Source organism: Rhinoraja longicauda, chromosome 25 (assembly GCF_053455715.1).
Source record: "Rhinoraja longicauda isolate Sanriku21f chromosome 25, sRhiLon1.1, whole genome shotgun sequence".
NCBI classification, from domain to species: domain Eukaryota; kingdom Metazoa; phylum Chordata; class Chondrichthyes; order Rajiformes; family Arhynchobatidae; genus Rhinoraja; species Rhinoraja longicauda.
The window spans coordinates 26,588,443-26,732,621 of record NC_135977.1 but is presented as its reverse complement, the minus strand read 5'-3'; the positions used below and the strand labels follow the sequence as shown (position 1 = coordinate 26,732,621).

Below are 144,179 nucleotides of genomic sequence, written 5' to 3'. Positions count from 1 at the left end.
GATGAGGACATCTTTTATTCTGCCTCCCGACATGATCTTTGAGCATCATTGGGAAATATGGGAGGCAAGACAAATTCTCTAGGGAGACACAAGGAACTGCAGATGCCATGCAAGATTCAAGCATCTGCACATCCATCTATGCACGATACATTCTAAAGATGCAGGAGAGGAAAGGATGAAAAAGTAGCTCTACACCAACGACTTTTATAGAGTATCCTCTCAGTAGACGTTTAATTGCACACCCAGGGTTCACTGATGGACGTGGAAGGATGATAAAGTTTTGATCTGATCCACTGGCTGTGGAGTTACTGAACTCAATCGATGGGAGGGAGTACAGAGAAGGTTCACCAGATTGATTCCTGGGATGGCAGGACTTTCATATGAAGAAAGACTGGATAGACTCGGCTTGTACTCGCTGGAATTTAGAAGATTGAGGGGGGATCTTATAGAAACTTACAAAATTCTTAAGGGGTTGGACAGGCTAGATGCAGGAAGATTGTTCCCGATGTTGAGGAAGTCCAGAACAAGGGGTCACAGTTTAAGGATAAGGGGGAAGTCTTTTAGGACCGAGATGAGAACGTTTTTTTTCACACAGAGAGTGGTGAATCTGTGGAATTCTCTGCCGTAGAAGGTAGTTGAGGCCAGTTCATTGGCTATATTTAAGAGGGAGTTAGATGTGGCCCTTGTGGCTAAAGGGATCAGGGGGTATGGAGAGAAGGCAGGTACGGGATACTGAGTTGGATGATCAGCCATGATCATATTGAATGGCGGTGCAGGCTTGAAGGGCCGAATGGCCTACTCCTGCACCTATTTTCTATGTTTCTATGTAATGGCATGTTGCTTGTGCTGGTTGGCATGTGATCCCGCGTGGAATCTCACTCTAGGTTGGGCCATGTACTGCTCCTGGAACGCCCATTCTGTTATTCCCAATCAATCAGTTTTAGTCTGTACGAGGAAGGAACTGTAGATGCTGGTTTCAACTGAAGATAGGCACAAAAAGCTGGAGTAACTCAGCAGGTCAGGCAGCACCCCTGGAGAAAAGGAATCGGTGACGTTTCGGGTCGAGACCCTTCCTCAAACAGTGAGTCAGGGTAAAGGGAAATGAGAGATATAGACGGTGATTTGGGGGGATATAGAACAAAATCTTACAGTCAGTTTTAGTTTCCTGGCCTAATGGTTGGAGTAGAATGAAGGAAATTCCAGCCACAAAGTTACAGATTATCGCAGAATGCAGCTGTACTGCCACTTCATGGATGCCCTAGTTTTGAACGTCTGGGTTTGGTCTCAATCCATCTTATTTCATGTCGTAGAGATTGCTCACTGCGTAATGGCAACTCCATTACAACTGTGTGTCGACCAATCTTAGTTATGACATTACTATTACTTAATACTTTGTACAATACTTAAACTATTATGACAGGTTGGTTGGAGAGGGCGAAGTCTACCTGGTTTCATCCTTCTTGTTACTTCTCAACATTCATAGCCAAGACTGGGAGAAACTTGCTCCAGCCTCCCACCCTCCTAAATGCCTCCCCTCGTCTTCCTTCTCCCTCCATCCCCCTACTTCTCAGTTCACTCCCTCTTCGCAATTTCCTTTTAGTTCCTTCCATTCCCTCGAGATTCTCCCATTTCCCCAATCTTCTAACTTGGAATAATTTCCCAACCCCCCTCCCCCCCCATGCCAAGTAATCTCCAGCTCTCGACTGCTCAGTGCTTTCAAGAGTGACAAACACCATCCTTCTACCAGCACGCCCCTTCGTCAAGGCTGGGGGTCGATTGTCTTCCACCACCACCTCTCCTGCCACCGGCAACTCTAACATCCTTGCCACTTATCCCAGAGCCTGGATCCCTCCCAAAGAACCGCAAGAGGGCCTTCACTCACCTGCCCCAGTGTGGCCAACACCAGCAATGGCTCTCTGAGGGGTAGTCTAGAGAACAAACAATGAGAGACAAGTGTTACTGAGCAGCAGCTCTGTGCTGCCATCTTCTGGAACAGATTAAAGAGGGTAAATGCAGGCACAATGCTCTTCAGTCTGAAGAAGGGTGCCGACCCGAAACGTCACCTATCCATGCTTTCCAGAGATGCTACCGTACCTGTTGAGCTACTCCGGCACTTTGCGTCACTTTTTAAAAGAGGATAATAATTGCAGGTTCTTCTCAAGTTTTCCAACAATAACTTTTACGCTTTGAATGACCTTGAATGTCAGTCAGATGTGGGACGCGAGGAGCAAGGGCCGGTTGGAAGGTGAACCGGGGTCATGCCTACAGCGCCTTCAAGGTCGGCTGGGACACAAAGATGGGCTGGCGAGGAGAAGGATGTCGATTCGTGGGCCGATCCACTCAAAGGCAGCAGCCTGGGGCTTTCCTGGATTGGGAATGAATGAATGAATGAATGAATGAATGAATGAATACGTTTATTGGCCAAGTATGCATATACAAGGAATGTGCCTTGGTGCTCCGCTCACAAGTGACAACACAAACATATAGTTAACAATTAAGAATAAAGCATAAACACATCAAAACAATAAATACATCAAAACAATAAGGATACACCATTACGGTCTAAACATAAAATAGTGAAAATAAACCAGAGCGAAACAGAGACTACAGACTGGCTATTGAGTAGAACCATCACTTGTGGAAAAAAAGCTGTTTTTATGTCTGGCTGTGGCTGCTTTGACAGTACAGAGTCGCCTTCCAGAAGGAAGTGCTTCAAAGAGTTTGTGGCCAGGGTGAGAGTGGTCAGAGATGATCTTGCCCGTTCGCTTCCTGGCCATTGCAGTGTACAGTTCGTCAATGGGGGGAAGGTTGCAGCCAACAACCTTCTCAGCTGTGCGAACGATCCGTTGCAGCCTCCGGATGTCGTGCTTGGTGGCTGAGCCAAACCAGACCATGATGGAGAAGGCGAGGACGGACTCAATGATGGCAGTATAGAATTGGACCATCATTGCCTGTGGCAGATTGTGTTTCTTCAGTTGCCGCAGGAAGTACATCCTCTGTTGGGCCTATTTGATTGGACCGAATTTGGAATTTCCAATGGACCGAGAGCACGGGGGGGATCGGACCGGACAGCTCCTCGATGTCCTGCGGTGGAAGGACCCTAGACTGTGGTCCTCCCCCACAGAGCCTTGGCGTTGGCTGCACCGAGCTTCAGTGCCGTCCCTCGGCACGTACTCCCGCAGTCTGGAGCGGGGCAGTCGGCAACATTCCCTGATGGACATCTCGCTGAGCGGAGAGACTAACAAGTTTCGGGCAGAGCAAAGAGCGTTCCTCACGAGTTGATGACCTTCCAGCAGCACTTGATCTCCGTCTCCACATGTGTCCCTGGGAACAGCCCATTAATCAGCGATAGACACAAAACTCTGGAGCAACTCAATGGGTCAGGCAGTATCTCTGGAGAACAGGAAAGGGTGACATTTCGCCTCAGAACCTTTCTTCAGACTGAAGCAGAAACTGATCATAAGTCAGCGAGTCTTCTGTTCCGTGCAGTTCGGGATGAACCATGACAAGGACCCTTGCATCATTCTCTAGACTCTCTTCACAAACCCACACTCAAGAGGTGGGCAACCGTCTCCTCTCCATAGCAGCCGTCCCGAGGGCAGCGTGCGCTGGTAGTGAGGCTCTGACGGTGCAGGAAGGATCAGACTGGGAGGGCTCCCCTCACCGCCAGCCAAGCCAGGCCTTGGTGCTTGTTGGTGAGTTCCGCCGATGAGGCATTAGGTAATCTGCTCAGGGAACCAGGCCACAGGATCCATCGAATCCTTGTCCTGCAGTGCCTGCGGGATGTTCCGCGTTGACCACTGCCCGGTGGACACCTGTGGTGAAAGGTGTTGGTCCGGAAGAACTTTGCCACAAAGGACAGGTGATGCGGAAATGTCCAGCTGACTGGCACATTGCAGGACATTGGTGCCAGGCAGATCCTTCGCAACACCAGGGACAGGTAGAATCTCAGTGGGTAGTGACAATGAGTGCTCAGGTGCTTTGGCTGTATGCACAACCTGGTGCAGCTACACACAAAGGTGACCACCAGGAAGAGGGTGGCTTTGGGCACACCTTTGTCCCCCAACCTGTGTATCGTGACCCATCGGACCCACTCCATCTTTGATCCCCAGATGAACTGGAAGATGGCCAGGTGGTTGGTGAGGTAGAGGGGCGGGGGACGGGCAAAACTTGCACCGTAGAACAGCCTCGAGAGCAACTCACACCTGATGATCACATTTGTTCCTGGTTATCGAGAGAGATCGCTGCTTCCAGTTTTTGCTTGACCTTGGCTATCCGCTCCAGCCAATTAGTGTTGCACACCTCGGCTCCTACAAACCAGATCGCCAGCACCTTCAGATAGTCGGGTACATGGCTAGGAAAGGCTTAGAGGGATACGGGCCATTTGCAGGCAAATTGAACTGGTTTAGATGGGGGCATTCTGGTCAGCATGCACAAGTTGGGCCAAATTCTGTGCCAAATTCACGGACTCTAGAATTCGCTACTGCAAGAAATCAAATTCCGGGCTTCAAGTGTTTGAATCTAAACCCGATGATCAGTAAAATTGTAAGTTAATTCAAGTGCAGAAAGTTTCAATGTGAATAAGGGGAAGATTCAAACATTCCAGAAGGATTGGGTGACTGGGAGATCGTGGAGTTTAAATGAAGGCTTGGCACATCCAAGTCACATGATGCTTTCTTCTATTTTGAGGGTGATTAACTCACTTATCTTAAATGATTAAACCCTCCACCAAAAGCAGCCAAGCACTCTCGTAAGTGTTAAATGATCCTATCAGTGTTTTTCTTTTAGCTTTCTCAGTTAATATTGCAGTGATTTCTTCTTCAAGGTGACTGAATACATCAGCACTGGGAAGGGAAGGGTTTCAAACCCCTCAGGGCCTTGTTCACACCAGGGCATTAAAACTCCTCCTCTCCCACAGAGTGTGTAAAAAAACATTTCAGCTTAAGACTCTGAATAGCATCTTTCCAGTATGTGTGAACTGTGTGGTTTCTATACCCCAGCAACTTCTACAATTAACATTTGCTATGTTCATGCCAGCTTTCACTCAGAGAGGAACCGCCAGAGATGGGCGGCACGGTGGCACAGCGGTAGAGTTGCTGCCTTACAGCGACGGAGACCCGGGTCCGATCCTGACCACAGGTGCTGTCTGTACGGAGTTTGTACGCTCTCCCCGTGACCACGTGGGTTTTCCCCGGGTGCTCCGGTTTCCTCCCGCATTCCAAAGACGTACAAGTTTGTAGGTTAATTGGCAGCTGTAAAATTGTAAATTGGTCCTTGTGTGCGGAATGGCGCTTGTGTACGGGGTGATCGCTGGTCGGCGCGGACTCGGTGCACCGAGATCCTGTTTCCACTCTGTGTCTCTAAAGTCTAAAAATCTAAAGTCTTTCATTCAGAGATGAACAAGTTTGTGAGGCAGAGATTGAAATTGACCAAACATATTTGTCGAAAGAAGGGTCTCGACCTGAAACGTCACCCATTCCTTCTCTCCAGAGAAGCTGCCTGACCTGCTGAGTTACTCCAGCATTTTGTGTCTATCTTCAGTGTAAACCAGCATCTGCAGTTCCTTCCTACATCTGTGTCTTTATTGTCCTCATACAGTCATTAAAGACCATTATCACAACACACTGACCATTTTTGGTTGGACTTACATTGAAAACCATTTCCCAGCTTCTTCTTTCGTACGTCAACTGCAACAATCAAAAGTGGCAATTGGTGCTTCAGAGTACCATAGTTGACGCTTTGCTGCAAATTTTGCCAGTTCTGTAGAACTACCCAGGGTGGACGATGAGAACGGTGGCGGCACGGTGGCGCAACGGTAGAGTTGCTGCCTTACAGCGAATGCAGCGCCGGAGACTCAGGTTCGATCCTGACTACGGGTGCTGTACTGTAAGGAGTTTGTACGTTCTCCCCGTGACCTGCGTGGGTTTTCTCCGAGATCTTCGGTTTCCTCCCACACTCCAAAGACGTACAGGTATGTAGGTTAATTGACTGGGTAAATGTAAAAAATGTTCCTAGTGTGTGTAGGATAGTGTTAATGTGCGGGGATCGCTGGGCGGCGCGGACTTGGTGGGCCGAAAAGGCCTGTTTCCGCGCTGTATCTGAAATATGAAAATAATAAAATATGAAACGTAAAGCAGCTCCCACCCCATTTCCCATCAGATCAACAAATGGCAGTATAATTTCATCTTAAACTTAACTGCCTGTCCATCTTGTCCTAAATTAAGTTGTTCGGTTAAAAGGATGAAACTGATACATATTGAGCACATGTGATTGCTAATTGATGTGGCCTTAAGAGGCCCCAATATTATTCTCACAGTGGGTGGAAATTTATTTTTAATACAGAAGCTACTAATTGAAAACTGAAATATGTATCCTGCTGTTCTGGTCATTATTATGCAGAACATCAATAGGAATTAATTAGATATTTTACATTATTCACTCAATAAGTGTGGCATCGTTCGATGTATTCAAGAAAGAAGCAGTCCTGATTTGTTGTTTAAAAAAATAATAATTTGCTGGGAGATATTGTTTGCTAAGGTACTTTGAAAAGTTAAGATTCATTTAATTGCAGATTTGTAAGCATATTTTACCTATTCATGGAGTCTGGATATGTAGTCGAGATACTGCTCAGCTAAACTATTGAAACAACAATGGGAATAATTGAATGTCTTTCAAAGAACTGGTACACCTGTTAATTAGGAATGAGATTGTCACTGATGCTTTTGGGCTAATTAATTCCACTCTTATTAAAAAGCATTGAGTGCAGTGTTAATCGTGAAGTGGAAATTCCCCAAGTCTTTTTTGTAAACTGCAAGATTGTGTCAAAACTGAGAGTATAGTGGAATGTTCAGATGTTTTTTTGTGTGCATAACTAGAGCAGTTCAGAATTAAGGAGATTCCAAAATGAATCATGCTATCAACTGCCAATTACCAGCGAATACTGGCCTTTGTTCTTCACACATCTTACATCGACAGTTTTGCTTATTTATTCCTGTGTTTAGTTTAGTTTAGAGATACAGTGTGGAAACAGGCCCTTCAGCCCACCAAGACAGCACTGACCAGCGATCCCCCGCACATTAACACTATCCTATACACGAGACACAGTTTACATTTATACCAAGCCAATTAGTCTACAAACCTGTACGTCTTTGGAGAGTTGGAGGAAATCGAAGATCTCAGAGAAAACCCATATAGTTACGGGGGAACGTATAAACGCCATACAGACAGCACTGGTAATCGGGATCGAACCCAGGTCTCTGACGCTATTTGCACTGTAAGGCAGCAACTCTACCGCTGCACCACCAATAGCAGCAGTTCTATGTTGCCTTCCAAATGTATATACATTGTAGAGTCTGTAGGCCCTCCTTTTTGCTCTTTGAATAACATGGGGAGAGCTACAGAGAGAATATTTATCAGCAGAACATCGAGAGATAGCGGGAGGGCGGCAAAGTGGCATAGTGGTAGAGTTACTGCCTGACAGAGCCAGACACCCAGGTTTGCTCCTCACTACGGGTGCTGTCTGTACGGAGTTTGTACTTTTTCCCTGTGATGGCGTGGGTTTTCTCCGGATCCTCTGCTTTCCTCCCACACTCCAAAGACGTGCAGGCTTGTAGATTAATTGGCTTTGGTAAAAAAACATTGTAAATTGTCCCAAGTGTGTAGGATAGTGCGGGCATACGGGGATCGCTGGTCGACACAAACTTGGTGGGCTGAAGGGCCTGTTTACGTGCTGTATCTCTAAATTAAACTAAACTTGCCCAGAGCTTCAGAATCAGTCGCAGTCATATCTTCAAAAAAAATGGAAAGTGAAAATAAAATTTAAAATTATGTGAACCATTGTTCATGACGTAGACACAAAATGCTGGAGTAACTCAGCGGGACAGGCAGCATCTCTGGAGAGAAGGAATGGGTGATGTTTTGGGTCGAGAACCTTCTTAGTGCCTAGTCTGAAGAAGGGTCTCGACCCGAAACGTCACCCATTCCTTCTCTCCAGCGATGCTGCCTGTCCCACTGAGTTACTTCAGCATTTTGTGTCTATCTTCGGTTTAAACCAGCATCTGCAGTTCCTTCCTACACAAACCATTGTTCATGATGGATTAGGAACTGCGTTAGAATCAGTCCTTCAATCCTTAAACCTGTAGGTGGCATTATTGTTTCAGTAGATGTCAACTCAATACTGTTCCATGGAGTGACCAGTCCTCTGCAAAATGGGGCTGTTATCTGATGTCGAGTATACAAGAAAATTAACAGCAATTCCATTTTTGATAGCGTTAGACAACACTTAATTAAGGAATTGACAGTAATTAATCATTTGCACTCATTTTTTTTGTAATATGAAAAATTTATGGACACATTTAAAATAATATTTTGCGATAGAATTGATAAAAGCATTCAAATACTGGAGACAGGAAATAAAGCTAAGTGAAACGTTCACAAGGTATTGTGGGGCTTTTATTAAATTGTGGTGATGTCCTAATTGAGGAGCGGCACGGTGGCACAGTGGTAGAGTTGCTGCCTTACAGCGCCAGAGGCCCGGGTTCGATCCTGACCATGGGTACTGTCCGTACGGAGATTGTACGTTCTTCCCATGACCTGCGTGGGTTTTCTCTGGGAGCTCCGGTTTCCTCCCACACTCTAAAGACGTGTAGGTTTTGCAGGCTAATTAGCTTGGTGAAATGGTAAATTGTCCCTGGCATGTGTAGGATAGTGTTAGTGTGTGGGGATCGCAGGTCAGCGTGGACATGGTAGGCCAAAGGGGCCGGTTTCTGCTCTGAGTCTCTAAACTAAACTAAACTATGCCATTAATTGAAGCATTAAAGTCTTCTCAATTTGCATTCCCATACTGCAGAACGTTAAATCGGGTGATTATTTCCCCGAACAGTTCAGATGGATAAACACCTCAACATATGGCAGAAGCTGCATAAACTGCTCGAGAAGTCATCTCCACAGAGCTGTACTCAAGGAGAGAAACTCAAGAGGCAAAGAAAACCTTTCTTCATTCTGACAGCTGGGGCTGTATACCTGTACACTCTCTGTCATTGCCTCGACACCTTTAATTACCAAGCATCTGTTCTTGTCTTAATTCCTGAAAGAAGAATGTGCTTTGTCTTCACTTAATATACACAGTCGGGGGGAAAAAAAAGCAAAATATATTCAACTGCTTATCACTTGCCAAAGGGAGCATCCCTTTGCAGGAATGATAAGCAGTTGATGGCTGGGATCTTTCCTGGGTCCATCATATCGATGCAATCTTGAATAAAGATCGTCAAAGCCTCCACTTCCTCAGACGTCTGAGGAGACTCAGCGTGGGAACAAATACTCCGTCAAATCTCTTCAGGCGTACTGTGGACAGCATATTGATTTGCAGCATCACAGCCTGGTTTGGCAACTCAAACACCTCAGAACGAAGTTGGCTGCAGAACGTGTTGGACATTGCCCAGTCCATCGCGTGTATTGACCCCTCCATTGAAGTGATCTACAGGATCCGCAAGAAGCACTGTCTCAAGAGGACAACTAGCATCACCAAAGACCCACACAACTCTAGTCACACTCTCAATGTGAACTATTACCTCGAGGTTCAAGAATAGCTACTTCCCATCAACTATCAGATTCATGCACCACCCTAACCACAAATAAATCTTGGCACCAACTTATCATGGACTTTGCACAACTAACGTTGCACAACACACTTTGCCTTGCACCATCATGGACTAGTTTACCAAGAATGACTGATATTTATTTTGTGTTGTTGTATTTAATGTTCTTGCAAAGCTGTGGTAATTAAGAATTTAATTGTTCCAGTCCAGACTCAAATGCCAATTAAACACTGTTTACACTTGTGACTCTTGACAACTTACATACACTAAAGCGCCTACACTTCACTGCTCTCATGATGAATGTGCATTATTTTGATCCATTACAAAGTACATTATTTGCATTGCTTTTGGGTTGATGTGTGGAGTCTCTTCCAGAGACCTCACCTAAAGTCCAGGAATCAGGAATGCAAATCCCACTCTGGAAGTTGGGTGGGAAGGAACTGCAGATGAGCACGAAGAGGGTCTCGACCTGAAACGTCACTTATTCCTTTTCTCCACAGATGCTGCCTGACCCGCTACATTATTACTCCAGCACTATGTCTGGAAATTGGGTCGTTTCAGTTTGGTTATTTAAAGGGCCTGTCCCACTTAGGCGATTTTAAGGCGACTGCTGGCGAATAGGCTGTCACCGACAGTTCGCCGGGGTGTCGCGGGCACGATCGTGAGGAGTCTTCAAAGAATCGTAGTGGATCTCGGCACGTCGCTGAGAAATCAACCGGTATGAAATTTCTCGGCCACAGCTGGCTTGCTATTGAGGGCGTGCAGCGTAGGTTCACTAGGTTAATTCCCGGAATGGCGGGACTGTCGTATGTTGAAAGGCTGGAGCAATTAGGCTTGTATACATTGGAATTTAGAAGGATGAGGGGGGATCTTGTTGAAACATATAAGATAATTAGGGGATTGGACACATTAGAGGCAGGAAACATGTTCCCAATGTTGGGGGAGTCCAGAACAAGGGGCCACAGTTTAAGAATAAGGGGTAGGCCATTTAGAACGGAGATGAGGAAGAACTTTTTCAGTCAGAGAGTGGTGAAGGTGTGGAATTCTCTGCCTCAGAAGGCAGTGGAGGCCAGTTCGTTGGATGCTTTCAAGAGAGAGCTGGATAGAGCTCTTAAGGATAGCGGAGTGAGGGGGTATGGGGAGAAGGCAGGAACAGGGTACTGATTGAGAGTGATCAGCCATGATCGCATTGAATGGCGGTGCTGGCTCGAAGGGCTGAATGGCCTACTCCTGCACCTATTGTCTATTGTCTATTGTCTTTTGTCGCCAGGTATCATTGCTTATTGCGGGCGCTGTCGCATGCTGTCCCCAGGTTTGCTAGGTTGTCTTAGAAGCATTTAGAAGCACGTAATATTAAATTAAGTAAAGTCATTTGAAGATACCATAAAATACTTGTGTTTAACCAATTTATTTACCGTCAGGACATTTGACAGGTAGATTGGAGGCGACAGTTTGACGGTCAGGTAAGCGTGGGAATTTTCGCAATGTTTATGGCCATCAGCGATTACATTTAAAGTAGGCTCCCAACCCAGATATCAAAATCAATTAACCTACAAACCTGCACGTCTTTGGAGTGTGGGAGGAAACCGAAGGTCTTGGAGAAGCTCCACGCAGGTCACTGGGTGTAGTCAGAAGCGAACCCGGGTCTCTGGCGCTATAAGGCAGTACCTCTCCACTACCATCTTACTAAAATTATTCAGATTTCTTTAAAAAAAAAAATTATTTGACAGGAAAAAATGCATCCTTTGCAAGCATAAGACAACGATATAAAAGTAATGCTTCAATAATGAGAAATGGCTGGCGTTTTTATTTAATGGAATTTTCCGAGCATCACACTGAGATTAAGAAAGGACTAACACTTTCAATACTCACAGTAATCATACTTGCAGTAATGCACTGCTGGTTAGTCAACTGATTTATATTTATTTGATAATCTTTAGCAAGTTATTGAAAACAGAATTACTTCATTGCCACCTAAATCACCGGGTAAAATTAACCTCCCATGCACAGTTGAAAATGCCTCAGCCGCAGATATGCTGTCTTTAAAATTGGTAAAGTTACACATTCTTCTCTCTCGTAATATGATTAAACCTGCTCTTTGCAGAAAAAGATCCCACATATACTGGGATTCAGGAACATTGTAAAGAGTCACCAAAATGGACCATTGAAACAAATGTTAGTTATTTCCTTAAAGAACATCAACTGTGAAGCTCCATGTAATCGATTAAATTAATGAAGCAAAATAAGGAATATATATATATATATATATATATATATATATGTGTACATCCTATCCAATTCTGGCCATTTTGTTCTGGCCTTTTCTCACCTCCAGTCCCCCCCCTCCCCTCCCCCCCTCCCCTCCCCTCCCCCCCCCCTCCCCTCCCCTCCCCACTCCACCCCACCCCCACACAAACAATCCTCCCCCTCCCTACCTCTATCTTTTAGTGTGAAGAAGGGTTCCGACCCGAAATGTCACCTGTTACTTTTCTCCAGAGATGCTGCCTGACCCCTCAGTTACTCCAGCATTTTGTATCTATCTTCTTGTCAACAGCTGTCTGTCTGTACGTTTGAACATTCTTTCTTTGACCATGTGGGTTTTCTCCAGGTGCCCCGGTTTCCTCCCCCATCCCAAAGACGTGCTGGTTTGCAGGTTAATTGGCTTCTGTAAATTTTCCATAGTGTGTAGGATGTGAAATTGGGATAATATAGATTTTTTTAGATTTAGAGATACAGCGCAGAAACAGGCCCTTCGGCCCATTGGGTCCACGCCGCCCAGCGATCCCCGCACACTAACACTATCCTACACCCACTAGGGACAACTTTTACATTTGCCCAGCCAATTAACCTACATACCTGTACGTCTTTGGAGTGTGGGAGGAAACCGAAGATCCCGGAGAAAACCCACGCAGGTCACGGGGAGAACGTGCAAACTCCTTACAGACGGCGCCCGTAGTCAGGATCGAACCTCAGTCTCCGGCGCTGCATTCGCTGTAAGGCAGCAACTCTACCGCTGCGCCACCGTGCCACTCATACACTATAGAACTAGTGTTCGAGTGATCGTTGGTAGGCGGGGACTAGGATAATTGGTCCATGCTGCACCTTATTCTTCAAGACCCAAGCAGTTAAAATCTTGGGGTGGTACGGTGGTGCAGTGGTAGAGCTACTGCCTTACAGCACCAGAGACCCGGATTCAATCCTGACTGCCGGTGCTGCCTGTACATAGTCTGTACGTTCTCCCCATGACCTGCGTGGGTTTTCTCCGAGATCTTCGGTTTCCTCCTATACGTCAAAGACGTACAGTTTTGTGGGTTAATTGGCTTGGTATAAATGTAAAATAGTCCCTAGTGGGTATAGGATAGTGTTAATGTGCGGGGATCGCTGGTCAGTGCAGACTCGGTGGGCCGTAGAGCCAGTTTCCACGCCGTATCTCTAAAACTAAACCTAAAAAAAACTAAACAGTTATCGGGTTATCATTAACATCCATTAGAAATCTGGAACATTCAACATATTTGTACCTTTATCATCATCATATCATATCATATATCTACAGCCGGAAACAGGCCTTTTCGGCCCTCCAAGTCCGTGCCGCCCAGTGATCCCCGTACATTAACACTATCCTACACCCACTAGGGACAATTTTTTATTTTTTTTTACATTTACCCAGCCAATTAACCTACATACCTGTACGTCTTTGGAGTGTGGGAGGAAACCGAAGATCTCGGAGAAAACCCACGCAGGTCACGGGGAGAACGTACAAACTCCTTACAGTGCAGCACCCGTAGTCAGGATCGAACCTGTGTCTCCGGCGCTGCATTCGCTGTAAAGCAGCAACTCTACCGCTGCGCTACCGTGCCGCCGAGCCTTCTGCCCCAAGTAGCCAGGGAGAAGATTTGAGGCTGGAATGAGTTATTATTAAATTGAACATCCCACGTTAAACTTGCAGAGAAGGGATCAAAATGTTTGCAGTCACCTGATCTGTGAAATTATCACACCAGGTGCAAGATCTCTCACCTTGTGGTCCATTGACATTTGCTTTAGACTTTACTTTAGACTTTGGAAATACAGCGCAGAAGCAGGCCCTTCTTCCACCGAGTCCTTGCTGACCAGTGTAAGAAAATAACTGCAGATGTTGGTACAAATCGAAGGTATTTATTTCACAAAATGCTGGAGTAACTCAGCAGGTCAGGCAGCATCTCAGGAGAGAAGGAATGGGTGACGTTTCGGGTTGAGACCCTTCTTCAGACTGATGTCAGGGGGGCGAGACAAAGGAAGGATATAGGTGGAGACAGGAAGACAGTGGGAGATCTGGGAAGGGGGAGGGGAAGAGAGGGACAGAGGAACTATCTAAAGTTGGAGAAGTCAATGTTCATACCGCTGGGCTGCAAGCTGCCTTGCTGACCAGTGATCACCCCGTAGACTAGCACTATCCTACACACTAAGGACCATCCACACGATCGGAAAAATTGCAATATTACTCCGCTGTTCAAGAAGGGAGCGAAGCAGAAGAGTGGAAACTATAGCCTGACTTCAGTGGTTGGCAAGAGTTTATCGTCCATTATAAAGGATGAGGTTTCTGAGTACTTAGAAGCACTTGACAAAATAGGCCAAAGTCAACATGGTTTGGTGAAAGGGAGACTTGCCTGACGAACCTGTTGGAATTCTTTGAGGATTCTAACAGGATAAGACAAAGGAGAGTCAGTGGGTGTTGTTTACCTGGATTTTCAGAAGGCCTTTGATAAGGTGCTGCACGTGAGGCTGCTAAAGAAGATGAGAGCCCATGGGATCAAATGGAAGGCCTAGCATAGATAGCAAGCTGGCTGGATGGCAGGCGCAAAGAACGGCAATAAAAGGGGCTTTTTCTGGTTGGCTGCCAGTGACTAGTGATGTTCCATTGGGGTCAGAGCTGGGGCAGCTACACTTCACCTTGTATATTAATGATTTGGACAAGGGAATTGAAGGCTCTGTGGCCAAGTTTGCGGAAGATACGAAGATAGGTGGAGGGGCAAGTAGTGTAGAGAAAGCAGGGACTCTGCAGAAGGACTTGGACAGGTTGGGAGAGTGGGCTGAGAAGTGGCAAATGGAATACAACGTGGCAAAGTGTGAAGTCATGCATTTTGGTAGTAGGAATAAAGGCGTAGACTATTTTCGAAATGGGGAGATAAATCAGAAATCGCAGGTGCAAAGGAAATTGGGGGTGCTGGTGCAGGATCCCCAAAATGTTAATTTGCACTTCAAATCGGTAGTCAGGGGGGGCAAACATATTTATTTCGAGATGGTTTGAATGCAAAAACAGGATTGCAATGCCGAGGCTTTATAAGGCGCTGGTCAGACTGTATTTGGAGTATTGTGAGCAGTTTTGGGCCCCACATTGCTGGAGTTTAGAAGGATGAGGGGGGACCTCAGCGAAACTTACCGAATAGTAAAAGGCCTGGATAGAATGAATGTGGAGAGGAAGAGTCTAGGTGTAGAAAACTGTTTTAAAGAAGGTTTCAGCTTTCCCCGTTAAGTTAAAATGATGCTCGCGTACTTCCCAGTTGCAGTGACCACACACACGGTGGCCACACAACTTGGTTGCACTACTGGCACTGATCACTGGAAAGGAAGCCAGATCTTTAGTGTACAATCTCCATGACACTGCTGTCGAGGGGCAGGAAGGCTGCTCTGGCCTGATGGGGTTCTATGCCACCAGTAGCTTCCAAGCCCTACAAGGGATCATTAAAGAGTCAGTGTTTAGACCACCCTGCGGTGAGGTGGAGAATAGAGACTCGACAATCTTTGCCACCCAGGTGTGCAGACAAAACAACACATAAACATGATCGTGGAAGAATAGGCGGTAGAGTTGCTGCCTTCCAGCGCAGGAGACCCGGGTTCTATCCCGACTACGGGTGCTGTCTGTGCGGAGTCTGCACGTTCTCCCCGTGACCTGCGTGGGTTTTCTCCGGGTGCTCCGGTTTCCTCCCACACTCCAAAGACGTGCAGGTTTGTAGGTAGATTGGCTTGGTAAATGTAAAAGTTGCCCCCAGTGTGTAGGATAGTGCTAATGTGCGGGGATCGCTGGTCGCCAAAGGGCCTGTTTCCGCGCTGTATCTCTAAGACTAAACTAAACGTACAGTCAAAACATCAACGTTGCAGTGGGGTCTCTTCCATGGGATATTGGTGACAACTCCCTACAGCGTTTAGGACATTGTGTCAGTGGGAGTTAAAAGCTAACCCCTTCATCCTGCAGCCACCGTTGTCGAGGTCAGTAGAAGAATAGACCACATCAACGGCATGCACACACGGCACCAGAAAAGCAGCAGCTGAGCTGGGATGTGTTACACCTGGAGGTGCCCACTCCAATTCTGTGATGTCCAGCAGTGCCACTGGAAATGGGAGCCATCATGTTGAAACACTTCATCTTGCAGCTCGTCCACCCGCATCTACTGTGTCCGTTGTTCTCGGTGTGGGCTCCCACATACCGGTGACACAAAGTGCAAACTGGGCGATCGTTTCGCTGAACACCTACCTCCGCTCGGTCCGCCTGGGCATACGTGATCTCCCAGTTGCCAAACTCCCCTTCCCATTCCCACACTGGCCTCTCTGTCCTGGACCTCCTCCACTGTCAGAGTGAGGCCACACGCAAATTGGAGGAACAGCACCTCATATCTCGCTTGGACAGCTTACAACCCAACGGTATGAATATCGATTTCTCAAATTTCAGATAACCCTTGCATTCCCTCCCTCTCCGCCTCTCCCCCACCCTAGTCATCCTGCTAGTTCCACTGTTTGCATCCATATTCTTCCTTTCGTCTTCACCTCTTCCACAACCAACAATGGACCATTGTGGGCTCCACCTTTCCTTCGTCCTCGCCGGCCCCGATTTGTGCTGAACCTTTTCATGCCTCTCGTTCCCCTCTCCCCCGACTCTCAGTCTGAGGAAGGAGGAGGGCCTGGCACTTCACCTATTCCTTCTCTCCAGAGATGCTGCCCGACCCGCTGAGTTACTCCAGCATTTTGTGTCTATCTTCGGTGTAAACCAGCATCTGCAGTTCCTTCCCACACACATTGAAACATCAGCTGAGAAACATAGAAACATAGAAAATAGGTGCAGGAGTAGGCCATTCGGCCCTTCGAGCCTGTACGCACCGCCATTCAATATGATCATGGCTGATCATCCAGCTCAGTAGCCTGTACCTGCCTTCTCTCCATACCCCCTGATCCCTTTAGCAAAAAGGGCCACATCTAACTCCCTCTTAAATATAGCCAATGAACTGGCCTCAACTACCTTCTGTGGCAGAGAATTCCACAGATTCACCACTCTCTGTGTGAAGAAATGTTTTCTCATCTCGGTCCTAAAAGACTTCCCCCTTATCCTTAAGCTGTGACCCCTGGTTCTGGACTCCCCCAACATCGGGAACAATCTTCCCGCATCTAGCCTCTCCAACCCCTTAAGAATTTTATATGTTTCTATAAGACCCCCCCTCAGTCTTCTAAATTCCAGCGAGTACAAGCCCAGTCTATCTAGTCTTTCCTCATATGTAAGTCCCGCCATCCCAGGGATCAATCTGGTGAACCTTCTCTGTACTCCCAGAGTACAGTTCACGTGTTCGTTTTGCTTATTTTTTTACAAAGCTGGCGTCGATGGGTCCAGTTTTGAGGATTGGATTTTGGTTACTTTCACCAAAGACTGCTAGCAATCTGTAGCTATGACACTGAAGCCCCTCGTTCACTTCCCTTTGCGGCCAGCAGAATGAAGAAACACTGTTCTGCCCTGCATCCCAATGAATTAGATCAAACCACAAACTTAGAAGCAGAAGATTGAGTCATTGTAATAACTTCCTCAAGTTATTAAATGTGACGTGTTGGCAAGAACTGCAGATGCTGGTTTACACCGAAGACAGACACAAAATGGTGGAATAACTCAGCGGAACAGACAGCATCTCTGGAGAGAAGGATGGAACGTCACCCATTCCTTCTCTCCAGAGATGCTGTCTGTTCCACTGAGTTACTCCGCCATTTTGTGTCTGTCTTATTAAATGGGATAATATTTAATTAGTAACATTGACACTAAAGCTACCAACAGCATTCCACATACTTTGACAATAAACAAAGTTCAGGCTCATTTATGTAAGTTTGATGTTTGCATTTGTGAAATAACGCACTTGTTTCTATAACGCCATGGCCTGATTCACGCGCTCGTACTTTTACAAAACGCACTCAAATTTACCACTGACAGCAAGCATCGTTGCGTGGATGTTTAGTTTAGTTTACAGGTACAGCTTGGAAACAGGCCCTTCGGCCCACCGGGTCCGCACCGACCAGCGATCCCCGCACGTTAATACTATCCTACACAGACACATTAGGAACAATTTTTACACGAACCAAACCAATTAACGTACAAACCTGAGATAGACACAATTTGCTGGAGTGAGTCAGCGGGACAGGCAGCATCTCTGGAGAGAAGGAGTGGGTGATGTTCCGGGTCGAGGATGCTGTTTTGTGTCTATCTTCGGTTCAAACCAGCGTCTGCGTTTCCTTCCTATACAACCTACAAACCTGTACGTCTTTGGAGTGTGGGAGGAAACCGAAGATCGCGGACAAAACCCACGCTTTAATTTACACGTTTTTGAATCACGCGCTGTTTTTTCAAGCACGTAACCCTTGCGTAAAACATGAGGTGCCTGTAATTTACAGCTTTCAGTCTTCAGTGGATGCAGCATATTGACCAGAAGAGCAAGCAGTTCCAAATATCTTCTTATCAAAGGAATTGTGGTTTTCATTATGTTCTCATTGCTCGTTTTCAGGTTCTTTCTTGGCTATATGTTGGTTGCAACACTTTAATTTATTGGCCATTGGCTACTTAAAGCCTCAGTGTCATCTTTCCCCTGCATCTGGATCCCACTCACAAAAAGCAACAAGTTTATGTTCACATTCCTCTTCCTTCAATGTAGAACAGTACAGCACAGGAACAGGCCCTTCGGCCCACAATGTCTGTGCTGAACAAAATGCCATTATTAGTCATTCCAAATGGCCACATTAAAGTTGCAAACCAATTATATATTCCTAATACTACAACCTTTCCTGGTTTCCTAATACCACAACCTTACAGTGAAAATAGTCACTAAGAAACCATCTGCCACTGGGAGATGGGAAAGACCAGACTTTACAAAAGGGTTATTAAGGAGAAAGAGAGAGGCCAGGACATTCTTTTACATTAGTTTGCTTTAGTTTATTATTGTCATTGTACAGTAAAAAGTTTTTTTGTTACATGCTATCCAATCACGAAAAGACCGTACATGATTACAACAGATACAGGATGAAGGGTATTTCATTTAGTGCAAGATAAAGTCCGATTAAAGATAGTTCAAAGGTCTCCAATGAGGCAGGTGAGAGGTCAGGACCGCACTCTGGCTGGTGAGAGGATGGTTCAGTTGCCTGAGAAAAACTGAGAAGAAACTTTCCCTGAAACTGGAGGCATGAGCTTTCAAACGTCTGTATCTCGTGCCTGAAGGGAGAGGGGAGGAGAGGGAGTGACTGGGTTGTGACTGGTCCTTGATTATGCTGGTGGCTTTGGCAAGGCAGCGTGAAGTGTGGATGGAGTCCATGAAAGGGAGGTTGGTTAGTGTGATGGTCTGGGCTGTGTCTACAATTCTCTGCAATTTCTTGAGGTCTTGGGTGGAGCTGTTCCCAAACCATACCGTGATACATCCCAATAAGATGTTTTCTACGGTACATCTGTAGAGGTTGGTGAGAGTTGTTGGGGGCAGGCCAAACTTCCTAAGCTTTGTAAGGAAGTAGAGGCACCGGTGTGCTCTCGAGGCCATTGCTTCGATGTGATTTTATCCAACTTTACAATGGATATATATTAGTCTGCATTTATTTAACACAAAACCAAAGTTTGTCTGTTTAGAGGTAGAAAGACACTTTTGTTCTGTCCACCTCAAAACAGGTGGTCTAAAATGATAATAATCGGACAACAATTGCGAGGGGGTGGCACAGAGGCTCAACAGTAGAGTTGCGGCCTTGCAGTTCCAGAAACCTGGGTTCAATCCTGTGCTGTCTGTACAGAGTATGTGCGTTCTCCCCGTGACCATGTGGGTTTTCTCCGGGTGCTCCAGTTTCCTCCCACACTCCAAAAATGTACAGGCTTGTTGGTTAATTGGCTTTAGTAAGTTGTGAAATTGTCCCTCATGTGTAGTGCTAGTAGACGTGGTGATCGCTGGGCGATGCAGACTCGGTGGTCTGTTTCCATTCTGTATCTCTAAAGTCTAAAGTCTAAGGTCTGAAGAACGAGAGCGGAACGGTGCTGAATGGTGGGGAAGAAGTGAGAGCATCAGGTGAAACTACTCAATACAATTTTGCTTGCCATGGATTTGAGCTTCGTGGCAAGGTAGAAAAGACCTGCAACCCACACTGTAGCGCAGAGGAGCAAAGCAAATAAACGATGAAAGGGACCTTACTTCACACAGAGAGTGGCGAGTCTGTGGAATTCTCTGCCACAGAAGGTAGTTGAGGCCAGTTCATTGGCTATATTTAAGAGGGAGTTGGATGTGGCCCTTGTGGCTAAAGGGATTAGGGGGTATGGAGAGAAGGCAGGTACAGGTTACTGAGCTGGATGATCAGCCACGATCATATTGAATGGCGGTGCAGGCTCGAAGGGCCGAATGGCCTACTCCTGCACCTATTTTCTATGTTTCTATGTTTCTATGTTTCTACTGATCCATTCAATTTACTCGGCTTTTTGACTATACCCGGTCAACTGATTTCACCTGATTACAGTCTGCCAGGCAGGAATGATTTGCAAGGAAGGCGTCACGTTGTGAGAAGCTGCTTCATGCATCTCTCTGCAGTTGCATTTTGTATTCGTTAAGCTGTGCCATTGTGATGCTGCTTCCTCCACAGACGATGACCACCACTGGCTGCATGTCCTTGGGCAGCTCTCCCTCCCACTGCAGCCGCTGCAGAACGCCGCTGTAGATGGCGGCTAATGATGCCCCACAGGCTGGCTCAACCAGTATCCTTTCATCATCTGCCGAAAACAACCCATTGCACGCAGTCAGGTCACAGCCTCGGCTTTGGTAAGAGACGCACAACACACTGCAGATGCTGAAATCTTGAGCAACATGTGCTGGAGGAACTCAGTGGGTCAGGCAGCGTCGATGGGGTGTAAACGGAAAGACGATATTTTTTAAGTTGGTTATCCTTCTTCAGACTCCAGGCTCTACTCTTAAAAAGGGTCATAATCCGAATCATTGCCTGCCCAATTTCCCTCTACAGATGCTGCCTGACACATAGAGACTCTTGCCCAGAGAAGTGGAGTCAAGAATCAGAGGACATAGGTTTAAGGTGAGGGGGGAAAGATTTAACAGGAACCTGAGGAGTAGCTTTTTCACACAGAGAGTGGTGAGTGTATGATACGAACTGATTGAGGCAAGTTCCAACGTTTAAAAAACATTTCGACAGGCACATGCATAGGAAAGGTTTAGTTTAGTTTAGAGATACAGCGCGGAAACAGGCCCTTTCGGCCCACCGGGTCCGCGCCGACCAGCGATCCCCGCACATTAACACTATCATATACCTACTAGGGGCAATTTTTACATTTACCAAGCCAATTAACCTACGTACCTGTATGTCTTTGGAGTGTGGGAGGAAACTGAAGATCTCGGAGAAAACCCACGCAGGTCACGGGGAGAACATACAGTTCTCAGGATCGAACCCGGGTCTCCGGAGCTGCATTAGCTGTGAGGCAGCAGCACTACCGCTGCGCCACCGCGCAAACGTTGAGAGGGATATGGGCCAAACGCAGGCAGGTGGGACATGTTGGTCGGTGTTGGACTGAAGGGCCTGTTTCCACGCTGTATGACTTTGTGACTCTTTCTAAGACTCTCTGGCTTGCTGAGTTTCTTCAGCACTTTGTTTTTTGCTCTGATTTGATAATAATCTGAGGTTTGTAAACGAACCAAGTGGACAGAAATACATTCAATTTAAAATTTCCATGTACCATGTACTGAAATGTCTAACATGTAAACCAATAACAGTTGTTATTTTAAAGTCAAAATCCATTCCTTCCACTTAGAGATATGCAGAACATCACGCTTCAAAAGTGGCATTAAAATCCTAAACCATCTACCTACCAACTCTCCCTATGATTCTTCCATCCAACTTTGGGCCTGACTATTGACCCAACTGGGATTCAGAGCAGTATGGCTGATGAATTTATTGAATCTCAGTATGCAAATAGATTGACAAGTATATCGGTGCAGTTATTTCATAAACAAAAATTATGAAAAGTAGCTTTCATAATGCTTGGTTTCCAACCATCCCCTGACCCTACACTCCATCATTTACCCAGGCTCTGTCGAGAGCAATATTATTTTCCATTTCCCACTTCTTTCCCAATTTCATTCCTGGTTCAAATTCAGATTCAGACTAGTTTATTGGCGTACACAGCAAGGTCTAACAAAATTCCTTGTTCACATGAACCTCTTGGGTGAATGGTATACATGATAATGGATACAACTATAAATATATTTAAGGCAAAATGATTAAATGGTGCAAAGATTGCAGTGAAATCCACTTTTTTTAGTTTTAAAACTGACCTCTCACCAGCTAGAGAGCAGTCCTGACCTCCCATCTACCACATTTGAAACCTTTGAACCATCTTTAATCGGACTTTATCTTGCACCAAACGCTATTCCCTTTATCCTGTATCTGTATACTGTGGACTGCCTCAGAATTAAAGGACGTTCTTTTGGGAAGGAGATGAGGAGAAACTTCTTTAGTCAGAGGGTGGTGAATCTGTGGAATTCTTTGCCACAGAAGGCTGTGGAGGCCAAGTCAGTGGATATTTTTAAGGCAGAGATGGATAGATTCTTGATTAGTACGGGTGTCAGAGGTTATGGCGAGAAGGCAGGAGAATGGGGTTAGGAGGGAGAGATAGATCAGTCATGAAACAAAATCCTTACACTGTATCCTGCTACACATGACAATAAATCTACAGGAATTATGTTATAGCTCATTCAAAACTTTTAAGCTAGCTCGGTCAAAATAGACAAAAGTGTCCTTATTTTTTTTAACAGTGGTTACCCATTGGTAATAACTTTTCTTCACATTAGGATTGTGCACTTCAGTGGGCGTGCTGAAGAACCAGCATTTTGGACACACAACACATATTCAGCTCATTCAACTTTGGAACATCCCCTGTCTGCAATTAAACATCGTGATTACCATAATTTAACAAAATAGTGCATTATAAAACCTGCCATAGTTATCAATCCAGATTGGCTCTCAAAAAGAATCAATTAAACTGACGAGTACACAATCTTCCCACAGAGAAAGCTGTATTAAATTCTCACAACTCTACTTAAGTTGAGATGTGAAACTCTCAAAACCAATTGACACCATTCTTCCTTGTGAAGTAGAAATTGACTTAAATTTTCCATCTGACACCTACATTGAGCCAGAGTCTGCCGCTAAAGATTCCTGCAGCAAATGGTCTGTATATGGAAAGAATACGAATAGGAATCTATTATTTATCCTATTGTAAATCTGTAAGACGTGAAATTAAATAGCATTGTGCCTTTTTAGGCTGAAGCCCGATTTTCAATACCACAAATCTGAAAATAAAATGAAATGAAAAGTCTCACCCAAAAATCGCTCCACTGCTTGCACAGCCTCATAGTCACTGATTACTTCAGAGAGAACAATGTGTTCTTGTGTATTCTGAAATGCTTTCTCACACACGGTCTTCGCTCCAAGGCTTTTGGCCACGCTGGTGTACAAAGAACAGCAAGGAATAACTCATTAGCGGAATTCGCCCACACGTTAATACAACAACGTCTTGCATTCACATAGCACCTTCAATAGTCCAACACTCCATGCAGCTTATCTGACAACAAAATGGTTGACCTACCAACGGAGGAGATACCAGGACAAAGGACAAAGGCATCAATGACATAGATAGGTTCCTAACAGGAGAGGTGTACAAAATCATGAGAGGAATAGATCCGGTTGACGCACTGAGTGTCTTGCCCAGAGAAGGGGAATCGAGAACCAGAGGCGAGAAGGCAGGAAAATGGGATTAGGAGGCAGAGATCAGCCTTGATTGAATGGCGGAGTAGACTCAATGGGCCGAATGGCCTAATTCTACTCCTAGTACTTGTGAACATATGACATAGGTTTAAGGTGGGGGGGGGGAGAGATTTAATAGGAACCTGAGGGGTAATTTTTTCACACAAAGTGTGGTGGGTTAATGCAATGAGCTGCCGGAGAAAGTAGTTGTGGCAGGTACTATTGTAACATTTAAGGAACATTTGGACAGGTACATGGATAGGACAGGTTTAGAGGGATATGGGCCAAACGCAGGCAGGTGGGACTAGTGTAGATGGGACATGTTGGCCGGTGTGGGCAAGTTGGGATGCCTGTTTCCATGCTGTAAGACTTTATGATTCTATAAGAGAGAAACAGCAGCACAGTGGTAAAGTCACCAGTCTAGTGAACTAGTACTACCAGTTCAAATCCCACCGATAGGTGGGGAATTTAAATTTGGATAATAGATCAAAAGCAAAAATAAAAAGGCCAATAAAACTAACTAACGGGAGATGGAACCAGGGGTATGAGTTTAAATCCCATGGTAGGTGAAGAATTGAAATTTCATATCCAGTATCACCAAGGAGTGACAAAGCATTCCGAGCTGAAGGATTATTAGCCCGTCACTTCAACATTGATACCCTGAAGCTATTCAATCTCCCTTTGGCCGGCACAACGGCACAGCTGGTAGAGCTGCTGCCTCACAACGCCAGAGACCCCCGGTTCAATCCTGACCTCGGGTGCTGTCCTTGTGGTGTTTGCACGTTCCCCCAGTGATTGCGTGGGGCTTTCTCCGGGTGCTTCACTTTCCTCCCATGTCCCAAAGGTGTGCAGGGTTGCAGGCTAATTGGCCACCGTAAATTGCCCCTAGTAAGTAGGGAGGGGAAGACAAAGTGGGATAAGATAGAACTGGAGTGAGCGGGTGATTGTTGGTCAAGGTGGACTCAAAGGGCCTGCTTCAATGCTGTATCTCTAAAAAACGAAAACGCCCATCACATCAGAAGTCACCGACAACCCAATGACGTCAAGAACTTAAAAGGACTGCCTTTTTAATGAAGCTGTTTGATGTTGGCACACTCAGTTTCCTCACAAAGAATGTAAAATACTGAAGATAGACACAAAATGCTGGGGTAACTCAGCATCTGCAAGGCTTTCCATTATTATATCTCTATATCTCTTAGCAAAACTATCTGTGTTTGAGAGGTCGAGGCAGCATACCTTGTGATGTCAGGGAGTGTAACCAACTTCCCGGCCTTCACAGCCGCATTCAGACTATCGGCACCTTTGGTCTCCATGGCGATTATCGGCACGTCACGCCAACCCACTTTCTTCAGGCCTTCCACCACTCCACAAAAGAGGCCTCCACCGCCAACGGAGAGAATGATAGCCCCTGGCTTACACGGCAGTGCCTCCCAAAGTTCCACCACAATACCGGCATGCCCTTCCCTGAAATGTATATGCAAGAGTCAGCATCCACCAGCTTTCCACGTTCTTAAACGTGACTTTGGTGCTAGAACCATGTCTCGGAGAGAAGGCTGCGTAGAACGATTTATTTCCCCTTAATATCATTCATGGGCGGAGCAATGAAGATGAAATCTGAAGATATGGAAATGGCACCAACAAAGGAATTCAGCTTTGGAAAATGACTGCCTACGTAATTTGCTTGTACACCGCAAGGAATTTTGACTGACCAAATCACATCAAGCAAGACATTTCAACTACATGTTATTTGACAACAGTCTGAATTAAATGTTACGATTACATTTGGCAGAAGTCACAGTTGTGGTAATGGCTATCAATGTACCTTGGGAAAAGTGGATATTCTATATGCCCAACAGCAGGCCATTTGAGATTTTCAGATTCAAAGATGGACTTAATACCAATGTGCACGCAAAATGTGTTTTATTGGATTCTTCAACTAAGGCAGGGAGCCTAGGTGTAACAGTCCAATAAATATCAGTGTTCCTAAATGGAACTTTGATATTCTATTGCATGCCATCATCAATTACTTTTCATCGAACACAGGCACCTACCTCAAACCGAGGGAATTATAGACCTAGGTTTACGAGGCGATTCTCCCAAAGCTCCATTACACTATTGCCATGCCGAGCAGCGAACATTCAAAGTAGCAGTCTCACTTGATTCTTCACTCACGTGTTAGCATCCAACAGCCTTCCAAGTTCAGAAAATTGACTTTGGTGGTGGAGAGGGAAAGAAAGAGAGAGGAGAGGGAAAGAGAAGGAGAGAGGGAGAGAGGGAAAGAGAAGGAGAGGGGGAGAGGTGGGGGGGAGGGGGAGGGGGAGGGGGAGAGGGGGAGAGGGGGAGAGGGGGAGAGGGGGAGAGGGGGAGAGGGGGAGGGAGAGGGGGAGGGAGAGGGAGAGGGAGAGGGAGAGGGAGAGGGAGAGGGAGAGGGAGAGGGAGAGGGAGAGGGAGAGGGAGAGGGAGAGGGAGAGGGAGAGGGAGAGGGAGAGGGAGAGGGAGAGGGAGAGGGAGAGGGAGAGGGAGAGGGAGAGGGAGAGGGAGAGGGAGAGGGAGAGGGAGAGGGAGAGGGAGAGGGAGAATCATGACATGGGAGCAGAATGAGACCATTCGGCCCATCGAGTCTACTCTGCCATTCGATCATGACTGATATATTTTTCCCTCTCAACCCTATTCTCATGCCTTATCCCTGTAAGCTTTTCCACCCTTACTAATCATTGATACATTAATGGACCTTGCATTAGCAACTCTCCCAGTGTACGACACACATAAGCTTATAAACTGGTAAAGCCTTGCAAAATCAGAACGCCATACTCAGTTGTACGCTGGAGACATTCATTTTACGCAAACAGAATAATTCATTTCCCCTGATTTAAGATTTCTACTTAATGTCAGTTGGTGGCTTCGGACCAGATTCGGAGCTTTCTGATTCAAAGCACACAAGGGCCAAAGGACCTTGAGGACTGGAGATGAACACAATGCCATTGTTAAACAACGTATGGAACTGGACAGGGAGCAAAAATGATTAGCTGCTAAAATTATCCCTCATTGTGAATAACTAGCGGAAAAATTAATGGACAGATGAGAAAAAATAAGTTAAGAGAGCTACAACAAAAAAATAAGTTAGAGAGCTACAACAAAACAGGGAGGCAATGAATTTGATGGGGATGAATGGCCTTTTTCTGAGTCCTAGTAAATAACTGCTTTGTAAAGAAAAAAAAGCAAACCCTGTTCCTTTTTCCAAAAAATGTCAGGAATCATTTTTAATCACTTTTCGTTCGAGTCAAGTAGTTTTACAGGTCACTTTTCCTTTTTCTCTAGGGATGCTGCCTGACCTGCTGATTTACTCCACTACTTTGTGTCTATCCTGGGTTTTATTTAACAAATTGAGTCAAATTGAATCTAACGGACAAAGATTTTGGATTTATTGAAGGGTATGTGAGGTGAAAGTCATGGCTGCCACCGTTGCCAATGAATCTGTGCACTGCTTACTCCTGTGTCCTTTCTGAAAGCAAGTGACCTGTGATGGATCTGACAGTCAGAAGCGAGCTCAAAGGCTAATTATTCCCTTGAGTAAATTGTAAGGCATGAGCCTAATTACTGTCTGTTAATAACAAAAAGCAAGCTGCTGGAGGAACTCAGCAGGCCAGACAACATCTGTGGAAGGAAATGGACACTCGATGTTTCAGACCAAGACCATTCGTCAGTGGTTAAGATAGTGAGTCTCGGTCATTTCACTCTCACTATCGGGAAGAAGGTACAGGCGTTAGAAAGTGTACAGAGAAGATTTACGAGGATGTTCCAAGACTCGAAGGCCAGAGTTGTAGGGAGAGGTTGGGCAGGCTATTCCTTGGAGCGCAGGAGCCTGGCATCAAATCATAAGGGGAATAGATTGGATGAATGCACCAGAGTCTTTTACTCAGAGTAGGGGAAACAAGAAACAAACATAGATTAAAGGTGAGAAAGAAAGATTTAATAGGAATCTGAGTGGCAAATATTTCATTCAGAGGGTGGTGGGTGTATGGACCGAGCTGCCAGAGGAGGTAGTTTGAGGCAGGAAAAAAAAAAGACATTTGGACAGATGCATGAGTAGGAAAGATTTAGAGGGATGTGGGCCAAACATGCAGAAAGAACTAGCGTAGATGTGGCATGTTGGTCAGCATGGATAAGTTGGGCCAAAGGGCCTGTTTCCATGCTGTCTGACACTAGGAGTCTGAAAACCATGGCAACCCAATTCAGGAAGAGCTTTTTCCCCAACAACCATCAGGCTCTTGAACACAACCATCAGGCTCTTGAACACAACCATCAGGCTCTTGAACACAACCATCAGGCTCTTGAACACAACCATCAGGCTCTTGAACACAACCATCAGGCTCTTGAACACAACCATCAGGCTCTTGAACACAACCATCAGGCTCTTGAACACAACCATCAGGCTCTTGAACACAACTCAACACAACGACTAACCTCAACTATGAACCTCCATGGATTGTCTTTGGTTGCACTAAGGACTCTGGGGGGGGGGGGGGGGAATGCACGAGTAATGTGGTTATTAATGTATTTAATTTTTGTTTACTATAAATTATCACTGTATGTAAGATAGAGCTATAGGGGCTAGTGGAATCAAGGGATATGGGGAGAAGTTGGGCACAGGTTACTGATTGTGGATGATCACAATGAATGGTGGTGCTGGCTCAAAGGGCCGAATGGCCTCTTCCTGCACCTATTTTCTATGTTTCCACATGTTTCTATGACTTGTGCTTGCATGTCTGAATGCAGCTACAAGTACGAAGTGAATCTTTCCGTTGTCGGTCCATATGACAATTAAACACTCATGACCCTCGGTCGGAGAGCAAGATATTAGTTTTATGCTCAAGATTCTGGCATCAGCAGTCTCTTGTGTCTCGACCATCTATTAATGATGGCTGCCCAATTTAACAAGCTCACAATAGACAATAGACAATAGACAATAGACAATAGGTGCAGGAGTAGGCCATTCAGCCCTTCGAGCCAGCACCGCCATTCAATGCGATCATGGCTGATCACTATCAATCAGTACCCCGTTCCTGCCTTCTCCCCATACCCCCTCACTCCGCTATCCTTAAGAGCTCTATCCAGCTCTCTCTTGAAAGCATCCAACGAACTGGCCTCCACTGCCTTCTGAGGCAGAGAATTCCACACCTTCACCACCCTCTGACTGAAAAAGTTCTTCCTCATCTCCGTTCTAAATGGCCTACCCCTTATTCTCAAACTGTGGCCCCTTGTTCTGGACTCCCCCAACATTGGGAACATGTTATCTGCCTCTAATGTGTCCAATCCCCTAATTATCTTATATGTTTCAATAAGATCCCCCCTCATCCTTCTAAATTCCAGTGTATACAAGCCCAATCGCTCCAGCCTTTCAACATACGACAGTCCCGCCATTCCGGGAATTAATCTAGTGAACCTACGCTGCACGCCCTCCATAGCAAGAATATCCTTCCTCAAATTTGGAGACCAAAACTGCACACAGTACTCCAGGTGCGGTCTCACCAGGGCCCGGTACAACTGTAGAAGGACCTCTTTGCTCCTATACTCAACTCCTCTTGTTACGAAGGCCAACATTCCATTGGCTTTCTTCACTGCCTGCTGAACCTGCATGCTTCCTTTCATTGACTGATGCACTAGGACACCCAGATCTCGTTGAACTCCCCCTCCTCCTAACTTGACACCATTCAGATAATAATCTGCCTTTCTATTCTTACTTCCAAAGTGAATAACCTCACACTTATCTACATTAAACTGCATCTGCCATGTATCCGCCCACTCACACAACCTGTCCAGGTCACCCTGCAGCCTTATTGCATCTTCCTCACAATTCACACTACCCCCCAACTTAGTATCATCTGCAAATTTGCTAATGGTACTTTTAATCCCTTCGTCTAAGTCATTAATGTATATCGGAAATAGCTGGGGTCCCAGCACCGAACCTTGCGGTACCCCACTGGTCACTGCCTGCCATTCCGAAAGGGACCCATTTATCCCCACTCTTTGCTTTCTGTCTGTTAACCAATTTTCTATCCATGTCAGTACCCTACCCCCAATACCATGTGCCCTAATTTTGCCCACTAATCTCCTATGTGGGACCTTGTCGAAGGCTTTCTGAAAGTCGAGGTACACCACATCCACTGACTCTCCCTTGTCAATTTTCCTAGTTACATCCTCAAAAAATTCCAGTAGATTTGTCAAGCATGATTTCCCCTTCGTAAATCCATGCTGACTCGGAACGATCCCGTTACTGCTATCCAAATGCTCAGCAATTTCGTCTTTTATAATTGACTCCAGCATTTTCCCCACCACTGATGTCAGACTAACTGGTCTATAATTACCCGTTTTCTCTCTCCCTCCTTTCTTAAAAAGTGGGATAACATTTGCTATTCTCCAATCCACAGGAACTGATCCTGAATCTATAGAACATTGAAAAATGATCTCCAATGCTTCCACTATTTCTAGAGCCACCTCCTTAAGTACTCTGGGATGCAGACCATCAGGCCCTGGGGATTTATCAGCCTTCAGTCCCATCAGTCTACCCAAAACCATTTCCTGCCTAATGTGGATTTCCTTCAGTTCCTCCATCACCCTAGGTTCTCCAGCCCCTAGAACATTTGGGAGATTGTGTGTATCTTCCTCAGTGAAGACAGATCCAAAGTAACGGTTTAACTCGTCTGCCATTTCTTTGTTCCCCATAATAAACTCCCCTGCTTCTGTCTTCAAGGGACCCACATTTGCCTTGACTATTTTTTTCCTCTTCACGTACCTAAAAAAACTTTTGCTATCCTCCTTTATATTATTGGCTAGTTTACCCTCGTACCTCATCTTTTCTCCTCGTATTGCCTTTTTAGTTAACTTTTGTTGCTCTTTAAAAGAGTCCCAATCCTCTGTCTTCCCACTCTTCTTTGCTATGTTATACTTCCTCTCCTTAATTTTTATGCTGTCCCTGACTTCCCTTGTCAGCCACAGGTGTCTCTTACTCCCCTTAGAGTCTTTCCACCTCTTTGGAATAAATTGATCCTGCAACCTCTGCATTATTCCCAGGAATACCTGCCATTGCTGTTCTACCGTCTTCCCTGCTAGGGCCTCCTTCCAATCAATTTTGGCCAGCTCCCGCCTCATGCCTCTGTAATCCCCTTTGCTATACTGCAATACCGACACTTCCGATTTTCCCTTCTGCCTTTCCATTTGCAGAGTAAAACTTATCATGTTGTGATCACTGCCTCCTAATGGCTCTTTTACCTCTAGTCCCCTTACCAGATCAGGATCATTACACAACACTAAATCCAGAATTGCCTTCTCCCTGGTAGGCTCCAGTACAAGCTGTTCTAAGAATCCATCTCGAAGGCACTCTACAAACTCTCTTTCCTGGGGTCCATTTCCAACCTGATTTTCCCAGTCTACCTGCATGTTGAAATCTCCCATAACCACCGTAGCATTACATTTTTGACACGCCAATTTTATCTCCTGATTTAACTTGCACCCTAAGTCGAGGCTACTGTTTGGGGGCCTATAGATAACTCCCATTAGGGTCTTTTTACCCTTACAATTTCTCATTTCTATCCATACTGATTCAACATCTCCTGATTCTATGTCAAATGTGGTATTTAGTTGTTTAGCCATGCATCCAGACACGTGGCACAGTGTGGTACCACATTTGCTATCAGCGCATACCCCATCAACTTCACTTCACCCGCTGTGCCATAAAACACGTCCAGTGCCAAGCTACTCCATCAGCTACCTTCAGGTCCTGTCCACAACTTGCACATTCTCTTCCTTCACATTTTGTACATGACTTTTAAAATCCCTTTGTGTGCTCAAACATTAGAAAATATGTGAATCACCCAACAGGTCTTTTAAAACTTTTGCCCTCTAATTTGGTTAATTGGAACTATCGAACTCAAACCCCTCAAAACTTTGTTGCTAAAAGATCGAAGGTTTTTCCTATCCATCTGTCCTGGATAGAGCTGAAATATATAAAACATAAAATGCTGGGGTAACTCGGCAGGTCAGGCAGTATCTATGGAGAGAGAAACAGGTTTAACATTTCAGGACAAACGCCCACTTTCATCAGAGCTGCAAACATCGAAAGATAAATCAAGATGTAGAGACATCAAAAGAAAAATTCTGTGATGAAGTGGATAATAAAAATGATCTGACCTAAATTATATTCTACCGTCAGTTTGCAATGGGGATGGTGAGGTTTAACAAAGATTCTTTAACAAAACACTTGGTAAAATCCTGGTATATCAGAGTTGCAATGTTACTGTTTCCAACAATATTGGGGTGGCACGGTGGCGCAGCGGTAGAGTTGCTGCCTTGCAGCGCTGGAGACCCAGGTTCGATCCTGACAACAGGCACTGTCTGTATGGAGTTTGTACATTCTCCTCGTGACCGCGTGGGTTTTCTCCGGGTGCTCCGGCTTCCTCCCACACTCCAAAGACCTACACGGTTGTACGCTAATTGGCTTTGGTAAAAATTGTAAATCGTCCCTGGTGTGTGGTGTGTAGGATAGCGTTAGTGTACGGGGTGATCGATGGTTGGCCTGTTTCCACGTTGTATCTCCAAAATAAACTACATTTAACATTTTTCAGTGCGATTCGATTTCTATTTTAATTTAATTTAATAACTTCACATTTGTTGAAGGCTTCAATGATTTTTTTAGGTGGGATGGGGGGGGGGGGGGTCACAAAATTAATGCACACATCGGAGAAGCTAAAGACATTTTTAAAGCACAATGAAAAGGTAAAACCAAGCTTATCAATAATAACAGGTGCAGGTGCCAAATGCACAGATGTTCTCCCCAGTAGGTTTCCTAAAGAAAGATCAGTAATAACAAGCAGTAAATCAGGTGAGGTGCCTGTCATGCTGGGTATGAGAATAATTAGGGAAGGAGGGGTCTCAATTAGGTTAAATTTGTCATGTTTGCTTAGTAATCTACATGACTACAATACAACAGCAAAGGAGTCCAGGCTTGTAATTGATCAAACCAAGAACGCGAAGAGAAGTTAATGGACTGCAGTAGTTTGCGTACCTCCATCGATCACCAACAGTGTTTGTTTTAACTGGGTGAGTAAGCAAATACTGGAGACCAAGACATGCCAAGTAAATGATTGATTACATCAAACAGCAGACCTTGGGAGCAGGATACCTCATGCAGCAATAAAGCATTGTGAGAAATATTGCAAAACGGCCGCTGGTTGTAAATCGTCCATTCTCAAAAAAAAGGAAATCCAGCCGTGTCACTTAGCAGGCAACCGCGAAAAAAAGAAACGTCATGATTTATTCTGCTGAATCAGCGGTAACTGGCATGAAATGGTCGATATCACAAAATGCTGGAGTAACTCAGCGGGTCAGGCAGCATCTTTGGAGAGAAGGAATGGGTGACGTTTCGGGTCTCGACCCTTCATCGGGAGTCTCTTCGAGTCCTCTTCGGGTCTCGATCCGAAACGTCACCCATTCCTTCTCTCCAGAGATGCTGCCTGACCTGCTGAGTCACTCCAGCATTTTTGTGATACCTTCGATTTGTACCAGCATCTGCAGTTATTTTCCTGCACGGCATGAAATGGTCAATCGACTCACCTTTCTCAGCACTGCTCTTTTGAAAAGGTGAAACAGCACTTTGCAAAGCTGGAAACTTACTTTGGGAAAGGGGCACTCACTGACCCTTCAGAATGGGCACTTCAAAAGGGGACTTAAAACTACTCGGTGCTCTGACTAGTTTCCAAAGGCACAACAAACAGGCAATGGTGGGGACGCTGGGAGATCAGCAAGACCCTTGGAAAGAGAAACAGAGGTGACAGTTCAGGTCAGAAATACAAGAGTCATAGAGTCATGCAGTGTGGAAACAGGCCCTTCGGCCCAACTCTCTATGATTCTGGCAATAACAGTCCCCTTGCCCAAGACTTTATTTAGGCCTGGGAAATCAGTCCGATATCAGTCTCTGCACAAGGTGGGAGTCATTGAGGCTTTGCACAAGGCCCAGAAAAGGACAACACGGTTCATTCCTAATCACCCAAATTGCCCGGTTGGGGTTGAAGAGCTGGATTTCTATGAGGGCGGGCGGGCAGGATTTGACAGTACATCTACCAGTTGTGGTAAGTGATTCCTTATTGTGCATTTTTCGGAATGAATATTTCCTTACCATGTATAGTACCACTTAGTTTAGTTTAGAGAGATACAGCATGGAAACAGGACCTCAGGCCCATTGAGTTTATGCTGACTATCAATCACCCATTCACACTGGTTCAATGTGATCCCACTTGCTCATCCATCCCCCACGCACTTGGGGCAATTTCACAGAAGCCAATTAACCTACAAACCGAGACACCATCAAGATGTGGGAGGAAACAGGAACACCCGGAGGAAACCTACGCAGTCTTTAGACTTTAAACATTGGAGATACAGCGCAGAAACAGGCCCTTCTGCCCAACGAGTCCATGTCAGCCAGCGACCACCCTGTACACTAGCACTACCACCCACACACATACACACACACATACACACACGGGACAATTTACTTTTTTTTAAAAAACCCAAGCCAATTAACCGACAAACCTGCACGTCTTTGGAGTGTGGGAGGAGACCGGAGCACCCGGAGAAAACCCACGCACACGGTCACAGGGAGAATATGCAAACTCAGCACTAAAGTCAGTACTGAACTTGGGTCTCTGTCTGTGCGAGGCAGCAGCTCTACCAGCTGTGCCACCTCAATAGTACTGATTCTTGACTGCATCACACCATATGTGACAGTGTGTCACTTTCATTTATCGACTCTTGTCCCCTCCCTGTTAGGGTTTCTTGCCAGGTGATTCATTGCACGTGAACCCCTGCTACCAGGTCCGAAATGTGCCATGGGTGGTAATGATTCACGACCCGTCACTCTCAGAACCTTTTCCCAAAGTTTTACAACAAGAGTTTTAAACAAAAAATTATTTGGTTCGTGATTTGAAAAATACTTCCAAAATAAAACATTCCCACAACCGCAAAACCTCTTCTTCAATAGCATACGGATGATCTTGATCGTAATAGGTCATTTAAGAAGGAAATATGAAAAATAAATTACTTACAAGTTTCATGTTGCTCTGGTGGACAGCAATCATCAGTACAGTTCAGAGATACAGCGCGGAAACAGACCCTTTGGCCTATCCAGACCTGTGGACTAGTTCTATACTACTCTCTTGGGACAAGAAGCCAATTAACCTGCAAACCTGCGCGTCTTTGAAGGTTGGGAGGAAAACAGAGTACCTGGAGAAATCCCATGCAGTCACAGGGAGAGTGTACAAACTCCGTACAGACAGCACCCGTAGTCAGGATCCAACCCGGATCTCTAAGGTAGCAACTCTACCGCTGCACCACTGTGCCACTCTAATTTTTTTTTAAAAAGCGCTATTCTACCCATGTTTTGGCACGGCCGATAACGGATGCAGATCGTCCCCAGGCTTTGGCAGGGTTCTGTTCCTGTGAACTGTCCGTAACCCAAACAGGTCGCAAGTCGGAAAATGCGTCCGTGTGCCAAGTTCCCGCACGGCGGACGATACCTGCAGCCCCGCAGCAAGCGCATCGCCGCCTGTCTCCCAAACATTCGCTCGCATGCAAGGCTGCACTTTAGTCAGCCGTCCGTAAGCTGTGGAGGATTTGTACTCTTGAGGTAACTGAACCAGCTGAACTGACAGATCCTTTGCAGAAACCTTACCAGATCAAGGGGTGATCAAATGGAGGTACGTAAACCCAGCCGTCTTTTTCAGATAGTTTCAATGCTTGGTCGTTAGCATCATCCCAAACCTAGTAAAAGATAAAGAAAGGTGGAGGAGTAGGGCCTTAATAATTCAGAAACCATTGTTCAAATATCCTTTTGTCAAATAAGCAGCATATTTGTCTGCTAAATACAGCTTTGCCTGCAAGCGTGGCACAATGTTCATCATTCACTGCATTCTTTACAACTTCCAGGTTTGTGGATTTACAATCAGCTTTGTCCTCTACGTGTCAGCATAAAGGCAAGCAAAGAAATAATATTCTATTTTTCCCCCCAAGTGGTTAGCAACTAACTGTGCATTTTGAACTTTCGATTACTCCTCATAGCATTATCTCAAATTATTACCTTGCAAAATGAGTGACTTTTGAATTAAAGTGGCATCTTTCCTGCTGTTAAGGTAGATAGCACCCAATCAGCGTTTTTTTAAAAAGCAGTCATTCTATCAATTCAACCCTAAGAAATCTCAAGATAAAGCAGCTTCTTTCATGCAATCGAAGAAATGAACCAATATAGGAATTCAAAGCCACTAGCGAAGGTTGGTTGATATAATTGTATCCTCTGACCTTGGTTTCCACGATCAAAAAGAAAGCAAGGGGAATGCCAACACTAGGAGGCCAAAAATATATTATTATCATTAATAAATCCAATAGAGAATTCAGGAGAAGCCTCTTTACGCAGAAGTGCTAGGATGTGGAACTCACGAACACAAGTAGTTGCTGCAAATGGCAGATGCATTTAAAGTGACACTCGATAACACACAAGGAGATAGGAACATGATGACATGCCAATAAGATTAACGACAGGATCAGGCGAGGTATGTTCTGGGCCAAATGACCGGTTTCTGTGGGCACAAGAAACCACAGAGGCACAGGCATGTCAGGGTTGTTGCAGAGTGAGTGGAGAAGGGTCAAGAAGGGTCACGTTCAAGAAGGGTCTCGACCCGAAACGTCACCCATTCCTTCTCTCCTGAGATGCTGCCTGACCTGCTGAGTTACTCCAGCATTTTGTGAATAGGAACCACAGATATCAGTTTACAAAAAAACTCACAAAGTGCCGGAGTAACTCAGCGAGTCAGGCAGCATCTCCAAATTTACGTTTCAGGTTGGGACCCTTCTGTGGACTGATGAGTCTATCTGAAGAAACGTCCCAAGCAGAAACGTCACTTGTCCATGTTCTCCAGAGATGCTGCCTGACTCACTGAGTTACTCCAGCATTTTGCATTTTGTGTGTTTTTTTAACCTGTGCTGGACATTACATGATTGTGCTTAAAATAAAGGGCAAGATTGATCATGAGAGCTGATGGTTTGTGTGGTCATGGGTGTGTTTGTTTAATTCTAACAGCTTTAGCTACACGACACCCATATATTGACAGCAACTAACTTAAAGAGCGGTCTTCAAAAGATTCCTCCAAAGAAAACTTCTCGAGATTCAAGTTATAAAAAGATTTTCATCACGGCTAGTTTTAAAATAAGTGGGTGTGCCAATGTGGGGACTGCTTTTACTGGCACTTCTATTCACTGCTCCGGAGATTGGCAGGATTTGGGGTGTAAGTGAGATACACTTAGTCACGTGTTTAGGGTTTAATATACTGCAAGGTTCGAGAACTACAGACTGAGTAAAGCGATCATGCAATTAACACAACAAATATTATTTCCACACATATGTTCTAGGAAACAAATATTTACTTCATGTTTTTTTTTAATGACTGTGTTCTGTGATGAGTTTAAGATGGAAGTCTTGGCTCATTCTCGGGCTGAGTCAGGGCAATAGTTTACGATCTACAAGAGACCGGTGCGCACAGGCCGGCACGGTGGCGCAGTGGTAGAGTTGCTGCTTGACAGCGCCAGAGTCCCGAGTTCAATCCTGACGATGGGTGCTGTCTGCACGGAGTTTGTACGTTCTCCCCATGACCTACGTGGGTTTTCTCCAGGTGCGCCAGTTTCCTCCCACACTCCAAAGGCGTACAGGTTTGTAGGCTAATTGGCTTCAGTAAAATTGTGAATTGTCCCTGGTGTGTGTAGGATAGTGCTAGGGTGCGGAGATCGCTGGTCGGCGCGGACTCGCTGGGCTGAAGGGCCTCTTTCCACGCTGCATCAGGTGGTGAGTATAGTTCAAGTACAGACACTCCCCGACTAACACAGACGTTATGTTCCGTGAACCCTTACATAAGTCAGATTTAACACAAGTCACGATCACCAACCCCGTCCCCTGCCTAAAATAACTCACTGAGAGTGTTTGAGGCCCAGCCCAAATTGGAGGAACACCACCTCATATTTCGCTTGGGCAGTTTACACCCCAGCGGTATGAGCATTGACCTCTAACTTCAGATAGTCCCTGCTTTCTCCCTCTCTACCCTCCCACTTCCCAGTTCTCCCACCAGTCTTCCTGTCTCCCACTACATCCTATCTTTGTCCAGCTCCTTCCCCTGACATCAGTCTGAAGAAGGGTCTCGACCTGAAACGTCACCCATTCCTTCTCTCCAGCGATGCTGCCTGCCCCGCTGAGTTACTCCAGCATTTTGTGTCTACCTTCGATTTAAAGCAGCATCTGCAGTTTTCTTTCCTTCACTGAGAGTGTTAGCTGTCTCAGCAACGTCTGACTGAGTCCAGGGCACTTTCTGCGGCGCACAGCATTCTGGGTAAGCACGGCCACCATTGCCGGCTTATTTCTGACGTAAACTTGAATGATGTACAGTGTTGTGGAAATTACAAACTGCCTTGATTGCACCAGGGACTGAATACAGAGTTGTTTACGTACGGGCCAATTTATGTAGGTCGCCTATTACGTACGTTGGGAGTGTCAGCAATCCACTTTAAGTAAAACAGCTAATCGCCATATTAATGCAAGGTCACAACACGGATTCAGAATGGGTTCATGAGGAACTGCAGATGCTGCAATCTTGAGTAAAACACAAAGTGCTGGAGTAACAGCAGGTCAGGCAGCATCTGTGGAGGGGAAGGATAAGCGATAATTTTGGGTCGGGACACTTCTTTAGATGGGAGTGCTTGCAGGTAAAATAGTTTTACTGACAACACACTTTACTGTAATCTCAAATGGAGGCATAGCAAACAGGCTCGGTCACTTTGTCCCCATTGACGCTCAGTCCAAAGCTGCACACTTGTTAGAGCCATGCATGAAAACCTATCTGGTGGTGTAAGGAAACTGAACCACCAGTGCATGAGCAACTGCAATCCAACTGAAGACTCCTTCAAAAAAGCCTCAGTGTAAAAGGACATACCTTTAGAATGGAAATGAGAAGGATTTTCTACAGCCGGAGTGTGTTAAATCTGTGGAATTCATTGGCACACACGTCGATTGAGGCCGTCATTGGGTGTTTTTAAAGCAAAGAGGTTCTAGATTAATACGGCATCAAAGATTGCAGGGAGAAGGCAGGAGAATGGAGTTGAGAGGGAAAAATAGATCAGCCATGATCAAATGGCAGAGTTGACCCGTTGGGCCGAATGGCCTAATTCTGCTCCTGTCTTATGGTGATGATCTTGCAACATATGTGTGGAGCACGATACGTAACTAGACCACTACATGAACACGGACAGCCCTTTTAACCTTCTGCCGACCATTCAGTTTTTACAGTAACTAGCAAATCCCGACGGGCAGAATTATCCACATTCTGCTGGGCTGCTGCCAAGCAGGCATAGCTCGCCCCCTGGGCTGTGCTGCCCAAATTGAGACTGGAGTGCCTTGCACACACTGTCAGATTCCAGCTGAGCATCAACAAATCATCAGTTTCACGGCGGACCCTTTGGCATTAAAATAATGCTGGAAGTGGATACCTGGCTGGGAGACTGCAGCGCTAAGTCAACAGTATTCTTCATCCGTTTCCAAACATTAGTCTGCTGTGGATAAACATCGCTCAACACATTTGTTGCTCAGATACACACACAAAGTGCTGGAGAAACGCAGCATCTCTGGAGGAAAAGGATGGTTGATGTTTCGGGTCGGGACACTTCTTCAGACTGCAGCATTCCCGTTTCTCACAATCTGCCTTAAGTCCTTCCTACAGAACGTAGAACTGAAAAGACACTACATGCTGGAGTAACTCAGCGGGTCAGGCAGCATCTCAGGAGAAAAGGAATAGGTGACGTTTTTAGGGTCTCAACTCAATCCTTTTTCTCCAGAGATGCTGCCTGACCCGTTGAGTTGCGCCAGCACTTTGCGTCGACCTTCGGTAGAAAACCCAGCATCTGCAGTTCTTTGTTGCCACATTTTGGCTTTGTTCCTCACTGTGTCACACTTTTATCCTGTGAAGACTGCCGCAGATGACAGGCTTAGGAACCACCATATTATCAGTGAAATTGTCTAACTAAAATGACCGTTTGAAGGCAACGTTAAACACTCACAGAAAAATATCCCACCTGCGGGGGGAGAGATATAGAATCAAAATTAGATTTAATCCATGATTTAATGCTGCCTGTAGCTCAAGACACAATTCACTGCCGAATTAATGTACCCGTTCACAAAAAAAAACCAAGAGGTCGGTTATGTAAATAAGATTCATCATCATGGAAATAAGGTTCACTGTAATGCAAATGAGAAGTCTGCTTTGTTCATCTAAATGTTCATGGCAGTAACCCGACTGTGGCATAGAGAAATGCAACAGATGGTTTTGCACGCAAGATGAATGCAGTGAAAGGGTTAAAACTTGACCTTGATCTTGAACTTATCGCTTCACTTATTTCGTCAAAAGGTGCTGATGCTTCTATTTCACGACCATACTCAACAAAACCTTGTGTCGATCTTCGGTACAAACCGGCATCTGCAGTTACTCCCCCAACAAAAGTACTGGAGTTTAACAGAAGCAGAGTGACTTGCTAGTCTGGTTTAGTGTGTAGGGAATGGGAGGGGAAGCAACTAGGAAACCTCAGTGGGGTGGAGTGCCACGTTAAGAGGTGGCTCAATGGGTAACAACGGAATGAAACCATAAGACAAAGGTGCAGAATTAAGCCATTCAGCCCATCAAGTCTACTCCGCCATTCAAACATGGCTGGTATGGTATCATGTGGTAAAGAAACTTTTACTTAGGCCATTAACACTCCATGTGCCATCATGGCAGGACCAAGAACTTCAGAACAAGTATAGTTTGACCATTGATGCTGGAGTAACTCAGCGGGTCAGGCAGCAGCTCAGGAGAGAAGGAGTGGGTGATGTTTCGGGTCGAGACCCTTCTTCAGACTCAACCCGAAACGTCATCCATTCCTGCTCCCCTAAGATGCTGCCTGACCCGCTAAGTTACTCCAGCATATTGTGAGATCTTCGATTTGTACCAGCATCTGCAGTTATTTCCCTACATAGTTTGACCATTGAGATCCTTTTGGATACCCGGACGTGAAGAGGCCAGGATGATTGTTCTCCTTCCATGGCATAAAAAATGATGAGAAAGTCTAAAATCATCATCTGTGCATTTCCCTCCACAAATGCTGAGTTCTGAGGGCAGATTTTCTTTCTGTGTGAGAAATAGGAGATTGATATAGTCCTGATGGAGTTCAATGCTGTGAAGCTGGAATATCTCCAATATATAAGGGGTCGGCCATTTAGAACAGAGATGAGGAAAAACATTTTCAGTCAGAGAGTTGTGAATCTGTGGAATTCTCTGGGGTTAGTAGGTTAATTGGCTTTTGTAAATTGTCCCTCTTGTGTAGGATAGAACTAGTGTCCAGTGTGATTGTTGGTCGGCCCAGACTCGGTAGGCCGAAGGGCCCGTTTCCAGGCTGTATCTCGAAAGTGAACTAAACTATACTAAACTAAGCTAAGCTAAACTAAACTAAATTTTGCTATGAATTCACGTTCATATTACTCTTTTATTGGCAGCTAGGTTGCAATGCTCCCCATAATTGCAGGAGCACAGCGCTGAGCCCAGGAGGGCAAGGATGCCCCACCTGTCTGTGGATTATGAGAGTGTCACTGAATGCCACTGACAAGTAGCAAGAGACCAGCATGAGATCTCGGATCTCAGGACTGAGATTCTTTCATTCCGGGCTCGTGTGCCTGAAGGGCGATGTAGTGGCACTGCTGGTCGAGCTGCTGCCTCGCAGTGCCAGAGACTCGCGTTCGATTCTGACCTCGGGTGCTGTCTGTGTGGAGTTTGCACGTTCTCCCTGTGACCACGTGGGTTTGCTCCAGTTTCCTCCCACATCCCAAACATGGGTGTGTAGGTGAGTGGCCTGAGTGGATGTGTAGGGAGTGGATGGCAAAGTGGGATAGCACAGGACTGCCTGTGAACGGGTGATCAATGGTCGACGTGGACTCTTTGTGGGCCGATGGGCCTGTTTCCGTGCTGTATCTCTAAACTCAACTCACCAGGCAGGGTCCAATGTTTTGCCATTATCTGCTGATGACCTGTCTGGCTGCGGGGGTGCCTGACATCCATGGGCCTCCTGCACAGGAGCTGCAACCTGCACTGGCAGGGTGTGCAGTGGGGGAACCATGCAGAGCCAGACTGACCTCCAGTGCAGGAGCAAGCAAAAGTGGAGCTTAAGAGCGCAGCTTCTGATCTTGTGTAAACGCACCAGGGTTTTGCACATTGCATCTGAAGTGTGCAATGTACTTTGCCATGCCGATACACAACATATTAGGTCTTTGTTTTGCCACAGACACATTTGGTTCCTTCTAGTCTAGCTCTTCCAAATTTAGAGGGGGGGGGGCATTTCAAAATGCAGGCCGTCTACTTCTAATTGAACAGATTTGCTCCAGACGATGTTCTTACCCCCCCCCCCCCCCCTTGTCCTCGTCTGTGCCCCTCAAGTGGGGCAATGCTGGTGACCTGCTGGTCAGCTCATTAACCCAGCCAGCCATGGGACAAGACAGAGACAGTCCTCAGCCACTATCAGCACAGAGAGCGGACAAATGTAGGACAGACATCAATTATGCATTCCCCACCCAGCCCAACACTTTGCTAAATATGCAAGATACTTGAACCTATTTCAAACACATTGACAAACAGATGGACAGGGAGGGCTCAGCATTAATACCTTGTAGGCTTTACTAAAAATACATCAAAGACTATTAATACATTCTTATTACTTTTTTAGCAAACTGTTGTCAACACCTTCCATAGCTCCAAGGGCGGCTGGCGCAGCGGTAGAGTTGCTGCCTCACAGCGCCAGAGACCCGGGTTCAATCCTGACCACGGGGTGCAGTCTGTACGGAGTTTGTGCGTTCTCCCCGTGACGTTTCTCCGGGTGCTCTGGTTTCCTCGCAAGCTCCCAACACGTACAGGTTTGTAGGTTAGTTTGGCTTCGGTAAAAATTGTAAGTTGTCACTGGTGTGTAGGATAGAGCTAGTGCACGGGGATCACCGGTCGGCACGGACGCGGCGGGCCGAAGAGCTGGTTTCCGCGCTATATCACGAAACTGAAACCGAACTAATCTCCAGTTAAAAATGTTGTCTGTTCTGCCGTTGTAATGAACTTTACGTGCACAATGGGGTTTTTTTTGTACGATGGCCAGTGAACAGAAGGTGACATGGTTAAGATCTGGCCAACTGGGCAAGATGTTGAGTGGCATGCAAGGTTTGTTCAGTTCAATGAGCCAGAAAATTCAAAGTGAACCAAATGGAGAGGCGAGAGAAGCGAAACCCAATGAATGCAGTGGGTGTGGATCCCATGCACCAACGCCGAGATTAATCGGAATTGGAATAGTGGCTAACAGCAGGACTCAGCAGGTTTAACAGCAGACTCATTGAATCTGAACTGACTGTCTCAAACCACTAACTTCACAATGTCTTTGAAATGCCTCTGAATACAGGCACAGCTGTTGAACTAAACTACCGAATGCAATGTACAGAACGAGAAAACACAGAGCTGTCTGTTCCAACATCTGCAGAGAATTATCAAATTACTTATTCATTCCTTTCATATTCCAGCAAATTATTTTCACCCGCCAATATCTTGAAGTAAAAGCAAAAGTACAGAGCTGCACCAGGATGATTTATTCACCAATACACCGCCAATCTTCATTCAAACAATTGCCAGTAAAAAAGGTGGAGGGACGTCTTTATCCCCCGGGCAAGACTGTTCCCAGATTATTGCAGTTTTGAGAGGTTGTTTTCCTAGATTCAGTACATTTTAATTCTGTGCATGTAGGGGGGTGGTGGGGGGGTTGGGGGAAACCTTTTTTCAAATCTCCTCCTCAACGGAGATGCGACCTTTACCGTGTCGTATCTCCGTTCGCGCTACGGCCTAACATCGTGGAGTCGGCGGCCTCCAGCTGGGATCGACCTCAAAGACTCCGGTCGCAGGGCCTGGACTTACCATCTCGGAGGCTTCGGCCGTGGGCCCTGCAGACCGCAACATCGGGAGTTCGCAGGTCCCTGGCTGGCGACCGGCTTTTGGGAGCTCGATCAACCCGCCCGCAGGCCCTTCATCGCCCTGCGTGGCCCGGCCGCAGCACTTTCCATCGCCCGGTGGGGGCTCAGGACTTTCATCGCCCTGCGTGGCTCGGCCGCAGCACTTTCCATCGCCCGGTGGGGGCTCAGGACTTTCATCGGCCTGCTCGGCTCGGCCCTGGGACTTTCCATCGCCCGGTGGGGGCTTCAAAAAGTTGGGAGCCTCGATCACCTCGTGGCACCACGGGAGAAGAATGAGGAGGAGATAAGACTTTGCCTTCCATCACAGTGAGGGTATGCCTAGAGCAATCACTGTGATGGCTGTTTTGTGTAAAAAATTATATCTGTGTGTCTTGTGCTTTTTAATGTCTACTGCCGGACCCTGACGTGAGAGGACGCTGGCGTTGTGTATTCGCCGCTTTTCCGTCAGGATAGTTTGTCTGTTTGTTTCTATGTTAATTGTTTTTGTAAAGCGCTTTGAGCATGTGATAAGGCGCTATATAAAATAAATGGATTATTATTATTATTATTATGTCCACCACTGATTTTCCGGCAAATCCTCCATTAATCCGGACAAAATTATGAGAAAGCACTTGAAATCCCCCCCCTGAACCCCACCCCCCCTGAAAATGTGGCGCCTTGGCTGGGTGAGGCGGCCGTTCTCAACCTCCTCACGACGTTCACGGCCGACGAAATGTGCCCCCAGCGGCCAAGACTGTGGAGCCATGGCCCAGCCGGAGCCAGCAGATCCGTTCCCATACCGACAACCTGCGCTGGCAGGTTGAACCTGTCCCCAGCGGCCAGGCCTCTGGAACTCTGGCCCAGCCGGAGCCAGCAGATCCGCTCCCATCGACAACGTCCAAGAGTGACTTTTTTAAAAAGATTTTTTTAGATTTAGAGATACAGCGCAGAAACAGGCCCTTCGGCCCACCGGGTCCGTGCCGCCCAGTGATCCCCGCACACTAACACTATCCTACACCCCACTAGGGACAATTTTTTTTTCACATTTGCCCAGCCAATTAACCTACATACCTGTACGTCTTTGGAGTGTGGGAGGAAACCGAAGATCTCGGAGAAAACCCACGCAGGTCACGGGGAGAACGTACAAACTCCGTACAGACAGCACCCGTAGTCAGGATCGAACCCGAGTCTCCGGCGCTGCATTCGCTGTAAGGCAGCAACACTACCGCTGCGCCACCGTGCCGCCCGGTTCACCCAGTTTGCGGCCCACTTTGCGGGCCGGTATCTCGACCCCCCCGCCCAAGGCCGTGACCTCTGTTGGTCCGGCAAAACGGATAATCCGGAGCAGCGCTGGAACCACGGGTGCCGGAAAATCGGTGGCGTATAACCCACATAAGTATTTTATTTAACCAACAAGCTGAACACTTCAGAATTTTCTGCTCTTGCAATACCGATGCTCTGCAACGTACGTAAGGGTTACGTCCCACCGTGGTGCATCTGTGGAATTCTTTGCTGTGGAGGCCAAGTCTTTGGGTATTTTTACAGCAGGTTCTTTATTAGTAAGGGTGTCAAAGGATTACGGGGAGAAGGCAGGAGAATGGAATTGAGAGGGAAAGACAAATCCGCCATGATCGAATGGCGGAGTAGACTCGATGGACCGAATGGTCTAATTCTGCTCCTGTGACTTATGACCTTAGGCGAACACATGCAACGTAAGTTGGAAGTGGAAGTGCTACTGCACAGGTGTAAATTTACTGTTTGATGCAGATACCAGGTGAGAGCTCCAACGCACAGACCACGGGGAAACTGCAATGTGGAGACCATGCGCGTCAGTGGGTTTAATTTTTTTTAGATTTTTAGATTTAGAGATACAGCGCAGAAACAGGCCCTTCGGCCCACCGAGTTCGCGCTGCCCAGCGATCCCCGCACACTAACACTATCCTACACCCACTAGGGACAATTTTTACATTTGCCCAGCCAATTAACCTACATACCTGTACGTCTTTGGAGTGTGGGAGGAAACCGAAGATCTCGCAGAAAACCCACGCAGGTCACGGGGAGAACGTACAAACTCCGTACAGACGGCGCCCGTAGTCAGGATCGAACCCGAGCCTCTGGCGCTGCATTCGCTGTAAGGCAGCAACTCTACCGCCACGCCACCGTGCCAAAAGAATTAAGTGCGAGTTTACATAACTCGCCTGTGCATATACCAGTCAGTGCTTATATAGAAAATCCCTTCAGCCATTCACACACTGATTCCAATATGTTAAAATAGAAAAACTTGGACTGAAATGGATGATCTTAGCAAATCTTCGTTTGGATTTAGAATTTCGGCTCATTGGTTCACCTCACCAACTTTACATCCTAAACCGTCCCATCACCTTAGTTCTGTAGGGCGTTTAACTAGGACTTACCTTGCCAACCACTTCGACGAGAGCTCCATATTCTTCCAACCTCTGAATGGTAAATTGCGGTGTGCTACTGGGCACCAGTATAGTGGCCGGAATCTGGAGCTTCTGGGCAGCATAGGCAGCAGCTAAACCAGCGTTTCCTCCTTGTGATTCAAAACACCCACAGGCGTTAGAACAACGTTGACCACTGATCGCTTTCACCTAGTAAGCAGATTTAGGCATCTCCTGCAAAGAGGCACCGAAACGTCACCCAATTTGTACATTCTCCCATGGGTTTTCTCCGGGAGCTCCACTTTCCTCCCACATCCCAAAATGGGGTAGGTTTGTAGGCTAATTGGCTTCAGTAAAATTGTAAATTGTCCCTAATTACTAGTCCTTAGTACAGGGATCGCTCGTCGGCGCGGACTCGGTGGGCCAAAGGGCTTGTTTCCGCTCTGTGTCTCTAAACTAAACTAAACTTGCTAATTGAGGATCGGGGGTATGGCAATACTCTACTGGACTGTTTGTAAGATAAAGAATTTCACTGTGTTAGCATTTCGCACATGTGACAATAAAAGCACTATTGAATTCAACAAAGCTTTTCAATTGCAAGTTAATTGTCAACAGGTCAGCGATCGTTTGATCAAAGACTGGCTTCCCTGATAACCTAATTGTTCAGCGTGGGATTGGGACAAACTGCTAACATAGTTCACTCATCCCACCCCTCACTGCACCTCCACCACCCTCTGCTTGTTAGTAATATGGTTGCAGCAACACCTCCTTCACAATGAAGGACACAAGAGTCAAGAGTGTCTTATTGTCATATGTCCCAGATAGAACAAGGAAATTCTTACTTGCAGCAGCACAACAGAATATGTAAACATATATTTATATATGAAGGAACTGCAGATGCTGGTTTACAACGGTTTATACCGAAGATAGGCACAAAATGCTGGAGTAACTCAGCAGGACAGTCAGCAGCTCTGGAGAGAAGGAATGGGTGCCGTTTCGGGTCAAGACCTTTCTTGTCTGAAGAGAGCTTTGTATGAATAAATATCCCCTCATAGCCATGAGTAACCACAGGAATGTGATTCTGCTGTTATAGTCCACTTCACCACCAATTAACAATTAACTTAAACAAATAATCTCTGAACTACATAGACTATTATTGTTTGGGTTTTTTTTGTATGTGTGTGCGTGTGTGTGTGTATATATATATATATATGTATATAGCTGTGTGTATTTGTGAGTATGTGTATATATACACACACTGAACTTTTTTTCTCGTTTATTGTTTACAATGTGTAATGTTTACATCTTCTGTTGTGCTGCTGCAAGTGAGAATTTCATTGTTCGATCTGGGACATATGACAATAAAACACTCTTGACTCTCTTGAGCTTCAGTTCAGAGGTCACTAGTCAATTGGACTTTGAACTAACTCGTTTAAGTCTTATGTCCTGCCCACTACTGCTTACAGTATGACGTTCAATTGATGTGGATTCCAGTTCCTTTCTGCTTTGAGCATTTAATTAGACATCACCTGAGTCACAATAGGATGTGGAAACAGCTTTGGTTTTAGATAGACCCAAAGTGTTGGAGTAACTCAGCTGGTCAGGCAGCATCTCTGGAGAAAAAGGATGGGTGACGTTTCGGGTCAGGACCTGTCTTCAGACTGCTTTTGTTTTGGACTGTTTTCTCCCCTCAGGCTGAATCCAAGATTTATACGCAACTCATTTTAAGGAAATTGTTAATTCACATTGAATCTAATATAGATTTGTTTATCTAAACATACACCAATACAATTACCAGCAATGAAATACTGTACCAGCAAACTATTGCCTACCTGAAGAACATACAAAATGCTTGCAGTTTTTCTCTGCTGCCTGTAAAAGGGAGATACAGTTTTATTTACAACCAAGACATCAAAATAAATTCCAAGTGCCTTTTAACATGAAACAGAAATAATCCTGCCAACTTGCTCACTGCTTACCTTCTGACACAAATGTCCCACTCCTCTTATCTTAAAGGAGCCAGTTGGTTGCGCATTATCAAGTTTAATGTAGATTGTGGTCCCTGCCTCCTTTGAGAGAGCCAGACTTTTATGCAGTGGTGTGCAGATGTGAAAGCTTTTCTGCTCTGTCGATGCCATCACCTGCCAAGTGAACACGAAAATCTATGAGGAAGCAAGGAACTGCAGATGCCAGTTTACAGAAGAAGACACAGGAACGTTGGAGCATCTCGCAGCATCTCAGGAGAAGAAGGGTCCGAACCAGGTTCCCGACCCAAAACATCACCCGTCCTTTTTCTCCAGGGTTGCTGCCTGATCCGCTGAGATACTCCAGTACTTTGTGTCCAGCGTCTCAGGAGAACATGGACAGGTGACGTTTTGGGTGGGAACCTTCTTCAACATATCCATGTTCTCCTGAGATGCTGCCTGACCCGCCGAGCTACTCCAGCGCTCTGTCTTCCTATGAAAATCAATGAATTTGCTTAATTTTTTTCTATAAACAGAACTGCAACTTGTTTGTCTTTATTTTAAATCTTTCACCTCTTAAGGGTCCAGAGGAGGTTTACGGGAATTATTCCAGGGATGATTGGGTTAACGTACCATGTTTGATGACTCTGGGCTGGTACTTGCTGGAGTTTAGAAGGATGAGGAGGATCCCATAGAAACTTCATGTATAATGAAAGGCCTGGATAGAGTGGACGTGGAGAAGATGTTTTCACTCGAGGGAGAGTCTAGGACCAGAGGGCACAGCCTCAGAATAAAGATATACCTTTTGAAAGGCGATGAAGAGGAATGTCTTTAGTCAGCGAGTGATGAATCTGTGGAATTCATTGCCACAGACGGCTGTGGAGGCCGTCAACGGGTATTTTTAAAGCGGAAAATGGCAGGTACTTGATTAGTAAGGGTGTCTGGGGTTATGGGGAGAAGGCTGGAGAATGGAGTTGAGAGGGAAAGATAGATCAGCCAAGATTGAATGGTGGAGTAGACTCGATGAGCTGAATGACCTAATTCTGCTCCTATGACTTATGAACTTATGAACCAATATACTCTTTGTTTTTCATACGTTATTGCAGCTATCAGGGCAAGAGAAAGTCTCATGCATCCTTCCCCAAATAGTGTAATTGGACTGAGCACAACCTGGTGTTGGCCATATCTTCTGCGCCAGTTCAATAACCAATTCCCCTTATTTAAAAGTCCCAGTAAACCAATAACTGATCAGAAAGACAACATCGTTCCAAACGACTGCAAATCTTTGGAGAAAACATCACCAAAAGGAAGTGATTAAAGTAAAACAAAAAGTTTAAAATAATTTGTAATAACAAGGAACTGTAGATGCTGGTTTACCAAACAAAGAAAGTAAATGTGTCTTTCTCAGTTAAAAACATTCGAAGTTAAATACAAAGTGCTCTAGCATTCCTTCATTTCACTGTGTTCTCGGTGTTGTGTGAATGATTACATTCGTGCAAAATACAGATAAAGACATACAGAAGTGAACCATTGGCAATTATCAAATGCTTAACAATATTGAATAGCATGGTGTCAATTGTTGTACCAAAGTGTAAACATAGAAACATAGAAAATAGGTGCAGGAGGAGGCCATTTGGGAACATTTTTCCTGCATCTAGCTTGTCCAGTCCATTTATAATTTTATACGTTTCTACAAGATCCCCTCTCATTCTTCTAAATTCCAGTGAATACAAGCCCAGTCTTTCCAATCTTTCTTCATATGACAGTCCCGCCATCCCGGGGATTAACCTCGTGAACCTACACTGCACTGCCTCAATAGCAAGGATGCCTTTCCTCAAATTAGGAGACCAAAACGGCACACAAACGTCTCACCAGGGCCCTGTACAACTGCAGAAGGACTTTTTTACTCCTATACTCAAATCCTCTTGTTATGAAGGCCAACATGCCATTAGCTTTCTTCACTGCCTGCTGTACCTGCATGTTTACTTTCAGTGACTGGTGTACAAGGACACCCAGGTCTCGTCACACTTCCCTTTTTCCTAATCTGACACCAATGAGATAATAATCTGCCTCCTTGTTATTGCTGCCAAAGTGAATAACCTCACATTTATCTACATTATACTGCATCTGCCACGCATCTGCCCACTTACTCAACCTGTCAAGTCACCCTGCAACCTCCTAGCATCCTCTTCGCAGTTCAAATCGTGAAAGCTACCCTGAAGAATGGAGATTGCAACTCAGGCATTAGCAATGAATTACATCGGCAAGGCCAGCAGCATAATCGAGGACAAGTCGCACCCTGGCCACTCCATCTTCTCCCCTCTCCCATCAGGCAAAAGGTATAGAAGTGTGAAAAAGCACACCACCAGATTCAGGGACAGATTCTTCCCAGCTGTTATCAGGCAACTAAATCATCGTACCACAACTAGAGAGCAGTGCTGAACTACTATCTACCTCTTTCGTGACTCTCAGACTATCCTTGATCGTCTTTGCCGGCTTAACCTTGCACTAAACGTTATTCCCTTATCATGTATCTACACTGTAAATGGCTCGATTGTAATCGTGTATTGTATTTCTGCTGACAGCTTTCGCACGCAACAAAAGCTTTTCACTGTACCTCGGTACACGTGACAATAATAAACTGAACTCAAACTAAGACTAAACTAAACATCCTATTTTCTTTCCCTTGGGACTAATGTAAAAGCCATTTATGCACAATCATTAAAAAAAAAATAGAACAAATACCATTTACTGTCCTAAAGACCAGATCGTTTGTCTTTGGGAGCACTCGTGGACGTTGTCCATGGCAACATAAATCTTGGAAGGCTTGGACAGAGTAGATGTGGAGAGGATGTTTCCACCAGTGGGAGTCTAGGGGGTCATAGCCTCAGAATTATAGGACAATCTTTTAGGAAACAGGAGGAGGAGGAATTCCTTTAATCAGAGGGTAGTGAATCTGTGGATTTCTTTGGAGGCCAAGTCAATGGATATATTTAAGGCAGAGATAGATAGATTCGTGATTGGTACAGGTGTCAGAGGTTATGGGGAGAAGGCAGAAAAATGGGGCTCGGAGGGAGAGATAGATCCGCCATGATTGAATTATGATTGAATGGCGGAGTAGACTTGATGGGCCGAATGGCCTAATTCTGCTCCGATCACTTATGATCTTTTGAACCTGGAAAACTGCCATCTCTCTATGTCCGTCCCTCCTCTGACAAAGTTTTACAAAACATCTTATCAAAACAAAGAAATAATACACTCACTGAGCACAGTGTAGTCAGTCAGTTAAGCACTAAATGTGGCTACTAAATGTTGCTACTATTGGAAAAAGCAGCAGTCATCTGCCAAGATCTGACAAGAAGCTGTGTGAAAATGGTCAGATCATTTGTTTTCAACGATGACTGAAGAAACATTGCTAGCCGGCAGACTGGCAAAAGCTCTCCTGACCTTCGTGCGAAGAATGTCGAGGAAGATTGATTTTTTATTTTTTTTTGCATTCGCCAGAGGAGCAGAGATGACCTCAAGTTGAAACCACCATCCAACGATGGTGGGTAACATCGGCAACTTTAAAGGCGGGCAGGGAGCTGTCTCCAGCTATGCCGTCATGGGTATAGAGAGAGTAAAGCAGGGGGTTGAGCACACAGCCTTGAGGTGCCCCCATGCTAATGGTGATTGAGGAGGAAGTGTTGGTGCCACTCCCACTAGTTGAGGTCTGCTGATGAGGAGGGTTTGACGATGAGTTTTGAGGGGGTAATGGTGTTGAATGCCAAGCTGTAGCTGATGAACCGCAGTTTTCTTATTCATATCATATCATATCATATCAATACAGCCGGAAACAGGCCTTTTTCGGCCCACCAAGTCCGTGCCGCCCAGTGATCCCCGTACATTAACACTATCCTACACCCACTAGGGACAATTTTTTTTAAACATTTACCCAGCCAATTAACCTACATACCTGTACGTCTTTTGGAGTGTGGGAGGAAACCGAAGATCTCAGAGAAAACCCACGCAGGTCACGGGGAGAACGTGCAAACTCCTTACAGTGCAGCACCCGTAGTCAGGATCGAACCTGAGTCTCCGGCGCTGCATTCGCTGTAAAGCAGCAACTCTACCGCTGCACTACCGTGCCGCCCTATTGTCCAAGCTTTCCAACGCAGAATGGTGAGCCAGCGAGATCGCATCTGCTATTGATCTATCGTAGCGATAGATGAATTGCAGTCCTTACTAAGGCAGGAGTTAATATGTGTCATAATCAACCTCTCAAAGCACTTAATTTAGTTTAGTTTAGAGAGGCAGCGTGGAAACAGGCTCTTTAACCCACCAAGTCCACACCGACCATCGATCACCCGTTCACAATAGTTTCGTTTCGTCGAGACCCTTATTTTAGATCCAAGCCCACCAGTGATCCTCAAATACTAACACTATCCTGCACACCAAGGAAAATTCACCAAAGCAAATTAACCTACAAACTTGTCCGTCTTTGGAGCATGGGAGGGGACCGCAGCACCCGGAGAAAAACCACACGGTCACGGGGAGAACGTGCAAACTCCGTACAGACAGCATCCCGAGCCAGGATGGAACACGGGTCTCCGGCCCTGTCAGGCGGCAACTCTACGAGTTCAGTTCGTAGAGTTCTATGTTACCTCACTTTCCCGTCCTACACTCTCACTCCCTGCACGCCAGAGGCAATTTACGGAAGGCGATTAACCTACAAACCTGCACGTCTTTGGAATGTGGGAGGAAACCCCGAGCATGCTGGGAGAAAACCCGCGTGGTCTCTGGGAGAAGATAGAAACCACGGACAACACAATGGACTTGTGGGGACCTGAGAAAGTGCATCGAAGTTCTCTCTTTCCGAGTGAGCCGAGACATAATTGGGATCAGTGAGGAGGGATGTGTCGCTGTCACTTGAGCTACTTGGTTTCCCCTTGGTGATGGCGTGCAAGCCTTGCCCTGGACACCGAAGGTCCACCTGAATGGTGATTAGATTGATTAGATTGATGTTAATGGGATGAAGAAGGGAGAGAACCGTATTCTAGTTTGTTCATAAAGGGGGATGGGTTGGGGGGGAGGGGAAGGGGTGATGGGAAGGGGGGAGGGGAAGGGGAATGGGGGAGGGGAATGGGGAAGGGGAATGGGGGGAGGGGAAGGGGGGGTGGGAATGGGAGAGGGGAAGGGAGGAAGGGAAGTGGGGGAGGGGGAGGGGATGGGGAGAGGGGAGGGGGAGGGTAAGGGGGGTTAAGGGGGATGGAGTGGGGGAGAGGGGAAGGGGAATGGGGAGGGAAGGGGGAGGGGAAGGGGGGTGGAGGGGAGGAGGGAGGGAGGGGGAGGGGTGGAGGGAGGGGGAGGGGTGGAGGGAGGGGTGGAGGGAGGGGGAAGGGAGGGAAGGAGGGAGGGGGAGGGAGGGGGAGGGAGGGGGAGGGGAGAGGGGGAGAGGAGGAGGGGGCGAGGGGAGGGGGCAGATGAGGGTGCTGCACCAATGCAGGAGAAGTTTGGGCCCAACGGGTCCACTTGGAGTAGTATCCCTAAACCTGTCCTATCCATGTACCTGTCTAAATATTTCTTACACATTGCGATAGTACCTGCCTCCACCACCTCCTCTGGCTATTCAATCCACACACCCACCACCCTTTGTGTGAAAAAGGTACCCCTCAGGTTCCTACTAAATATTTCCCCCCCCTCAGCTTAAAACTGCGTTCTCTGGTTCTTGGTTCCACTATTCTGGCCCAGAGACTGTGCATCTACCCAATCTATCCCTCTCATGATTGTGTACACCTCTGTAAGATCACCCCTCTTCCTCCTGCACTTCAAGGAATTGGGTCCCAACCTGCCCAAAATTTGAGGTCAAAACTGAAACTCCTACATTTGTCAACTGTCCCCAAACCCCCTGTAACTTGTCCTGGGTTGTTAATCGTCTTCCATATTGCCAGGAGATCACATAGATTTGGGGTGGATGCAGAATGTACAGATTAAAATGATCAAGTAGAATATTTGAGTTATGGAGCCATAGAGCTGTGCAGCATAGAAACATGCTCTTCAGCCAACGTGTCCATCTTTCAGCTCGGTCTATCTTTCTAATGCCACACGCCTGTATTAATTCCATATCCCTCTCAGGCCTACTCATTCAAGTGCCTGTCCAGAAGCCTCGTGAACATTGTTCCTGTTCCTGCCTTCACCACCTCTTCCGTCAGCTCATTCCAGATACCAACTACTCTGTGTGTGGAAAAACCTACCCCTCAGATCCTCCATAAGACTTCTCCTTCTCACCTTAAACCTCTGCCCTCTAGCTTCATACAACCCTTCCGTGAGAAACAAACACCAGTTAACAAACACCAGTTATCTATCCTATTTATGCCTCATTACCAGTACTAATCCGGGGTGGTGTGGTGAATATCTACTGGAATGCTTGTAAGAAAATAATTTCACTGTGCGTTTGCACTTTGCACATGTGACAATGAGGGACCATTGAACCACCATTGAACCATTCTATCATGTCATCTCTCAACCTCCTTTGCTCCAGAGAAGATAGACCTCGCCTACTTAATCTCTCCTGATACCTCAAGGCCTGCAAACCACAAGAGCATCCTGAATCTTTTCTGTACCCCATTTAACTTACTGACATCCAGTGGGGCGACCAGAATTAGTTCAATACTGCAAGTACGGCCTAATCAAAGTTTTGCGACATTACATCATAATTTGGGGACTCATTGCCTCAATCAATGAAGGCAAGCATGCTATACAACTTCCTTGCTGCTCTGTGTTGCACGTTTCAGAGAACTATGTACTTCAACCCCTGGTACATGCCTCAAACACACTTTGAGGGCCCTGCCAACACTGCTTATGTCCTTACTTATTCGCAAAATGCATCACTTCACACTTGTCCGAATAAAATTCCATCTACCAGTCCCTTGCCCAATTTCCCAGATGATCTAAATCCTGTTGTAAACGGCGACAAACTTCTTCACTCCCCACTATTTGGATGTCATCTGCAGACTTACTGCCCACGCCACCTATATTCTCCTCCAAATTTAGACCCCTTCAAAGCAGATTTCCTAACATGCTCACTCGTAATCAGAGCTTGGCCTTCAAAACGGTTCTTTTGACTTGATTAATTTAGAGTCATAGAGTCATAAAGTCGTACACCATGGAAACAGGCCCTTCAGCCCAACTTGTCCATACCAACATGTCCTATCTACACTAGTCCCACCTGTCGGCATTTGGCCCATATCCCTCCAAACCTGTCCTATTCATGCGCCTGTCTAATTGTTTCTTAAATGTTGCCATAGTTCCTCTCTCAACTACCTTCTCCGGCAGCTCGTTCCATACACCCACCACCCTCTGCGTGAAAAAGTTCCCCCTTAGATTCCTGGTAAATCTTAAACCTATGTTGAACCTCTGGTTCTCGATTCCCCAACTCTGGGCAAGTGGCTCCGTGCGTCTACCTTGACTCCATTCCTCTCATGATTTTCTATTCTTCAGCTTCTTCAGGCCAGTCACCTCCCCGACCACTCTCTAGATCCTCGGAACACCGTTTGCTCCCACCTGCCATCTCTTCTCATTCCAACTGCCTCACTTCCAGCAACTGCGGCCAATTTCCGACACAAATCCTTTCTCCTGCTCCCTGTAGGAACAGCCCAACTACCTGATCATCAATCCCACAGTCTCTCAGCCTTGGAGCGTCCAGTGCCCTGTGGCAGAGCTTGCAATATCAAAACACTCGGCGCTACCGCTGGGACGCAGATGACTTATTAGCGCCGCTGACAGCTTCTGGCCCTCATTACTGGAGGCAGCGCTCTGTTGGTCAGCCTGCTGCTTGACCCATTGCAGGACCCAAAATAACCAGCAATCTGGGAGGTTCAAGGCCTTCACCGCAAGCCTCAAAAACCCTTAAGCAACGCTCAGTTAACCCTTAAACGGTGGCCCAAGAGCAACCACTTGGCTTACTTGCTGGAAGTAACAGTAATCATTAAATTTGCAACTGAAAAGCGATGCTGGCTTGCTTCCACTTTGCAACCCATCTGCTGTAAATGATTAGCTTGGCAAAGAAGCAAATGCACTCCATGAGAAGATATGATTGCCAACCTAAGTAGATTGTCTGGTTAACATGGTGCTTTCAGTTCAACTCTGATTAGACTCGACGTAAATCAACGCTTGCCTTCATTTTCACTTTCATCATCGCCAACTCAATGCACACAAACGATGTCAGACTGGAGTAAACTCGTTGATTCCGGGCGACTGTATTGTGAACTCAGCTCTACGGGCTTCCAGGCCCAGCGGAGATATATGTACAGCTATAGATAAAGCTGGACGATATCCCGGGACCAATACAAGCTGTACTCTCACACGGTTAAGTCCCGATACACTTCCTGCTCATCCCACTTCCTGAATGGGACAATATAATTGCCACAAAAAGCTGGAGTAACTCAGCGGATCAGGCAGCATCTCTAGAGAAAAGGAATAGGTGACGTTTCGGGTCGAGAACTTTCTTCTGAATTAATTAAATGAATGAATAAAATAGCTTCAGGAATACTTTATGTAATGGTATATGTGCAATTAATATCATGGATGGCTTAGAGACACTCCTGGTAATGTACCTGTCAGAGCTCTCACAACCCAACTTCAGTTCTGTGCTCTAACTCTGATGTGGACTAGGGTCTCCCTGAGGCCTCCAGATGCTCTGGTTTTTCCCACCTCACAAAGACACTCTGGCTGTTTAGCTTGTTGGCTCCTGTGAAGTACCCCTACTTCTCCTGGACTGCAACCGTGACGTGGTGGAGAGGCTTGCGTGCTCCAGTGATCCTGTGAGCTAGGCCGGATGGGGTTTTATATCCTTGGCAGGTTCAACCAAACCGGATAGGCCATGGGTGAGGAGGCAGATGAAGCAGTCCCTGGTCCTCCAGGTTGGGGGTTGGGCGTGGGGTTCACTACCCCACCCTGGAAAAAAGTGGGAGTTACAGAAACTTTGACGAATGAAAACCAAATGACACACCTGGTTGAAGAAGGTGCCCCAGCGACGGGGAACACGACGCTTCCCAGCCAAAGCCGCAAGGGCGCTGGGAAGCTGGCACACCTTCTGATGCCAAAGAAATCCATCCTTGTGGAGACATGGAACATCCGAACCATGTTCCAGGCTGGCAAGGCTGCCACTGTTGCCAACAAAATGGTGCGCGACAATCTCTCAGTCCTCGGCTTGGCAGAAACAAGATGGACACAGTCAGGGGAGATCAAATTGGCCAGCGGGCAGTCCATTATCTACTCCGGACATGCGAAGGTGAAAATGGAGTTGGATTGGACACACCCTCAGAAAACCTGCCCCAAACATCACCCGGCAAGCCCTGAAATGGAACCCCCAAGGAAAAAGGAAAAGAGGTCGCCCCAGGAACAGCTGGAGAAGAGGGGTCCAGGCAGAAACGTCTGGGAGTGGGGCTCAACTGGGGAGATCTCGAAAGAACCGCCAACAACTGAGTGAGTTGGAGGACATTTGTCAATGGCCTATGCTCCTTAGAGAAGCCATGGGCTTAAGAAGAAGAAAGTACCTCTGGAGGAGATGAATGTTAGGAGAATCATGGGCAGTTAATGAGAGAGAGAGTTCACTGGAAAATAAGTGGGAGAACATGATTGACCTTGCAGCTCAAAGCCATTATGGCCCATTGACCCTGTCTCATAAGAAAATATGAGGATAATCCTTGTGGTTGCTGGAGTAACTCTGCGGGACAGGCAGCATCTCTGGAGAGAAGGAATGGGTGACGTTTCAGGTCGAGACCCTTCTTCTTCAGAGTACTAGTGTTTATTTAAGAACTGGAGGATCTTTGTTTAGAAATAAAGAGTCGCCCGTTTAGTTCAAAGGAAGAAAAAATAATTTGTGCAGTTCAGTTTAGATTAGAGATACAGCGTGGAAACGGGCCTTTCAGCCCACTGAGTCCACACCGACCCGCTCACACTAGTTCTATGTCATCACACTTTTGCCTCCACTCCCTGCACACTAGGGGCAATTTACAGGGGCCGATCTATCGATCTGTGATAGATATCAGTTTAGTTTAAGAGATTCAGCACGGAAACAGGCACTTTGCCCCACCACGTCCACTCTGACCAGAGATCGCCTGTTCACACGAGTTCCCTGTTACACCATTCCCTACAAACTAGGGGGCAACTTACAGAAGCCAATTGACCTACAAACCTGCGTATCTTTGTTGATGTGGGAGAAAACTGGAGCACTCGGGGAAAACCCACACGGTCACAGGGAGAAGTGGCGAACTCCACACAGACAGCGCTAAAGGTCAGGATTGTACCCGGGTCTCTGGCGCTGTGTGCCAGCGACTACCAGCTGTGCCACCCAAAATACAGCTCTGATAGATTAACTCTTTTTCTCTTTTCATAGCGGTTGCCTGACTCAGTGATTGGAACAGCATCCCACTCCCCATCAGAACTGCCCCCTCCATCAACTCAGGCTCAAAACCTACTTCTATTCCCTAGCGTTTGAGGCCCTCTGAAGGGGCGCTGTGAACTGTAAACTGTTTATCTATGTGTTGTTAGGTTTGTATGCCATTGTATGTTCTTTTTTAGTACCTGCACTGATGTACAGCACTTTGGTCAATGTGGGTTGTGTTTAAATGTGCTATACAAATAAAATTGACTTGACTAGACTTGACTATTGCCAGCATTTTTGCTTATAATGGCAATTTTTATGTCATTGGCAATGAGGAAAAGGACAACACAGATGTGGCAGGTGGATTAACAAGGAGAATCTGACCAACAAGAGCAGCAGAGGGTATTGTGGGACAGTGAGAGGATTATAAGTGGAGCAGAGAGGAAATGACTAGAGGGGCTGTGAGAGGTGGTCAGCAGGGTGGTGCAGCGGTAGAGTTGCTGCCTTACAGCGGCCAGACACCCGGGTTCAATCCCAACTACCGGTGCTGTCTGAACGGAGTTTGTACGTTCTCCCCATGACCTGCATGGGGTTTCTCTGGGTGCTCCTGCTTTTTCCCCACACTCCAAAGACGTACAGGTTCGTAGGCTAATTGGCTTCATTAAAAATGTAAATTGTCCCTCGAGTGTGTAAGATAGTGCCAGTGTGTGTAGGATAATGCTGGTCGGCACAGACTCACTGGGCCGAAGGACCTGTTTCCACACTGTATCTTAAACTAAACTAAACTAAAGGTGGTGAGTGTAGTTGCAAGGGTACAGCCGGACTGTCAGAGACACAGTAACCAGCGCATTTATATCTTTGAATCACAAGGTGTATCCGGCAAGTGGCTGCCAGAGATGGTTTGGATCGTGAATCCCATCCTCCCCACTGGAATGGTGTGCAGCACTGACAGAACTGATTAGATAGACACAAAAAGCTGGAGTAACTCAGCGGGACAAGCATTATCTCTGGAGGGAAGGAATGGGTGAAGTTTCGGGTCGAGACCCTTCTTCAGACTGGTAGCCTGGCTCTGGTGATGTAGATTCAACAATAAATATTGGCCAGGACAAGTAGAGAACTTTACTAAGGACCCGGTCATTCCTTCTTCTCCCCACTCCTGTCAGGCAGTAGATACAGAAGCTTGAAGGCGCGCACCACCAGACTCAGGAACAGCTTCTGCCCCTCTGTTATCAGGCTTCTGAAATGGACATCCATAAGCTAGGACATCCATAAATGGACATCCATCCATCGGCCACCCCCAGCTACGTTACAAGGATGTCTGCAAGAGAGATGTGAAGGCGCTCGACATCGATGTGGAGTCCTGGGAGAGCCTTGCAGCTGACCGCACGAGGTGGACAGGTACCCTGAACCAACATCTCAAAACGGGGGAAGAGACACTGATGAACGCAGCGGCAGACAAACGGGCACGCAGAAAGGAGCGCAGCAACTTGAACAGACCAGAGACCACACACAAATGTGACCTTTGCGTCAGAGACTGTCACTCCCGCATTGGTCTCTTCAGCCACAAGCGACGCTGCTCTAGCCGAGGTGTGGAGCAAGCAGCCAACTAGGATGCATCACCCATGGTCAGTCATGACCGAGGGGGCCGAAGAAGAAGCTAGGATACTGTCTGATTCACCTCTTCCCCATTGCCAATGTTGGACTTTGAAATGGAACCAGTGCACGATAATGCTGAGAATTATATTCCACACTCTATATCTTCCCCTTTGCACTACCTGTGGTACTTGAGTTTGGCTTGATTGTATTAATGATTGTATTATCTGATCTGATATAGCTTTTCACTGCACCTCGGTACAAATGACCATAACAAACCTAAACCTAAGGTTTTCTATCTTACCTTTTACATCCACCTACACTAGTAGTTATAGAATCATACAGCATGAAAACAGGCCCTTCGGCCCAACTTGCCCACACTGACTCACATTTCCCATCCACACCAGTCCCACTTGCCAAGTGTTCGGCCCATATCCCTCTAAAACCTGTCCTTTCCATACCTGCCTGAATGTTTGTTAAATATTGCGATAGTCCCTGCCTCAACTACCTCCTCTTGCAGCTCATTACATACACCCACCACCCTTCGTGTGAAAAAAGTTACACCTCAGATTCCTATTAATCTCCTTCACCTTGAACCTTTGTCCTCTGGTTCTCGATTCCCCTATGTGACTATGTGCCCGATCTATTCCTCTCGTGATTTTGTACACCTTATAACTTCAGAGTGGATGGAGTGTCAGTTTAATTTCCCATTAATAAGAGAGTGCCTTTTCAGTAGGATAGTCAACCATTTGTCAACTGAGGTTATCTATTAAATCCTGGCCTGCAGTTTGGTCCCATCACCTTGTGATTCACCAGCAGAGTACAAACCACAATACACCTTGAACTTTCCTTCTTCTTATGCATGCCAAGCAGAATGGCAGAAGTCTCATTGAGTGTAACAGCTTACTTATCAGCACTGAACGGCAGTTTCTGACTGCTGTGCTATCCAGCACAATGTTACCATGATTTACAGTTTTACCACATCTCCAACAGGTGCCCATAACTACATAATGACGCAGTAACCCTGCAGAATAAATGTTGCTGTTCACAGTTAAAACAATGCAATTTTACGGTACCAACAGTCAGCTTATGTTTGAACACCTCAAACAATATTTCCGAACATTAATGCGTTGCTAGACTTCACAGTTTCAATCTGTTTAATTGTATATTAAACAAGAGTGTTAGACAGTTGGAACTTGTCCCAAAATCAGCTTTAAACAGATTAGATTAAGGAGACTGAAGCTGTTTATTTCCCTTAAAGAGGCTGACACCAAGCCAAATATTACACGGGCAACTTGGCACTTCCAAAGCTGTGACTGCATCATTGATTTTCGGAAGTCAATTCAAACTAGAAAGGCTTTGCTCAGATTGGAATATAGGCTATTGGGAAGTTTACAACAGATCACACTGCATTCTCTGGAAAGAGACCTCATGGGTCAGCTTATTATTTGCTTGGTGTGCAGGAGCTAAGCTCTTGTTTTGCTACCTACATCCCCTTTGTTACCACATAACAGCTGTCCTTTGACACGTGTCCGTTCTGAAGAGAATATTTTCACATCAGAGCTACATTCCAATAGTAGTTTTTAAAAACATTTTTATTTTTGGTAACACTGGTAACATTGCCACCATTGCAACTGCTGCTTCTTAGAGATTTGCAATTTGAGAGGGAGAAGGTTAAATCAGAAGTGTCAGTGTTGCAGTTGAACAAAGTGGACTATGAAGGCATGAGAGAGGAGCTGGCCAAGGTCGACTGGAAAAGGATCCTGGCAAGAATGATGGGGGAACAGCAATGGCAGGAATTTCTGGGCATAATCCAGAAGATGCTGGATCATTTCATTCCAAAGAGGAAGAAAGATTCTAAGGGGAGTAAGAGGCAACCGTGGCTGACAAGGGAAGTTAGGAATGGAATAAAACTAAAAGAAAAGGTGTCTAACATAGCAAAGAGTAGCGGGAAGCCAGAGGATTGGGAAATTTTCAAAGGACAACAGAAGGTAACAAAAAGGGCAATACGGGGTGAAAAGATGAAGTACGAGGGTGAGCTGGCCAAGAATATAAAGAAGGATAGTAAAAGTTTCTTTAGGTATGTTAAGAGAAAAAGATTAGTAGGTCCCTTGAAGGCAGAAACAGGTGAAATTATTATGGGGAACAAGGAAATGGCAGAAGAGTTGAACAGGTACTTTGGTTCTGTCTTCACTAAGGAAGACACAATCTCCCAGATGTACTAGAGGGCAGAGGATCTAGGGAGACAGAGGAACTGAAAGAAATTTGCATTGGGCGAGAAATAGTATTGGGTAGACTGAAGGCTGATAAATCCACAGGGCCTGATGGTCTGCATCCCAGGGTACTCAAGGAGGTGGCTCTAGAAATCGTGGATGCATTGGTGATCATTTTCCAATGTTCTATAGATTCAAGATCCTGTGGATTGGAGGGTAGCTAATGTTATCCCACTTTTCAAGAAAGGAGCGAGAGAGAAAAAGGGGAATTATAGGCGGCACGGTGGCGCAGCGGTAGAGTTGCTGCCTTACAGCGAATGCAGCGCCGGAGACTCAGGTTCGATCCTGACTACGGGCGCCGTCTGTATGGAGTTTGTACGTTCTCCCCGTGACCTGCGTGGGTTTTCTCCGAGATCTTCGGTTTCCTCCCACACTCCAAAGACGTGCAGGTTTGTAGGCTAATTGACTGGGTAAATGTTTTTAAAAAATTGTCCCTGGTGTGTATAGGATGGTGTTAATGTGCGGGGATCGCTGGGCGGCGCGGACTTGGTGGGCCGAAAGGGCCTGTTTCCGTGCTGTAGAATCTAAATCTAAAAAAAAACGAAAAAAATCTAAAAAATAGACCAGTTAGGGATAGGGAAGATGCTGGAGTCCATTATTAAAGAAGTAATAATGGCACATTTGGATAGCAGTAAAAGTCAGAACGAATTTATGAAGGGGAAATTCTGCTTGACTAATCTTCTGGACTTTTTTGAGGATGTGACAAGTAAAATGGATGAAGGAGAGCCAGTGGATGTAGTGTATCTGGACTTGCAGAAAGCCTTTGATAAGGTCCCACCCAGGAGATTAGTGGGCAAAATTAGAGCACATGGTATTGGAGGGTATTGACATGGATAGAGAATTGGTTGGCAGACAGGAAACAATGAGTAGGAATAAATGGGTCCCTGTCAGAATGGCAGGCAGTGGTGAGTGGAGTGCCGCAAGGCTCGGTGCTGGGGCCACAACTATTTACAATATATATTCATGATTTAGATGATGGAGTTAAAAGGAACACTAGCAAATTTGCAGATGACCCAAAGCTGGGTGAGTGTGAACTGCAAAGAGGATGCTAGGAGGTTGCAGGGTGACTTGAACAGGTTGAGTGAGTGGGCAGATGCATGGCAGATGCAGTATAATGTAGATAAATGTGAGGTTATCCACTTTGGTGGCAAGAACAAGGAGGCAGATTATTATCTCAATGGTGTCAGACTAGGAAAAAGAGAAGTGAAACAAGACCTGGGTGTCCTTGTACACCAGTCACTGAAAGTAAACATGCAGGTACAGCAGGCAGTGAAGAAAGCTAATGGCCTGTTGGCCTTCATGATGAGAGGATTTGAGTTTAGGAGTAAAGAGGTCCTTCTGCAGTTGTATAGGGCCCTGGTGAGACAACATCTGGAGTATTGTGTGCAGTTTTAGTCTTCTAATTTGAGGAAGTGCTTCCTTGCTATTGAGGCAGTGTAGCGTAGGTTCACGAGGTTAATCCCCGGGATGGCGGGACTGTCATATGAGGAAAGATTAGAAAGACTGGGCTTGTATTCACTGGAATTTAGAAAGATGAGAGGGGATCTTATAAAAACATATAAAATTATAAAAGGACTGGACAAGCTAGATGCAGGAAAAATGTTCCCAATGTTGGGGGAGTCCAGAACCAGGGGCCACAGTCTTAGAATAAAGGGGAGGCCATTTAAAACTGAGATGAGAAAAAACGTTTTCATCGAGAGTTATGAATTTGTGGAATTCTCTGCCACAGAAGGCAGTGGAGGCCAATTCATTGGATGAATTTAAAAGAGAGTTAGATAGAGCTCTAGGGGCTAGCGGAATCAAAGGATATGGGGAGAAGGCAGGCACGGGTTACTGATTGTGGATGATCAGCCATGATCACAATGAATGGCGGTGCTGGCTCAAAGGGCCAAATGGCCTCCTCCAGCACCTATTTTCTATGTTTCTATACAGAGCGGAAACAGGCCCTTCGGCCCACCGAGTCTGCACCAACACGATCGCGTAGCACTATCCTACACACTAGGGACAATGTACAATTTTACTGAAGCCAATTAACCTACAAATCTGTATGTCTTTGGAGCACTGGAGCAAACTGGAGTACCCGGAGAAAAACCCATGCGATCATGGGGAGAACGTTCAAACTACGTACAGATAGCATCCGTAGTCAGGATCAAACCTGGGTCTCTGGCGCTGTAAGGCAGCAACTCTACCCCTGCGCCACTGTGCTGTTGCGAAGATGTACTTTGAAATATGGTTTAAAAATGACTGAATCTTATTATTTTAGTTTGTATTTAGTAGCACTGCATGAATCTTATTTTTAATTCTTATTTACTATTACTGCATAAATCTTGTTGTTTTGGTCCCTATTTACTATCATATTTGCCTGTTCGAGAGGGAACATGTGTGAGGGAATCTTTCAGTATATCCTAAGTCATTTACATGGCAACACGTATAAAATGTAAGTTTCATTATTCAACACTCGTGCAACATCTACATGAAAAGACGATTTATAATCATCCATAAATGTGGCCTTGTGTTTGATGGTCCACAAACAATGAAGCTTTTCAAATAGCTAATCAAAACCTTGAGTTGTTCTGCAGTGTGTCTGTGTGAACTGAAATACAAGTCACATGGTATTTTACTCTGATACCGCGAGGACTGCTGGTTATGGTTGTTTATTAACTGGTCTGATTCCTATCTACAGCACGGAAACAGGTCCCTCGGACCAACTTGCCCTTACCGACCAAGATGCCCCTTCTACGCTAGACCCACCTGCCCGCATTTAGCCCATATCCCTCTAAACCTTCCCATCCTTGTACCTGTCCAAATGCCTTTTAAATGTTGTTGTGGTGCCTGCTTAAACTACCTCCTCTGTTCAATACACCCACCACCCTCTGTGTGCAAAAGTTGCCCCCCTCCAGCTCCCTATTCAATCTTTCCCCTCTCACCTGACCTCTTGATTCCCCTACTCTGGGTTTTTACTGTGCATTTACCCTATCTTTCCCCCCTCGTGATCTTATACACCTCTGTCAGATCACCCCTCATCCTCCTGCACCCCACTAAATATCCAATGTCATTTACACACAAGTCATCAAGTGCATTTCGATTTATTCACAAAATGCTGGAGTAACTCAGCAGGTCAGGCAGCATCTCGGGAGAGAAGGAATTTGTACCAGCATCTGCAGTTATTTTCTTATATCATCATGTACATTTGCTGTGAGTTCACCTGATTATCGTCGTGAAGACGATTTTGCTCAAGTTACAGTAAGGACTTATCACTAGTCCGCTATTAAAACATTACCGTGTGCTCCACAGTGTCACAGTGACTTAGGGCAAGTTAGACAACATTAACGCCAGCCGCTGCAGACAACAGAACGCTGCTCCTTTCCTGGAGATACAATCTGGTTCATTCATATCTGGCTCTTACCGTAAATAAACAGTTCCGCAATTCAGGGCGACACCTCTCAGTTATTCTTCCGGATCGAAAAGCAATGGCATTGCGAATCAGCCCCTGCCGCGTTGGCCGCTTGGCCGGCGTCTCTCTGCGGACAGACAGCCTCCCCCCGAAACTTTTCACTGCTTTCGCTCTTGAGGAGGGGGTTTGCAGCAGATCGCGTTGCAACCTTGCTTGCAAACAGTGTGTCTCAAGCCCAGCCCAGCCCTGCCCTGCCCTGCCCGGGCCCCAATGCCAGCACTCCAGGCGGTGTGACAGATTGCTAGCACCCTCTGTGTTTGGATTTTGTTAAGCAACTCCACAGCACTGAACCCCCCTCTCCAATTGTCAATGTAATGTGATTACATGATCAGTGCGCTCCTGTTGTGCTTTCAATGGAGTCCAAGTGTATTTAAGGATGGGGATTGGGTGGGGGTGATTATCTTTACCTTTGAAGGGCAGACACAAGGAACTGCAAATGCTTGTTTACGAGAAAAAAAAAGACACAAAGTGCTGGAGTAACTCAATAGACAATAGACAAGGCCCATTCGGCCCTTCGAGCCAGCACCGCCATTCAATGTGATCATGGCTGATCATTCTCAATCAGTACCCCGTTCCTGCCTTCTCCCCATACCCCCTGACTCCGCTATCCTTAAGAGCTCTATCTAGCTCTCTCTTGAATGCATTCAGAGAATTGGCCTCCACTGCCTTCTGAGGCAGAGAATTCCACAGATTCACAACTCTCTGACTGAAAAAGTTTTTCCTCATCTCAGTTCTAAATGGCCTACCCCATATTCTTAAACTGTGGCCCCTTGTTCTGGACTCCCCCAACATTGGGAACATGTTTCCTGCCTCTAACGTGTCCAACCCCTTAATAATCTTATACGTTTCGATAAGATCTCCTCTCATCCTTCTAAATTCCAGTGTATACAAGCCTACAACTCAGCGGGTCAGGCAGCATCTCTGGAGAATGTGGATAGGTGACCCAAACGCCCTGACCCGAAACATCACCTATCCACCTTCCCCAGCGATGCTGCCTGTCCCGCTGAGTCACGCCAGCACATTGTGTCATTTTTTTTTAAGTTCAAAGGGTCTTTCATCAGTATATTGACAACATTGTCTTTGGGCTCAGAACAAGTAGATGCTTGTACAGCAAACAAAGTCAAGGTACAGTATCGACGGAAACAGAACCGAGGTAGGAAACAGCAGTGTTTGACCTCCAGAAGAAGACACAACGTGCTGGAGTAACTCAGTGGGTCAGGCAGCATCGCTGGAGAGCATGGATCGGTGACCATTCGGGGAGGGACCCTACTTCAGACTGATTTTAGGGGGGGAGGGGAAGCGGAGAAAGCTAGAAGAGAGATGGGGCAGACAAAGCCTGGCAGATAATGGGTAGATAATGGGCAGCTGACCTACAAGCAACACCTTGAAGCTCTCCGTGCTAAATTCGCGGCACGGACACCCTCCTGCGTTGCTGGCCGGATCGTCATGGGGCACTAGGACATCTACTCTTCGAACCAGTGCTCTTGCACTCGTGTACAGCGCCGCTGAGTACGCCGCCCCAGCATGGTGCCGCAGCGCTCATACCAGCAAGCTAGACGCCACCCTCAATGACACCATGCGGATCATCACTGGCTGCCTACGCCCTACTCCGACGGATCTCCTGCCGGTGCTCTCAGGTATCGTACCCGGCCAAGCTTCGCAGAGAGTTCTTCACTCATAGGCTGGTGTGCAAGGCCCCATCGGACGCCAAACATCCTTTGCACCACCTCGCCCAGGATTCACAGCAACTGGGACCTCAACGCCTGTCATCTCGTCACCCTTTCTCCCGTCATGCAGCGACCCTCTGTGGCTCCGGTTTCAACATACTAGGAGCATGGAGACCCAGCTGGAACAGACATCGCCACCTCTTCAATTCATTGTCGCACCAAACACCACAGCCCCACCCAGCTCGGACACGCCCCGCAAAGAGAGGGTCGCCCTGAACCGGCTCCGCACAGGGGTCGTTGGGGGTTGCGTTCATCAGCAGCCTGCGTGTGTGGAGCAGACCAGCAAACAGCGCAGCACGGCATTTTCGACTGCACTGTCCTCCGTCCCCTGGAGGAGGGGTAGACCTCGACACTGCACATTGCACTGGCTACAGCGCCTGGAGGGCGTTACATAACTTCTGCTGCCTCAAACGCAAGAAGAAGGTAGATACAGTGTGGGGGGGGGGGGGGGGGGGGGGGAGGAGGTTGAAGGGCAGATGTTTGGACAAAGGCCAGAGGTGAAAAGGCTGAATGGGTGTGGCAAAAGGATTGAAGAGTTGCAAATTGTGAAGCTAGAGGAAGAACGTACATGGAAGGGAGGGAGGGGAGGGGGAGGGGGAGGGGGGAGGGGGGAGAATAGGTGTGAGCCCAGGTGGGGCACAGCAAAGAGGGTTGGGATGAAGGGTTGTATGGAGAAGAACGGAGAGGGAGAAGGTTATGTATTGGAGAATTGGAGAATTGAGTTCATACCGTTGGGTTGTAAGCTACCCTAACGCAATACGAAGTGCTCTTCTCATGTTTGCGTGTGGCATCATTCTGGAAATGGAGAAGGCCCAGCCAAATGGTCAGTAAGGGAATGGAAAGTGGTGTTAAAATAGCAAGCAACCAGGAGATCCAGCAGGCCTTGGCGGAGCGAGCACAAATGCTCTGCAAAACGGTCACCGTCTACAGTTGGACTGGCCGCATCTTAACATCGGATGCAGGAGATGAGGTTAGAGGAGGTGCATGTGAACCTCTGTCTCACCTGGAAGGAAAGCTAGGGTACCTGGACGGAGGTGAGGGAGGAGGTATAGGGACAGGTGTTGCATCTCCTGCAGTTGCAGGGGAAAGCAGCCAAGGAGGGGGTGGTTTGAGTGGGAAGGTATGAGTGCACCAGGGAGTTGTGGAGGAAGCAGTCTCTGTGGAAGGCAGAAAGGGGTGGGTCCACCTCTGTCAATTTGCCCACAGGTTTAAAACACAACACACACGAGGGCGGCAATGGTGGCGCAACGGTAGAGTTGCTGCCTCACAGCCCCAGAGACCTGCGATCGATCCAGACCACAGTGCTGTCTGGACAGAGATTGTACATCTCCCCGTGTCCTGCGTAGGTTTTTTCCAGCTGCTCCGGTTTCCTCCCACATTCCAAAGACGTACAGGTTTGTAGGTTAATTGGCTTCGGTAACATTGTAAAATTGTCCCTGGTGTAGGAAAGTGTTAGTGTGCGGGGATCGCTGGTCGGCGCGGACTCGGTGGGCCTTGTTTCCGCACTGTATCTCTAAACTAAACTAAACACACAGCGTGTGCAACAACTGCTGGCTGCTGTGTGACTACTGACCAGGGTTTTACTGCGACTGAGTCCAGACTGACTCGATGGGTCTGGAAATTCTTCTTGGTGCAAGAGGTTATGTTGTACCAGCACCTGAACCATTACACAGAGAGTACACACAACCAATGGCCATAATCACCCCTTACAACAATAAAACCCTGGAGACACAAGGAACTGCAGATGCTGGAATCATGAGTATAACACAAAGCGCTGCAGTAACTCAGCAGATCAGTCAGCATCTGTGGAGGGAATGGATAAAACCCTCCTTTATTGCACAAGTAACGTGATGGGACATTTGCTGATCAGTTTAAAAAATCCATCCTCCAGCTAAAAGAATCAGTAAAGTCTTCGCTTTAATGCAGGTAAAATTGTTGGATTGTTCCAACATTGATTCATTGATTTCTCTGAAGAAGGGTCTCGACCCCAACTGTCCACTCTAGCCAGACACACTTTCTGTTGGTGCTGCGGATACGCTTAAAGGATATACAGCAACTGAGCCTCTGCAGCCCTCCAGGGAAGGGAGATATCCCCTTGTCCCAACCCTGAATCACCAGGACACCATTCCTACATACACTCTCACTGAACAAAACAAATGCTGCATCATCACTGCGAGGTGCGCAGATGATTGATAGTAATGCTGCATCATTCACTGCGAGGTGCGCAGATGATTGATAGTGATTAAGGAGAATCGATGGGATTAATGGGAAAGTAAAATGGGATTAGTACATTATAGGATCAATGGGAATGGGTGCTTGACAGTTGGCAAGAATTCAATTGGTCAAAGGGCCTGTTTCTGTTCAGTGTCTTTCTACAACTAAGACAATGTGACACTAGCTAATTATTTGACCCACTAATGAAGTTCTTGATTTCAGTATTACTTCAACAGAAGACAGGTCACTTTAAAGCCTGTCCCTGTTCAAACACATGTAGTTGACATTAATCATTTCATCCATTTATGTCAATTCAAAATGCATCTGTCTCTGTATCAGGGCCATGATGCACGGTTGACTGCCAGTTGAGCATGCCTTTAGCATCCAAAAATAGAATCATACAGTTATAGAGTCATACAGTGTGGAAGGAGGGCCTTCGATCCAACTTGCCCATGCCAACCAACATGTCCCATCTACACTAGTCCCACTTAGTTTAGCCATATCCCTCTAAAACCTGTCCTATCCATGTACCTGTACAATTGCTTCTTAAATGTAGCGATGGTCCCCTGCCTCAACTACCTCCTCTGGCAGCTCGTTCCATACACCCACCACCCTGTGTGTAAAAATGTTACCCCTCAGATTCCTATTAAATCTTTTCTCCTTCACCTTAAACCTGTGCCCTCTGGTTCGTGATTCCCCTACTCTGGCAAGAGACTCTGTGCGTCATGATGATGGGCAAACTATAAAGCTATGCTCCTTTGCTCCACCTAACATACTTAAGTTCTGCTAGAAACATATAAGATTATTAAGGGGTTGGACACGTTAGAGGCAGGAAACATGTTCCCAATGTTGGGGGAGTCCAGAACAAGGGGCCACAGTTTAAGAATAAGGGGTACCATTTAGAACTGAGATGAGGAAAAACTTTTTCAGTCAGAGAGTTGTGAATCTGTGGAATTTTCTGCCTCAGAGGGCAGTGGAGGCCAATTCTCTGAATGCATTCAAGAGAGAGCTAGATAGAGCTCTTAAGGATAGCGGAGTCATGGGGTATGGGGAGAAGGCAGGAACGGGGGGTACTGATTGAGAATAATCAGCCATGATCACATTGAATGGCGGTGCTGGCTCGAAGGGCCGAATGGCCTCCTCCAGCACCTATTGTCTATTGTCTATTGTACTGGCACTCCCCGACTTACATAATAGGCAAATTATCTAAGCTCATACTTACCTAAGCTTGTACTTACGTAAGCAATTCTTGAAGCCCAATGACACCCATGTGGTCTCTGTGTTGGAGACCCTCTGGTCTCCGCATCGGAACTTCCCCTAGTCTCGGTGTGGAATAGTTAATTTGCACGTGCAGTAGCCCTTACATAAGTCGTGGAGCGTCTGTATTTATGTGCAGTATTATCTGATCTGTTTGGGTAGCATGCAAAACAAAGCGAAGGTAGACACAAAATGCTGGAGTAAATCAGGCAGCATCTCTGGAGAGAAGGAATAGGTGACGTTTCGGGTCGAGACCCCTTCTTCAGACTTTCACCACTAATTTCCATCCTGCCTCTTAAATGTACTTGGACCATCTCTGACATCTCCCTACTGTTTCTGGATCTCACATAAATTAGCAATATGCAAAACAAAGCTATTTACTCTACCTAAACCACCACCCACCCCCTCCCCCCACACCCCACCCCCCCCCCCCCCCCCCCCCCCCCCCCCCCCCCCCCCCCCCCCCCCCCCCCCCCCCCCCCACCCCCCCCCCCCCCCCCCCCCCGATCACCACACATTCCCACCACACCACCACTCCTGCTACCACATTGTCTCTCATCAACCAAACACATAGGTTAGGCCTTTAACATCAAAACATGCAAACCCACTCACCTGATCAAGTGAGGCTACATGCAAGCTGTTTATTTTGAGCGAAGATACAATATCATGGTCATAGAGTCTTACAGAGTGGGTCAAGCCTTTTTTGGCAAAACTTGCTCACACTGACCAACATGTCCCATCTACACTAGTCCCACCTGCCTGCGTTTGTCCCATGTCCCCCTAAACCTGTCCGACCCACGCACCTGTCCAAATGTTTTCTTCAACGTTGTGATAGTACCTGCGGGAGTCAAAATCGTGGAGGTTTAATTCCCCAGAGACTGCAATTCCCATCATCAGAGACTTCTCCAGTCCGCTGAATGGCAGCGTCGGATACAGGAGAGGATCGGTGCCTGTGAGCGGACTGTGGCTTCACCTCCCACGGACCGAGACACTGCAGATGAATCTGGTGTAGACACAAGGTGCTGGAGTAACTCAGCGGGTCAGACAGAATTACTGGGGGTAAAGGATGGGTGACGTTTCGGGTGGGGACCTTTCATGACATAGATTCTGAGCGATCAGATCAGTAAAGGTCCTTGCCCATGTACTCTGTCTGACTGGGATAGCTGCCCTTCACCCGCCTCCCCCACACCCACCTTATTCTTTCTCAGTCATGACTGTGAAACACACAATAGACTATTTCTTGAGCCTCTGGTTTCAAAACTACTCTCCTATTGTCGATCTGTTTGCATTTATACTGACAGGCATTGCCACCTGATGGTCTGATTGCAAAATGTCACCTCTTTATTCGCAATACTGGCTGTCAATACACTGTGAAGACAGATCTTCAGCAATCATTAACAAAAGAGGAACGTTTGCAAGATGGTACAGTCCTAATCACCTCTACCCCTTTACAGACATTGGACGTTGTCTCTAGAGCTGTTGCACTACAATGCTGAGAACTATGTGTAGGAAGGAACTGCAGATGCTGGTTTATATTGAAGATAGACACAAAGTGTTGGAACAACTCAATGGGTCAGGCAGCATCTCTAGAGGAAAGGAACAGATGCATGGCCTCCTTCATTGTCCGTTTGAATACTGATTTCTCTAACTTCACGTAACTTCTGCTTTCTCTCTCTCCATCCCTCCCCCATCATAATTCCCCGACCAGCCTGACTGTCCCCCTGATTAAACTTTTATCTTTGTATACCTCGTTGTCATCATCCCCTAGCTAACAACGATCTATTCTACATTTTCCTTGTGCTTTGTCACCTTTGATCTGTCATTTTCACACCTTACCCTTCCATATTTCTGTGTCTCCCCCCTCCCCTGACTCTCAGTCTGAAGAAGGGTCTCTCCAGAGATGCTGCTTGTCCCGCTGAGTTACTCCAGCATTTTGTGTCTATATTCAGAATATTCCAAGTATACTTGCACCGAAGGTAGACAAAAAGTGCTGGAGTAGCTCAACAGGTCTGGCAGCGTCTCTGGAAAAAATAGATAGGTGACATTTCTGGTCAGGACTCTTCTTCAGACTGAATGTAGAGCGGGACAGGTGAAGAACTTGAAACAAGAAAAGACCATGAAAAACCAGGGCCAGCAACAGATGACCTCGGGCAGTGAGGTTCCCTGATAGTCTGATTGTTGGCTCGGGTCGGTGTGATCCCAAGAGGGATACATCGTTGAGAACTGTAGAAGCATTTGACCGACTATTTGTGGACAAAGGGAGCAAGAGGGGAAGGGGGGGGGGGTGGGGGGGAGGAAAGTGTTTGAAGAACTTACCTAAAATTAGCAAATTCAACGTTCATATCACTGATACCCAAGCGAAATATGGGGTGCTGTTCCCCAATTTGTATGTGACCTCACTCTGGCATTAGAGAAGGCTCAGGATGGAAAGGTCAGTGTGTGAATGAGAAGGGGAGTTAAAATGGTTAGCAACTGGGAGATCCAGTAAGCCTTGACGGACCGAACGCACATGTTCAGAGAAACGATCACCGAGTATACACTTTTGGATCAGTTTGCATTGATACCGATAGGTATTGCCACCTGATGGTCCGATTGCAAAATGTCACCTCTTTATTCGCAATGCTGGTTGACAATACATTGTGAAGACAGATCTACAGCAACCGTTAACAAAAGGGGAACGTTTGTAAAATGGTCACACTAGGCGCTAGGTACAGTCTGAATCACCTCTACCTCATTTCAGACATTGGACTTTGTCTCAGGACTTGTTGCACAACAATGCTGAGAACTATTTGTCGGAAGGAACTGTACATATATATATATATATATATATATATTTATTCAGAATAAAGTTTATTTTTGGAAAATAAAGAGGTGGATACAATTACAACATTTGAAAGACACTTGACAATAGACAATAGACAATAGACAACAGACAATAGGTGCAGGAGGAGGCCATTCGGCCCTTCGAGCCAGCACCGCCATTCAACGTGATCATGGCTGATCATTCTCAATCAGTACCCCGTTCCTGCCTTCTCCCCATACCCCCTGATTCCGCTATCCTTAAGAGCTCTATCCAGCTCTCTCTTGAATGCATTCAGATCTCTCTTGAATAGATACATGGAGTGAAAATGATTAGAAGGGTGTGGGGTAGGCACAGGCAAGTTGGACTAGCTTGGTTAAGCAACTTGGTCAGCATGGACAAGTTGGGCCGAAGGGCCAGTTTTTATACTGTATAACTCTATCACTCAATGACCTTACATATCATTATAATATTTACATTAGATCAACGTGGCATCAATTTATCTTTCCAAAATATTTCATCACCAACAGTTTAAGACAGGCAGCCTAGTCTTCATCAGCTACTCTGCCCCTCTCTCATCCTTCAAACGCCTCCTTAAAACCTTCCCCTGTCATCAAACATTAATCAATAATCTGAACATATCCTCATGATGCTCAGTGCCAAATTGTACCTGTTGCAATTCCTTTGAAGTACTTCTAGGTACTTTAGGATATTTGACCTCATTAATGGTGCTATGAAAATGAAAGTTGTTGTTGCTGCTGCTGCTGCAGTCATTTGTTATTATTACGACGATCCTTAGGTTCGCAATCACTTTTACTGATACCAGCTTTTCATTTCCAGTTCAAATATTTAAACTGTTTTCAACTCCTGTGGTACGTGATTAGTCTCTGCCTCAGCGTAACTGACTCAGTGATAAAACTGTGTAGGAAGGAACTGCAGATGCTGGTTTGCACCGAAGATAAACACAAAGTGCTGGAGTAACTCAGCGGGACAGGCAGCATCTCTGGAGAGAAGGAATGAGTGACGTTTCAGGTTGAGACCCTTCTTCAGAAACGTCACCCATTCCTTCACTCCAGAGATGCTGCCAGTCCCGTTGAGTTACTCCAGCATTCTGTGTCTATCTTCAGTGATAAAACGATTGCACTTCCAAATCAGTTCAGGAGGGAGAGTGTGTGTTCTAAATAAATGAGCAATGATGGAATAAGGAACTTTCCTCATCTGTATTGATTTTGTGATTAACATCTCTCACCAAGCCCAATGTACTCTCCCCACCTAGCTTGTTTGCTCAGATAATTACGATACAGGTACTTCATGTTGATCATTAACTTATCTGTAAATATATCAGTTCAATTTACTCTAACGGGTTGGATCTCCCAGCCTGTCACTTACCACAATGTCTTGCTGCGTTTTCATCAATAGCAAGCACAATGTTCAATAGATCCAGGCCAGCTGCGCTGATGTAGCAACAGAGGGCTGTTGCACTTCTCAGTGTTGTAAACATCAGCTGAGGACCACGCTCAATGTTGATGGGGCAGTTTCTTCCCAGCTGTCATCGGGCAACTGAACCATGCTCTCAACAACCAGAGAGCACCTCCATGAGGTCCGACTAACACAGTGTCCAGTCGCTCCTCCTGCCCCTGGACAGAAAGCTTCCACCTCAATGAGTTGGAGTCAGTAAGATTCAGGGTAAGGACGCCATCACCGAGGATAATCCTGATGTTCAAAAGCAAAGTGGAGACACAATCTGCTCAGTCACAAAGGGCGCGCACAGTGGCGCGGCTTGTAGAACTGCCGCCTCACAGCCCCTGGGTTTGATCCTGACTTCGGGTGCTGTCCGTGTGGAGTTTGCAAGCACGCTGTGTGACCGCATGGATTATCTTCGGGGGCTCCTGTTTCCTCCCACATCCCAAAGACTTCTGGGTTTGTAAGTTAATTGGCCTCTGTAAAATTGCCCCTGGTGTGTGGAGAATTAATGCAAAAGTGAGACAACATAGAACGATTGAGGGCGGGTGGACGGTGGGCCGAAGGGCAAACAGGGCAGCAAGCAGAAGTGCTGGAGTAACTCAGCAAGGCAGGCAGCATTTTTGGAGAACATGGATAGATGACGACTTGGGCCAGGACTTGTCTTTAGACTGATAATGAGGGAGTGGGGGGGGGGGGAGGAAGCTGGGAGAGAGGAGGGGCAGAGCAAAGGATGGCAGGTAGTAGGTGGGTGCAGGCAGGGGGGGGGGGGGGGGTTGATAGGCAGCTGGTTGCCAGAAGAAAGGCCAGAGATTAAAACAAGGTGTGAGACAGGAGGATTGAAGAGTTGCACATTGTGAAGCCAGAGGAAAATTTTTGGGAGGGTGGGAGGGAAAAGGGAGAAAAAGGTGTGAGTCCAGATGGGGGACAGGGGAGGGGGGGGAGAAGGTATGGGGGGAAGGTATGGGGGGAAGGTATGGGGGGGGGGGGAGAAAGAAAGGGTAGTGGAGGGGTCAGGAAGCAACCAAGTTGCTTGAGAATAGGGCAGATGCACAGAGAGAATCAAGAACCAGAGTACAGGTTTCAAGTGAGGAAGGAAGGAATTAATAGGAATCTGAGAGGTAACTTTTTCCACACAGGTGGTGTTGGGTGTATGGAATGAGCTGTCAAATGACGTAGTTGAGGCAGATACTATAATAACATTTAAAAGACATTTGGACGGGTACATGGATATGGTACTTCAATAGCACTTTAGTTGTCACGTACCGAGGTAGAGTGAAATTCATTTTTGTATACAGTTGAGTACGGGTATCACTATATATAGGCATTTAGATACATCTTTGATAAACATCTCAGATACAGCACAAGGGTAGGGCAGTAGTACACTGCGACAGGAAAGGACAGGTTTAATGGGACATGGGCCAAACGCGGGCAGGCGGGACTGGTGTGGGTGGGACAATCTTGGGCCGGCACGGGCCAGCTGGGCCGAACGGCCTGTTTGCCGGCTGTCAGTCTGACTGTGTGTGGAACAGTGAGCTGCCAAGATTGAAGAGTAAACAACTGGGCTGGAGCCGGTGAGCGTCACAGACTGAGCAGGAGGACCCGGAAGAATCCTCGGCACGGGGGCGGATCTCGAAGCTGAGAGAGCAAGTGTTGGTGTTGGTGTGACAGGACATCACCAGTGCCTGCTCTGGTCCAACGTGGTCAGCTTCCAGAGGAGAGAAGCCGCCGGTACCCGGGGGAAGGGTCGGAGGGTGAGGACATGGGATCCTCGCCGTCGCTGTCAGCCAGGGAGATCCGCAACCTCGTCGACTCCACCAGCTGTAAGTGCTTGGGGCTTGGGGCTTGTGATGGGGCTTGGGGCTTGTGATGGGGCTTGGGGCTTGTGATGGGGCTTGGGGCTTGTGATGGGGCTTGGGGCTTGTGATGGGGCTTGGGGCTTGTGATGGGGCTTGGGGCTTGTGATGGGGCTTGGGGCTTGTGATGGGGCTTGGGGCTTGTGATGGGGCTTGGGGCTTGGGGCTTGTGATGGGGCTTGGGGCTTGGGGCTTGTGATGGGGCTTGGGGCTTGTGATGGGGCTTGGGGCTTGGGGCTTGTGATGGGGCTTGGGGCTTGTGATGGGGCTTGGGGCTTGGGGCTTGTGATGGGGCTTGGGGCTTGTGATGGGGCTTGGGGCTTGTGATGGGGCTTGGGGCTTGTGATGGGGCTTGGGGCTTGTGATGGGGCTTGGGGCTTGTGATGGGGCTTGGGGCTTGTGATGGGGCTTGGGGCTTGGGGCTTGTGATGGGGCTTGGGGCTTGGGGCTTGTGATGGGGCTTGGGGCTTGTGATGGGGCTTGGGGCTTGGGGCTTGTGATGGGGCTTGGGGCTTGGGCTTGGGGCTTGGGGCTTGTGATGGGGCTTGTGATGGGGCTTGGGGCTTGTGATGGGGCTTGGGGCTTGGGGCTTGTGATGGGGCTTGTGATGGGGCTTGGGGCTTGTGATGGGGCTTGGGGCTTGTGATGGGGCTTGGGGCTTGGGGCTTGTGATGGGGCTTGGGGCTTGGGGCTTGTGATGGGGCTTGGGGCTTGGGGCTTGTGATGGGGCTTGGGGCTTGGGGCTTGTGATTGTAAACACAGTCGCTGACAACCCGTGTAACCTGGGTCTGATGGGCTCGCAGTTTCCGAGTGTCTGTGCCCCTTGACAACTCCCACCCCGCCTCCAGTCGCCTGGGGAGAGAGGGTTATTGTGTCGGGCGTTTTCAAACGTGCAAGGTGTTCTTCTTGCTTGGCCGTTGCCCCACACGCGAGGTTCGCACCCACTGGTTTAACCGACACTCCCTACATCACCGGGAAATCTGGCCGCATTTACACACACACACACACACACACACACACACACAAGTCCGTACAGCCAACACAGCCTGAAGAAGGGTCTCCACCCCAAACATCAGCCACTCCTCCTCTCCAGAGAGAGACGCTGCCTGTCCCGCTGAGTTACTCCAGCATTTTATCTTCGGTTTTCAACCTGCATCTACAGCTCCTTCTTACTTACACACACACACACAACAGTCTACAGCCGCCGGGCATCAACCCCCGGCTCTACTGGCCTGTTGTTAACAGTCCCACGCACCTGAAGAATATCCTGGGCCCAGCTATTTCTCACCGATGTTACGCCGACGAGCTTTTGAATGTTGCGCTTTAAAGCAACAATCCCTGGCAACACTCGTCAGGTCGGGCAGCGTCGGGGGAGAGGGGAGTGGGCTTAACGTTTCAAGCTGCTGACCCTTTCATCACCGGCTGATCTCACCTCCTCGGGTAGAAGGACGAGAGGGGATCTTATCGAAACGTATAAGATTATTAAGGGGTTGGACACGTTAGAGGCGGGAAACATGTTCCCAATGTTGGGGGGAGTCCAGAACAAGGGGCCACACAGTTTAAGAATAAGGGGTAGGCCATTAGAAACTGAGATGAGGAAAAACGTTTTCAGTCAGAGTTGTGAATCTGTGGAATTCTCTGCCTCAGAAGGCAGTGGAGGCCAATTCTCTCAATGTATTCAAGAGACAGCTAGATAGAGCTCTTAAGGATGGCGGAGTCAGGGGGTATGGGGAGAAGGCAGGAATGGGGTACTGATTGAGAATGATCAGCCATGATCACATTGAATGGCGGTGCTGGCTCGAAGGGCCGAATGGCCTACTCCTGCACCTATTATCTATTGTCTATGTGGGATCTCACTTCTCGCATTTGGGTAATAGACCATCCGCCCACTCACACAACCTGTCCAAGTCACCCTGCAACCTCATAGCATCTTCCTCACAGTTCACACTACCACCCAGCTTTGTATCATCTGCAAATTTTCTAATGGTACTTTTAATCCCTTCATCCAAGTCATTAATGTATATTGTAAATAGCTGCGGTCCCAGCACCGAGCCTTGCGGTGCCCCACTAGTTACTGCCTGCCATTCCATAGCAGAGAGCCGGGCAGATTGACCGCAGTGCCTCATTAATTGGTTCCCAGAAATGTGATTGTAAATGATTCTAAGATAGACACAAAATGCTGGAGTAACTCAGCGGCACAGGCAGCATTGCTGGAGAGAAGGATTGGGTGACATTTCGGGTCGAGACCCTTCTTCAGACTTAACTTAAAGCTGCATCTGCAGTTCTTTCCTACTCACCTGTAAATAATTCTGCTGGGGAACAGGGGGACGGGGGTGCTCGGTTCTGTTTACTGTTTTAGGGGATTATATGACCCAGCCTGAAATGTCACGTCAATGTAGATACACAGGGGAGGCGGTCAGAGCCTCTTTCACAAGGTCTTCAGAGTCTGTTACTGTTGGGCTGCCCTAAGTCCAGGTCCCGACCTTCATTCGGTGGGTGAGGCTGCCTGGGTATCATTTCCTTTAATGGTCACTCTTCACCAGCTACAAGAAAAAACTACAGATGCTGCTTCCTTAAAAAAAGGCACAAAGTGCTGGAGTAATTCAGCAGGTCAGGCAGCATCTCTGGAGAACATGGATATACATTAATGACTTGGATGAAGGGATTAAAAGTACCATTAGAAAATTTGCAGATGATACAAAGCTGGGTGGTAGTGTGAACTGTGAGGAAGATGCTATGAGGTTGCAGGGTGACTTGGACAGGTTGTGTGAGTGGGCGGATGGTCTATTACCCAAATGCGAGAAGTGAGATCCCACATAGACAATAGATAATAGGTGCAGGAGTAGGCCATTCGGCCCTTCGAGCCAGCACCGCCATTCAATGTGATCATGGCTGATCATTCTCAATCAGTACCCCATTCCTGCCTTCTCCCCATACCCCCTGACTCCGCCATCCTTAAGAGCTCTATCTAGCTGTCTCTTGAATACATTGAGAGAATTGGCCTCCACTGCCTTCTGAGGCAGAGAATTCCACAGATTCACAACTCTCTGACTGAAAAAGTTTTTCCTCATCTCAGTTCCTAATGGCCTACCCCTTATTCTTAAACTGTGTGGCCCCTTGTTCTGGACTCCCCCCAACATTGGGAACATGTTTCCTGCCTCTAACGTGTCCAACCCCTTAATAATCTTATACGTTTCGATAAGATCCCCTCTCGTCCTTCTACCCGAGGAGGTGAGATCAGCCGGTGATGAAAGGGTCAGCAGCTTGAAACGTTAAGCCCACTCCCCTCTCCCCCGACGCTGCCCGACCTGACGAGTGTTGCCAGGGATTGTTGCTTTAAAGCGCAACATTCAAAAGCGCGTCGGCGTAACATCGGTGAGAAATAGCTGGGCCCAGGATATTCTTCAGGTGCGTGGGACTGTTAACAACAGGCCAGTAGAGCCGGGGGTTGATGCCCGGCGGCTGTAGACTGTTGTGTGTGTGTGTGTAAGTAAGAAGGAGCTGTAGATGCAGGTTGAAAACCGAAGATAAAATGCTGGAGTAACTCAGCGGGACAGGCAGCGTCTCTCTCTGGAGAGGAGGAGTGGCTGAAGAAGGGTCTCGACCCGAAACGTCACCCATTCCTTCTCTCCCGAGATGCTGCCTGACCTGCTGAGTTACTTCAGCATTTTGTGAATAAAGCATCTCTGGAGAACATGGATAGGTGGCATTTTGGGTCGTGGCCCTTCTTCGGAGTGACCTGTTCCGACCTGGAAATGTCACCTACCCATGTTCTCCAATAAAGGCTGCCTGACCCGCTTAATCTCCGGCCTTCACTGTCTGCTGCCTCCCATTCCATAACCTGCCTCCTCTTTGCCCCCTCCCGATCACCCTCCTTTACATCCTCCTCCTTGCACCTTCCCACAGGGCAAGCTTGTCCATTCCCACCATGGATGTCACCCCTACCCGCAGAGTTCCTCCAACACATTGTGTTTTGCTCAAGATTCCAGCATCTGCAGTTCCTTCTCTACCTCCATTGTGTGATTCTATTATAAAGTCTGTTCTTCATCTGGACTTAACAAAACTGTGGCTTTACGTTTTCTGAATTATACTGACCCTGTCCACACTCAAAGGAACAAGGCAATGTGATATATATTGCACCAAAATCTTCCAAAGTACCATAGCTGTTCCAAGCCGAATTTTAAGTCTGATTATTTAATTGCTGACACACAAATCCCAACCTTGCCTTTTCATTCAAATCCAAATTACTGCCGCACAACAAATAACCATAACTTGGAAGAGAAAACCTTCCCTGTAATTAACAGGATAATTATATACTGCACTCTGTATCAAAAACTGGGGTGTTGGCAGCATTAGATTACAGCCTGATACAGCAACAGGCAGCCCCTAAAGCACTGGGGACTTTCATGATCGTCTAGTTTTCATTTTAATTTATGTGAATTAAAGTTATGCTGCGGGGAATCTTTCTTTGAAAATGTTCTCTTAGTTCCTTAAGTTGATATTTGAAATAATAGGTTGAGGTTAATGATAGTTGTGCGTCAACAACTGTAGTAGTCAGACACAAAATGCTGGAGTAACTCAGCAGGACAGGCAGCATCTCTGGATAGAAGGAACGGGTGACGTTTCGGGTCGAGGCCCTTCTTCAGGCTGAGAAAGGTCTCGACCCGAAATGTCACCCATTCCTTCTATCCAGAGATGCTGCCTGTCGCACTGAGTTACTCCAGCACTTTGTGTCTATCCTTGGTGTAAACAGCATCTGCAGTTTCCTCCTACACAATTGTGGTGGTTACTTTGTTGTCACATGTCAAAGCTTTGTCTGGGCAGAACGAAGGTGTTGAAGGCATGATCTGACCTGATGTCTTACTGCAGTGTTCACCTCAACGATGACCCATTCGTCGCCCCATTGCCTGTCTCAAACTCCTTCACGGCAAAGACATTATTATGTTGTCTCATCCTCTGAATGGACAAAACCATGGGAGGAATAAATTGGGTAGATGCACAGAGTCACTTGCCCAGAGTAGGGGAATCAAAAACCAGAGCAATAGGTTTAAGGTGAGGGGGGGGGGGGGGGGGGGGAAGACTTAATGGGAATCTAAGGGGTAACATGTTCAGACAAAGGTTGGTGGGTGTATGGAACAATTTTTCCAGAAGAGTAGGTACTATCACAATGTTTAAGAAACATTTTGACAGGTACATGGATAGGACAGATTTAGAGGGATAAGGGCCAAACACAGGCAGGTGAGACTAGTGTAGATGGGACATGTTGGTCAGAGTGGGCAAGTTGGGCCTGTTTCCAGGCTGTATGAGTCTATCTGTGCACGAAGATGCAATGAAATGCTTTGTGTTGCATACAACCCAATTACATCATACTATGCATAAGCACGATCATACCCAAGTAAAAGAATGCAATCATTGCAATGTTAAAAAGTACATTTCTTCTGAGGCATTATGCAAAGAATTGCCATATTGCCGGCACCAATTTGTAGCGCTCAAATATCAAGTTCTTAAAAATATCAAGTCTTATCCTGGCCTTAAAGGTCCGTTGTCCTGATGGTGGCCCTGTGTGGGTGATGTAGGGGTCGCCCTGGCCTGACAATGCAGTCGGTAAAGACTATACACGATTACAATCGAGCCGTCCACAGTGAACGGATACAGGATAAAGGGAGTTACGTTTACTGCAAAATAAAGTCCAGAAAGCCGATAAAAGATAGTCTGATGGTCTCCAGTGAGATAGATAGTAGCACAGGACCACGCTCCAGTTATTGATGGGATAGTTCAGTTGCCGATAACAGCTGGGAAGAAACTGTCCCTGAATCTGGAGGTGTGCGTTTTCACGCTTCTGTACCTCTTGCCTGGTGGGAGAGGAGAGAAGTGGGAGTGTCTGGGGTGAGACTCGCCCTTGATTATGCTGGTGGCCTTGCCGAGGCAGCGTGAGGTGTAAGGGAGGTTGGTTTGTGTGCTGGCCCTGGCTGCATCCACAATTCTCTGCAATGTCTCGCGGTCTTGGATGCAGCTGTTCCCAAATCATGCCGTGATGCATCCCGATAAATGCTTTCTGCAGCGCATCTGTAGAAGTTGGTGAGAGTTGTTGGGGGCATGCCAAACCTAAGCCTTCTAAGGAAGTAGAGGCATTGATGTGCTTTCTTGGCCAGTGCTTCAATGTGGTGAGTGCAGGACAAATCACAGGTGATGCTTACTCCAAGGAACTTGAAGCTTTCAACCATCTTCAGCGCTGCCAATATATATGTACCACTTCACTTCCTGAGGTCGATCATTATCTCCTTGGTCGTGCCGACATTGAAAGGTTGCTGTCTTGATGCCAGGTTCTCAATCTCCTTCCTGTGCTCTATCTCGTCATTATTTAATGGCGATGGTTTTTTAGATTTTTTAGAGATACAGCGCGGAAACAGGCCCTTCGGCCCACCGGGTCCGCGCCGCCCAGCGATCGCCGCACATTAACACTAACCTGCACCCACTAGGGACAATTTTTACATTTACCCAGTCAATTAACCTACAAACCTGCACGTCTTTGGAGTGTGGGAGGAAACCGAAGATCTCGGAGAAAACCCACGCAGGTCACGGGGAGAACGTACAAACTCCGTACAGTACAGCATCCGTAGTCAGGATCGAACCTGAGTCTCCGGCGCTGCATTCGCTGTAAGGCAGCAACTCTACCGCTGCGCCACCGTGCCGCCTTGGTGTCGTCTGCGAATTTGTAAATTGAGTTGGATTTGTGCTGTGGATTTGACTCACAGCCATGGGTGTACAATGAGTAAAGAAGGGGACTGAGAACGCATACTTGTGGAGCCCAATCTGCTACCGCGATACCCAGTCTGAACGCTGGGTTCTACCAGGTAGAAACCTCACGAGGTGTTGAGGGTGTGGAAGTGTTTCCATGGCTGTAACATCTCACGTGTGCATAATTTCATTCTTCCCAGTTTCTTCAGAGCAAATTGAAATCCTGCACAGAAGATTCCTACATCTAACTGACGGGAAGACTACAATGAGGTAACATTTTCTTCTGCAACAGTAGTATCTTAGAACAGTTGGGTTTTTTTTTGTATTAGAAATTGGAACAGCCACGCAATGACATAAAATGCCTCTCCACTTTTCCTTTACAGCAGGGACAGCTTTGACAACATTTCAAATTTGGACACTAATCCCATTAAATCAAGAATCGTAAATGCTTTTTTTGACGGGAGGTGAGTGATCAGCATTTTAAAAGAATGTTGCTTGTATATTGCTGCGTAATTGAACTAGTATACCTATTAGGTTATGATACATGATAATAGAGGGATACGTACTAAGTGCAGACAGATGGGTTGAGATTAGATCGGCATCATGATCAGCATAGATCCGGTGGGCCGAAGGGCCTGCTGCTGTGCTATTTATATTTATATGATTATTAATGTACTTGATGGGTTAACCTTTATTACGTTGCAAATCTAACTCAGATCAATGAAATAGAAATCTCTGTAACCTCTCCTGATACTTTCAAGCAAAATCTACAAAGGCATGCGTAAGCAGAATAAAACTGGAGATATGTAGGAAGGAAGTGCAGATGCTGGTTTACATTGAAGATAGGCATAAAATGCAGGGGTAACTCAGCGGGTCAGGCAACATCTCCTGAGAAAAGGAATAGGTGATGTTTTGGGTCGAAACCCTTTTTCGGACTGTCTGAAGGGTCTCGACCCAAAACAGCACCTATTCCTTTTCTCCAGAGATGCTGCCTGACCCGCTGAGTTACTCCAGCTTTTTAAAACTGGAGATCCTAGATTGACCACAGAAGTGGCTCATATGAAGCATGGAGGCAGTGTAGGACACAACAGGGAGCGGTTTTGTAGATTGGGATTGAGAGTGAGAATAAGGGGTGCTTAAAGTGGGGAAAATGCTCCAATCCCGAGAGTAGAAGTCACACAACATTAAAACAAGATGGTAACATTCAAAACACTTTGAATCCCTTGTGGTGCAATCATTTCACCCTAATTCCTTTGTGCATTTCCCCAGAAACCTGGGCTTAGAGTCAAAAGAAAATGTTGATGAAATCACATTTGAAAACTTCCTGACCACGTTGTCGTTTTTCCAACATGTGGAGGACACCCACCCAAAGGAAGACTTGGAGTTCTGCAAAATTGAAAAGCTAAAATGTGAGCCCAATCACTGATGTATATTTTGTGCGCAAGTCATTATGAATTTTGTATTTTGGGCGGTTATAAAATATTATTAAGATAGAGTACGAAGAACATATTTTTCATTGAACTAACTTGAAAATCTGCTAATTGTCTTGAATTGCTTCACGCCTGTTGTATGGGGATGCTTTTTTTTTGACTGAGTGGTGTGTAGCTGTCAAGATAGTGTTCATAAGGTTATAACATCATAAGTGATTGGAGCAGAATTAGGCCATTCAGCCCATCAAGTCTACTCCGCCATTCAATCATGGCTGATCTATCTCTCCCTCCGAACCCCATTCTCCTGCCTTTTCCCCATAACCTCTGACACCCGTACTAATCAAGAATGGTTAACAGTAATGGAGTATTAATGGTAATGGAGTATTAATGTGTTCATGGTAATTTGTGCGTGTGAATCATGCCTCACCCTTAACATGTTAACAATAATATGTAACTAGAGTGGGCAAGTGAAAAAGTTCAATGATCTGATGCACCAAAGTATTGCTTCCCTAGACTGGATGATCATGTGATTGTGGCTTTTTCCTATAGGTCAATCACATCATTCTCAGCGCTTAACCTAATAGTTTAAACTTCTTACAGCATGGAAGGAAGCTATGTGGTGCATCTAGACTATACGAGCTGTCAGACCACTCTCATCAGTTCCATTGCCCTAGACATTTCCCTGCAACCTGTACCCTCTCACTTGTTCATCAACGCAGAGGGTGGGTATATGGGAAAAAATGCCAGAGGAGGTGGTTGAGGGAGGTACTATAACAACATTTAAAAGACATTTGAACAAGTATGGGTGGCATGGTGGTGCAGTGATAGACCTGCTGCCTTACAGCGCCAGAGACCCGGGTTCGATCCTGACTACAGGTGCTGTCAGTATTGAGTTTGTACGTTCTCCACATGACCTGCGTGGGTTTTCTCTGAGAGCTCCGGTTTCCTCACACACTCCAAAGGCGTACAGTTTTGTTGGTTAATTGGCTTCGTTAACATTGTGAATAGTCCGTAGTGTGTAAGATAGCGAGTGTGCAGGGATCACTGGTCAGTGCGGACTTGGTGGGCCGAAGGGCCTGTTTCCGTGATGTATCTCTAAACTAAACTAAACTAAATTACTTTGACCTGGAGCAAATGCAATTTCAATTCCTATTCAGTCACGCAAAAGGGAGTGGATGATGACACTCACATCACATGAGAGCACGAGCCCTGCACAGAAGGCTGGGTTTCCCCAATGAACTGACAGCAGATCTTTGTCAGTGGCAATGAACTATGTGATTGGAGGCAGTGACTGTGTGCCTTTAAATAATTTGTCCCCTAGGTATCTGGCCACGACAGCAAACTCCAGTCATGCAGGGTTCAAAGCTTTTCATTGAAGTACCACATGGCCTTTGTTTATCCATTAGTTGTTTTCAGCAATATAAAACACAAATTACAGCTTTAACATGATCAACAAGACCAATTTTGGATGCATTTCCTTATAACACGTTAGAAGCCCCTTAGAGTCACAGAGTCATAGAGTGATACAACGTGGAAACAGGCCTTTCGGCCCAACTTGCCCATACCGGCCAACATGTCCTAGCTGCACTAGTCTCACCTGGCCATGTTTGGTCCAAATCCCTCCAAACCTGTCCTATCCATGTACCTGTCTGTTTCTTAAGTCCCAGCCTCAACTACCTCCTCTGGCAGCTTGTTCCATACACCCATCACCCTTTGTGTGAAAGGTTACCCCTCAGATTCCTGTCACATTTTTTCCCCTTCACCTTAAACCTATGTCCCCTGGTCTTCAATTCACCAACTCTGGGCAAGAGACTGTGCATCTACTCCTCTCATTTTATACACCTCTATAAGATCACCCCACATCCTCCTGCACTCCAAAGAATAGAGTCCCAGCCTACTCAACCTCTCCCTATAGCCCAGACCCTCGAGTCCTGGCAACATCCTCATAAAGTCCCTTACCTATGTACAGATCTACTTGAGGTATGTCTGTGCAAAGTTGCACAATCTAAAATGATTTTTGTGTGATCAAACAGACTATAAATTGATTGCTGTGTTCAATACATCTTTAGGGAAGTACACAGATGAATAAAACTGAGTAAGGTGTAAACTAATCAATGTTCTCTCCTGCATTATTTCTTGTTGTTCAATACGTTTTTCCCCTCCTTGCTGAAGTAGCATGTCACAGGGATAATACCAGTGCCTTTGCGCTGGCTCAAGTAGACTGGTGTTCTTTGCTCAGCTGCGATTGCAACACATAAAGTGATGCATCCACAATCAGTAACCCGTGCCTGCCTTCTCCCCATATCCCTTGATTCCGCTAGCCCCTAGAGCTCTATCTAACTCCCTTTTAAATTCATCCAGTGAATTGGCCTCCACTGCCTTCTGTGGCAGAGAATTCCACAAATTCACAACTCTCTGGGTGAAAAAGTTCTTCCCTCACCTCAGTTTTAAGTGGCCTCCCCTTTATTCTTAGACTGTGGCCCCTGGTTCTGGACTCCCCCCAACATATCATTTCACTCCTCAGATTTGCAATCATCTTTCCCCTGTTCAGTCACAAATATCTCCATTTATTTTTGAAAGTTCATACTGTCTTCTGAAGAGGCTGATGTTTTACAAGGCCCTGACGAATCCATATTTGGAATATTGTGAGCAGTTGTGGGCGCTGTTTTATTTTAGATTTAGATTTAGAGATACAGCGCAGTACACGCTAGAGTAACTCAGCGGGTCAGGTAGCATCTCAGGAGAGAAGGAATGGGTGACGTTTCGGGTCGAGACCCTTCTTCAGACTGATGTCAGGGGAAGGGGCGGGACAAAGGTAGGATGTAGTTGGAGACAGGAAGACAGTGGGAGAACTGGGAAGGGGGAGGGGAAAGAGAAGGACAGAGGAACTATCTGAAGTTAGAGAAATCAATGTTCATACCGCTGGGGTGTAAACTGCCCAAGCGAAATATGAGATGCTTTTCCTCCAATTTAATAAAGTATCGTTCACTCATTCATACGACGTGCGGTGACTTGGTCAAGTTGGTGTGGGTGTCGAGGGATGGTTGATGGGACTGTGGGAGCAGTAGCAATGTGCTGCAGAATTTGGCTGCATGAACGCATTTCTTGCCTCAGAGTAGCTGGAAGGAGTGTTTCCAGGATCTGGGAAAACTGGAAGCAGTGAATTGGGAGTACGGATGTTAACAAGTACTGCAGTGAGACAGTCTTGGGAAATGGAAGTGTGGTGGTGGGCAATGTTGTCTTGTGTGTGTGTGTGTGTGTGTGTGTGCATGTGTGTGTGTGTATTGGAAGAGTGGGGGCACTACAGTTGTGAAGTAGGTATCTTCTTAGCAACGCCCCGAGAAGCAGTCGCAGGTTCTTGAAAAGATTCGAAGTGCCACTGCATGGTTTGTGAAACAAAATGGCGGATATATTTGAAGGAGGAGGAAGCTGGTTCCCAGTTTGTTGTTTGGAACAAAGCAACAGGCCTTCATTACTGCAGCCTCTGTGCGAAGCAAGGTGGCGTGCAAGGGGTTCTAGACCAAGGAGCCAGAGCAGCAAAATAAAAACAGAGAAGGGTAGGAAGAAGTGGAGTTATGAGCACTGTGGTTAGGGTGAGAGAGAAGTGCCGCAGTTAAAGGAGAACACTAGCTTTTGTAATTTCCCCTATTTTGTTTGCAAAATGACTTCTCCAGTGCTGATCTGCGAAAACATACTGGCAGTCGTTGAGGAAGTTGCGCTGTGATTGCCAACTGTATATTGTACAATACAGAGGAAAGCAGCCAAATAATAGACTTGCTCAGCAGCTGGTTATTCAAGGCGTTATTGGTTTAGTAGGAAATGCTAAATATAAATATTTATTGGGTAAAGTATTAACATTTGCCTTTTGGCTTTTCTTTAAATCATATGGCAGAAACTGTAAGGAACTTGCAGCCCATCGAAAACAATCCATAAGAACGAAAACAATCCATAAATACGGTCATATCCTGGAAATTTGCAGTGTTTAAGATCAGAATCTATTACTCAATACAACCCATGACATTACAAATTCCGCCAAAATCTTAGTTATCCAGGCCTAAAGGATAGTTTGATTGATTGATTGATTAATTGATTGAATGATTGATCGATTGTTTGAAAGATACAACCTGGAAACAGGCCCTAGGCCACCAAGTCCACACCATGAATCTCTCACCCGCTCACACTCGTTCTGTTATCCCACTTTCATGTCCACACTGGCGGCTATTTACAGAATCCAATTAACCTACAAACCCGCCCGTTTTTAGGATGTGGGAGGAAACTGGAGCATTGGGAGGAAACCGGTGCAGTCACAGGGAGAACGTGCAAACTCCACACAGACTGCACCCAAAGTCAGGATTGAACCCTGGTCTCTGGTCAATAGACAATAGGTGCAGGAGTAGGCAATTCGTCCCTTCGAGCCACCACCACCATTCACTGTGATCATGGCTGATCATGCACAATCAGTACCCCGTTCCTGCCTTCTGCCCATATCCCCTGACTCCACTATCATTAAGAGCTCTATCTAACTCTCTCTTGAAAGCATCCAGAGAATTGGCCTCCACTGCCTTCTGAGGCAGAGAATTCCACAGCTTCACAACTCTCTGAGTGAAAAAGTTCTTCCTCATCTCCGTTCTAAATGGCCTACCCCTTATTCTTAAACTGTGGCTCCTGGTTCGGGACTCCCCCAACATCAGGAACATGTTTCCTGCCTCTAGCGTGTCCGATCCCTAAATAATCGTATATGTTTCAATAAGATTCCCTCGCATCCTTCTAAATTCCAGAGTATACAAGCCCAGTCGCTCCAGTCTTTCAACGTACGACAGTCCCGCCATTCCGGGAATTAACCTCGTGAATCTACGCTGCATTCCTTCAATAGCAAGAATGTCCTTGCTCAAGTTTGGAGACCAAAACTGCACACAATACTCCGGGTGTGATCTCACTAGGTCCCTCTACAACTGCAGAAGGACCTCTTTGCTCCTATACTCAACGTCCCTGATGTGAAGGCCAACATTCCATTAGCATTCTTCACTGCCTGCTGTACCTGCATGCTTCCTTTCAGTGACTGATGCACTAGGACACCCAGATCTCGTTGTACGTCCCCTTTTCCTAACTTGACACCATTCAGATAATAATCTGCCATCCTATTCTTGCCACCAAAGTGGGTAACCTCACATTTATCCACATTAAACTACGTCTGCCATGCATCCGCCCACTCACACAACCTGTTCAAGTCACCTTGCAACCTCATAGCATCTTCCTCACAGTTCACACTACCACCCAGCTTTGTATCATCTACAAATTTGCTAATGTTACTTTTAATCCCTTCATCCAAGTTATTAGTATATAAATAGCTGCGGTCCCAGCACCGAGCCTTGCGGTACCCCACTAGTCACTGCCTGCCATTCTGAAAGGGATCCATTTATCCCCACTCTTTGCTTTCTGTCTGCCAACCAATTTTCTATCCATGTCAGTACCCTACCCCCAATAACATGTGCTCTAATTTTGCCCACTAATCTCCTATGTGGGTCCTTGTCGAAGGCTTTCGTAAAGTCAAGGTATACTACATCTACCTGCTCTCCCCTGTCCATTTTCCTAGTTACATCCTGAAAAATGGTCCTGTGAGGTAGCAGCTCTACTCTCTGCATCACTGCTCCACCCTAAAGGAAACACATCTTAGCTACAATGAGGAATTGAGCCATTCTGCTTGTTCAATTTGTGTCAATGTTTACTCTCGATGCAAGCAAGTTATTTCAATCACATTTACTCACCCATTCACTTTCATCTCCAATCTAATAATTTCAACTGCAATCACCAATCCTGGAAATGATTTCCAGAGAATCTTAACTCTTGGAGTGTAAACATCTCCCCACCTTCTAGTTCCAAATCTTTGACGTTTAACTCCTGTATATGTCAATCCCAAATGCTGATCGCTCTCCTGCCTGAAACAGTGTACTTCCCTCTGCACTATCCTAACCCTTTAAAAGTTCTAAATGCCTCTGCTAGGTCAACTGCAATTCCTCAAGACCTTTCATTTTCTGTCATGTAAAACAGAATTTCAGTGAGAAATAGAAATAACATTTCAGATCAATGTCATAGTGTCATAGAGTGATACAATGTGGAAACAGGCCATTCGGCCCAACTTGCCCCTACCGCCCAACGTTATCCCAGCTACCCTAGTCCCACCTGCCTGCGCTTGGTCCATATCCCTCCAAAGCTGTCCTATCTATGTACCTGACTAACTGTTTCATAAACGATGGGATAGTCCCAGCCTCAACTACCTCCTCTGGCAGCTTGTTCCACACACCCACCACCCTTTGTGTGAAAATGTTACCCCTCGGATTCCTATTAAATCCTTTCTCCTTCACCTTGAACCTATGTCCTCTGGTCATCGATTCCCCTTCTCTGGGCAAGAGACTCTGTGCATCTACCCAATCTATTCCCCTCATGATTTTGTACACCTCTACAAGATCACCCCTCATCCTCCTGCGTTCCAAGGAATAGATACCCAGCCTATTCAACCTCTCCCTATAGCTCACGCCCTCTAGTCCTGGCAACATCCTCGTAAATCTATTCTGAACCCTTTCAAACTTGACAATATCTTTCTGGTGCCCAGAACTGAACACAATATTCTAAATGCGGTCTCACCATCATCTTATACAATCATATCATATCATATCATATATACAGCCGGAAACAGGCCTTTTCGGCCCTCCAAGTCCGTGCCGCCCAGTGATCCCCGTACATTAACACTATCCTACACCCACTAGGGACAATTTTTACATTTACCCAGCCAATTAACCTACATACCTGTACGTCTTTGGAGTGTGGGAGGAAACCGAAGATCTCGGAGAAAACCCACGCAGGTCACGGGGAGAACGTACAAACTCCTTACAGTGCAGCACCCGTAGTCAGGATCGAACCTGGGTCTCCGGCGCTGCATTCGCTGTAAAGCAGCAACTCTACCGCTGCGCTACCGTGCCTACCTGGTCCTTTCATCAGCACCAGAAAAGACTGTCATTGACCCGAAACTTTATCGCTCCTTGTCTCTCTCTACAGATGCTGCCTGACCTGTTGAATATCCCCAGCATTTTCTGTTTTTATTGTCATATAGTGTGAGACCCCTGCACTATGAGTGTAAAAACACACAGTGGAGCCCAAGTCGTTTATCATGCAAACAAAGTTTAGTTTAGTTGAGGTTACAGTTACACCATGAAAACAGGCCCTCCGGCCCAGAGTCCGAAGGGAGGGTAACAAAAGCAGGGTAACAAAACTCATGTGGTACGGGTGATGCTGACTCGTACACATGAGTTTTGTTACCCTGCTTTTGCGTCCTCTCCCTACACCTTAGGGGCAAATTTATGGTGGCCAATTAACCTACAAATCCACATGTCTTTGGGAGAACGTACGTGGTCACAGGGAGAACCTGCAAACGCCACACAGACAGCACCCAAGGTCAGGATTGAACCCGGGCACCAACTCTAGCTTTTCACCGCATTTTGGTGTACGTGACAATAATAAACAAATGCCAAGTCTTTTCAAGGAAGAGGAAAATGGTTTCCTTAATGCCAAAGGGTTCAAGAGAAACAGGGAAAGGACAGCGGTAGACAGTGAAATAGGCTTGAACAGCCCATTCTTGCAGAGAATTCAGCCCATTCTCTGAAGCAAACCACAACGCGAGTCTATCCTTGAGGGGAACCTTGGGCCCAGAAATTCATTGACAATGCACTTTCCACAGGAATGATCATGAGTTTCCTGTTGCAAGCCACATCACTGCTCAATCCCTCTCCCACTCCAACCTCCTCCTCCAGTGCTACAATGAAGCCCAATGTAAAATGGAAGAACATCTTATCTTCTGCCTAGAACCTTTCAGCCCTCGAAAGTCAACACTGAATCCACCAGCTTCAAATAAACTGCTCTCACACCAGTTCCTGTTATCATGCTCATGTCCCTTTCTCACCCTGTTTCTTTAAAATGTCTTGCTAACAATCAATAATTATTTCCTTTTCAGCTGACCTGTCTAACCCTATCTGTCTTACACTTCACTCTTCCCTTCCAGTTTAGTTTAGTTTAGTTTAGTTTAGAGATACAGCGCGGAAACAGGCCCTTCGGCCCACCGGGTCCGTGCCGACCAGTGATCCCCACATATTAACGCAATCCTACACACACGAGGGACGATTTTTACATTTACCAAGCCAATTAACCAACAAACCTGCACGTCTTTCGAGTGTGGGAGGAAACCGAAGATCTCGGAGAAAACCCATGCAGGTCACGGGGAGAACGTACAAACTTTGTACAGTCAGCACCCGTAGTCGGGATCGAACCCGGGTCTCCGGCGCTGCATTCGCTGTAAGGCAGCAACTATCGCTGTGCCACCGTGCGGCCCTAAGTTCTCCTTTGACAACTGAAAGCCCTCCATCCTACAACACCACCCCCCAGCCCCCCAGCCCCCCCCCCCCCCCCCCCCCGCCCCTCCCCCACCTCAGCTCTAACCAAGGGTCGCTGTAAGGCAGCAACTCTACCACTCATGACCATTCTATTGTCTTATTTCACATTGTATTGTCTTGTGCAATTTGGGTCTAATTTGGGCGTGCAGCGTAGGTTTACTAGGTTAATTCCCGGAATGGCGGGACTGTCATATGTTGAAAGACTGGAGCGACTAGGTTAGTATACACTGGAATTTAGAAGGATGAGAGGGGATCTTATCGAAACGTATAAGATTATTAAGGGGTTGGACACGTTAGAGGCAGGAAACATGTTCCCAATGTTGGGGGAGTCCAGAACCAGGGGCCACAGTTTAAGAATAAGGGGTAGGCCATTTAGAACAGAGATGTTTTAGTCAGAGAGTTGTAAATCTGTGGAATTCTCTGCCTCAGAGGGCAGTGGAGGCCAATTCTCTGAATACATTCAAGAGAGAGCTAGATAGAGCTCTTAAGGATAGCGGAGTCAGGGGGTATGGGGAGAAGGCAGGAACGGAGTACTGATTGAGAATGATCAGCCATGATCACATTGAATGGCGGTGCTGGCTCGAAGGGCCGAATGGCCTACTCCTGCACCTATTGTCTATTGTCTAAATTCAGGAAATTACATTAATATCCTAGCATGCAATCGTTGTGAAAAGCACAGTAATATATTTCTTGTACTGCAACAGTGTCTACATTATTAATTTAAACATCTTTTCAAATGCTGTATAAATGCAGAAACGTGAGACTGCAGATGTTGGAATCTGAAGCCAGAAATAAATTGCATCAAAGTCCTGATGCAAGGTCTTGACCTGAAACTTCAACCTTCCCCTGGCCTCCATAGATACTGCTTAACCCATTCAGTTCTTCCAAATGTTTATTTGTGGCTATATAAATACACATTTTAATTTTTAAGTATTCATAAAAGTGCTATATATATTTCCATTTATGCAGCTTACTTTATGAAGAAAAGGCTAGTTTAGAGATACAGCATGGAAACAGGCCCTTTGGCCCACCGAGTCCATGCCAACCAGTGATCCTGGTAGTGTATATGGGTACACTAGCTCTATCCTACATAGTAGCGATGATTTACAGTAGCCAAATGACCTGCGATTCTTTGGAATGTGGGTGGAAACCGGAGCACTCGGAGAAAACCCACGTGGTCATAGGGAGGACATACAAACTCCGTACAGACAGCACCCATAGTCAGGATCAAACTCAGGTCTCTGGCACTGTAAGGCAGCAACTCTACCGCTGTGCCACCCTGCCATCGGTAATCTTGTTGACATTAGTTGAGCCCATGAATTTTAATTGGCAGATGCAGTTATCCCACATAATGTTATCAGAGATACATGTCCTGACTAGCCCACGGAATGTGTTACTTCTTACAATATCTGTAATATTCTGGCAAAAGGTAGCCATGCATTGCATTCAGACTCTAAATCACAAGGGGCATTCTCATTGAGGATCAACCTGTTCCTATGGCCCATGTTCCTGCTCCAATCTTGAACCAACAATATGAAGTATGTGTAGGAAAGAACTGCAGATGCTGGTTCAAATCGAAGGTAGACACAAAATGCTGGAGTAACTCAGCAGGACAGGCAGCATCTCTGGAGAGAAGGAATGGGTGACGTTTCGGGGTCGAGACCCTTCTTCCGACATATGAAATATGTACTCAGACTGGTTTAACCTGGTCGCAATACTGTATTTGTTTCTGTTTATCACATTGTTTGCATTTTCAGTACTGTACACACTGTAAAGTTCTCTCCCACTAAATTAAACTATCCTATCCTAGTTTTATTCCGCATGTACGACACTAATGGAGATGGAAAAATCACCTTGGAAGAATTAAGAGAGGTTGTATTATCTTGCTCTTTAAATCAAAGTATACAAAGGCTGCTTGCTGTATGATCTGTGCCAAACAAATATTACATTAGGTGCCCATCTTATCAAGTATACGATTACTAAGCCCAAAATGGATTTAGATTTTTTAGATTTAGAGATACAGAGATACAGCGCGGAAACAGGCCCTTCGGCCCACCGGGTCCGTGCCGCCCAGTGATCCCCGCACATTAACACTATCTTACACACACTAGGGACAATTTTTTACATTTGCCCAGCCAATTAACCTACATACCTGTACGTCTTTGGAGTGTGGGAGGAAACCGAATATCTCGGAGAAAACCCACGCAGGTCACGGGGAGAACGTACAAACTCCGTACAGACAGCACCCGTAGTCAGGATCGAACCTGAGTCTCCGGTGCTGCATTCGCTGTAAGGCAGCAACTCTACCGCTGCGCCACCGCGCAATTATGCAAATTTGCATTCAATGCTAATAATACACAATAGTCAATGGGTGCAGGAGTAGGCCATTCGGCCCTTCGAGCCAACACCGCCATTCAATGTGATCATGGCGGTGCTGCCTTGATTATTACCGAAGTAACAATTCAAAGTCCTGACTAATGATATGGTTCGAATCCCATAAGCAAAATTTTTTTTTTTTAATTGGGTGTTCTAAAGATTTCTAAAAATCCTTTAGGGAAGAAAGCTTATCATTGCTAAGTTCTGACTCAAAGCAACATGATTGTCTCTTAACTGGCCTAGGAAGTAGCCCAGCAGGCTATTTGGTCCAAGGGCTACTACGGGTATACAATAAATGCTGGCCCTGCTGGCAGTGTCTACATTCTGTGATTTTTTTTCTTTTCAATTTTCAACATCCTTATCACAATTGGCATTTACCTCCCATTACTGGCTCAGTGTTTGGAGTATACAAGTCTGCTGCTCTGTTTTTGCAATAATGATTCTACTTCAGCAGTGCTTGATTTGCTGTGAATGTTCCACCTTGCAACTGTCCAAACATAAAACGTTAAAATAAATGACTCTTTTCAGTATAAATAAAAGTGACCATCAAAAATGAGTCTAGTTTAGAGAAACAGCGTGGAAACAGGCCCTTCCGTCCACCGAGTCTATGCTGTCCCGTGATCACTTGTACGCCAGTTGTATCCCACACACTAGGGGCAATTTACAGTGGCCAATTAACCGATAAACTTGCACGTCTTTGAGAATGTGGGAGGAAACTGGAGCACCCGGAGAAAACCCACTGGGTCACAGGGAGAACGTACAAACTCTGTACAGACAGAACCATTAGTCAGGTTCGAACCCGGGTCTCTGGTGCTGTAAAGCATGCAACTCTGGTGCTTTAAGGCATGCAGCTCTGCTGCTGTAAGGCATGCAACTCTGGTGCTTTAAGGCTTGCAGCTCTGGTGCTTTAAGGCATGCAGCTCTGCTGCTGTAAGGCATGCAACTCTGGTGCTTTAAGGCATGCAACTCTGGTGCTGTAAGGCATGCAACTCTGCTGCTGTAAGGCATGCAGCTCTGCTGCTGTAAGGCATGCAACTCTGGTGCTTTAAGGCATGCAGCTCTGCTGCTGTAAGGCATGCAGCTCTGCTGCTGTAAGGCATGCAGCTCTGCTGCTGTAAGGCATGCAACTCTGGTGCTTTAAGGCATGCAGCTCTGCTGCTGCCCCACTGTGCCGCCCTCAAAAAAGTTTAAAGCTGTTAATCACGCACAAGATCCAAGCATCGATTTAAAACCATTAGCTTCTCACGATATGGAAGATCTCAATTCTCTTCTGCCTTTGAGAATACATTTGGTTTTCATTATTCTCTTTGATAGTTCTAAATCAATTTTTGTTACCTTTTTTTCCAGATTGTAGATGAATTGTTATCCAAGCAAACTGCTACAGATAAAACTTCCTCGTCAATAGCAGACGCTGCAATGTTGGAGGCTGCAAAAATCTGTATGGGACAAACGGTTTGTAACATTTCAGTCTAACTGTTTTACACAAACGTTAGTGGGTGTATGGAACGAGCTGCCAGAGGAGGTAGCCGAGGCAGGTTCTATCGTAACGTTTAAGAAATAGGTACACGGATAGGATAGGTTTAGAGTGACATGGCCCTAACACAGGCAGGTGGGACTGGTGTAGATGGGGCATGTTGGTCTGCATGGGAAAGTTCTGCTGAAGGGCCTATTTCCACACTGTATTGCCAAGACTATTGACTAACATTCTTGTAGTTATAAGCTATTATCAGAATATCTGATTCTCCATCCATCAGCTGATCTATTTATAACCAACAGCAAGCAGAGGCAGAAGGACTCCTGCAGTGACTACTATGTGGCAAAATGAAGGCTTTCAAGATAGTTCACTGGATAACATTATGTTTCCACCTCTCCTCAAACCCACCCTTGTTCCCTTCTACTACCGTCCCTCCCCCTGGTGCTACATTTCACTCCCCACCTTGCTTTCTTAGTAGATGCCACAATTTGCACCCTTTTGTTTTCACCACATCACCTCCAGTCTCGGTGATTATCTCCACCATCTCTCCCCCACCTGCCCATCAACCCCTCCTGAGCAGAGTGGTCTGACCGGTATCTAATGAAAATCTTTTCATTACTGAACATCATTTATTGTTTTGGGCATTTGCACAAACCATTGAGAGACTCATCTCAATCACAACCGTACGAGAAATGATTTTTTACTGGACAGTCATATAGACATGCCCTATCCTTGAGATTGGATCATGTTGGCAACTATATAAATAAAAGGAACTAAAATTGGCAGTTACTCAAATTCCTACCTCACCCTTCCCTGTGTAGGGAAATGCGGGATGAAATACATGCGGGCATTTATTTGGAATATGAGAATGACATAACTATAGTTGAATAATACTTCCTCCTTCAATGGTCACTCCTATCCCACGGGCCAAGTGCAGCAAAGTAGTTTGGCTTGTTTAGCGAAACAGAGTGCAGGAAGAGAGAGTGTGGGAGGAGAGTGGGAAGACAGTGCTGTAGAGTGAGTCAGTGTGGGAAGAGAGAGAGAGAGAGAGAGTGTGGAAACAGTGCAGGTGAGAGGGATTCGGTTTTGGGAGGAGAGAGTAAAAAGAATGCAGGTGTGAGAGAGTCAGAGTTTTATCTAGAATTTAAAATAAAAACAGAAAATAAAAACTGGATAGAGTCAGGTCAGGCACCTCTGTGGGAAGAGAAACAGAGTTAACATTTTGGGTTGAGGACTCGTGTCTGTTCCTCTGAAAACAAAAGAGTCGGCAGATGTTGGAATGCAGATCAGGCCACAGAACCCTGGGAGAAAACAGGATCAAGCAGCAACTATGGAGGCAATAAGATGCAAGTTGACATTTCAGGTCAAGAATTTGCATCAGGACTCGATGGGAACGGAGAATATGTCCAGTGTATGCAGTACTAAGGGAGGTAGGGAGGAGGCCGATAGGTGGAATTGGGTGCAAAGCGGATCAAGAGCTGATGGAACTAGGTGGGATGAGGGGATGGATGAACAAACAAAAACTAGTTGGACAGATGTGTGTGTGTGTGTGTGTGTGTGTGTGGGAGGAGAGCCCTGAGGCATGGGTGATCGAAAATTGGTAAATTCAATGTACATACCATTGAAGTGTAAGAGGATAATGAGATGTTATTCTTCCAATTTTTGTTTAGCCTGTCTGCAACAACAGAGAAGGCTGAGGATAGACATATTTGCTGTGGGAATGAGAGAGTTGAAAGGGCTATGTGGGAGAGGGAAGGAAAATTGAAAGGTACAGTATTGGAGTCCAACATCTCATTTCTCCTTAGATGGCTTACACCTACCTCACTGGTATGCACATTGTACATATGTATTTTATACATTGAATTTTCCATTTTCAGGCAACCTGTACCAGTGCTCTATTCCCATGGATACTGACCTGTCCAATACTGATCTTTCTTCTCCTTTTGCTCATCTCTCCAATCCCTCCACTCACCTCATTTCTTCTGATCATCCTGTCTGCCTGGCTCCACTATCAATTTCTGTTCCATAACACACCTCTCTCGCCTGGTTCCACTAACCCATCATTCATCCCCATCTTATTCCACCCATTAGCCTCTCAATAGACAATAGGTGCAGGAGTAGGCCATTCGGCCCTTCGAGCCAGCACCGCCATTCAATGTGATCATGGCTGATCATTCTCAATCAGTACCCCGTTCCTGCTTTCTCCCCATACCCCCTGACTCCGCTATCCTTAAGAGCTCTGTCTAGCTCTCTCTTGAATGTATTCAGAGAATTGGCCTCCACTGCCCTCTGAGGCAGAGAATTCTCCAACCCCCACCCCCATTCATACGGCTATATCATTCCTGTTCCCTCAGTCCCGATGTCCAGTCTGAAGAAGGGTCTCGACCTGAAATGTTACCCATTCCTTCTCTCCAGAGATGCTGCCTGGCCCGATGAGTTACTCCAGCATTTTGTGCCTATCTCCAATGCAGGACTATTTGACCAGCTGCATTCTTCCAGTATGTAGAAACAAAGAACTACAGATACTGGTTTGAACCAAAGATAGACACAAAGTGCTGGAGTAACTCAGCAGGCCAGGCAGCATCTCTAGTGGAAAAGAATATGTGACGTTTCTGGTCGGGACCCGTCTTGAGACTTGATCCTTCCCTCCAGAGATGTTGCCTGACCCGCTGAGTTACTCCAGCATTTTATGTCTATTTTTTAGTTCTTCCAGTGTTGTTTTTTTTTAATCATTTTCACTTCTCACAGATGCAGTCTTCCATGCTGAGTACAACCAGCATTTTCTGTTTTATATAAGATTTCCAGTATTTGCGGTTGTTATTTTGATTTTCACTTACCTAGAAACTGTTTAGCAAATGGAGCTATGTGGTGTGACCTGCCTATCAAATCTATCCTTTAAGTGCAGCACCCCAAGGTGTGGTTCTGAAGATTCATTCAAACCTGTTTTTCTTGCTTTTCTCATGTTAGTCAGTATGAATTTACACCGTGCGGATCAATTTACAGATTTTTACCAAGCATTAAAGAGTATCAAGGAATGTTAAGTTTAAGATTCTTGTTTACAGAGACAGCACGAAACAGACCCTTGGCCCACTGAGTCCATGCCAACCATTGATCACCAGTTCACACTATGATATTTCTGTGTTATCCCACTTTCTCATCCACTGCCTACATGCTAGGGGCAATTTACCGAGGATAATTAACCTACAAGCCTGCGGATCTTTTGTATGTGCGAGGAAACCAGAGCACACGGGAAAAAACCCCACAGGATCACTGGGAGAACGAGCAAACTCCACACAGACAGCACACGAGGTCAGGATTGTGCCTGGGGCACTGGCGCTGTGAGGCAGCAGCTCTACCAGCAGTGTCCCTGTAAAGATCTATAAAGTCCTTTGATGGGCTACTGGCATAAAGTACAATGGGATAGTGTTTGATACATTAATGCAAATCTTTGACTTTATTACCTTTATCAATATACCCCATTTAACTTCCTCCCTTCCAACAAAAATAGTTTTCCCAAGAAAAATTCATGAGGAGTAATGGTGTCCACTGCAATATTACTCAACTAGGGAATTTATTCAGCTTGAGTAGATTTTCGTTGCTCGGAACACCACTTACCTTTTGGCTCAGATATACACTTGCTATCAGTACAAACCACTTCACTCAACGATTGCATACTTCAGAGCATGTGAACTTGCTGGCACGCCTCTGCTTTCTAAACAAAAACTTTTTCTAAGTTGTGAACTGTTCCATGTGAAGTTGTGAATTGTTCCAGACTTAATATGTACATGGCAGTGGTTTAAAGGAAGATATTTACACATCTGTCTTCCTCAAAGCATTGCTCACAAACATGGATGGAAATGTGCATTCAAATCAGAAATTCTAAAGCATCTACAGTTCACAAAAGATAATTACAATGGGTATTACTTTATTTCCATAAAATTATAAGTGCAGCATTAAAATTATGTGAAGGTATGGATAAGGTGCACGGCAAATCTTACTTGGTACTTGATTCAACTATTTGAAATCAACTACTAAATGTTTATCAAGTTATCATTTAAAATTAAGTTTGCAGAAACATTTCCACAAAATTTGGAAGTAACACTAAATATGAAGTATAATGTATTTGTAACTATTTTCACACTGACTTAGAACGGTTAATCTCCGTTTCAATTGGATCTATTAATAGAGAGTGATGGGGTGTCATGTGACTAAAATAGCATAAACATAGTCGCATGGTATTGCGGCACAGCTTTTAAAAAGGATTTAGAAAGAGTAAAAGATGTTAGTCAACCAGCACCGCGGAAGAGTTAATGTTCAAGTCAATGACTTTTAGTCGAATACTTCATCAACTTCAAGACCAATTTCCATCCTGCACTCAAATACATTTGGACCATCTCCCTACCATTTCTAGATCTCACCGTCTCCATCACAGGAGACAGACTATTGACCGACATCTACTACAAACCCACTGACTCCCATAGCTGTCTAGGCTACACTTCTTCCCATCCTGCTTCCTGTAAAGACTATCCCCTACTCCCAATTCCTCCGTCTATGCCACATCTGCGCCTAGGATGTTCCATACCAGGGGCATCGGAGATGTCCTCATTCTTTAAGAAACGGGGGTTCCCCTCTTCCATTATAGATGAGGCTCTCACTAGGGTCTCCTCGATATCCTGCACCTCCGCTCTTGCTCCCCCTCCTCCATTCGTAACAAGGACAGAGTCCCCCTTGTCCTCCCACCCCATCAGCCGTCGCATACAGCATATAATCCTCCAACATTTTCGCCACCACCAATGGGATCCCACTACTGGCCACATCTTCCAATCTCCACCCCTTTGTGCTTTCCACAGAGACCGTTCCCTCCGCAACTCCCTGGTCAACTCGTCCCTTCCCAGGTACTTTCTCCTGCAACCGGAAGAGATGCAACACCTGTCCCTTTACCTCCCCCCTCAACTCCATCCAAGGACCCCAACAGTCTTTTCAGGTAAGGCAGAGGTTCACTTGCACCTCCACCAACCTCATCTACTGTTCCAGGTGTCAACTCCTGTACATCGGAGAGACCAAGCGCCAGCTCAGCGATTGTTTCGCTGGACTCCTCCGCTCAGTCTACCTTAACCTACCTGATCTCCCGGTTGCTCAGCACTTTAACTCCTCCCGTTCCCAATCTGACCTTCCTGTCTTGGGCCTCCTCCATTGTCAGAGTGAGGCCCAGCACAAATTGGAGGAACAGCACCTCATATTTCGCTTGGGTAGCTTACACCCCAGCAGCATGAACATTGACTTCTCTAACTTCAAATAGCCCTTGCTGTCCCTCTCTCTCCATCCCCTCCCCCTTCCCACTTCTCCCACCAGTCTTACTGTCTTCGACTACATTCTATCTCTGTCCCACCCACTCCCCTGACATCAGCCCGAAAAAGAGTCTCGACCCGAAATGTCGCCCATTCCTTCTCTCCAGAGATGCTGAGTTACTCCAGCATTTTGTGTCTACCTTCGACTTTAAATCTAAATCATATTAGTGATGAAGCAAGCAGGTTTTGGGGTGCAGAGAAGAGTGAGAAGTGGAGGAAACAATAAGAATTGTTTGTGATAAGATGGGGACCAAGGTTCTTTAAGATACACTACTGTGTTTGGCGCTGTCGGGGAGCGGCAGATGAATGTTTGTTAATCACAGCAGATCTGTCTGAAGGATTGTAAATAGAGGAAGGTGAATGAAGGCATTTTGAGAGAAAAACATGCAGAAACCACGAGATGCTGAATTCCTTAGGTCCTGGAAATCCAAAATAAAGGAGAATGCTTAGAAATACCCAGCCGATCAGATAACACCTATAAGAGAGAAACAAAACAAGCTGACAACCTAGCCAGTTCTGATTCTTCGAAATTGTTGAATTTGATATTAAGTTGCAAAGTATCACAAAAGCTGGAGTAACTCAGCGGATCAGGCAGCATCTCAGTTGAGAAGGAATGGGTTGACGTTCTCCGTCTGAAGAAGGGTCTCGACCCGAAATGTCACCCATTCCTTCTCTCCTGAGCTGCTGCCTGGCCCGCTGAGTTACTCCAGCTTTGTGTGATATCTCTGATTTGTACCAGCATCTGCAGTTATTTTCCTACTCAAATTGCAAGGCTGCATTTTGCCCCGACAGATGAAGCATGCAGGGTGTAAATTATTTAAATACAGGCATGTCACATAATTTAGATTGTTACAGGCATAAATTGCAATACACTTTCTTTTTTTTAATAACATTTTTAATTTTTTAAAGCATATGTACAAATAATAATAAACGACAAACTGGTTATAGAGTTCTTACATAGCTTCAATTTTTAAATTTTTAAAGAAAAAATAAAGATGAAAAGAGACTGAAAAAAAAAAGAAACTATAAACTAATAGAGAGAAAGCAAAGAAAAAAGAGAATTACAAACATAAAGATTATGGGGATAGATCCGGGTGTTAATGAGTATAGTTATACATCCAACCCTAAACTCAAGTTTTAACTTTAGTTTTAAATTTTAGTTTTGTGACAAACCCATTTACTTTTTAAAAAATTCAATAAATGGAGACCATATTTAAAAAATCTGGTTTGTCAATTAAGGCAAACCTTATTTTTCCTCAATACACTTTCTGAAGTCTAACTGGACCAATGCAATACATTCACGTTTATGCCTCTACATTTCATGTTAATTTTTGTTTGTTCATTTTTCAGGAAACTGATGAACACTACGAGGGGATAACCTTTCCTGACTTCCTTCAGGTCTGTTTCTCTCTAAAGGAAATGAAAGCAGTCCTTCATACTGACCACATACCACAAGAGAGGGATATGGGCCAAACGCGGGCAGGTGGGACTAGTGTAGATGGGGTATCTTAGTCGGCATGGGCAAGCTGGGCTGAAGTGCCCGTTTCTGTACTGTATGACTCTGTGGCTCATGGACTTTGTGCAAGAGGTACAGCCAGCTGTGGCCCAGATGATCACTATGATTAACAAACTAGGAAGCCCCCATCCAGAAGCTTTTCTGGATTATCCATTTTGCTGGACCAACAGAGTTCATGGCCTCCAAGAGGAGTCCAACGGTACTGGAATGGTCCGCCTCGGCCACTTAGGGACCACAAAGTCCGCCTTGAAAGTTGGCTACAGGAACGGATCTGCGGGTTTGGCCGGGCGGAGTTCCAGAGCCCTGGCCGGAGGGGGTAAATTTGACCCGCCGAACGGCTGCATAAGTCGGCAATGGGAACAGATCCAGAGCCCCAGGCGCAAGGGGCAAATTCAACCTGCTACTTGGTACGGAAATCCTGATGAGGTCAAAATCGTCCGTCTTACCCGGCCTAGGCGGCATATTTTTTGGGGGGGCTTGCAGGGGGGGGGGGGAATTAAGGTGTCAACGTCAGTTTATTGTCACATGTTCCAGTTAAGGTACAGTGAAATTTGAGTTACCATAAAGCAATACGAAGTGAAAAGCAACAAGACACACAACCACATAAAAGTTAACATAAGCATCCACCACAGTGGATTCCACATTCCTCACTGTGATGAAAGGCAATAAAGTTCAAACTTCTTCCTCTTTGTTCTCCCGCAGTCGGGGCGATCAAAGCCCCAGCAGCCGGCAGTCGAGGCCCCCGTCGGGGTGATCGAAACTCCCGCATCAGGGTGGTTGAAACACTCTCCGCGGCATGGAGCTCCCGAGTCGGTCTCTTCTTACCAGAGACCGCAGGCTTCACGATGTTAAAGTCCACAGACCCCGCGATCGGAGCTTCGATCCCCAGCAAAGGGATCGCAGGTTCCGCGATGTTAAAGTCCCGCAGCTTGGAATGCCGGGTCGATCTCCAGCAAATGCCGCGATGTTAGGCCACAGTGGGGGCGGAAATACGATATGGGGTGGGGGGGGGGGGGGGGGGGAGGGAAATCGCATCTCCGTCAAGGTAAGAGATTGAAAAAGAGTTTCCCCCAACCCCCCACATAAAACAAACCAAGGAACGCTAAAACATACTTTTAACAATATACTAAAAATAACAAAAATGAAAGGATAGACTGTTGGCGAGGCAGCCGCTGCTGGCGGCACTACCCGGCACTCTTGTGATTTTGCCCGGATTAAAGGAAGCGCCGGACCATCAGTTGCCGGAAAATCGGTGGTGTACCTGTACCAATCAAATACGGATCGGTTGATGTGATTAACATCTACTACACCAAAGTTTCTCTTTTAATGGTTTATACACCCTTACATGCACCATTTGTTTGCTGTATATCCCTGCAAATGTGATTCATATTGTAATGAATGACAGAAACCTGCTGTTTGTGGGAATATTTAAATTTAGCTTTGCAATTAGTACAGTGCATGCTGTTTCTAGGACTTGTATCATTCATTGACAACACAGACAAAACCAATTTGTCGAAACTAGTCCCAAATTACATTTAAAAATAAAATAATGGGTATTTTTGCGATTAAATAAACTTTTTACTCACTGGAGTTTAGAAGGATGAGGAGGGAACCTCATTGAGACTTACAATTGAGACTATCCAAAGACTTTGATATAAACATAGAAAATAGGTGCAGGTGGAGGCCATTTGGCCCTTCGAGCCAGCAGCGCCATTCATTGCAATCATAGAGTGGATGTGAAGAGGCTGTTTTCACTAGTGGGAGAGTCTAGGACAAGAGGTCATACCCTCAGAATTAAAGGACGTTCCTTTAGGAAGGAGATGAGGAGGAATTTCTTTAGTCAGAGGGTGGTGAATCTGTGTTCTTTGCCACAGAAGGCTGTGGAGGCTAAGTCAATGGATATTGTTAAGGCAGAGATAGAATATTGATTAGTACAGGTGTCAGGGTTTATGGGGAGCAGGCAGGAGAATGGGGTTAGGAGGGAGACATAGATCAGGTCATGATTGAATGGCAGAGTAGGCTTGATGGGCCGAATGGCCTAATTCTGCTCCTATCACTTATGACATGATAAATGCTTTAAATTTTCAAATACCACAGATGAATTATTGAATAGTAATTTCTTCACCTTGTAGATAATGCAAGACCTCAAGATAGAATCCAACATGCACGTGCGTTTTCTACAACTGGACACCACAGCCATGTGCACACAGTAAAAGAACTGGAAGTGAACAAGCCCGCAGAAAGCAAACAAGAAAGAAAGCAAACAAATAATCTGTCGATTGTGAATGGGATAATGCAGTACAAGTCCAAAGTAACTGTACTCATCTTTATTTTTAACACTTAGATTTTGTATTTTTATCCTTGGAGAAAGTTTTAGAATTTAGAAATAATGCAGCTTCTTGTTGAATCAGTTCTGCTATTTCAGAGCTCTATTTGGGCAATGGTTCTTCCCTCTATAATCAGTAAATGGCGCACAAAGTAATTTTACACAAAGCATTGTTTATAAAAATAGAAGCTGCACAGTTATTTTAATTGATTTCCATGCAATTTCTCAGGTTCTAAGTGGATGGGAGCAATTTAAAGTCAAATAGTTCATTTGCTTGTACAGTTACTAAACGGGTTAAGTGACTCTGTCCTCCCTACTAAAATGACCTATTTCCAAACATTCTTGATAGCCTACGCTTCAGTTTAGTGTGCAATGGAAACATCACAGCACGCTAATCAACCTAATAGCCGAACATTTGGCCACTGAGAAACACAACTTTCCTTTCAAATAAATCTTGATATTCCTAAACATTCAGTTCAACATGGCTTGTTGAACCTCACCTTGGTAAGACCTGGCAAATAGTTGCTGATTCAACCTACTCACTCTTGTACCATTAAAAGGCTTTGTTGGGCTCTTCCTTTCCCATCAAGTTGTTACAACGCCTTCCAAAAACTGAATGGGAATGATGCTATCCCCAGTCTCTCCTCATTGATGCCTACAAATTCAGTTGCATGCACCATGTTCTTTCCTTTGCATCATTTTATTTACATTTCTCATTCTCCAGCGATTTTTATTCCTCTGCCTTCCAGTCTCGAGGGCATGCAAATGACTCCTGAAGACCTTTGCCTTTCACCCATGCTATTAATTCCCAGACTGGGAGGAACTAATCACCAGATTTTCCATTTTATTCTGTCGGAAGATTCTAGCTATGGACCTTAATGCTTGGAGAGGCTGCACTGCCGTGAACCTGTACCGCTTTTATGAAAACAATCTGATGATGGATACTTTTATTTTTATAGTAGTTTGTACTTGTAGATTTTATTGCATTCTTTGCGAATTTTAAGTACCAGAATTATTAAAGCGATCCTATTGATTCTTCCACATAATTAAGAAGGTATTGAGCTGCATTTTTCTGGTGGTTAACCACTATTTTTCATTTTTCCGAATGTGGGCTTTGCTGGCAAGGCCAGTGTTTGTGTCCATGCCTAATGATTAAAAATGTGGTAATGCTCTGCCTTCATAAGGTTGCCATCCTTTTGGAGAAGTTTCTTCCATGGTGTTGTGTAAGGCAACGTTTCTCAACCTTTTTACCCTTGAAATAATTTTCATGTCTCAGGGAAAATTATTATATATCTTTATTTCTCTTTCATAAAGTTCATAAGGCAAACATAATATATTTTTCTGATAACTGGTTTAAGCAAAAAAGAGAAAAAAACACAAATAAACTTTTCATAAACTAAAAAAAATAAACATAAACATACTTAAAATTTTAAAATTCATACAACTAGTGATCCCTAAATGATGGGCAAAAATGACTAAATAACGTGTGTGAATGAGGGACTGTATCTGCACGCCAGGAAGCACAGACAGGATTGGTGGAGACCGTGCATGCGTCTGTACTCGAGTCAGTCACATGTGATGATACACAAATCCGTCACGTGCAGCTCCTGTCCAGTGACCACTAAAGGCCGTTCCATACTGGCGCTGAATAGACGTCACTAAATATATTCCCTATGATTATTATACTTTTAAATGATATAACAGGCTGAAGACTTTATCATAGTACCCAACAATTTTCCAAGAATATGCCGTACGTGTATAATAAAATAACAAATATGAAATTAAACACAAAAATGACTCAAAAAATGCATTTACATACGATTAGTCTATTTATCACTATTTCTCTCGGAACCCTAGCATTCCGAGGAACCCCAGTTGAGAAATGTTGGTGTAAGGTGTTCCAGGATTTAGTTGGGGTACCATGATATATTTCCAAAGTAAGGGGCAGCACAGTGACGCAGTGGTAGAGTTGCTGCCCTACACGCCAGAGATTAGACTCTGATTATGGATGCTGTCTGTGCAGAGTTTGTACCTGTACGTTCTTCCTGTGATCGTGTGAGTTTTCTCCGGGTGCTCCGGTTTCCTCCCACACTCCAAAGACGTACAGGATTGTAGGTTAATTGGCTTCCATAAAAATTGTAAATTGTCGGTCCCCAGTGTGTAGGATAGACCAAACGTTAGGGCAGATCACTAGTTGGCACAGACTCGGTGGAAATGGAAGCAAGAATCATCTGACAAAACAACGCAATCAGAAACCCATTTTATTGTTTTACAGCATTTCAGACCAAAACTAGGAAACTTCCAATGGAACATAGTTTGAATTATACAATAGAGTACTGAAAAAACAACTGTACCTGGTATAGCAACACAAAGTTTACATTTTCATCTTTTAAAAAATATATATACGTGGATTCTCTAAGTGAATAAGGTGCATAAAATTACATTTATATATGGTGCACATGATGTCCTGAGATAGAGCACATTTCCAAACTTATATTAGTAAAATTCACTTGGTTTGTCCTGATTGTTAGACACATTCATTGCAATTCTGCATTTCTTTCCAAAACAAAAGAAAACTCACTCACGAGCTGGGACATTCACACCAAGTCATCTGGGTACTGGGTCTGCAATTCCTCATTTGCAACATAGTGCGTCCCACAAAATTCTGAGAAGTAACGACCAACTTCCTGATGGCCTATTTCCATTGGCGATGAATTATAAAGAAGACTTTCTGCAATATTAATCAGAACATAAACATTTCAAACGTCAGGATTTATTATACATATAAATCAAGGCATTTATTTTATATATAATAACACTCACTGAATATCCTAACACACACTAAATATTCCTAAATTAGCAGCATTCGTAATTCTGTTGCATTGCCATTGATCAGCAACGAGAAATAAGAAAAATTGTGAAGGTCTAGTTTCCCCAATCAGTCTGTAAATCTAGATGTGACACCATTTTTAAATGGCAGCCAGGTAGCTGACTTTGAAAATTGGTAAAATGACAGATTTGTTTGGATGGCAATGCATGCACCGAAGTATGATTTCAGTTTTTCTCAGGTCAATTATAAAGTTTAAAAAACTGCTGCCCGAGCAAGAGTCAGATAATAACTAAATACACTGAATATAGTTACAAAAAGCCTATTGTGAAGTTATCTATGTTACTTTTTATTTCACCACTACAGCACACAGCCAAAAAAAGCTAACTGAATAGAGATTCCTGTCACACCTCTTGTACCTAATGAGCATGAACATAGAAACCAGTCTGTTGAACAGGGTTGTGGCAAGAGCTCATTAGTGATTAATAATGGTATTGACACAAGGCCTGGTGATTTGCCAGTGTTATGAAGTGAATTTAAAATGGATCTTCTTGCCGCAGACAGTGTGGTACTGGCAAAGGTTTAAAGTGCATTATTTGCTTTTCAAGCTATTGAATGTTTAAAAGCTCCTCTAAAGAGCAGCGACATGACAAATGGGGAAGATATAACAGATACATTCATAAACTGTGTATGTAACACTGCATCTAATAAACACAGACTGGCAGTGAATAAAACTAAGCCCACAATTTATGATTTATTCAACATTTTGAAAAACATGCACTGTCAAAGAAATTATTTTCTATCAAACTATTTCAAAAAATACTCTCATTTCAAATAAGTTTTTTTTGATCTTGCACTACTTTCAGCTAACATTGGTTATCATAGAGTCATACAGCATGTAAACAGGCCCTTCAGCCCAACTTACCCATGCTGACCACGTATCCCCATCTACACTAGTCCCACCTGCTCACGTTTGGCCCATATCTCTCTAATGTACCTGTCCAAATGTCTTTTAAATGTTGTTGTGGTACCTGGCTCAACTACTATTGTTCATCTCAATTCTGCAATGTGTAATCTGGCCAATGAAAGACTTTCATCCACAAAGAATCACTCGTTCTTAAATTCAGGAGTTAAGCATTTTATGTTAGCTCCAGGTAATTAACCAGTCAATTTGCCTTTCTTCCTACCTCTGCTCAAGATTCCTCCCTGCGCTAAAGCCCCAACAGGGAATTTGACATAGGGAGAGTCCCTGGGCATTGGTTAATATGCTTACCACACTCCTGTACAATTTATTCGTAATATCCAGCTCGCCATATCCAACAATATCAATGGTTATGAATTTTTCTACAAATTAATCAGACAATAGGTTTGTAGATTAATTGGCCTCTGTAAATCAACCCTAATGTGTAGGGAGCGGATGTGAAAGTGGGGGGGCATAGAACTGGTGTGAATGGGTGATTGGCGATCGGCATGGACTCGTAGGCCCTATTACCATGCTGTATCTTTCAATTCAATACAGATTAAATCATATCGTTTACTTGCCTTGCGCAGCGTATCTACATGAACCATCCTGAACAAGGACATTGTAGAATGGCTGATCAGGCCCATGAGGTAGATTATGAACTCCCATAGTTCGTATCCAGTCCAACCCCATCATACACTTAGGATCCCATCCATATATTACACAGTCATAACCATACCTAAATAGAAATTCAATACAGATAGAAGCAAATGTTAGTTTATAGCCATTAGGAATCTCGGCACAACTGATTGGTGTACTGCATGCCCTAAAATTTAGATGAAAGACACAAATTGCAGAAATCTATGAGGTAGCATATGCGGCTCCAAGTGGCATATATAAAAAGTTTATTGGAAGCAAAGGCAACAGATGACAAGGGAATACACAAGGATTACGATGAGTTATACATATTCACAAGAAAATAATGATAATCATTAGGGGAACTAACATACCAATTTCAGACACAAAATGCTGGAGTAACTCAGCGGGTCAGGCAGCATCTCTGGAGAAAAGGAATACATGACATTTTGTGCCAAGACTTCAGACTCTAAAGAAGAGTCTCAACTTAGTTATTCTAGCTTTTGGTGTCTGTCTTCGGTTATCAGGGAAAAATGGCTGTACCTCGGGATATCAGAAGGCAATGATTAATGATCTTGAATAAGAATAATGGCAACCAAAGTGCTCGCAAAAATCAATTGAGTATTGATGGAAAAGTACTTGCACGCATTGGTAAGCCAAAGTGCAGGCCTTAGCTGAATGCATTAACCCAGAGTCTGAGTTCCATCTCAGAACAAATAAAATGACCATTGATATGATTTGATCAGTCAGACAGTTGCAAGAGAAGTGCCATTGTATGATGCCTTCACTGCCCTCGGAAAGGCATCTCATTCTGTGAACTGGATCAGTTTATTTAAGCTAATACTAGTTCCTTGCCAAAGCCACAATATGAACTATTCCTTTCAAAATAACCTGACGAGTACGATTAGCAAGGACAACTATAAAACATAGAAGCAGAATTTGGGGTTTTGCCCCATCAAGTCTACTCCAACATTTGATCATGGTGATCTATGTTTCCCTCTCAACCCCATTCTCCTGCCTTCTCCCTGTAATCAAGAACCTATCAGTCTCCGCTTTTAAAAAAAGGGGCAACTTTACTGAAGCTCCACTTTAATGAAAGGGGCAACTTCAGAAATCTAAATTGACAGGAGAGTCACTGGCACAATGTCCTTTGGCATGCACCTCCCTTTATTCAACTCATCTAGCGGATGTCTATTCACACTGCCAAGATCATTAATCTATTTAAGAATAATGGCAATGTATCTGCACTGCGAGGAAAGACAAAAATAGAGTACTGGAATCTCAGATAACCACTCTATGCTAACAATGCCATACCAGGATCCTAAACTGAGGGAAACATTCAGCAGCTAATAGGCACACACTCGTGCTTGAAAAGAGAGAGAGAGCTATAACCAAGGGATATGGGGTACATTGGATTCTGCTGTTTTAGAGATTAAGAAACAGCAAGTAGCTAGTCAAGAAGAAATTTGAAAATGAGAATGGAAAGTTTCAATTTCAGCAAGGCACAACTGTGAAAACAAGATGGATAATCAAGAGTTGCCACAAAATAGGACACGTTAGCAATGTGTACGTTGAAGTCGCAGTTGAATCACAGAATGAGATTAGGAAAGAATGCTGGAGTAAAGCCACTCTGCAAATGATGACAGCATTATCTCTTTTTATTGGCAGCTGGTACAAGGTAGAAATGTTGGAAAAATGTAGCTGGGGATGAAACGAAATGCCATCTGAAAGCTTCTTAATGAACCCGACACAAAGACCAGAGAGGGGTAATGGAGAATCATGGGTTTTATGTCAATGGACAACAATAGCTATTGATTCAACTTTGACATCAACGTAAACATTGCTAACGTGTCCTTAAGTCTTTATGATGTTTATCATATCATATCATATATATACAGCCGGAAACAGGCCTTTTCGGCCCACCAAGTCCGTGCCGCCCAGTGATCCCCGTACATTAACACTATCCTACACCCACTAGGGACAATTTTTACATTTACCCAGCCAATTAACCTACATACCTGTACGTCTTTGGAGTGTGGGAGGAAACCGAAGATCTCGGAGAAAACCCACGCAGGTCACGGGGAGAACGTACAAACTCCTTACAGTGCAGCACCCGTAGTCAGGATCGAACCTGAGTCTCCGGCGCTGCATTCGCTGTAAAGCAGCAACTCTACCGCTGCGCTACGCTAAAAGTATTCCATTTTCATGTATAGGTTTTGCATCAGGACCTTGGAGATGAAATTCATTGATTGTCTGGTGCTAGACTGTATGGATGTGTGGGAACAATAACTAAATTTGGTGCCAATTGAAAGTTCATGGAAACTAAACACCAGCAACAGATCCGTACTCTATCCTGATTCATTTTCCTTTACAGTCTTTGTACATCTTCCTCATAACCCAACAAAGATCTGTCAGCAAAGGTGGACATGCAATACCTTTGGGTCATTAATTAGCACAAAGAAACCTAAGCACCAACAGTGATCATCTTGATGTGAACAGGTGCCAACCAGCATTCCAACCTGAAAACAGTTTGCAGATTTCTATTTGTGGTGCCATCTTCTCTTCATCCCAATAGCCATGAGACCGTTTCTCTATTTAAAAAACCTTTCGGCAGCTTTTACAATCTAAATAAACTACATCCATTATAATTTTCTTGCCTGTAAGCTACATTGTCAAGATTGGTTAAAAATACTCCTGATGTGGTGTGACCATGTATAATATCCAGCGTTTACATGTAAACCTCTTAATAACATCAAGGACACCAAATGATTTCTCTCTTGGTTTTTTTTCCCCTCCAATTTATCCCATCATTTTTTAAATTTACTGACATATAATCCAGTCTGCTCTTAAAATTGTTCAATTAATCCCAATCCTCTGTTCTTTAACCATCACCCTATAGTATATTCTATATTGCCAAATGACATAGAAAGAATCACATTCTGCCATTAGATCTGTGATTAATCAGCAAAGAAAATAAACTGGAACAAACATAATATTGTAGTGAGAGAAAATGGCCTTCTGGAATCTCAAGGATGCAAGAAATGCTGCACATTTCATTTCCAGAACAGATCAATTGTTGTAACCCAAAGCCTAAAAGGATAATCAGGACATATCTGGAATGCAATGAACACAGATCAAACTACCTTTTGTGCTTCATAATGAGTCCCACTGCAAACATTACTTTTTTGTGCTTCTCCTCAGTATGCTTTTTCACTTGAAGCTCGGCTGTTTGGTTCTTGCGTGCAATTTGCTCCAAGGTCAGCTGAACCAAGTGTCCCACCACACCATGTTGCAAGGGATCCACCGCCTGTATGTGCTGAAGAATGTCCAATACCTATGTAAAATACAACAGACAAACAGAATGAACTTGAGGTACTCAACTCAAAATCACAGAGATCCAAATAAAGTATATAATTAGATCTACGGGCAACTGAAACCATGGATATTCACAAATTACAAACTATGAATAGCATTCAAGGTGCCAGGCCCCATCTCAGCTCAAAACGTGGACTCAACCAAACCTCTGCAACAGGCTAACTAACTTGTCTTGGTAACTTACAGAATGGCTCCACTTCTTCCAAATGTAGTTATTCAGGAAATCAGACCTACTCTCAAAAGAACAGTTAATCCCACCTATTTGTTCTTTTCCCCCCATAGCCCTACATATTTTCCAAATAGAGCACAAACTCTATTTGCAAATGAAAATTGAATAAATGTTATTTCACACTTTAGCCCCTGTCTGAATAATGTCTAGGTCATTCTGCATGCCATCTTGATTTGCTGAAATTGCAAATGGAATTGCGCATTGTGCAATAACTGAAAATCACCACTTAGATACATAGATATAGACAATAGGTGCAGGAGTAGGCCATTCGGCCCTTCGAGCCAGCACCGCCATTCATATCATATCATCATATCTATACAGCCGGAAACAGGCCTTTTCGGCCCTCCAAGTCCGTGCCGCCCAGTGATCCCCGTACATTAACACTATCCTACACCCACTAGGGACAATTTTTTACATTTACCCAGCCAATTAACCTACATACCTGTACGTCTTTGGAGTGTGGGAGGAAACCGATGATCTCGGAGAAAACCCACGCAGGTCACGGGGAGAACGTACAAACTCCTTACAGTGCAGCACCCGTAGTCAGGATCGAACCTGAGTCTCCGGCGCTGCAATCGCTGTAAAGCAGCAACTCTACCGCTGCGCTACCGTGCCGCCATTCAATGTGATCATGGCTGATCATCCACAATCAGTACCCCGTTCCTGCCTTCTCCCCATGTCCCTTGATTCCACTAGCCCTAAGAGCTCTATCTAACTCTCTTTTAAATACATCCAGTGAAATGGCCTCCATTGCCTTCTGAGGCAGAGAATTCCACAAATTCACAACTCTCTGGGTGAAAAAAGAATTCCTCGTCTCAGTTCTAAATGGCCTATCCCTTATTCTTAAAACTGTGGCCCTGGTTCTGGACTCCCCCAACATTGGAAACATGTTTCCTGCATCTAGCAGGCCCAATTCCTTAATAATTTTATATATTTCTAAGATTCCCTCTCATCCTTTTAAATTCCAGTGAATACATGCCCAGTGGCTCCATTCTTTCATCATATGATACATGTCATATGATGAAAGAATGGAGCAACTGGGCTTGAATTCCATTTGTGATTCCATTTGCAATTTCAGCAAATCAATTCCCGCCATCCCGGGAATTAATCTCGAGAACCTACGCCGCACTCCGTCTTCTGACCCTTATGATGGAAAGAAACAGCTGGAGATGGTTGGACCTCGGATCATTGCTTGCAATGACTTCCAATAACCTCAATTATTATGCAAGGCATGACTCCACTCGCTGTTTTTCTCTTTGGTGCTCATTGACTTCAGTTTTACCAGGATGACCAATACTGCGCTTAATCAACACTGCCTTAACATCAAGAGTAATCATTCCTGTCTCTCTTATGGAACTGAATTCATTGGTGCACATTTGGACCAAGGTTTTTGATGCGATCTGGAGCCAAGTAGTTCTGTATTTCACAACTCAATTAGCAACCAAATGAAAGTCCAATTGTTTATGAGAAACTCAAGTGTCACCAATTACCTTTTCTGGATTGATCCCCAGATGAACGTAAAGTCTGGCCTGAAGCATCAAGTATTGAACATCATCGGGGGCCAAAGTAAGATACAAATCAAGAGCATTCCGTAGTAATTGGTAAGACTGGTCACTGGCCTCTCTGCAAATCACAACAAAATTAATCTAGACAATGTGCAACAAAACATTTTTCTAACTCTTTAAGTTTCACATTTATGCTTCCTACTTTGAAGGCAAATGGCTTTTTTTTAAAATAAAGTCTGGAACTAGTCTTTTACACAGCTCATTATATACAATCCAAAATATTGTCAAAGTGCACACAGCAAAATCTCAAAACACAGCAGCCATGGCAAATAATTTGTTTGTTGTTTTTGAGTTTGGGGGATGCATCAGCCAGAACACCAACAAAACTTCCCAACCTTCAACTTCCCACGCAGGATGAGGTTTCAGTTTAAAACTTTAATGGCAAGTGCTTTAATAATATAGCATTCTTTGCACGGACAAACATCTGCCAGGATTATGTGGTCAGGTCCTGGAGCATGGTTTTGAGCTTTGACAAAGTTGGTGTTGTTTGTCATTCATTCTCCAGTAAGACAATGACATCTGGTCTATAGTGTTGCAATGTATAGAGAGATTGAACCAATCTGAGCTTGAATGTTCCTTCCACACAAGTGACAGCTGTACAGACGTTTTACCAGAGTCTTCAGATCTCTTTTTCGGTCAGCTCTCCACAAAGTAACTGCTTTGGTAATCTGTCATCAGACATTCTTCCAACATGTCTTGGCCACCTGATCTGTGATTCTTTCATCAATGTGTAGATGCAGGAGGGGTTTGCCTGGTCCAGAATGTGTGTCTGGAATCTTTTCTTGCTACTTTGTGTGAAGTATTCTGTGTAGACAGGGCTCATGGAGACAGTTAAGCTGTCCGATATCTCTGCTATACATTGTCCATGTTATGCAAGTATAGAATAAGGCAAGTACGATAACTGCAAGATTGGATCTTCAAGCTTCTAATATAGAGAACCTCATCACTAACGATTTGAGAAAATGTTGCCCGGCTGCTCTAGAAATTGACAATATTTCCAACAATGCTAACAGAAGTTTCTTAAGATGAAACTCACTGAACTAACATCTGCTCCAGCAACATTATTTAAATTTCTCTGACGTAATGCAGACAGATAGGCAGTCATGTTCAACAATTCTCCAAATATTTAAACAAGCACAAATAGAAAAACTTCATTATCTTCTATTCCACATCAAGCCTTTAAAATAACTGCAGTATTTTAGTGTTCAAATATTTTTATATTTCATATTGATATTATACAATTTGCATTTTGAAGCCATCCCTTCTTTCTTTTCTTCCATGATTTCATAACGAACAAGTCTGATCAAAACCGTACGGTCTGAGATCCGTCAGTTAAATAGACCTTCTCCAAAACACCTTCCACTATTATTTTTGCTGGGAAATCAGGAATCATATAATACTAGCAAAGGTGAGACATGCCATTTGACTCCCTTCTGATTAGTTGCTGAATGGATAATCAGTTAGACACAAAATGCTGGAGTAACTCAGCGAGTCAGGCAGCATCTTTGGAGAAAAGGAATAGGTGACTTTTCAGGTCGGAACTCTTCTTCAAGATAATCAGTTATTTACTTTTACAGTGAAAATATGCTTTGGACAAATTATAACTATTTGGATCTGAACATACTCAAGGTAAACCTATTCACTTCTTACCTCTTTCCCAGATGGAATAGGTTTGTTACCATACGGAAAAGCACATCCTTAATAGTTACAGAACTGTAAAAATTAGCTGTAACTTTCTGACCGATCAGATGCTCACATTCTTTTGCCGTGCATCGTTTCCCTTTGTCAAAAGCATCGATGTAAATATAGTCCAGCATATCAGCACTCCTGAGAAAAGTAACAAAATATTAAAAGATTCATTTGAAGGCATAAACCGAAAGTATAAAGTGTTACATAATGGCAGATAATATAACTAAGAAATGAATCAAAACAAATAGCCAATTTCTGGGAGAAGTCTGACTGAGACAAGAGTCCTTACAAAAAGGACTACAATCCAATGTGGATGTGATCAATTAATCTCGTAATTTTACTTTCTGCATTTATTCAAGTTATTGTGCTCAGATTTAAAAGCAAGGAATATTCAAAACCTCATTATCACAACACAATCATACATTAGTTTGAGATACATTAGTATTGAGGGCGGAAAATTTTAAATTTAAAATATTGCGCACTCAAATTACTTTGTAAATCTGGCAAGTGATTTGCGGTGGTATGTACTTCTAATAATTCAAATTTTCCCCACATTCAAAGAGACCAGTGTTAATTGTGGCTTGCGCACAGCGCTGCACGTGTGAAGTTTTGCAGGCACAGTACTACATTAGATTGCTCCACGTTAACGACAACACCTTGAGCTTATGCAACACCATTTATATAGGCAATCAAAACCAGGCTGTTTAAAGCATAATCAGACAAAATGGATGCCAAACTACTGGAGGAAATATAACAACAAGAAATGATCAAAATAATTTGTCCAGTTTCTGGAAAAGGTCCTTTTGTAACAAACTATAAAATTACCTGATTTGGACAAGTTTTATTATTGGGAGACATGGCATGGTGTTTAAGGCAGTTTCTTCAGGAGACAAATGAAAAGGCAACATGCTTAACAGAAATAATTTCCAAATGCAGGGCTAACATGTCTTAAGATTTGAGGATGTTTAAAAAGCTAAAATGAGCTCAATGCTGGTGGACGTTAATTTACTTGATAATCAAACACACAAAATCAATTCACGTTTCAAAGCATTTAGACATTACCCTTCAGGTTTTTGGCACCATCTTAAGAGAAAGTGACCAGGGAAACTGACTGGCTCCAGCCATACACCCAAATTCTTGGCAATCGTTGAATATACCACACAAAGAGTGATGGGGATTCCTTTTTTTTGTCTAAGCACCTTGATGCAAAAATAAACAAATGATTATTTTAAGTAATTATTTCACAATCAGACAAAGCTTCACCTTAAACTTCATGTACCTCGTGTATGTAGGAATTCATGGGGTTGTAATAATCATTTTCATTCCCTTTAAATTTCAGTTGCTTGTATAAGACACAGTTCATAACATCCAGAGCCTGTTCTTGAAGTTCTAAGGCAACAAATGTGCCATCTGAAATATGAACCAAGGAAGATTGATACAAATCAAATTACGCAAAATGTGCATTTAATAGAACAGTGCAAAGAAACCAATAAATCTTATTAAAAGGACACAAAGTGCTTGAGTAACTCAAAGGACCAGGCCACGTCTCAGGAGTACATGGACATGCTATCTATGTTCTCCAGAGATGCAGCCTTACCCACCGAGTTACTCGAGCATTTGTCGTTTTTGGTACACCTGCTGTTCCTCGTTTCGATCTTCGAAGAATTTTTGTTAATTTTTCCATTTATAAAAGCATGTGTAGATTTACTAAGAAACATCCAAGTCCTTTAAATTAAATTAAAAAAATATATATATGCTTTTCCCCATCCCAAAGCGTATTTTTGTTACCAGTGGATTCCTCCCAATCCAGCAGAGTGCCAGCAAACCACATGGTGGAATAGACTTGATGGGTCAAATGGCCAAATTCTGCTCCAATAACTTATGAGCTCAGAAGTACACACACAAGGAAGTGTGGCTTCAAAGGTTGAGTCCGCAGAAACAGTTTCTAATATGTGCGAGATATTGGTTGCAGCTGTTTACATTAAACCATCTGAAGTACGTAATGGTAATCAAGATCATGATTTACCCTTGTTTCCCAAATGCAAACACTAACCTACAGAGTTGCAGACCCTGAATTTCATTTTACCCTTGAAGACTGAGGTTATGTTACAATTACTCAGAGAATAGGGAATACTTTTTAAGGATAAACACCATGGAAAAAAACTACTTGCATAACTAAATAATCTACCTCTTTCTGCAGTTATACTTGGATGAGATGATTTTGTTAAACGCAATACTTTTTTCACCTCTTCTGTAATATGGTCCAGCTGTAGCAGGACATTCTCCAGGGTTGTGTCCGCCAAAGGGTTGCAGTACTGGTCGATGAGCACAACGCCTGATAAAGGAAATAAAACTTTAAGCTTACATTCATAAATAGATATTGTACAATGACATTTTTTGTACAACATTACATATCACTATCAACACTACAAAAGCTTTAAACGTAGGGCAGCTGACTGCTCCATCATCAATTAACGGCACATTTGATTGAAAAATACAGCAAGGAAAAAGGCCCTTCGGCCCACCGATCACACTATTTCTATGTTATCCCACCATTCCCATTAGGGGTATTTTATAGAGCCCAATTAACCTACAAACCTGCATGTCTTTGGGATGTGGGAGGCAACACTCGGAGGAAGCCCACATGGTCACAGGGAGAACATGCAAACTCCACACAGATAGCAGCAGAAGTTAGGATCAAACCCATGTCTCTGGATACAGCTGCATCACTGTGCTGCCCTATCTGGTCCATTGAGCCTATACGTACAGACAGCACCCGGGGTCAGCATCAAACCTGGGTCTCTGATGCTGTGAGGCAGCAGCTCATAGCGCCAGCTCTACCAGCTGCGTAAATGTGTCATCCTTTGGAGTAACAACTCGAGCTATTCATCTTAATAAGTTTCAAACGATTGAATAAGCAAATTAATACGCTCAAACAGTAGATGAGAATACTGAGGAATATGGTGACTAGTACGATTTAAAAAAAAAAATTACCTTCTATTAATTTTTTCTGTTCTGGAGGAGATGATAGAAACTCCTTCATTGTTTTCATTACGTTCTGCTGGCACAAAAAGCACAGTATCTTCCGAGAATAATATTTCCTCGTCAGGTACTTCCTGCATTATTTAAAAAGCATTACTTACAAGCAACCAACACATCTTGAAGATGCGAGCAGAAACATAGCTAAAGCACAATTCACACCGTCTCGGTTTTTTATCTGTGAAATAATATTTTACGCACCTGCTATCTGCGTTTAGGATGGACAACAATTCATTTTCAATAAAACGGAAAGATCCACCTAAAGCCTCTATATCTTTAAAGCCTTCAACAGGAACCTGCCAACAAAAAGCTTGGTTGTAACCAATGCAACATGAGCGCCACCTGCTGGCAATTAGGTGTTCTTAAAATTGTTTAACGATGTAAAAATCAACTTCAACATAGTCCTTGCTAACTTCCTCCCGCCAATTATGGCTTTCTGCTTCATATCCATGCAGAGATAAACATCACAAATGTTGAGATAGAGTCATTAGCGGTGTAAATGCGCTCTGGGTACATTCTTTCAGCAAAGGCTTCCTGTAGAATGCCTACAGAGTTGGAGGTTCAGACAATAAACAGATCAATTATAACTCATAGTGGTCACAACCCCAGAGAAAGCATGATGTATTAGTGTGGACAGTGATACAAGCAATTCCAATTATTTTGAAAAATGGTGGCACATGTTTAAGAAGGCTGAAATTGTAATTTTAACCATACCCATTAGATTATCATACAAGAAACAATTGTCCCATGAACTATTTAATAAAATAATAATGTTTTAACCTTGTGAAAACCCATTTTTAATTACATCAGAAGCTGGTGTTGTGAACTTTTCAATTAAATTAAAATGGTGGTGTGAAAACAACGAGAAATGGACTGATTTCTATCTGTGTCCCAGGGAGCTGCGCGGGCGGCGGCAGTGTCCCGGAGAACCGCGCCGCGCTGACCAGAACGACGACCGGAACGCGCCCTGTAGGAACGACTCGCACCACAGGTCTCCCAGGAGACTGCGGTGAAGCCGGGTGGCGAGCCCTGTCTAGGCCGAAGGAGCCTCAGAGGTGGCGGTGGGGGACTCGGTGGCCGATGAGCGTGACAGGGAAGGGGAAGACAATGGAGGACCCAGCGTGGGGGACCGCCGTGAAGAACAATGGGGACCCAGTGTGTGGGGACCGCCGCGAGGGGCCGTGGGAGAACAAAGGGGGACCCAGTGTGGGGGATCACTCTAGTTTAGAATCCTCTGCCCAGGGGATAAGTCTGTGTTTGTTTGTTCGTTCATTTGTTTCGGTGAAGGCACTGTGCACACTGCAGCCAGCCAACAGTCGCATGTCTTTTTCTTTTTGTTTTCACTTTTAAGTTGAAGTCTTTGTGTACCTTGTGTGTTGTGACTGTCGGCAGACCAATTTCCCTCCGGGGATGAATAAAGTTTTATCGTTTCGTAAGATTAAAATATTAACAATTCTGTAAACATACTATAATTAATGTAAAAACAAAGATACAAGGAATTGCAGATGCTGGTTTATACCACAGATCGACAAGTAACTCAGCGGAGCTGGCAGCATCCCTGGAGAAAAAGGATGGGTGGTATTTTGGATCAGGACCCTTCTTCAGAAGAAGGATTCCAACCCGAAAGGTCACCCATCCTTTTTCTTCAGAGATGTTGGCTGACTCGCTGTGTACCTTAACACCTTGTATGATTTATGTAATGCGGTTAGCATGTGTATTTACACACAATCAGGAGAGCTTGTGCCTAAATCATTCACAAAATGCTGGAGTAACTCAGCAGGTCAGGCAGCATCTCCTGAGATGCTGCCTGACCTGCTAAGTTACTCCAGCATTTTGTGAATAAATACCTTCAATTTGTATCTGCAGTTATTTTCTTATACTATTGTGACTAAATCATGCTCTGGGAACACCCCAAATGCTAAGTTTGGCTGAGATATCAAAGGACACCATTAACAAAATAACACACCAGCCAATTTTCCAGCTAGGTATCAACTGCAATGTCCAGCATTCAGTTCCTTCACCATTACATTCTGCAAGTGCAGGAAATGTTTTAAAAATGTTTAACAAAACAACTTGTATACAGCACAATCTCTCCATAGATCAAGACAGTTACATGCATCGCTCAGATATCGACATACCATTGTACAAGCTTATTCATTCATCATTACAATTCTAACCTCTTTTGTGAAAAATCGCTTTGAAAAGCTGTCCACAATTTTCCGCACTTTCCAGCCCATAGTATGTTGAGTTCGGTATTCCTCCCACCAATTATGGCTTCCTGTTATAGTGTAGTATTTTATCATTCTTGGCCACCTGTAAATTTAGAGGCATCATATATTCACATTAATACATTTTGAAGCTAGGACTCATCCTTGGAGGCCATTATATCCAATTCTTTGCTTTGATAACCCCTCCTGGGCAATCAAGCAGCTTCCCCTGCATTGCCATAAATCAAGGTGGAGCGTTGCACACTTTCCAGGAGGCAACTGACTTCCATTCTAGTTGCACAAATTGAAGTCATTGGAGAGGAGGAAAATAAGATTAGTCGCATGCTTCAATATTTCGCCACATCAAACTCAATTTTAGAGATATGGTAAACCTAATAGAGAAGACAGGAACAACTTGCTTTTCCAAGTCTTTCACAACTGCAGGATGCTGTAAAACACTTCACAACCAAAGAAATACTTCTAGTGCAGTTACTATTAAAATGCAAGAAATACTAATAATTAATTTGTGCACAACAATGTCACACAACAATATTCAGTGGATAACTAGTTTTAGTAATGATGCCAAGAGTGAACTACCCTTCTCTAAAACTGTGCTGGAGATTCTTTCATTTTTACCTCAATGGAAAAAAAATGTTTATCTAATATGATAGACAGCACCTTCAACAACATAGCACTCTGAAGTAATGCCATGGGCAATATGTTTTAAATTTACAAGTTCAATTTGAACAGACAATTGTTGAGTGCTGCCACTGAGCCACAACTTACCAGATAGATGAACAAGCACACACCGGGGCAGCACTACCGGGCAGCACTTTGGCATGGCGGTAGATTTGCTGCCAGAGACCCAGGTTCGATCCCGATTACGGGTGCTTGTCTGTACGGAGTTTGTACGTTCTCCCCGTGACCTGCGTGGGTTTTCCTCCGGGATCTCCAGTTGCCTCCCACACTCCAAAGACGAACAGGTTTGTAGGTTAATTGGCTTGGTATAATTGTAAATTGTCCCGATTGTGCACAGGATAGTGTTAGTGTGCGGGGATCAATGGTAAGCGCGGACTCGGAGAGCCGATGGGCCAATTTCTGTGCTGTATTTCTAAACTTGTATTTCTAAACTAAACTAAACACACAACCATGTTTTGAAGCTTCGGTTCCTCTCCAAGTTGCGAAAGCCAACTTACAATTCTGGAGGATGGGTTTGCACGGTGCTGTGGGACCATCTGCCAATGTGGGAACATTGTTCACGGCAATCTCCGAATGGTTGTTAAAAGCCCTGTTTTAACTATCTTGCTCTTGATTGACCTCTGATTTTAAATATATAGTCTGGTAGTGATGTTTCCCACCTGTGAATTGTTTGGTTACCAACAGTTCGTAGGAACTGAACCCTGCTGCAACCTGGGAAGGACCTGGATGATGATAAACGGCTCATATTCAGGAAGCATATCCAGCTCTCGCCCAACTCTATTAAATTTGTTTTATTTATCATTTAAATCTCTACATTATATTAATTCCTTCCCCCACACGTGATGATTCTCTGACACTCAAGCCATTGCCTCTGCATTACTGTGAACAGTTCCAGGAGACGTGCAGGTTTCCAGCATAATTAATATCTTTCCTGATGAAGGCTGTCTACCTCTTGAACCAAATCGGCAAGTCGGTACAGGACCAATGATGGGTAACATGCGGTAGGACAATCTCTTGAATTTGATGTGAGTGAAGGTCATCCATGAAATGAATGTAATAGTCCCATGCGATTATTTTGATAGCTTTAAACGTTGAGTAATTCAGTACCAATGCTACTGATTTGGTCATTTCACTCTACGATTGGTATCAGGAACAGGAATATGCTGTTTCAGTCGATGTGCTTATCTAAAGTTGCGAACCAGACAGCAGCATCAGTAAAGTGGGTCTTGCAGCGAGGGAGGAACCTGCATCTCAGTTTTGAATGGCACAACAAAAATAGGCAGATTTTTCAAATTTCACATTTTCAATTACTGTTCGCCCCCCTATAACTAAAACATACTTTTTAAAAACCACGTCTGTGTAATGCTGAGAATTTCACAAAGCTATGTTGATCACAGAGCTAAAAACATGGACAAGACGAAACAAGAATCTCAACAAATAAAAGGAACGAGGAGACATTTTAAAGTTCAAATAGACTGCTTTTTGAAGGAGGAATTCTGATGGTTGAATTTCCAAGCACATTCTCCTCCCAAATGGCTGACAGTTAGAGTTTGACTTGAAATATTAACTCATATTTTTCTTTTCAAAGATATCACCTCATCTGCCGTGCTGAGTATTTCCGAAAAATTCCTTTTTATTTTAACATGACAGGCATTGCGGCGCAGCAGTAGAATTGCGATCTCTACAGCGCCAGAGACCCAGGTTCGATCGTGACTGTGGGTGCTGTCTGTAGGAAGTTTGTACATTCTCCCCTTGACCGCGTGAGTTTTCTCCTGGAGCTCCGGTTTCCTCCCACATTCTAAAGACGTATTAGGTTAACTGGCTTCAGTAAGAATCGTAAATTGTCCATAGTGTGTGAAGGATAGTGCCAATGTACAGGGTGATTGCTCGTCAGCGAGGACTTGGTGGGCTGAAGGACATGTATCCACGTTTCTTTTTTTTTTAACTAAACAAAATTAACTAAAATCATGCCTAGCTATGATGCCAGAGAGCACGACTAGATTTAAAAGGGAGTGGAGCTTTAAAAGGTAAAAAAATTAAGATCCCTGGGAAATGGTGTTACAGAAATATTTAGTCCAACACTGTAATATCTTGTGTGTATAAAAGAACTGCAGATGCTGGTTTAAATCGAAGGTAGACACAAAATGGTGGAGTAACTCAGCAGGTCAGGCAGCATCTCTGGAGAAGGAATGGGTGACGTTTCGGGTCGAGACCCTGCTTCAGACTGATGTCAGGGGAGGGGGCGGGACAGAGATAGAATGTAGTCGGAGACAGTAAAACTAGTGGGAGAACTAGGAAGGGGGAGGGGATTGAGAGAGAAAGCAAGGGCTATCTGAAATTAGAGAAGTCAATGTTCATACCGCTGGGGTATAAACTACCCAAGCAAAATATGAGTTGCTGCTCCTCCAATTTGCGCTGGGCCTCACTCTGACAATGGAGGAGGCCCAGGACAGAAAGGTCAGATTGGGAATGGGAGAGGGAGTTGAAGTGCTGAGCCACCGGGAGATCGGATAGGTTAAGACGGACTGAGCGATGTTCAGCGAAACGATCGCCAAGCCTACGCTTGGTCTCGCTGATGTAGACGTACTGATACATCGTATACATCGATATATGCATTGGCGAGCCGATGTGGACGGACAGATACACTGTATACATTGATGTAAACATCAGCGAGACCAAGCGCAGGCTCGGCAATCGTTTTGCTGAACGCCTCCACTCAGTCCGTCTTAACCAACCTGATCTCTTGGTGGCTCAGCACTTCAACTCCCCCTAACATTCCCAATCCGACCTTTCTGTCCTGGGCCTCCTCCATTGTCAGGGTGAGGCCCAGTGCAAATTGGAGGAACAGCACTTCATATTTTGCTTGGGTAGTTTACATCCCAGCGGTATGAACATAGACTTCTCTAACTGCAGATAGCCCTTGCTTTATCTCTCCATCCCCTCCCCCCTCCCAGTTGTTCCTCTAGTTTTACTATCTCCGACTACATTCTATCTTTATCCCGCCCCCTCCCCTGACATCAGTCTGAAGAAGGATCTCGACCCGAAACGTCACCCATTCCTTCTCTCCAGAGATGCTGCCTGACCCGCTGAGTTACTCCAGCATTGCGTGTCTACTGTTATCTCTTATAACCACATTAATTTGTCATTTGTTCAAGCCAAACCTGATCAGTGGTGAAGAATTTGAAGAATCGCTGTTTTCAATGTGTATGTTTAATACCAGCCTTACAGAAAATTAAAAGCATAGGTTGGAGCCTTGAATTACTTTCTCAAGAAAAAGGAAGAGAATGTGTTATAAAAGAAAAGCGGGGAAAGAACACTGAACTGCTGCACTTGATTATGAAAGCACACGGGGAAGCTTAAAAGAGTTTGAAAGTTATCGCCATTTACTGCCTGCTGTGTTAGCTTTTATAAAGCATTTTGATGTAATTTGAAGGACAGCAAAGACAGCAGATTCTTTGATCCATGGGGAGAAAACTACAGGCAGTCTACTTTGCCACAAAGATAGATACGATATCAACCAGTGGCAGTAAAGAAGCACATCAAAGCAGTTGGAAACAATGAATAAATGCCTCAAATCTTTCAGAATTCACAATCTAGATTATCTCTAGCTGAGTGGCTCGAGATATTAAGCATCACAATCTGAGGAAATGTTGGGTTTAATGTCAACAAAACTGAGTATTTACAGGTTCAAACTGTTAAGTTTACTGTTAAATTTACTGTTAAAGCATTAACCATTAACAAATTAAGAAACCTTGCAAAACATTAGTTTGAGCTGTTTACTACAATGTATATTGCAAGCAGGATACCCAAACCCACCCTTCTTAAATAACCTCTTAAATTTGGTTCCGGTCTGTTTGTGGTGACCAATGTGAGCATTTGAAGGTCAAGCATACAGCGGCTTCAACCAAGGCTTCCAGTGGCTTCACAATCCAATATGGTTATGGTTAAGCTTTTAAATTAACACAAATAGCCAGGGAGGGAAGAAATGCTTTTTTTTTTAAGCCAAAGCTACAAAGAATAATAAATTGAATCGTGAAAAGAGGCATTTTTGAAATCGATATTAATTTAGCCCTTGCCAAAGTCGCTCAGGTCTTTACTCCTGCCCATTTCTCCTGCATCCGACACATCAACTTCAAGAAATGACTGTTCATTTGCTGCCTAATATATCCCACCCCTTGACAGGTGCCATTGTAACAAGATAATCAATGTTATTCACTTCGCCTGTCAGTGGTCATAATGTTTTGGCTGATCGGTGTATGCTGGAAGGTAAACAGCAAAGACTTTCTCAGCCATGACTTTGTCTTGTTGCTAGCCCACAGAAGCCTTTTCAATCCAGCCTTGCTCCAAAAAGGCATCAAAGAGGTAATATTCCAACTAAAATCCAAGGTCTTGGTGCATCTCTGAAGCTCAGCAGAAAAGAGCTTCAGTTAAAAACTGCAAACTCACTGGCCACATTAGGAAGGATGAGAATACACTACAGGACCTTAGGGTGCATGAATAAGCCCATTTTTGAAAAAGGCACAAGCCAACTGTGCTAACCAGAGGAGTCCCCCTACTCTCAGCTCTCACCACCATGTGAGGGCCCCACTTCCCCATGCAGCCCAACGTCACATTTTCCTTTCTTTTCAGATTCCAGAATCTGCAGCCCTTTGTTCTGCACTTCTCACTTCCCATCCTCTGTCACTAATTTTGCCCTTCCTTTCCCCACCTGATTCTTAACTGCCATTTAACTCCTCCTCACTCCTCCACCCATCACTTGCAAGCTCTTGCACACCCCTCTCCTCCACCTCTTTATATTGACTATTCCCTCTTCTTTTTCAGTCCAGACAAAGTCTCCACCGAAATAACGACTGTCCATTTTCCTCCAGAAATGCTGCCCGGCCCGCTGATATCCTCCAGCAACTGCGGTCTCCTGTGGCTCCCTGCTGTTTGTCACTCACATCGTTATTGTTGGATCCTCGTGTGGAAGTATTTCCTTAATTGACAGTGTGGGTTTCATCCTTCCATCGTGCTCTTTACTGCAAGATGACTCCAGCCAAGGAGCATGGCCTTTATTGACCTTGCAAAAGCCTTTTGTTTGTCAACTGGAAGGAACTGTGGACTCTCTTCCTCAGATTCAAATGTCCACTCAGATTTACCTCCACATTGCATTTGCTTCACGATGGCATGGAGACTATGACCCAAGCCAATGAATCCCAGCAACATCAACCTCCATGAAGACAAGTGTCAAACAAGGCTACATTATCTTCCCAAAACTTATTCTCACCACAATGCCACACCTCACCCCCAAGAAACATCCTGCAAGAATGGAGCTAATTTCACAATTAACCTGAAACTATCCAACTTTCTGCAACTGATTAATATAGGTAAGTGATAAAAGAATCAAAGAGGAGCGGAGAGGCACGCACCACAAAATAAGCTGCAGGTGAATGGAACAGTGGCGCAGCAGTAGAGTTACTGCCTTACAGCACCAGAGATCCGGGTTCGATACTGACCTCGGGTGCTGTCTGTACGGAATTGTGCATTCTCCCTGTGACCGTGTGGGTTTTCTCCGGGTGCTCTGGTTTCCTCCCACATCCCAAAGAAAATTGACCCTAGTCTCTAGCATGGAACTGGTGTAGTGGTGATCATTGGTCAGCACAGACTTGGTGGATTGAAGGGCCTGCTTTACACTGTATCTCTAAACTAAGTTAAAAAGGTGTATAGGAATCAAACGGTGTTCAGTTGGGAGCTGGCATGTATCCAATGGTCCATCATAGTAAATAACACATATTCAACAGCCAATCTCAGCGAAGGATGGTATCAAACGTAACTGTATCACTATCCCCTTACCTCTTTCAACTGCAATGTTGCATCTCATTTTTGCAAACTCCCCACAGGAATGGAATTAACCCACACCAACTACATTTCAGAACCAAGGTCAACTCAAACCTTCCTGCTTGTATAAAATGGTCTCTGGCTATAAAGCTTCATGGCTAGAAGCTTCTTATATCTTGGAAATTACATATTACCAAGGGCAGACAATAATAATGGAATTTGCTTCAAAGAATCAACACAGTCCTTAATCAATTAAAATCAGGTCCGTAGATCCAGCACAGAACTCTTAGTTCATTGGGTATTAGTGATCCCTGCCCTCCTATATGCCCCCAAGACCTAAACTATCTGCAGCAGACACCAGAGAAATACCACCAGCGCTACATCCATAAAGCCCTTCAAATACACAAAGGATAAGATAACCAACTATAGTATCCTTTCCCAGACCAATAATCCCAATAAAGAGGCTCCAGTACATCGCATTTGGGAGGCCATATCATTTGTTTGCCCACAACAGACACCATAGCAGGTGACGAGGAAAAGATTTGAAGAGATACTCAAATTCGCCCTGAGATTGTGGAAATCGCCATTGACCCATGGGGATCTCCGGCCTGTGATCAGAGTGAAAAAGAAATAGGTAGATTCTCCTGAGAACCTCAAATCCATGTATTGGAAGCAAATCCATGTATTGCATAAACAACTGAAGTAGGGCAATACTTCAAAACCTACCTAGCCAGCTGTCCTTGTCAGGCACATACGGCCCCATGTGTGGAGGTCGGTGATTTCACACTCACCTCAGAATCCAATAAAACTGGAGGAGAAGCGGCTCACCCTCCACCCCAAGGGAACTGACTAAAAGGAATAGTTAAACAAAGCTAAATCAAGGAAAATTATAAAAGGTTATTCATGATGTTGTACCTGAATGCACGGTGCAGTCATAATAAATTGCCCATTAACAATTCTATGACACTGTTAAATAGAAATACCAGCACAAAGAAAGGGAGACGAGTTCGACCTGTGGCTTAATAGGAGCAGGGTGACCAAGGTTAGAAATTAATTTCATGAAACTAATGTCCTTTTGGAAAGGACAAAAAGGCAGCGTCCTTGATAAAGGATGACAAAGTAGAGTGCAATAACAAGACAAAAATCGATACTTAGTATGGTTTTCATTCGATCAGATCATTATTTAAGAAAATGTCTGTGGTCACTGACAAGGCCAGCGGTATGGCCCATTCCTGAAAGACCCCAAGAAGGTAGTAAGCTACCAGCCGTAACTCCAATTGTCATGTTGCAACTCTGTCCACAGGGTTATGAATGGATGTTTCATAATTTAGACCATATCAAGAATTCATAACAAAACGATGCAAGACTTGGAGGGTCACCTACAATACAGTGCTCCCACACGCACGCTGACATTGTCCTTCATGGTGCACATTATGGGTGTGTTCTGGATGGTGTCTGTCATTGCAGCTGCACATGAAGAGTATTATATCCAGTTTCTCTTCACTGTGCCTCAGAGAGTATAAATGCCACATAAATGGTGCTAAGGCAATGTGAAGAGAAAAAAGGCAGTCACTCAACACAATTACCCAGCACCCGAGTCATTCGTGCAGTCAGTCGTAGAACTGTACAGCATGAGAAAAAGGGCCTCAGCCTCACTTACCCAAGTCAACCATAATGCCTACCTCCTGTAATATTTGTCTGCATTCTTCTGCTTCTTTTTTGTCCAAGTACCTATCCAAATAGCCTTTTAAGTGTTACTAGACCAAGTGGACCCATTTGGCGTAAACCTCTTCTGCATTGGTACAGCACCCTCTCCTCCTCTCCTCCCCACTTTACCCCCCCCCCCCTTATCCTCCCTCCTCCCCCCTCCCTACCTCCCCTCGCTCCCTAGGAGATAGATTTAAACTTTAAAAGAGAATAACTTAAAAAATATAACACCAATTTCAATGAAAATTCTTCCATTAGCACCAAAGGGACGACAGTAAGGTGGACCTAAAATTGTCGCACTATCGTGTACCGTTTTGGCTGTAGTTCAGGAACAAACAAACAAACAAACAAACAAACAAACAAACGAGAGTTTTAGTATATAGATAATTGATTCCATCCCAGCCACCTCTTCTGGCTCTTGTTCCATATAACCACCACCCTCTGGGTGGAAATGCTATATCTCCTTCAAATTTCTCTCCTCTCGTCTACTCTGAGAAAAAGACTACTTCTAAATGCCACCATGCCATTCCTCGAGGTGTAGCAATCTGAATGATCAACAATACTCCAAGTACAGCCTAACCAAGTACAACTGCAATATGTTCCAAGTCTTATGTTCAATGCCTCGGCCTAAAACAAACCAAACGCCTTCTTTGCTACTTTACACACCTGTGTCACTTTTGTCGGCAACTATCAACTTGTACCTCAAGGTCTCTCTGCAAATCAACATTCCAAAGGTCTCTACCATTTACTATGTATGTCCTACCAGCTTTTGACATCCCAAAATGCACCAGCCAACTCTTCTCCAGATTAAATTAAATCTGCCACTTCTCTGCCCAACTTTCCAGCAGATCTGCATCCCTCTTGGACAACCTTCGCTATTTATAACTCCACCTCTGGTTACAGGCTTCCAATTAGAAAAACAATTACCCTCTGCTTCATATTACCCCACACCATTACCCTATGCTTATCGTCAAGCCAATGTTGGATACAGTTTGCCAACAAGTACTTCAAACTTCTAGACCACCAAACCATAAGGAACATTGTTAAAAGACTTGTATGGTTCGGGCTTTCCGAATCCCAGGATGGTAATGTTAACAATGCCAATGCCATGAATTGATGATCAACTTGGAAAACATTAACAAATGGAGTTAGGAAAAAAAAAAAAATCTTAACAAATGTATGGATCTTTGAGGATGTTATTTTAGAATAGATATGCGAGAGCCATCAAGTATTTGAATAAAATGTCTGAATTTCCAAAAGGTTTTTGATAAGACCACAGGTGAGATTTTAGTGTGCCCAACTACAGTATATAGGACTGGAGTAGTAACATAATGACATAGATGAAAAACTGGTTGACAAAGAGTCGCAATGAATGGATTCTTTTCGAGGTAGCGTGTAGGAGATACCATTGGGGAATAATGCTTGGGCCCCAATTATTCACAATTTATATCAATGATCTGGATGAGGGAAAAGTGCAGTTGAGCGCATGGGCAAATACAGTTTGTAGATGTAGTTTAACATGAATACATGCAAGGTTACCCCTGTGGTTTCAATAAAGCAGAATAAAAAGAGATCAGCACAGTGAAAGTGAAAGGTGCAACAAGTCCCGGGTATCCTAGTGCACTTGTTGTAGAAAGCAAGCATTCAGGGAAGCAAATAGCATGTTGGCCTTCAATGAAAAGAAAAACAAAAATGTCTTGCTGCAGCTCTCTGGAGCCTTGGTAAGACCCCGCCTGGAATTTTAGTCTCCTTAGGCGAGGAAAAATATTCTTACCATGGAGTAAATGCAACAAAGACTACTGCACATTCCCGAGTTGGAAAGATTGGCATATTGGTCAGTAAAGCATATATTTTTTAGGGTATTGCAGAAACTTAGATATGGGAAGGATGTTCCTGACCACTGGAGACTCTAGATCCAGAGCTCACAACTCAGGATATCAGAGATCAGTCAGTCGGAAGAAGGGTCTCGACCCGGAAAGTCACCCACTCCTTCTCTCCTGAGATGCGGCCAGGTCATTTAGAGTCAAGATCAGGAGAAACTTCTTCATCCAGAGGCTGTGACGCTGTGCAATTCCTCACCACAGATGTCAGTGGAGTCTAAGTCATTAAGTATATTTAAGAGTTAGATATATGCCTAAATGCTGAAGCTTTCAAAGAGTATTTGAAGATGATGAGAACAGGGTACTTAAATGGATCATCAGCCTTGATCAAGTTGAATGCTGGAACATGGTGGAAACACCTCCACATTTCTACATTTCAGAAGCTCTCATATCCACTATTGTCTGCCATTTCTGTGGTGCAAATATTATTTGACTCTCATCAGCCCAGGTCTGGTTGTTATCTAGTTATCGGCACAAAGGCACAGACTAATTCACTTTGAGGAATTGTGAAAGGAATTGAACAATCATCAACAAACATCCCTACTGGTGAAGGAAAGGTCGTATAATAAACTAGGTCAAGAAAACTACCCAACAGCCTGGAAGTGATAATCTGAAGCTGAGGAGAGGAACCGCCATCCAGTTTCCTTTATGCAGGTACAACTCTAGTTTTCACCAAGATTCCCACCAACTTCAGTTGAGCTCCAGAGCCCCTTAACTCCAGAGTGAGATAAATCCGACCTTTGGTGTTAAGGGCTACCACTCTCATATCACCCAAGTTAATTTGCCCCATTGAATCAATGCTACAAATGGATCGAGGGCTGTGTGGTCCTGTCAAACCCTGAACAGAGAACACATACACAGACCTTGAACACGTACAGCATGACAGTACTTTCAATGGCACCTTTTTAACACATTGATGATACTAATTGGGCAGCAATAAACCGGAATGGATTCATCCTGAGTTTTGTCGACTGGATGCACCTGGAACATATTCCACATTGCCAGTCACATGTCTGTATTGCAACTGTACAGGAACACCTTAGTAGGAGCCACAACTAATTGTGCACTGCAAGCCATCAGCACTGTAGCCAGAAATGACATCTGGTGCCACAGCTTTTGCATTGTTCAATAATTTTAATCGCACCTGGAGGTCATACAGATTTACTCTGCCAGTCGGCTGAGGAGATACCAAGTTAAATCATTCACTTGGCACGTCTGCCTGAACATTGTTGCAAATTAGTCTCGGCCTTGGCTAACCATGGGGATATTCTTGACACCTCATTTTTGGTTTTTGCCAAATGCTGCCCCCTACTATGAATTTCATGAATGGCAAAGCAGGAATGAGGAGCCAAATAGCCTGCTCCTCCTTCTGCTTCTCATGTATACAAAAGGCGCATGTTCCTACTGCTGTTTACATTCAGTATTAACAAGTTTGCTCAGAGCCATCATTCAACCCTGAAGCCAAAAAGATAAGGAAAAGGATAATGTCCTTTAAAAGTGGTGTTCACTACAGTAGAAATGACCACAACTTGCCACATGAAATGGATTTGGGGTGTTCCTTCATTTGTGAGTTTTAGATTACCAGTAGAAACAGATAGGATATCAGGGCTTCACACCTAACTGCATGAATCAGTTAAATAATAATGATGCTTGCAATATTCATTGATCGATCTAAATTTTAGAAAGTAACTAGTAAAGGGTGCACCTGTTGGGCCCAAACCCCCCCCATTGGGCTCCCATTGTGACGTGGGAAAATCTCATTTTTTTCTTTAAAATAAATTGTTTGTTTTTTTAATAAAATTAATCTCAATGAAAGTCGCGTTTTTTCTTTGAAATAAATGGGGTTTTTTAATATAAAAGAAATCTCAATGAAAATGGAGATCTTTTTTAAAAATAAAATAAATCTTATCTATAACGTTGTGGCTTTTTATCATGAAAATTCTCTCTTGGAGAGCCTCGAGATTGTCCCCTCATTCAGCAGCAGCAGCAGCTCGACTGCGATGGCCGTTGCTTTGAGTGGGAAGAAGACCCGCCGTACAACCAGCGCGCTTTGAGCGGGAAGAGGCGGCAACCAATCAGAGTAGTGGCTGCGCTCCTCCCAAGTGGGACCCGGACCAATTGAGCGTCGAGGGGGAGGTCTGAGCCAATCAATCGACTCTACGTGAGAAAATTGCATTTTTTCTTTCAAATAAATGGCATTATTTAAAAATAAAATAAATTGCAATGAAAATCGCGTTTTTTCCTTAAAATAAATCGCCGCGAGAGTGGTGATTAAGGTGGTGCAAAAATTGTGGCGCTATGGATATTTTGAATTACATATAGATATATATATATATATACAAGATCTGAGTTTTAGTAGTATAGACTAGACAAAGTGGGCCCATTCCCCCACCCCCCCATTCTCTCCTCCCCCAGCACCACACTTTCCCCCACCCCACCCTTTCCCACCATGCCCCCTTTTCCCCCACTCTCTCCACCCACTCTCCCCTTCTCTCCTTCCCAACCGCCAATGTCACTCTCCCCACCTCCCCTTTCCCCACCACCTCCCCTTTCCCCACCACCCCCTTTTCCCCCACTCTCTCTTCCCCCCACCCCCGCTGTCCCCCTCCCCTGTCCCACTCTCCCTCCAACCCCCACTGTCTCCTCCTCCGACCCTCCCCGTGCCCCCACTCTTACTCTCCCAGAGCGGCGGACTACAGAAGTCGGGCAGCGCGTCGCCGGCTGTGGCGTAGCCAAGCTGGGATTACTCGCGGCGGTTGTGGGGGAGGGGAGAGAAGAGAGAAGTGAGGGGAGAGAGGAGTCCGTGATTGCGGGCGGGCGGCTCCGCTAACGGCGTCCATCTTGTTTGTGGGAGTGAAGAGAGAGTCTGTGCGTGCCGTATGGTGACGTCATACGCACAGCAGACCTTGGAAAAAGGTGTTTAGAAAGGAGATTTTTGGACTTTAAAAGCTCTGTAACTTAAACAATATACGACAAATTTGAATATAACCTGTTATAAAGAGTGTCCATGAGTGTAACGTAGCGCAAAAATTGTGGCGCTATCGATATTTTGAATTCCATACGGATATATATACAAGATCTGAGTTTTAGTCATATTATTATATAGGTAGATATATAGATGGTAAGTTACTGCATCTTTCTGACCACACCCCATACACACATCTACCTACTAGTTTCTATAGTATCTTACACACAACTGCCATGGAGAAAATCATCAGAAGCTGCAGGGGAATGAAACAAACCACTGCCAGTAAAAGTCAATTCAGATATTTAAAGAAAGCAAGTATAATATTTACTTTTACTCAGAACCAATACAAAATGTCCAAATGGGCCACTGCAACCTGATCAAATTCCAGTTTGGAGTGAATAATATCACAGTTTGTTTTTTTAAACAGGTCGTCCAAATTGATGTCTCATTCTTTTAAACTAAAATAAATACTACATTCTACAAAATGTGAAGCTGGGTTACTTACATCCAAAGCCCTGCCTCGTATTTCCCTTTCCTCATCCCTGTTCCATTCCAACCCTCCTGCACTCAATTCATGTCCAACACAAGTACACAGGTACCAGGTGCCCACAACCATTCCTAACACCTACACTCCATGCACCCTGGCCCAGCACCATGGCCCCACATCTCATCCTGCCCTGACCCCCTCACCCCAGCGTCCCTCACCTTGCCCTGTAACCCAGCACCCATCACCCACAGACCCCTCACCCTAACATCCTGCCCCTGCCACAGACCCTTCAACCAAGACCCCTAGAACCCAGACACCCCTCACAGCAACCCAGACGGTGCCTCAGGACCCAGCACAAACAGACCACGCGCCCTTCCCCTAACCCAGCCCTGCCCAAGATCCAAACACCTTCATATCCCTCACCCCAGCATCCCACACCCTCCCCTAGATCCCAGCACCCCTCCCCTAGATCCCAGCACCTCTCTCCCAGATCCCAGCACCCCTCGCCCAGGGATCCCAGCACCCCTCGCCCAGGGATCCCAACACCTCCACACATCAGACCCTACGCAGAATCCGAGCACAACTCACGTCCACATCCGAGTACTCACACACCCAGCACCCCTCACCACCACCCCCCCACCACCACCACCACCACAGGATCCCAACGCCCCTCCCGCCTGGATCCCAGCACCGCTCGCCACCCCTTGACCCATGACCCATGACCCCTCGCCCTTCGGATGCCAGTGCCCCCCTCGCCCCTGGATCCCGGCACCCACACGCTCACCTCTGCGTGAACTTGCGCTTCCAGACGGTGCTGCGGCCCTGACACACATCCTGCAGCTTCCTGCACGTCAGGCAGATGCTGACAACGTCCAGGTAGCCGAGCGACGGGCAGCAGAATATCTGCTCCAGCACCTCCTCCGGCAGCGCCATCAACCCCCCGCCCCCGCCGCCCCCGCCGCCGCCTCCGTCCCCCTCCTCCGGCAGCGCCATCATCCCGTCCCCCTCCTCCGGCAGCGCCATCATCCCGTCCCCCTCCTCCGGCAGCGCCATCATCCCGTCGCCCTCCACCTCCAGCGCCGCCATCTTACTTGTTGACATTTGCCGACCGGACGAGGCGACTTCCGCCTCCGGTGCCCCGGGGCGCGGGAAGTTCGAAGTCTGCTGCGTAGCAACGGTTGCTAATGGCTGCCCTCCTGGACCAAGAGGACAGCAGCAGTGGTCAGGTGTGTAGGAAAACGCAGTCATCATTGATGCAAATTTTGCACCTCCTTTAATGTATCAGCACCTCCTTTGTTCATCTTAGGAAAATGGCATTTGAAAATCAAGACATTGAGCCTGGCAAAAAACAATTATGGTCCAGTGGGAAACAGTGAATCCTGCACCTCCCATATGCTACTGAGACTTGGACTATCTACAGCAGACATCTGCAAAATCTTCCAAATTCACCAGAAGGACGAGTGATCCAAAGTCAGCATCCTCTGCAAAACACATGGTGCTGCAGAGTAACTCAGCAAGTCAGGTGGCATCTCTGGAGGGAATTGGATAGGCAACGTTTTGGTTCAGGACTCTCTTCAGACCAATGTCACTATCCTCTCCCCAGTCAATATCTTGTGAACCAAGGTCCCAGTTACACTCGATCGACCACATAATTGAGTAGCCACCTTGTTTGCATTCCTGAGATGGACTCCTGAAACACTCTTTTCCCAGCTCTACCATGGGAAGAGATTACCAAGTAGGCAAAAGAAAAGGTTCAAAGATTAACCGAAAACCTTGCTGAAGAAATACAATATCCTTCCTGTCTCCTGGGAATTTGTGGGCCCAGCCATTCAAAGTGAAGTTGGAATATTTGGGATGGTGTTGTGAGATGCAAATGTGAGTGCTCACAATCACGATGCTCGAGACAAATCTAGAGAAACAAGTATATTTTATTTGCAAGTCTGCAGAGTTGGGTGTTTGTGAGTGTGTTCATTGAGAAGCACTCAGGTATATATATGTCCTTTATTAGCGGGTCCTTATAGTACAGATGCTGGCTTCCATTACCTCCAGTCCCCCACAGGATTACCCAGCTAACACCAGGATAATGCAGGATAATGCCGTACAAAACCCGGCCTGGATTACGGACCGGGTGCACAACAGTAAAACCAGACATGGATCTACATCCCCCTTCTTAAGCATAAGCCCCCAAACTAGATAAGAGTAGAAAGCCACTACAATATGAAACAACTACAGCTTACCCCCATCCTAATACAAGGGATGAAAAAACATCTACGACAAACGCTAAGCAGAGGAGGGTACAAGTCGAGTAAGATAAACAAAAAGGGAACGGTAACGACCGTAATTAACCAGAGTCCATAGCAAGTGTCTAGCCACAGTCTTGGTACTTGGGATTGGGCTTACAGACCCGTCCTGCACGAGTACAATACAAGCCCTCCGCCGTATCCATTGTAGGTGTCAGCACCATGGGTGGTGGTTCAAACGGCACTGGTCTCGCAACGGCCTTCTGCACAGGAGACTGCACCAGTGAAGTCATGGGTGGCTGTGTAGGCAATTTTATGGGTGATTCCATCACCGGCTCCTTTGTTGGTGTAAAGACCAGCTTGTGGTCTGCCGACGCCTGGCCTCCATTGGTCTGTAACCTCCGTGTGCGATCTCCGTGTAGCCATGCGGACGCGAATGAGATGGCACCGGCTCATTCATCGGTAGAAGGTGTTTTCTGTTCCGCCGGTAGGTTCCTCCTTCCGATTGGACAAGATAGGACCGCGGCTCCTGGCAGGTCCCAATAACTACTCCCAGACGATCATGACCCTTCTGGGTCTGCAGACGGACCGTCTGACCCTCCGACAGAGGCTGGAGATGATGGCTAGACCTGTCGTAATACGCCTTCTGGATCTGCCGTTTATGTTGCAGCTGAGCCTGAACAAATTGGGGCTCGTGAACATGGGGCAGCAGCAGGTGTCTTGCAACAGGAAGGGTGGTATGAGTTTGTCTGGACATCAATCGTTGGGCCGGCGAAACGTTACGGAGATTGAGGAGATCCAGGAATACATCAGACCCGGCTCTTCTGGATCTCTCCATGACCTGTTTGGCAGTACGGACAGCCCTCTCGGCTAGCCCATTTGACTGTGGATACTCCGGGCTGCTGGTGATGTGTTTAAAATCCCAGCGCATAGCAAAGTCCTTGAAACACTGACTGGTAAATTGACCGGCATTATCCGACATGAGGGTGTGAGGAGACCCATGGACCGAGAAATGTCTCGCCAGTTTTTGAATTATCGCCGCGGAGGAAACTGCGGAGCAAATCGATCTCCAACCATCCGGAATAGGAATCCACCAGAACCAGATATTGATTGCCACGCCACTCACAAATGTCAGTGGCCACAGAGGACCACGGTAAATCAGGAACCGGGTGCAGCAAAAGTGGTTCCCTTTGCTGATGTGGGGCCTAACTGTTACACACCGCACATGATTGCACCCTCTGGCGCATGTAGTCAGACATAGCAGGCCAGAAAAACATACTTTTGGCTCGCTGAACCGTTGCCTCAGCGCCAGGGTGGCCCCTATGTATTGCGTCAAAGTACTGCTGCCGTAGTGAGGCGGGGATCACCGCCTTGTGGCCTTTCATAATGACCCCGTTCTCGATAACCAGCTCATCTCTAACGGGGAAGTACGGTTGTACAGAGAATGGTACAATATGCGATTTGCTCGGCCAACCGTGTCGAATGACGGACGCAAGCGACTGCGACGTGTCGTCCTCTGCCGTGTGTACCACCAACAATTCCAGACAAGACGAGGGGAGATGATCGACCATCATTACATCAAAACAATCCTTCTCGGCAGCATGCTCGTTAGAGGTCTTCCTGGGCGCACGGGACAGGGTGTCAGTTAGGTGCATGTCCTTGCCGGGTTTGTAGATTAGTGTAATGTCGTATTTTTGGAGACGCAGCAGCATACGCTGCAGTCTCGCCGGGGCAGCATGGAGTGGTTTGTTCAGTATGGAAATCAGTGGTTGGTGATCAGTCTCCACAATGGTAGCCTTGCTGAAAATGTAATCGTTGAACTTTTCACATGCAAAGACAACCGCCAACAGTTCTTTCTCGATTTGTGCGTTGCGTGTCTCCGCGTCTGTCATGGTCCTTGAGGCATAAGCAATGGGCTGGCCATCCTGCAGGCACGCAGCACCGAGTCCATACTGGGATGCGTCGCAGGTCGGCGTAACTGGTCGATTGACGTCGAAATATGCCAGGGTGGGAGGACACGACATCAGGTGTTTTAGAGCGTCAAAAGCTCGCTGTTGACGTCCATGCAATGTCTTTGTGAGATAGCTGTCGCAGTGGATCGGAGAGTTCACTAAAGTGAGGAATAAACTTGCCAAGATAGTTCACCATGCCCAGGAACCTCTGCAGGCTGGTGACGTCAGTCGGAACTGCCATCTCACTGATGGCTGCTGTCTTCTCAGGATCAACCTTGAGGCCCTCACTGGTGAAAACATGTCCTACATAGTTTATCTTGTTGACACGGAACCTGCACTTGTTGGGGTTGAGTTTTAAGTGTATCTCCCTGGCACGATTGAGTACCTTCCTTAAGTTAACATCATGCTCCTGCACGTCCTTACCCGCCACGATAATGTCATCGACAACAATCGCACATGGGCATCTGTCGAAGAGCTGCTCCATAGAGCATTGAAACACTTCACTGGCTGCGTTAATCCAGAAACGGCATCCGCAAGAATCTGTAGCGTCCAAAGGATGTGCTGAAAGTAGTGAGCAGAGATGATTTGTGGTCCAGGGGAATTTGCCAGAACGAGGTCTTGGCATCGAGAACGGAGAACACTGTGGCCTTGCCCATGTGTGCGGCCACCTCCCCCACAGTGCGCATCGGGAGATGAGGTCGCATGAGTGCAGTGTTTAAATCCCTCGGGTTGATGCATATACGTATCTCCCGCTGGTCCTTCTTGGTTGCGGCCACCATCGAGGATACCCAGTCAGTGGGCTCCGTAACAGGAGTAATAACTCCTAGGGCTTCCATCCTGTCAAGCTCTGCCTTGACCCGGTCTCGCATGGCGACTGGGACGCGATGAGCAGGGCGGACCACGGGTCTCACATCCCGGTCAATAGTCATTGAGTAAGTGATAGGCAGCTTGCCCAGTTCGTCGCTGAAGAGATCCTTATAGTTCGCGAGGATACGTTGTGTGGAGTCTAGGACTGACGCAAGCTGATGCACGGCCTTGCCGAATGAAATCAGTCCCATGTCGATACATGCTTCAATGCCAAGGAGAGGCACGACTGTGCCATCAACGACGTAAAATTGTAAATTGTACGATTGTGCCGCGAGGTGGCACCGTAGCTCCACCACTCCAAGAGGAAGCACTTCGTTCCCCCCGTATGCCTGGAGGGTTGCGTCACATGTTTTTAATTCCTCAGCTCTACGAAGCCTTGAAAACTCGGCAAGAGATATGACATTGCACGCTGCACCTGTGTCTACTTTCACAACCACAGGCACATTGTTTATCTTTAATGTGACCATGGGATCTTTGTGTTTAATTAACTGGCCCCGGACAGAGTGTGTATTGAGGCGAATTCCATCCACTGAAGGTGTACTGAAGTTTACAGTATCACTATCTGATAAGTCATGTGAAGGCTCTGGGTGTATCAAATGGACAGCTTGTTTTGTCCCAATCGTATTGGAACTTCTGCAGCATTTCAAGAAATGATTCCGTTTGCAGCCATGACAAATCTGTCCAAAAGCCGGGCAGTTCTCCCGTTTGGCTATATGAGAGTAACCACAATTAGTACAATTACTAACGAGGCTGATGCCAGCCCTGCCAGGCTGGGCTTGTGTCACTTTGAACGGTCGACGTTCCTTTCTGATAAATGGTCCCGTCGAGTCAACGCGGAAAACAGGCTGAGGCACGGCACTCAAAGTCCTTGTGTCGACATCCGTCAATTCATAAATCCGACAGGTGCTAATCGCTTTAGCTAGAGTAAGATCGCAATCACACAGAAGGCCCCTTCTCAATTTGTCGTTAGTGATACCACACACAAGCCTGTCTCTCGTGAGTTCAGAGGTTTCCAAATCTGCAACTTGACGTGGCGTATTTCAAAGAGTTGATATAGGCTTCAACCGGCTCACCCGGTTTCTGGGAACATGTAAAGAATTTGTGCCGTTCCAAGATAAGGTTAGTCTGCGGATCACACAGCTGCCGAAATTTATTCTTAAGGCACATAGGGTCGTGAATCGTCTCGGCAGTTGTGATAACTGCACCAGCCGCATCCAGCACAGCCTCAGCATAAACAAACAGTTTCGCCCGACGGATTGCTTCCAAACCTGCAAGATTGAGGAGAATGGATGCTTGTACGTGGGGATTCTTGTCGTGGTGTGCAGCAGCAATGAACACATCGTAAGCTTCCTCGAAGGTGCGCCAACGTTCACCGATGATGCCGTCAAAGACAAGTGGATCAGGCCTCCGAAAAGAATCAGCCATGGTTAGAGACGTCAAAAGTCTTGAGGAAACAAATTGTGGTGACCCAAAAGCTAAATAACGGCCACTTCTGACACCATGTTTGTGAGTGTGTTCATTGAGAAGCACTCAGGTATATATATAAGTCCTTTATTAGCGGGTCCTTATAGTACAGATGCTGGCTTCCATTACCTCCAGTCCCCCACAGGATTACCCAGCTAACACCAGGATAATGCAGGATAACGCAGTACAAAACCCGGCCTGGATTACGGACCGGGTGCACAACAGTAAAACCAGACATGGATCTACACCATATGCTACTGAGACTTGGATTATCTACAGCAGACATCTGCAAAATCTTCCAAATTCACCAGAAGGACGAGTGATCCAAAGTCAGCATCCTCTGCAAAACACATGGTGCTGGAGTAACTCAGCAAGTCAGGTGGCATCTCTAGAGGGAATGGATAGGCAACGTTTTGGTTCTGGACTCTCTTCAGACCAATGTCACTATCCTCTCCCCACTCAATATCTTGTGAACCAAGGTCCCAGTTACACTCGATCGACCACATAATTGAGTAGCCACCTTGTTTGCATTCCTGAGATGGACTCCTAAAACACTCTTTCCCCAGCTCTACCATGGGAAGAGATTACCAAGTAGGCAAAAGAAAAGGTTCAAAGATTAATCGAAAACCTTGCTGAAGAAACACAATATCCTTCCTGTCTCCTGGGAATTTGAGGGCCCAGCCATTCAAAGTGAAGTTGGAATATTTGGGATGGTGTTGTGAGATGCAAATGTGAGTGCTCACAATCACGATGCTCGAGACAAATCTAGAGAAATAAGTATATTTTATTTGCAAGTCTGCAGAGTTGGGTGCCTCCCCTCTCG

The 144,179-nt window shown here is 45.3% G+C and overlaps 3 protein-coding genes across 4 annotated transcripts; 1 reads left to right on the top strand and 2 right to left on the bottom strand.

Annotated features, from left to right (window-relative positions):
- Nucleotides 1-18,804: 18,804 nt before the first annotated feature.
- Nucleotides 18,805-65,964, bottom strand: sdsl (serine dehydratase-like). 2 transcript variants are annotated; one of them, XM_078421206.1, is made up of 8 exons: nucleotides 65,736-65,964; nucleotides 48,113-48,274; nucleotides 47,966-48,005; nucleotides 46,146-46,285; nucleotides 35,371-35,459; nucleotides 24,885-25,112; nucleotides 23,225-23,349; nucleotides 18,805-20,607 (listed from the first exon to the last, which is right to left on the bottom strand). In XM_078421206.1, exons 2-8 carry the CDS (start codon nucleotides 48,269-48,271, stop codon nucleotides 20,411-20,413), a joined length of 978 nt encoding a protein of 325 aa, XP_078277332.1. In that variant the 5' UTR covers nucleotides 48,272-48,274; nucleotides 65,736-65,964; the 3' UTR covers nucleotides 18,805-20,410. The 2 variants fall into 2 exon arrangements, with proteins under 2 accessions (XP_078277332.1, XP_078277333.1); XM_078421207.1 differs by lacking the exon at nucleotides 65,736-65,964 and adding an exon at nucleotides 65,610-65,717.
- Nucleotides 65,965-76,880: 10,916 nt separating this feature from the next.
- Nucleotides 76,881-107,825, top strand: tesca (tescalcin a). The gene is made up of 8 exons (XM_078421246.1): nucleotides 76,881-77,065; nucleotides 84,037-84,106; nucleotides 84,220-84,300; nucleotides 85,106-85,245; nucleotides 95,518-95,579; nucleotides 97,431-97,535; nucleotides 104,256-104,303; nucleotides 106,554-107,825. Exons 1-8 carry the CDS (start codon nucleotides 77,005-77,007, stop codon nucleotides 106,632-106,634), a joined length of 648 nt encoding a protein of 215 aa, XP_078277372.1. The 5' UTR covers nucleotides 76,881-77,004; the 3' UTR covers nucleotides 106,635-107,825.
- Nucleotides 107,826-109,344: 1,519 nt separating this feature from the next.
- Nucleotides 109,345-137,826, bottom strand: fbxo21 (F-box protein 21). The gene is made up of 12 exons (XM_078421355.1): nucleotides 137,618-137,826; nucleotides 123,246-123,381; nucleotides 121,270-121,364; nucleotides 121,024-121,145; nucleotides 120,218-120,364; nucleotides 119,309-119,439; nucleotides 119,092-119,228; nucleotides 117,991-118,167; nucleotides 116,266-116,398; nucleotides 114,315-114,505; nucleotides 111,117-111,274; nucleotides 109,345-109,478 (listed from the first exon to the last, which is right to left on the bottom strand). The coding sequence occupies exons 1-12, from the start codon at nucleotides 137,824-137,826 to the stop codon at nucleotides 109,345-109,347; spliced, it is 1,770 nt and encodes a 589-aa protein (XP_078277481.1).
- Nucleotides 137,827-144,179: the final 6,353 nt, after the last annotated feature.

Coding starts and splice junctions, on each gene's coding strand:
- fbxo21 (XM_078421355.1), bottom strand. CDS start 137,826: ATGGCGCTGCCGGAGGAGGGGGACGGAGGCGGCGGCGGGGGCGGCGGG. Junction 121,146..121,269: donor ATCCTAAACGCAGATAGCAG/GTGCGTAAAATA, acceptor TAAATAATGCAG/GAAGTACCTGACGAGGAAAT. Junction 118,168..119,091: donor TGGTGCCAAAAACCTGAAGG/GTAATGTCTAAA, acceptor TACTTTTCTCAG/GAGTGCTGATATGCTGGACT.
- tesca (XM_078421246.1), top strand. CDS start 77,005: ATGGGATCCTCGCCGTCGCTGTCAGCCAGGGAGATCCGCAACCTCGTC. Junction 77,066..84,036: donor CCTCGTCGACTCCACCAGCT/GTAAGTGCTTGG, acceptor CATTCTTCCCAG/TTTCTTCAGAGCAAATTGAA. Junction 85,246..95,517: donor CAAAATTGAAAAGCTAAAAT/GTGAGCCCAATC, acceptor ATCCTATCCTAG/TTTTATTCCGCATGTACGAC.
- sdsl (XM_078421206.1), bottom strand. CDS start 48,271: ATGGCATCGACAGAGCAGAAAAGCTTTCACATCTGCACACCACTGCAT. Junction 23,350..24,884: donor ACACTCCCTGACATCACAAG/GTATGCTGCCTC, acceptor TTTGTACACCAG/CGTGGCCAAAAGCCTTGGAG. Junction 20,608..23,224: donor AGCAGTGGAGCGATTTTTGG/GTGAGACTTTTC, acceptor TGTTTTCGGCAG/ATGATGAAAGGATACTGGTT.